Source organism: Macaca nemestrina, chromosome 4, assembly GCF_043159975.1.
Source record: "Macaca nemestrina isolate mMacNem1 chromosome 4, mMacNem.hap1, whole genome shotgun sequence".
In the NCBI taxonomy this organism is placed as follows: Eukaryota; Metazoa; Chordata; class Mammalia; order Primates; family Cercopithecidae; genus Macaca; species Macaca nemestrina.
In genome coordinates, this window is record NC_092128.1 from 60,893,734 (window position 1) to 61,037,912 (window position 144,179).

A 144,179-nucleotide genomic window follows, 5' to 3' on the forward strand; every position below is an offset into this window, starting at 1 on the left:
TAACTCAATCAAAAGTTCGCCTGTTTGAAGGTTTTTTTTTCAAGGCACAAATATAAGATTAACGTCATATGTTTTATTTATTTTCATTTACTTGTTTACCTATCATTTTCTAAGTGCCCCAAATATATTCACCTCTCAAGGCTTGCTGCTTTCTTGCTGCTTGCTACACAGGTATGTACAGAGAAGTCAAACAGTAAGTATATTGCACCTACAAGAAATTGGCTCTTGATTAGCTCTTTGTAACTATATCGTTGGCAACCTCCCAAAAAGGAGAAATGTAAACTCTGTTTTGCTCTATATTTCAATGTATCCTCTAATTAGATGTAATTAGTCAAAAGGCCAAGAAGTTTTAGACATATCTCCAACATGAATGAACACAACATTTTGAGTACATTATGAATGGAATGCGTGTGTATTAAATGTAGGTAGATGGAACTTATTTTAAAATCGCTAGTCATATTTAAACTTTAAGATAGTAATATTCTCATTATACAACATATTACCTAATAGATGTTACGACTCTTAGTTTTTAGAAGAGGTTACAGAAAATATCAGCCAAAGGAAATAGGAAAAAAGTTAATATTTTATGTTTACACTGGTTAGCATACTTGTCCCAGAGAAACAAGGCATATTTGAAGTTCTTCAAGCAGATCAGCAGGCCCAATATTTTAGGAAGGCTGGGTTTTGGCTTGGGGTGCTTTACCTCTCTTGAGACACAGAGCTTCTTGAAATTTACAAGGAGTGTTATTCCCCCTACTCAGGAAAATGAGATGTATGTATATATACACAAAGTACTTGACAGACTTCGTGAAACTCAGATTATCTGGTTTAGAAAAAAGATGAAATTGGAATCAGATGCACATAATGCTTTCTAATGCACATGGTCTATTTGTACATCTAAAGACAATGTTAATTTTAATGTTAAAATCATGTGATTCGCTAAATATTTACTGTTTTTATATTAATGAAGAAACCTAAAATTTGAAAAACATTTCAAGTTTAAAAATTGATCAACTATTTTGGAAAGCAATTTGCAAATGGGGATCAATAACTTTTGAATGAGCATGCCTGCTTTCAGAAACGTGTTTTAGAAGAATAATCTTAAATGCCGACTCATGTACAAAAATCACAACAGTAGTACATTTTTTTTTTTTTTTTGAGACGGAGTCTCGCTCTGTCGCCCAGGCTGGAGTGCAGTGGCCAGATCTCAGCTCACTGCAAGCTCCGCCTCCCGGGTTCGGGCCATTCTCCTGTCTCAGCCTCCTGAGTAGCTGGGACTACAGGCGCCCGCCACCTCGCCCCGCTAGTTTTTTGTATTTTTTAGTAGAGACGGGGGTTCACCGTGTTAGCCAGGATGGTCTCGATCTCCTGACCTAGTGATCCGCCCGTCTCGGCCTCCCAAAGTGCTGGGATTACAGGCTTGAGCCACCGCGCCCGGCCAACAGTAGTACATTATATATCAGAGAGTATGTATTTAGTATTTCCTGTATGCTAAGTTCTTTCTTCTCTATGTGTTTTACTCACTTAATCAATAGCAATTGCCATGTAGATGCTATTACCTACTATTTTAAGATAAAAAACCTGACGCTTACAGGTGTTAATAACTAGCCCCACATTTCAAATGCTAATTGTCATAGTTGAGACATGAATCTAGGTCTACCTGTGCTTTTGCTCTTACAGTACACTTTTTAGAACATGGTTTATATTAAAAAAATCAGAAGCAGCATAATTGTCCAATATTAATGGGAAGTTTAGGCACCATGTAACTGTAGCTATAAAATGGAATACTTTTAAAAAGATAAAATAGATTTAATCAAATATTTTAATGCTATGAAAATTCTTAGGTCATAAAATTAAGCACATTAAAACAAACTCAAAAATATATGTGTACTGTGAACATAGTTTTATGAGACTGACAACATTTGTCAAATAGTAAAAATTGCTTTTGGATTTTTCTTCTTTTTTCCTGTACATCAAATTGTCTATAAAAAAATCATGCAGTGCCCTTCTAATAATAAATATAAACCTTTTAACTATTTTTGTAATTGTTACTGATTTCAAAATTCTTTTTTTTTTTTTTTTTTTTGAGACGGAGTCTCGCTCTGTCGCCCAGCCCAGGCTGGAGTGCAGTGGCACGATCTCGGCTCACTGCAAGCTCCGCCTCCCGGGTTCACGCCTTTCTCCTGCCTCAGCCTCCCGAGTAGCTGGGACTACAGGCGCCCACAACCGCGCCCGGCTAATTTTTTGTAATTTTTAGTAGAGACGGGGTTTCACCGTGGTCTCGATCTCCTGACCTTGTGATCCGCCCGCCTCGGCCTCCCAAAGTGCTGGGATTACAGGCGTGAGCCACCGCGCCCGGCCTTCAAAATTCTTTAACCATCAAAGAGGGCCCTTAAATTTGAAACTGACAGCAGAACTAAGTGCTATGTCCCTGATAAGAAAGCTGAATGTGCCCCCTAGTGGCCAAAAGTTTTCTGCTGCATCTACTCCCTGTGAAGGATTCGTATTTACCTTCATCTGCTATGTGATGGTGGTGGGAAGGAACGGGGCATCACAAGACTGGGATAAACTGTCTGTGTTTTCTAACTAGGAAATAAGTTGTTTGGAGCACTTTATTTGTACATCTCCTTGGGGAAAATTTAAAATCAGATCAATCCATTTATACATAAATATTTAGCAACATTCAAAATTGTACTAACTTCTCTATTTTGTCTGCTTGTATTTTAACACATCTTTGTTTTGAGGACAACTTAGCTTTTTTGCTACACAAACTAAATTCAGTGCTATTTATAGTACTTTATTTCTGAAGCCAATCTATATTTCAGGCTAAAACATGGTTCAATGAAATGATGAAAAGAGCTGTGAAGTGATGATATATAAAAACATATGTAGGCTGGTCATGGTTGTTCACGCCTGTAATCCCAGCACTTTTGAGATGCTGAGGCTGGAGGATGGTTTGAGGCCAGGAGTTCTAGACCAGCCTGGGCAACAGAGTGAGGCCCTGTCTGTACAAAAAGTAACAGTAAAATTAAAATATTAGCCAGGCATGACACCTGTAGTCTTAGTTACCCAGGAGGCTGAGGTAGGGAGATCACTGTTGCATCTATCTTCTGTTCCAAGCTATAGTGAGCTATGATCGCACCACTGCACCCCACCCTGGGTGACAGAGTGAGACCCTGTCTTTAAAAAATAGACACAAATATCTAAATGGTGAGTAAATGCATGTGCATATTATAGAAAACCACAATACTTAATAGCATATATTACATTATTATGAATATAATTATATAATTACTTGAACACAAGAAGAGATACATAGATGTACTCTTGGTTGGGAAGATTTATATTATAAAGCTATTATTATCCCCAAATTCAAATCAAAAGATAATATATGTCTTATTAAAATCAAATAGGAAACAAGGCTTAGGTTTAGGTTGAGGGCTTTGAAGTCTGGCTTGAAGTCTTAGTTTTAATGCCCACTTGCTGTATAACTCTGGAAACATAACAGTTCTGAGTCACAATATTCTTGTTTCTGTAATATTGATAATAACAATATAATGTTTACTTTGGAAAATTATGAGATTTAAATGAATTCCAGGAATACTTGGCACAAAGAAGAAACTCAGTAAACAGTAAAACAATTATTAATTTTAATTCATTTGCATTCAGAATTCTAATAAAGTTAATTTGTTTTCTTGAAAATTAATAGTAAAATTTATCTTGAAGAATAAGTACTTAGAATAGGTAAGATATTCCTTAAAAAGAATGAAAATGGAGGAAACTTGTCCTTCCCAATAAATTTATGTACATAAAGAATCAGTGAATGCATCTTCAAATCTATGAACTAGAGTAATATTTTGCTGATAAAAAGGTAGGTGGAAATGTACAATACAGTTGTATCTTAGCAGAGAGTTAGGTTCTAAAGCCAATGTGTCATTCTAAATTTACTTATAATGAAACTTATCTGTAAAAATCTCTCAGGAATGTGTTATGTTGGAAACAACAGCTCTGAGTAAATTAATTTCTATATAAGGACAGTGTTTTTACAAAACATACATTCTTCAATTACTAGACCAAACTTAATGTTGGAAGTTTGGCACTAAAAATGGCTCTGAGTGGTCTTATGAACTGAGACCAACAGAGGAAACAAAGAAAATGGAAAGGCATTTATTGTCTACTCTGAGTCAGAAACATTCTGCTGATTGAGCAGAAATGCCAGAGTTGTTTATATATTTTCCTCACTTTTGTTCTTCCAAGTTATGTATATTTCATGTTCAAACAGTTAAATGCATGTATAGTGGAGAGGGATCTTTGAAAAAGATGCAGAACCATATTATAATATGCTCTTTTAAAAATACTGGTAGTGAAGACAAAGGGCATATAATCTTGGGAGTTCTAGGGCCTGCCCACTGCCGGTTCCTCCCATACTGCCACAGCTGATGCTCTCTGGAAAGTGCCACCTCCTGGCAGGGGGCCAACCAGAACAAAAATAGAGCATTAAACCACCAAAGCTAAGAACCCTCACAGAGTCCATTGCACCCACTTCCCTGCCACCTCAACCAGAACAGGCATTGATATCCAAGGCTGAGAGACCCATAGATGGTTCACATCACAGGACTCTGTGCAGACAGCCCCCTGTACCAGCCCAGAGCTGGGTAGACTCTCGGGGTGGCTAGGCCCAGAAGAGAAACAACAATCACTGCAGTTCAGCTCACAGGAAGCCACATCCATAGGAAAAGGGGGAGAGTGCTGCATCAATGGAACACCCTGGGGGACAAAAGAATCTGAACAACAGCCCTTAGCCCTAGACGTTCCCTCTGACAGAGCCTACCCAAATGAGAAGGAACCAGAAAACCAACCCTGGCAATATGACAAAACAAGACTCTTCAACACCCTCAAAAAAAATCACACTAGTTCACCAGCAATGGATCCAAACCAAGAAGAAATTCCTGATTTACCTGAAATAGAATTCAGGAGGTTAGTTATTGAGCTAATCAGGGAGGAACCAGAGAAAGGCCAAGCCCAATGCAAGGAAATCCAAAATATAATACAAGAAGTGAAGGGAGAAATATTCAAGGAAATAGATAGCCTAAAGGAAAAACAATCAAAAGTTCAGGTAACTTTGGACACATTTTTAGAAATGTGAAATGCTCTGGAAAGTCTCAGCAATAGAACTGAACAAGTAGGAGAAAGAAATTCAGAGCTCGAAGACAGGGTCTTCGAATTAACCTAATCCAACAAAGACAAAGAATAAAGAATAAAAAAATATGAACAAAGCCTCCAAGAAGTCTGGGATTATGTTAAATGACCAAACCTAAGAAGAATCAGTGTTCCTGAGGAAGAAGATAATTCTAAAAGCTTGGAAAATATGTTTGGGGGAATAATCAAGGAAAACTTCCCCAGCCTTGCTAGAGACTTAGACATCCACAAAGAATAAGCACAATGAACACCCGGGAAATTCATCACAAAATGATCTTTGCCTAGGCACACTGTCATCAGGTTATCCAAAGTAAAGATGAAGAAAAGAATCTTAATAGCTGTGAGACAGAAGCACCATGTAATCTATAAAGGAAAACCTATCAGATTAACAGCAGATTTCTCAGCAGAAACCCTACAAGCTAGAAAGGAATGGGGCCCTATCGTTAACAAACAAAATAATTATAAGCCAAGAATTTTGTATCCAGTGAAACTAAGCATAATATATGAAGGAAAGATACAGTCTTTTTCAGACAAACAAATGCTGAAATAATTTGCCATTACCAAACCACCAGTACAAGAACTGCTAAAAGAAGCTCTAAATCTTGAAACAAATCCTGGAAACACAACAAAACAGAACCTGTTTAAAGCATAAATCACACAGGACGTATAAAACAAAAATAAAAGTTAAAAAACAAAAACAAATAACAAAAAAACCCAAAGTACACAGGCAACAAAGAGCACAATGAATACAAAGGTACATCACATTTCAGTACTAACGTTGAGTGTAAGTGGCCTAAATGCTTACTTAAAAGATACAGAATCGCAGAATGGATAAGAACTCCCCAAGCAACTATCTGGTGCCTTCAGGGGACTCACCTAATACATAAGGACTCACATAAACTTAAAGTAAAGGGGTAGAAAAAGGCATTTCATGCAAATGGACACCAAAAACGAGCTGGGGTAGCTATTCTTATATTAGAAAAAAACAAACTTTAAAGCAACAGCAGTTAAAAGAGACAAAGAGAGACATTATATAATGGTAAAAGGCCTTGTCCAACAGGAAAATACCACAAATCCTAAACATATATGCAGCTAACACTGGAGTTCCCAAATTTATAAAACAATTAGTAATAGAGCTAAGAAATGAGATAGACAGCAACACAATAATAGTGGGGGACTTCAATACTCCACTGACAGCACTAGACAAGTCATCAAGGCAGAAAGTTAAAAAAGAAACAATGGATTTAAACCATACTTGGAACAAATGGACTTAACAGATATATACAGGACATTTCATCCAACAACCACAGAATACACATCCTGTTTAAAGTGCATGGAACTTTCTCCAAGATAGACCATATGATAGGCCATAAAACGAGTCTCAATAAATTTAAGAAAATTGAAATTATATCAATGCTCTCTCAGACCACAGTGGAATATAACTGAAAATCAACTCCAAAGCCATGTAAATACATGGAAATTAAATAACCTGCTCCTAAATGAGCATTGGGTCAAAAATGAAATCAAAATGGAAATTAAAAAATTCTTTGAACTGGACAGCAATAATGACACAACCTATCAAAACCTCTGAGATACAGCAAAGGCAGTGCTAACAGGAACGTTCATAGCCCTAAATGCCTACATAGAAAACACTGAAAGTGTACAAACTGACATTCTAAGGTCACACCTCAAGGAACTAGGGACACAAGAACAAACCAAACCCAAACCCAGCAGAAGAAAGGAAATAACTAAAATCAGAGCAGAGCTAAATGAAACTGAAACAAAAAAGTACAAATGATAAATGAAACAAAAAGATGTTTATTTGAAAAGATAAATAAAACTGATAGACCATTAGCAGGATTAGCCAAGAAAAGAAGAGAGAAAATCCAAATAACCTCACTAAGAAATGAGACAGAAGATATTACAACTGACGCCACTGAAATTCAAAAGATCATTCTAGGCTATTATGACCACGTTTATGAACATAAACTACAAAACCTAGAAGAGATGGATATATTCCTGGAAAAAGACAACCCTCCTAGCTTAAATCAGAAAGAATTAGATACCCTCAAAAGACCAATAACAAGCAGCAAGATTGAAATGGTAATTTAAAAACTACCAACAAAAAAAAGTCCAGGACCAGATGGATTCACAGCAGAATTCTACCAGACATTCCAAAAAGAATTGGTACCAATCCTTTTGACACTATTCCACAAGACCGAGAAAGACAGAACCCTCCCTAATTCATTCTAGCAAGCTTAGCATCACGCTAATACCAAAACCAGGAAAGGACATAACCAAAAAAGAAAACTGCAGACCAATATCCTTGATGAACATAGATGCTAAAATCCTTAACAAAATATTAGCTAACCGAATCCAACAACATATCAAAGAGATAATCCACCATGATCAAGTGGGCTTCATACCAGGGATGCAGGGATGGTTTAACATACACAAGTCAATAATTGTGATATACCACATAAACAGAACTAAAAACAAAAATCACATGATCATTTCAACAGATGCAGAAAAAGCATTTGACAAAATCCAGCATCCCTGTATGATTAAAACTCTCAGCAAAATTGGCATACAAGAGACTTACCTTAATGTAATAAAAGCCATCTATGACAAACCCACAGCCAACATAATACTGAATGGGGAAAAGATGAAAGCATTCCCACTGAAAATTGGAACAAAACAAGGATGCCCACTCTCACCACTCCTCTTCAACGTAGTACTAGAAGTCCTAGCCAGAGCAAGGCGAGAGAAAGAAATAAAGGGCATCCAAATCAGTAAAGAGGAAGTCAAATTGTCACTGTTTGCTTACAATATGTTCGCTTACCTTGAAAACCCTAAGGACTCCTCCAGAAAGCTCCTAGAACTGATAAAAGAATTCAGCAGACTTTCCAGATACAGGATTAATGTACACATATCAGTAGCTCTTCTATACACAAACAGCAACCAAGCAGAGAATCAAATCAAGAACTCCACCCCTTTTAAAATAGAATCAATATTGTGAAAATGACCATACTGCCAAAAGCAATCTACAAATTCAATACAATCCCCACCAAAATACCACCATCATTCTTCACAGACTTATGCAAAACAATTCTAAAATTCATAGAGAACCAGAAAACATCCCACATAGCCAAAGCAAGACTAAGCAAAAAGAACAAATCTGGAGACATCACACTATGTGATTTCAAACTATACTAGTTTGTCACCAAAACAGCATGGTACTGGTATAAAAGTAGGTACATAGACTAATGGAACAAAATAGAGAACCCAGAAATAAACCCAAATGCTTACAGCCAACTGACCTTTGACAAAGCAAACAAAAACAAAGTGGGGAAAGGACACCCTTTTCAACGAATGGTGCTGCTGTAAGTGACTAGCCACATGTAGGAGAATGAAACTGAATAGAACATGAATAGACAGTTCTCAAAAGAACATATACAAATGGCCAACAAACATATGAAAAAATGGTCAACATCACTAATGATCAGGGAAATGCAAATAAAAACCACAATGCAATATCACCTTTCTACTGCAAGAATGACCATATTCAAAAAATCAAAAAACAGATGTTGTCATGGATATGGTGAACAGAGGATATTTCTACATTGCTGGTGTGAATGCAAACTAGTACAACCACTATGGAAAACAGTGTGGTGGTTCCTTAAAGAACTAAAAGTAGAACTACTACTTGATCCAGCAATCCCATTACTGGGTATCTACCCAGAGGGGAAGAAAAGTCATTATTTGGAAAAGATACTTTCACACGCGTGTTTATAGCAGCACAATTCACAATTGCAAAATTATGGAACCAACCCAAATGCCCATCAATCAATGAGTGGATAAAGAAACTGTGGTGTATATATATGATAGAATACTACTCAGCCATAAAAAAGAATGAATTAACATAGCATTTGCCATGACCTGGATGAGATTGGAGACTATTATTCTAAGTGAAGTAACACATGAATGGAAAACAAAACATCGTAGGTTCTTACTGATATATGGGATCTAAGTTATGAGGATGCAAAGGCATAAGAATGATAAAATGGACTTTGGGAATTTAGGGTTAAGAGTTTGGGGGGCAAGAGATAAAATACTACAAGTATGGTGCAGTGTATACTGCTCGGGTGATGGGTGCACCAAAATCTCACAAATCATCACTAAAGAATTTACCCATGTAACCAAACACCACCTGAACCCCAATAACTTATGGAAAAACAAACTTAGAAAAAATAAATTAATTAATAAAAAAATACCCATACACACACTCATACAATGTTTTCACCTTTATAAAAATAGAGCAACCATATACAAAACAGTATAGTGCATCTATTTATATATTTAATGGGTTTAAAGTTTATAAATGATAATTTGAAATGATATAAACCAAGCTCCTAATTGTGGTTATTTCCATGGAAAAAAAATTGGGTAGAAGGAGAGATTTTCTTTATATCTTTAAATGGTCAAGGAGCATGAATCACTTTTGTAATAAAGGAACATATATTAACATATATATGTTAAATGAATAGAATAAAGAGAGAGACCACCATTAAAATAAAACTTTAGGAACATTTTTAAAAATATGTGGCTTAAAACAAATTAGGGAGTAGGTAGAGATGGAATAACAAGGCAGAAAAATTGCCATTGCTCAGACGAACAACTGCATTCAAATATTGCATAACGAAAGCTATAAATGTATATTTCTATGCCTCTCTGTGTATATATCACAGTTGTTCATTTCTATCCAATTTGCTTCCCAGTTGTTTCTGGAATCCACCGCTGCCTCTCCACCATTGCTGTCATTACCCTAGTTGAGTCAAGGAAAAACAAATTGATTGTCTTTGAGAAAGATCAAATGTACAGGCATAATTTGTCTAAACCAGATATAGCTTTTAAATTTTTAAATTAACTACCAATTCATATAATTGTAAGATTATTATTTTGGGCTCCTACTATAGGATTAGAAGATCTAGAATATTGCCACATTCCTACAAAGCAATGAGCTTCAGGAACTGAGTAGATGCCATCTCCTTTAGATATGATATATGCCCTCAGTTTTCCATAGTTCTTATCAGTCCTGTTTCATTAAGTAAACTGCCTGACCATTGATATTAACTGGCATAAATGTGTCTCTCCAAAGTATTATGATGGCCTCTGTGATGGTTAATATTGAGGGTCAACTTGATTGAAGGATGCAAAGTTTTGTTCCTGGTGTGTCTGTGAGGGTATTGCCAAAGGAGATTAATATTTGAGTCAGTGGGCTGGGAGAGACAGACCCACCTTCAATCAGGTGTGTGTGTGGGGCGGGGGGGGGTGGGCACCATCTAATCAGCTGCCAGCATGGCTAGAATAAAGCAGGTAGAACAAAGTGGAATGAACAGACTTACTGAGTCTTCCAGCCTTCATCTTTCTCCCGTGCTGGATGATTTCTGCCCTCGAACATCTCACTCCAAGGTTCTTCAGCTTTTGGACTCTTGGTATTACATCAGTGGTTTTCCAGGTGCTCTTGGGCCTTTGGCCACAGACTGAAGGCTGCACTGTTGGCATCCTGTCTTTTGAGGTTTTAGGAATGCGCGTGGCTTCCTTGCTCCTCAGCTTGCAGATGGCTTATGGTGGGGCTTCACCTTGTGATCATGTGAGTCAGTACTCCTTAGTAAACTCTCCTTCATATACATGTCTATCCTATCCTATTAGATCTGTCCTTCTAGAGAACCCTGACTAATACAGCCTCAAAACTGGTCTGGAATTACTCCAAGCTGCCAATTCTATTTCTGTTAACCAAAGATAATGTCACTCTTGGGTGTAAATGAGGCACTTACAAACCTGCCATCATTCCTTCATCACTTTACTTTCTGTCTTTTTTCTTAGTCTCTCTCTGTCACCCAATAGTCTCTCTCTGTCACCCAAGCTGGAGTGCACTGGCATGATCTCGGCTTACTGCAACCTCTGCCCCCTGAATTCAAGCAATTCTCATGCCTCGACCTCCCCAGTAGCTGGGACTACAGGCTCATGCCACCATGCCTGGCTAATCTTTTGTATTTTTAGTGGAGACGGAATCTCACCATATTGGGCGGGCTGATCTTAAACTCCTGATCTCAAGTGATCACCCTCCTTGGCTTCCCAAAGTGCTGGGATTACAGGCATGAGCCACCGCGCCCGGCCCCTTCATCACTTTACTTTCCTTGCATTTCCTTTGCTTTATTTAGAGTTCCTGGTTTCTTTCATTGCTCTTACCTAGACTCCAAATACACATCTCTTATTCAATGAAGTTAGTGTTTACTGAGTACAAGCCGCATGCCAGGCTCTGTGTCAGGGTCTATGGATATAAAGTTCAGAGGCCAGCAGGATAGAAAATTAAATTATCAATTTCAATAATTGATGAAAATAGATCACTGAAAAAGACCAACTAGCTTTGCCTCTAGAAGGGTAAGTCAAAGAAAGCTTAATTGTTGGAGATAAGTTGGGATATGAGCTGAGTATACGATATTCATAATATATGGATTGACTTTCTCTTGAGTGATACCTAGTCAGGTAAATACTAGGTGTACTTAAAAAATTCATAGTAAAACAACCATTGGATATTTTTAAATGTGTTTCATTTTCAAAATGTACAACATAGTATATTAACATCATTAAGGCACAAATGTTGTTGAAATTGATAAAGATTCTTTGCTTGACCAAACTTTAGTCAGGCTTCTAGACCTTTTCTTAGCCCCGTATGTGTACTTACTTCCTTGTAAAATCCAGTTTTAGCAAGAACCCTGTTAAGTCATTTTAGCAAGAATACCCTGCCTTTAGTATCCGATCACCCTCAATGTCTAATCAGATTCCTCATCCTTCACCATCCTCCAGGTAAGTTCTAATCACCTTGGCCTATAATCAGCAAGAATCCTGTTAGATTAGTTTCAAGAATCCCCCTTGCCCCTGATATTTCCTCTTGGAAATTTTCCTTCCCCTGACTCCCACACAGCTCCTTGGCCATAAATTCCCACTTGCTCATACTGTATCCAGAGTAGAGCCCAATTTCTTCTCCCCCACTACAAAATCCCATTGCAATGATTCCTATACCTGTCGCATAGATCCTGAATAAAGTTGTCCTTACTGTGCTGTAACAAATGTCATTGATTTTTATTTTTAATAAGATATATGTAATCACTAATAATCTCGGTTTACTAATAATGCAGTTTTTAAAAAAAGATTGAATATAACCTATGCATTAATTTGGAAATGACAGATTCCTATGTTGCATGCATAATACACTTATATAAGTTGAAGTTTCAGGAAATAGGAAAAATATGTGTTTGTGTATCTGGAATCCCCAATTACTTCAAAGGCAGCAATAGAAAGTGCCTGAAGAAGGAAGAGTAATGAATACTAATAAGTTCTATACCTCCATCTGCTGCTTCATCTTATTATTGCATATTATTAATACTTTTTATAAATACTATGAATTTTATGAAATTCCAATTTTGCATGGAAAAAAGTCCTAATTCTACTAAATATTTCATAGAATGTTTAATACCAAGGTAGTAATATGTGGTTAAATATTCTCAAATAATAAGGTAAATCAAGGAAACTGGCACTCATCATTTATCAGAACCTTCTCAAATATAAAATATATTTTAAACTAAATTAAGATTATATGTATTATATATTGTCATTGATAAAATATTTATATATTTCATTATATATTATAGATTTATATATAGATGAAACCTATATATTTCATAAATATATGTGCATACATAAATAAGTATATGTACACATTATTTTCTAAGTCAATACATATTGTTGTTTTCAAATTCTATATTATGCCATGCTTTCGAAATGAGAAGAGTAGCTCAAAGAATGAAGAAGGATTTTGTTTTTTCTTTTGAGACAGGGGCTTGTTCTGTCACCCAGCCTGGAGTACTGTGGTGTGATCATGGTTTACTGCAGCCTCAGCCTCTGGAGTAGAGTAGCTGGGACCACAGGCGTGTACCACCACACCTGGTTAATTTTTGTGTTTTTTGTAGAGATAGGGTTTCACCATGTTGCCTAGACTGATCACCAACTTGTGGTCTCAAGAGATCTGCCTGCCTCGACCTCCCAAAGTGCTGGGACTACAGGTGTGAGCCACCATGCCAGCCAGGGATTCTTTACACCTTGAGAATCAACAATAGCCTAAGGAGAAAAATAGGAGGAAACATACCAGGCAAAGAGAATTGATTAGGCAGGATATGGAAAGTGGGCATACAAAATATAATTGCAGTAAGTAATTTAGAGCATCTGAAGCATCATTTTCATGTAAAAATGTAGGGAGAAAAAGAGAGCAATGAAGTGACAGTGTGTATCTGATGGGTCCTACATATCTAACCAAGGAGTTAGTTCACGTCTATGTGGGAAAAAAAGTACTCATAAAAACTTTTAGGTGCTGTAATGGATTATGTGCATATAATATTATTGGGAGTAGGATTTCTAGAGGCAGTGAGTCCAATTTGTAGGCTATTGAAGGGGCAAATGGAGAAATTATAATATCTAAATGGAGTGGGGTAGCAATGGCCATGAAAATGGAAAAAAGTGCTGGATGTTGTGAATTTAAGGTCTGTTTCTGCTATTTTTTTTTTCTTCTGTGACACTTCTCCTTCCCTCAGGGATTGTCCAATTCGATTTTTAGAGAGGTTGTGGGTGGGGGAATGAAATAATGCATTGTTATACACAGTACATTACATAAGCGTAAGGCATGACATCTTTCATGTTGGCGGATGATATGCTACAGCTGAAAGAACAAGTTCACTGGAGCTAAGCAGACCTGAATTTGAATCCTCAATATAACTTGGGCATGTTTGTTGACTTTTCTGAGGCTCAGTCTCTTGTCTAGGGAAGGTTTAAGTCTCTACCATTTCCCTACATACATCTACAAGTCAGGGCTTCCAGACCTTCCCTGTTATCACTAGCTGCTCCCCAAGCAGACTTGGTAGCCAGGATGCTGGGCTCGGTCCTCCCCACTGGAGGCTACCTCACTCTTCAGAATGTGTCCCACTATGCAATCTCTCCCTCCACATGCACCATCCATGTCTTCTTTCTGTTAGAATCTCTCTTATATACTTTGTTCTTACATAGATATTTCAGAATTTATGTCTAGGTCAGCACATCATGTTTCTCAATGTATGAGTACTTGATTTATATTAGTTTTTCTATTTATTTATACACTATTATTTATGATTGCATCCTCACCATAAACAATGATGAAACTAATATATTGTCTTTCCCCTCCACCTCTTCCCTCTCTGAACATTCCAATTTTAGTTAATTATGTTGATTGCTTGGTCACCTTTTTAACTTCAATTGTCTCATATATGACTTAATTAATGTTTAACCCTTGCAATAAAACATAAGGGAAATCATCTCATTCCACTTCTACCTTCCTTCCTTTCCTTCCTTTTTTTCTTATTTATATAATTTGTACATAATCTGGGCTTATAACATTTACAGTCTGTTCTGTATGTATAATCCTAACTTATGTTAGGAAATTGCTATAGTTAAAAAGACGTCAATTCTCAATTCACTTCTCTCCATGAAGGAGTAGCCAGGACTTGTGTTGCATACCTATCTTGAAAAAAAATAAAAGAATCAGCTGAAATATACAATCTAATTTTTGGTCTGACACATTGGACAACAGACAGCACAGAATAGTGATCCTTGAGAGAAGGGGAGCAAGGTCAACCCTGGGATTGCCACAGCTCACTGTCTGGAACTTCTGTCCATGGTACAGACAGGTGGAACCTAAACAAAACCTGGTGATCTGGGTTGAAGAGATACCCAGAGTGGAGGTCAGTGTGGCTAGAATTTACAGGGCAGGGAAACAGGAGAGAGCAACCAGAAAAAGGCAGAGCTAAACACCCTTTTTTGAGATTATTTCAACACAGAACATCATGCTTAGTGGAGGAGTCCTTCAAGCTCATTAAACTATTGCAGAAGTTTTATTAGACTGTTATATGATGATATGTTTGCAAATGCCAGAGCATTTAAATTAGACTTAACATTTAATTTCCTTCCTCTTCTTAATACAATGTTTTATTGAAGGGCTCTAATCAGACAGCTGCAACGATAGAAAGAGATTGTATTTTCTGGGAGAATAGACAGTGTGGTAGTGGCAGATAAGGATAGGAAGAGGAAGTAGAGTTTGAGCACCCGATGGCCAGATGTGGGTACACTGTGTTAATAAGCCATTTCGTCAACATTAACAGCCTTCTGTTATAGAGCAGAAGATTTTTTGAGGTTAAGGAAGTTTCCTCCAAACACTGAAGCGGATGGAAAGCTGCTTGAATATAACTTCACCAGCTGCACACAGTTGGACATCCTCATTTGGGCAGAAGAAAAGGGACAAGGAGAACAAATGCAAGTAAGATGATTTTGCTGCTTGCTGCATTATGCCTAAATAAAGTCTTCTGTCTGACACTGGAATCGTGTGTCTTCCGCAAGCATCCACAACACAGTAACAAGCTAACTTAGTTGGTAAGCAGGATAAAACCCAAGACTCTGACCATTTTGACAAGGATGAAATGTTGGCACAGACAGAACTTTCTGGGAGGGGAAAGACAAGAGCTGACCTAGACTGGGTTTGAAGCTATAAGACTCCCTAGAATCAGTTAATAAATACTTTTGCCTCAGAGGTGGGTGAGGAATACTAGTAAAACCGCCTGCTCTTATATCTGTGAATGAATCTGAGCAGCAAGAAATGGGATTGAAATGTCACTTAAATGGCTCATGCTTTTCCAGGTAGGAGGAAGAAGGATGTTTTCACAACAGGGAAGTGGACCTATGGCTAAAGGAAATGGTTTCAGCAAGTTGGACTTAGAACTTTAAATGCACAGAAAATATTAAAAGACTGTTGATCCTGGGAGACCAAGGGTACAGTTCCTTAAAACTGTAAGTAAATGCTAAGTCTAGTCAAGTCTGGAGCAAAGCTGCTTTCCCCTTCCATGCACCCTTACATGTCCCTTTCTCTCCTTTGTACTGACCTCTCCTGCTTCAGGAAAAATGCTGAGTATGCTAAGGAACACTGGGAAGAAGAAGCACTCACAATTTTAAAGCAATTTTGAATACACGCACACAAGTCACTATTCTAGTTGAGTTCCTCGAGAGGGTGTGCTAAACATAGAGGTGGCCATAGGGCCAAGAACTTTGGGGAGGAACCATAAAGGGTGGAAGGTGAAGTGGCAGAAAAGGATCCCCAGACCCAAGTTTGGAGGTACGCTTAAGAGGAGAAAATGCTTAACCTGAAGCTAGGCACTGTAGGGAAGAAAACATCACTTCTTTCCTTTCCCTTTTTAGATTCTTAGTTGAGACACTCTCCTAAAAACAAACATCAAATTAATAAATGAAAAACAAGCAGAAGCTTATTCACAAATGCTGTACCCATGATTTGGAGAAGCTTCAGTTCAAACGTATTTCTCTCTGAAAGCACTGGCTTGGGCCTTGGTTAAATAGCATTTCAACAAAGAGGCGTAAATCCTATAGAGTGACAAGACAAAAAAAAAAAAAAAAAAAAAGAGAGAGAGCAGTTGTAGTCTTTCAAAAAGTGAAAAAATGTGGGAAGAAAGACAGTAAATCTGTTTCCAGATTTTTCTGGTGCCTGCTGGTGCCTTCTCTGGCCTGATAAGTGCTGTCTGCAGTAAGGAAGGATTGATGTCTGGCCATCAGGCAAACAGAGGTTGAGGCAGAGTGCTTTCTTGTGTCCTTAATGTTTTTAACTTAACAATCCTCAATATTTCAGGGGAAAATACTTGTATTTCCTTCAGGACAGAGAAAGAAAAATAGTTTCCTCTATGACCTCTTCCCACATCTTAGTCCCTCATGGCCTTACTTCCCTGATTCCTATACTTCTGTGTTAGAGGATAGTATAATCTCCCAGTGGCTATGGCTATAGCCCCTGACCAGTATAGTTAAACACTTTGGTCTATGCGCTTGAGGAGTAAAAATGTACTTGGACTCAACTAATAGATTTAGGAAAATTGCAGTGGAAAAGGAAAATTAAAGCGACCTCAGGGAGGGGAGGGGGCAGCCTTTGGGGCTATTCAATGTACGTTGTAGTTTCCACTATTGGATGTATAATTGGAATTAATGTGCTATGTGCTTGTACTGTAAGTGCTCATAAAATCTAGAGTTAATTTTTCTATGCAGGTACTGTGCCATGTAGAGTGGTGATTCCTGTCTCCCCCTATGTGGTCCAACAAAAACAAAATAGAATCTAGGAGGGAGAAGAAAAGAGGAAAATCACAGCCTTCATGATCATTTAGCTGACAGTTGCTGTGGGAACACTAGGAGTGGCAATTTCCCAGTACAAGGGCGCCACCTGCTTGAAGCAAGTAAATTCCTTCTAAATAGAAGAGAGCGTTTGTCCTAATGAAACTGAGCAGCAGCAAGCTGGAGGGGCTGAGCCCTCCCATATTAGGGTGGATCAATCAGACTCCATGACTGACAAGAAAAGAGACCAGCAATCCTTGCTAATCAAATGTAAATGATATAGCTGGCTTGGCCCTCGTGGCATCTCGGTTTTACATGAAGTGGTTGCACCTACCCTTTTAGGGGAAATTTCATTTCTCATCCTGCTGTCTGGATCAAAGCTGCAAGCTCAATGGGGGCCTTGATTTATGGAGTTTCCTTTAAAGGCTTGGACCTGATTCCTTGATGATTCAGCTGAGTTAATAGCTGATGGTGTCCACTTGGCGGCATCCCCAGTCTTTCCCCAACAATAACTCTGGAAGACCAACTGCAGTAAGTTTCAGAACGCAGGACTGAATTGAAAGCCATCACATCACCCTTGCCTTAGATAATACTTTTAAAGACTATATAATACTTTAAAATAATAATTTTAAAGTCAAAATGTTTGATTTTGACTTTCTCTTAGACAATTGCCAATAGCATACCCATCTCCACTGCCACTTGGAGAACTGGCGAACTGTGGCAATAAACCACAGCTGCCTATCGGATGTATGAGTTAGTTAAATACCCATACTAATAACCTGTTCTCTGATAAGACCAGCTGAAATCCAGCTCCTAATCAAACCTGCACTGCCTAGACTACCGTGACTGCCAACTAGCTGCAGCATTAAACAGCACATGACAATTCATCCAACATTAGAGACTGGGCACAAAAGAAGACTTTATGTTTTGATATGTTACTGTTGCTTATCAGACTTTCGACTCCTGCTGAAAGATAGCCATTGGTCCAGTGGTAAAGAAGGCCACAGGATGTACAGCCTACAGTGACCCCACCTGCTCCTGACAGATTGACTACATTGGACTTTGACCTCCTCTCAGGGTTATCAATGATGCCTCACTCATTGCTGTTGACACTTTATCAAGTTACATTATGGCTCTTCTAGTCCAATTGGCCAATTCCAGCCACACTACTACGGCCCTTGAAACTAATCTGTGTCACCTTTTCAGGTTTCTGGGCCATTTGCATCAGAAAATACAGTGTATTTTATCATAAAAGCCAGTTAACAATGGACCAGTAGTCAAGAAATGTCACAGATATTCCATATTCCCTACCTTCCATAGACATCTGATATTACCAGGTGTGGAAACAGCCTCCTCAAAATCCAGCTCAAAAATTTCTGACTCTATCTCCTTCTTCCCCTATGAGTCCATATACTTAGTAAGGCAGTTTGGGCATAAGATAGTCATCTTTTTCAATGGATCATCTCCTCTTAGCTATTTCGTGAGTAATGCTCAGGACAAATGGGGTGGACGGTTATACAGACCTATATTAAAGATTCAGGTTCTGCACTGACAGTACTTGGGTTTGATGCCTTCTTCATTCCCTTGACAACCACCTCTTAAGGTTGGTAAATCTCTGGGTGGGAGCTGAGCCAAAACGGGGTTTGAGCACTCAAACTTAATTCTAATTGAGCTATTTCGATTCTTGGAACAAAATAAATATCATGACCACTTTCGTGAGCAACCTCGTCTTCCTGCATTCAGTCTCCCTTAGTGACCCATGCAGGTCAATGTGGGAGATAAAATAGATACAATGCCCTTGTCCTTTATGTGCCTGACCCTTCTAGATAAAGATCTGGGTGTGAATAGGAGATGACTGGAGAAAAGTTGAATGTATAGCCATTGAAATGGGCCATGTGGATTTTTTAGTAGTGGAGGAAGAAAAATCCTGGCACATAGGGAACACCTGAGCTCCAGGAGATTCAGGAAAGAGCAGAACAATTAATGGTCCCTTTTCCCCATAGGTCTACCACCACCGTGTGGTTAATCAAGAGGCAACTACACCTGACAATCTGACTCACTTCTGTGTTTGTCCGGGGCATCCATGTGCTCTGAAAACAAAAAAACTCACGTGTATATGGTTTGTCCTCTACCACTCTGCTGTTCTTGATGCCCTAATAGCATCTCTGGAGCATGGAGCCTCATTATCTATACACAAACCTATGGATCTGCACAAACTTGTCTTAATCTGAATGCTACAAAACCGTATGTTTCTCCTGAGGCCCAATCAGCCCTGCATAACACCATGTATGATCATCAAGACTGAAGCTTCTTGGTGATTCTGCCTATTTACTTACCCAAATCAAGGTTATGTGATCCAAGTCAAGTTTAACAACAAATCCTGAAATGGAATAACCAGTGTCCCTTTATGGCCCATCTATTGCTTGCTGTAATTATTGACAATGACAGCAAAGATCAACAAGTCAATCTTAAGTCCCCTGCAGGGCTCTCCATGTGTTGAAATTTATATCATATTCTGTAACCCTTCTTCTAAGGCTTTACAGTATGAGCCTTTTTGTTTCCAGGTGTAACATTTGTATCAAAAAAAAAAAAATGATACAAGTTCAAATCTACTCTTTTCAGAAATCTAATGTGAAAATCATAGTTGAACATTTAATTTTTTGTTCTATCACAGTATTCCCTGTCCTGGGAAATTAAGCAAACCTTTCAAGAAGTAAATTAGTGCATCACATCACTGATTCATTGATGGAGCACTGCAGGGCAAAATGATTTACCGAGATTTTTGTTTTAAGGCGTGAGTTTTCTCCCTTCTGTCAGTATTGCTGATTAGATTTTCAGAGGGAACCTCTCCTTCAGAACAACTGAGACAGGCTTTTTGAGCCACTGCTATCTTCAAGCAACCCATTAAAAGGATTAGGGGAGATAACTGTAGGGATCTGGGGACTGGGTAATAGGATAACACTCAGGGTATATGTGCCCAGAAGCACAACTACCAAGGTGCTGGTGTCCTGGACCCTGCCCCAGCAGTAAAAATGGAGCACAGTGTCCACTCTGTGCAGCATAACAAATCAAATTCAGTAGATAAAATTACTTTGGGAAAACTGATTAACAATATGATGACAAATAAAGTTGCTTGTTTACCCTCTTACCTTTGAGAAAGTTATTCCAAGATTGTTTAAAATCAAATGAGAGATAAATGATAAGTAAAATAAATAAAAGAGGAAGTATTTTTTAAACATGTCAGAAACCACCAACCAGGCCAGGTGCGGTGGCTCACATCTGTAGTCCCAGCACTTTGGGAGGCCAAGGTAGGCAGATTGCTTGAGGCCAGGATTTCAAGAACAGCCTGGCAAAAAAAAAAAAAAAAAAAAAAACAACAACAACAACAACAACAACAAAAAACAACTGTATATATATATATATATATATATATAAATTAGCTGGGCATGGTGATGTGTGCCTGTAATCCCAGTTACCTGAGAGGCTGAGGCATGGGAATCACTTGAACCCGGGAGGTGGAGGTTGCAGTGAGCCAAGACTGTGCCACTGCACTCCAGCCCAGAGGACAGAGTGAGACTCTGTCTCAAAAAAAAAAAAAAAAAAAAAAAAAAAGATTATTGCCAGAATCGAGTTAATTCAACATGGGTATCTAGCATATAAGGTGAAGTACTGAAAATCAATATAAAAATTTAAAAACCTATTTGGAAAAATATAGATAAAAATATAAATCTATTTTTCATGGAAGAGAAAATAAGGATTGCCAAGAAGTATGTTTAGGGTGCTCAACTTCACTGGTAATGATAAAAATGAAAGTAAAGAAACAAGGAAAAATCACCTGACACACATTATGTAGGCAAAGAATACAATACTGGTTAAGCCAATGTTTATGAGGATGAAGTGTAAACTTGGGAACATTCTAGAGTGCAGTCTTGAACTAAAGTTGTGTATATCCCATGGTCCTATAATATCTCTTCTAAAAAAGATTTCACCAGAGAAATATTTGGATAGATGCATTAAAAGACATGTATAGACACTTTATTCAGTATGGTGTGTGTTTAATTGCAGGATCTGTTGCTGTCTATTGCCAGGCATTTATGAATACAATTTGGTGAATGCATAAGAAAGAATATTATATAGCCACAATATTAAAAGCATCAATGTGGGTATACATAAAGCAATATGGATGGCTCTTAGAAGAATTTTGAGTCTGAAAATAGCAACAGAATATGATTCATAACTATTTATGGAAATTGAAACATATACACAATACATCATTGTTTCTTTTTCAGGGTAAGTACTATATCAATCACATTATAATGAGCCCCTATTGCAGGAAGAAGAGAAGGCATGAGCAATGGGAGGAAATGAAATAATATAAAATAAGAAAAAGGCCCAGTACAGACCAACAATAATTGCCTTTTATGAACCAATGAGTTGTGAACTAAATTCAACTCTACTTGAGACCCAGATATGGGTGGCGATAGGTCCCCATCCAAAAGCCTCTCCAAAATTCTTAAATTTTTAAGAGATATGTTAACAGAAGCATTCAATGAGTTAATTCAAATGGTTGACTAATTTGGGGACTTTAGGATACTAAAGTGAACCAAGCGAGGAAGTCTTTTTGTTTGTTTGTTTGTTTGTTGAGACAGAGTCTCGCTCTGTTGCCCAGGCTGGAGTGCAGTGGTGCCATCTTGGCTCACTGCAACCTCTGCCTCCCGGGTTCAAGCCATTCTCCTGCCTCAGTTTCTTGAGTAGCTGGTATCACAGGCATCCACCACTATGCCTGGCTAATTTTTGTATTTTTAGTAGAGACAGGATTTCACCAAGTTGTCCAGGTTGGTCTCGAACTCCTGACCTCTGGTCATCCACCCACTTCTGCCCCCCAAAGTGCTGGGATTACAGGCGTGAGCCACCACGCCTGGCCAGGAGGAAATTTTTTAGTGTTTTCAAGCATATAGCTCTCTCAGAGCTGACAAATCAATACTCATTAAGTGGCAAGTTCTGTTCCAGTGAGCTCTGGAATATTTTAAAAGATGCCTTAGAGGCTAAGTGAATGAAGCTTTGGTCTCCTCTTTCAAGAAAGCAATTTTTTATATATTTGCTTTAGTAACATTTAATTTGGCACAAGAATCTATCATAAAAAATTATTTCCATTTTATATTTCATTAAAAACAACCTTGAACCATAACTGAATTTAATACTCTGACTGGATTACATATAATGCTTTTGCTATACATAAATGTTACCTTTATAATATCTTCCTATTTTATTTCATCAAGAAAATAATGGCAGATGTAAGCAGTTATTCTTTGATTTGTAATAAAAATGGAACACAACTTAGTACTACTTATTTTAAAAAGCAAAGAATTATGCAAGGAAGTTATGTTTGAATATTATGATAATTTTGTTTTAATGTTTTAGCATTTCATGCAGAAATATGAATCATCTGATCTGATTAAAAACATAGTTAAAATCATTACATTTTAAAATCATTTTTAGATTTTTAATATGGCAAATAACAAATTTAGATAGTAATTCAATTTTATTACATTATTTCCTTTTAGTACATGTACTATAACTCTTATCATGTCTTTCTTTTCTTTGATGATAATACTGAAATTGGAAAAGTTGTTTCAATAGAAATATAGTGAAAGATATATAAAAACTTTAAAAATTAAATTATTAAATTTAAGATATAGATGGTGGGGATGATCAATTTTATCAGATATTGAGAATGGGGAGTATTCAATAAACTGACCCAGCAAAATTCTTGCTAAAACTGGACTAAGTGTGCCAAGGACAGAGGCCAAGGTTGAAACCTCGTTGAGAAGAGGGCTCAGAGGAACCTGACTCGAGTTTGGTCAAGGATAGAATCTTTGTCAGTGATAAGCGATTAGAAACTGATTTGTTTTATGGTGTCCAGGTAAAATGGAACAGTGACTCATTCATGCAAAGAAAGTTTTCTGCTTAGAAAACAGAAACTTAATGCTGCAGTCTTCGCAAGACAGTCTTGGTGCCAGCATGGTCAAGCGTGAGGACCCTTTTCTGGGTTGCGGACTGCCAGCTTCTTGTTCCTCGTGTGGTGGGCAGCAGAGCACATCAAGCTCTTTCCTGACTCTAATGTGGGCATAATACCATTTCTGGTGTGTCTGCCCTCAAGATCTCATCTAATACTAACGATCATCCAAAGGCCCTACCTCCTAATATCATCACATTGGGAGAAGAGTTTGAACTATGAATTTTGGAGAGACACAAATATTCAGTCCATAACAGAAATGAAATATACTGTAGCTCCTACAACACAGGTCCTGCTGCTTTGGATAAAATAGTCCTCATTAATTCCTTTTCTGGTTCTGGCAAATCACTTCTATGTTCATCTATCAAAAAGACAATTTCCATTGAGGTTTTTTTTAGCTAAAAAAATTTAGGTAGAAAACATTAGATTGAACCCTATGAAGTTTCCGGTAATTGACACATTTTGGCCTATATATAACAAGAAATTTTATAGGTTTCAATTTAATACACATGTCCATTGTATAAAACTGGGAAAATAAGGACATGTGGACAACAATATTTTTCAGTAATTTTATCTTTTGGTTATAATCACTAAAAATATTTAAGTATCTCTCTTCAGACTCTTTTTATAGATTTGAGATTATAAGTTACATTATAAACTACTTTTTCTAGTTCATAAATATCTTACATATCTTTTTAAAAGTGTCCCTGAATGCTTCTAGATAGTGAGAAAATATTCCACTGATTGATGTAATGTTGGAGGTTTAGGTTGTTTCCAATATTTTTGCCATTGTCAATGATGCTTCTATAAATCATTTTTATATAAACTGCTTAATGATTATCCATATTATTGATCAAATTACTTTTTATATGGTGTCAATTTAAGCTCTCAGGAATAAGATTTCAGAAAATTCAACTTATTGTACTTATACAACATGAAATGCTACTTGTAACTTGGTAAAATGTTAAGTGATATTAGAACCTAATTGATGCTTGAATATGCATTGTCATAATTTCTAATGAAAATAAACTTTTGCCGGGAACGGTGGCTCACGCCTGTAATCCCAGCACTTTGAGAGGCAAGGCTGAGGTGGGTGGATCATGAAGTCAGGAGATTGAGACCATTCTGTCCAACATAGTGAAACCCTGCCTCTCCTGAAAATACAAAAATTAGCTGGGCATGGTGACACAAGCCTGTAGTCCCAGCTACTTGGGAGGCTGAGGCAGGAGAATCACATGAACCCAGGAGGTGGAGGTTACAGTGAGCCGAGATTGTGCCACTGCACTCCAGCTTGGTGACAGAGTGAGACTCCATCTCAAAAAATAAAAAATAAAGAGCAATATGGTATAGTAGAGGGAAAGAAAATAGATTTTGGAATTAAACTGGCCTATGTTTAAACTGGTCGTATGACCTCAAGTAAGTTAATGAAGGTCTTTAAGACTCAATTTTATGTATCTATAAAATCCTGTCTCCAGGATTGTTATGAAAATTTTTAGAACAATGTAAACTTTATACCAATAATTATTAATTAAAGAAGTTCAAGCCTTTCTATGTAAATATCCTGCTCACTTTATCCTAGAGTGCTCACAGCAACATTTTTCCCCCAGTTTATGCTTGTTCAAAGTGTTAAGGTGTCCAAGTGCGTGCTGAAGTTAGAAAGACAAAAGCATGAAGATACAGTGGGTGAACCTAGGGGAAGACTGCCAAGACTGTCCTGGCTTCATGTTATCCCACGCTCTGAGATCTGGCCCTTGGCCTCCCAGTCCAGCAATAACTTCATTGCAACACTCAGAAATGGGGAGACATGTAGTAATGAACTCCTATGAAGTTCACATGCAACTGGGACATGAAGTGAATGTCAATGTGTTTTTTTCTTGAAGGTGGGTATAGATCTCCAGCTGGAACTATTTACATCCTTAAACCAAGGCAACTCATTCTCAATATCAGAGGGTTCAAGAAACTGCAGACATCTCATTTGGCCTCCCTTGTGCTACATCTGGTTGATTATAGTTTTTACTTGCTTTAAATTTTTAAAAAATATATGTATACCTTTGTGAAGGAAAAAATAAAAACAAGAAGAAAAAAATAAAAATAAATAAAAAATAAACTTCAAACAATATGCTTACATTTACTGAAATCTTTGAACATTTATGTTTTCGGTTATGATTTTTAAATATCCAAATGGTAAAACAGGACATTTTTATCAGTTTCTGTATTCTGTGTTTTAAAATTATATTCGTTAAAATAATAATTCATATCATCCAAGTCCAAATTTATTTCTTTAATTGCTAACAAAAATACAAGAAATATCTGTACAAGTCCATTATAGTGTGGGAGAAAACACTGTTTTGGCTTTTCCTAAATGCTGTCTTCTCTGACACTGTCATTTGGTTCTGGTTATAATCAGCAACCATTCCTTGAGTGTCTGCTACCTGCAAAGCACATCTTCTGACTGCAGCTCCATGAGATAAATGTAGGGTAAATGGACAACAAAATTTCAACTGCAATTCCAATTTTGAAGTATCACAAAATAAGCATACCTCTAACTACCTATTAAAAAGTAATTGAGGGACTGAGTGCAGTGGCTCATGCTTGTAATCCCAGAACTTTGGGAGGCTGAGGTGGGTGGATCACCTTGAGTCCAGGAATTAGACAGCCTGGGCAACATGGTGAAACCCATCTCTACAAAAATACAAAAACTAGCTGGGTGTGGTGGCGGGCACCTGTAATCCCAGCTACTCAGGAGGCTGAGGCAGGAGAATCACTTCAACGGGGTAGGCAGAGGTTGCAGTGAGCCGAGATCGTGCCACTGCACTACATCCTGGGTGACAGAGTGAGACTCCATCTCAAAAAAAACAAAACAAACAACAAAAAAAAAACAAAACAAAAAACGTAGGGGTTGTTTCCAAGATGGCTGAACAGGAACAGCTCTGATCTACAGCTCCCAGCAAGATGGACACAGAAGACGGGTGATTTCTGCATTTCCAACTGAAACTGAGGTACCTGGTTCATCTGAGGTACCTGGTTTTCCAAACTGAGGTACCTGGTTCATCTCATTGGGACTGGTTGGACAGTGGGTGCAGCCCACAGAAGGCAAGCCAAAGCAGGGCAGGGTGTCGCCTCACCCAGGAAGCACAACAGGCCAGGGGATTTCCCTTTCCTAGCCAAGGGAAGCTGTGAGTCACTGTACCTGGAAGAATGGTACACTGCTGCCCAAATATTACACTATTCCCACAGCCTTCGCAACCAGTAGACCAGGAGATTCCCTCCCGTGCTTGGCTCCACAGGTCCCACGCATATGGAGCCTTGCTTGCTGCTAGTTCAGCAGTCTGAGATAGACCTGGGAAGTTGGAGCTTGGCGGGGCGAGGGACTTCTGCCATTGCTGAGGCTTGAGTAGGTGGTTCTATGCTCACAGTGTAAACAAAGCGGCAGGGAAGCTTGAACTGAGCAGAACCCACGGCAGCTCAGCAAGGCCTACTGCCTCTCTACATTCCACCCCTGGGGGCAGGGCATATCTGAACAAAAGGCAGCAGACAGCTTCTGTAGACTTAAACGCCTCTGCCTGACAGCTCTGAAGAGAGCAGTGGTTCTCCCAGCACAGTGTTTGAGCTCTGATAACGGACGGACTGCCTCCTCAAGTGGATCCCTGATCCCCATGTAGCCTGACTGGGAGACACCTCCCAGTAGCTTCCAGAAAGAAGTAAGCTTCCAGAGGAAGGATCAGGCAGCAATAACTGCTGTTCTACAGTCTCTGCTGGTGATACCCAGGCAAACAAGGTCTGGAGTGGACCTCCAGCAAACTCCAACAGATCTCCAGCTGCTCCTGAATGACTACTGGCTAAATAACGAAATGAAGGCAGAAATAAAGACGTTCTTTGAAACCAATGAGAACGAAGATGTAATGTACTAAATATCTCTAGGACACATGTAAAGCAGTGTATAGAGGGAAATTTATAGCACTAAATGCCCACAAGAGAAAGCAGGAAAAAATCTAAAATCGACACCCTAATATGACAATTAAAAGAACTACAGAAGCAAGAGCAAACAAATTCAAAAGCTATCAGAAGACAAGAAATAACTAAGATCAGAGCAGAAATGGAGGAGATAGAGGCACATGCAAAAAAAGTAAATCACAAATTCACAATTTCTTTTTTCTTTTCTTTATTTTTTGGCTAACTGCAAGCTCCGCCTCCCAGGTTCACGCCCTCCTTTCTTCTGCCTCAGCCTCCCGAGTAGCTGGGACTACAGGTGCCCGCCACCACACCCTGCTAATGTTTTGTATTTTTAGTAGAGACGAGGTTTCACCATGTTAACCAAGATAGTTTTGATCTCCTGACCTTGTGATCCGCCTGCCTTGGCCTCCCAACACAATTTCTTTAGCACCAGTCTTTAGAAATGACTGTGGGAATAGTACAATTTATTGAGAAGTACCTTTACCCTCTTGCTTTATTTGGTGTTGTAACTCCTTCTTCTACTTTAGTTATTTCTATGCGGAGGTAATTTTCTAGTTGTAGAGTTAGTGACTGATGGATGCCACCTGATAATAGCAAGGGAAGGACTAGAATCATCATGTTCACTAGCACGAGGTTCTGGTGTCAGAGCACAGGACCAGGTTTCTGGAGGCTTCTATTCTGCCAGCAGAGCACAACATTTTCAGTCACCAATGTGAGGTACAAAGAATGGGGATAATCAATGCCTTAATTCAAAGGTGTGATACATGTTAGGCAATTAACAATGTATAGGTTGGAAAAAAAAAGACGTGGCAAGAAGTTCCATGTAATGAAACTTGAAAGCTTTTAAACATGCTACTTTATAAAAACAGAAACATGAATCATGTATAAACTGAACTAGTTTTAGATATTTCTTAATATAAAATTTTCAAGATAATTTATTTAGTGCATCAGTCTAAGTGTATATTTACATTAACATATAGAAAAAAGGGGATCGGGCTTGATCATCTTGTAAAGACTTATGTTGGTGGTTGGAGGCGTGGAATTCAGACAAATGGATTACATTATGATTTAATAACAACTTGTTACTTTTCTGATGACACTTTATGCATAAAAATATGCATTATAAAAAATGTATGAAAAACCAGGGGACTTCATTTCAACAGAATTTCTCCCTTAGGGTGGCATATATAAAGATTCATAAGCATAAACAAAAGTATAGTATACTAAGAAATGGAGAATGTTATGAAGTTGTAAGTGAAGTTTCTTTAGTGCCACTAGATGGCATATGTTAGCTGTAAATCTCACTTGAATAAAGTTTAAGATTTAACGTGACTTGTTTCCTCAGAGTATCCAACACATTTTATTTTAAATATTAATGGATTTTTATATGTTTTCTCAAATATATAAAACTCAATACAATTAATAAATAATTGGAAAAATATCACATTTTTCATATCAACTTAAAATAAAGAAGAATTATGTCATTTGCAAACAGTTTTGTGTCTTCCTTTCTAATTTGAATGTATTTTAGTTCTTTTTCTTGCCTAATGGTTCTAGCTAGGATTTCCAGGACTATGCTGAATAGAGGTGGTGTGAAGAAGCATTTTTGTTTTGTTTCTGGTGGTAGAGGAAAAGCTTTCAATTTTTAACCATTGAGTATGATGTTAGCTATGGGTTTGTCACATATAGCCTTTATTAGGTTGAGGCAAATTCCTTCTATACCTAGTCTGTTAAGGGTTTTTATCATCATGAGGATGGCTGTAATATGGTGGAGTAAAGTCTCTACTACACACACTCCCCCAACCCCTTGAAAGTTTATCTAGCAACTATCCATAGACAAGAACATCTTCTTCAAAAGCCCAATATTGGAAACGAGCCTGAGACACCATGTGGTATATATACCTGAGTGAAAACTGAGTGAGAAGGGTCAGAAGAATGGTCTCCCCCTCCCCCCTACACACCAAGTTGGCGCAACACTGGTTGAAGAGCACTACCCTGGACCCACAGTTTCTACAGTGATGAAAGAGAACTGGAGGCAGTCATTCAGCTTCCCTAGCATTTTGAGATGCTTTCTTTCCAGGAATCTCACCTGTCTCACCTCATGGGGAAAGACAAGGGTAAAGGCATGGCTAGACCACCTGTGGTCAAGTAGAAACAAAGAAAGAAGGCAGAGCCCAAGTGACTAGCATATGGATCTGTGTGGTACCTCTGTGTTCACACCAGATGCGGTGCCCAATCAGAGTTACCAGTCAACTTCATAGCCCACCCACAAAGCTGAACTGATCTTTTTCAGAAGCACAGTTGGAAGTTCAACCTGGCTTGAGTCCCTAGATGTCTAGTCTCCATGCCCAGGCACACAGCCTACTCCAGCAACCCCGCCCTCATAGGGCAATGCCCACCTCTGTCCATTTTGAGAATCACAGGGGCTAGATATCTTGGGTCAAGCAGCGGCTCCACTCAGCCAAAAAGCTTGCCTTATAATCCTGTTGAGGCAGGGAGACATCCACCTGCATACATTTCTGAGAGGCACAAGGGTTAGACTTGTAAGACCTAGCAGTCCAAAGACTAAGTAGCTTAGCTCAGCCAAAAAGCCTGCCCAACAACCTGCCATGTGCATTTTGCAGAAGTGTAGGGACTAAACCTGCTTGACCTCGGAGGTCAAGTAGTGTCTTGACTCAGGCAAAAGTCCACCTTACAGCTCTGACCTAACGGAGGCAACCCTTAATCATACATTTTTAAGGAGCATAGCCTCTTGTCTTGCCCATCCCAAGCAGCAACTTTCAGAGCCCAGCCTGAAGCCCTGCCCCAGTGCAGATTCCGAATAGCAAAACTGCCCAGCCAGGGAATACATCACGTGACTAGCCTGACCAGAGAGCATCACAGTACCAAGCCTTCAACACTTCCTAATAGTGGAGCCCAACCAGTAGCTTCCTCTAATAGCAGAGCCCAACCATTGGTCTCTCTGGACAGCAGAGCCCAGCCATCAGAGCAAAGGCAGTGTGGCCCAGCCAACTAGAGAAACCACAGCAAGTTCTCCCTGGAGCTGTCAGCCCTTTCAGAATCACAGGCTAGACTATTAGTGAAGGTCTGTTCCTACAATGAACACCTGAAAGGCTGAAAGAGTGAACCATTTCTTCAAATGCACAGAAAATGCAAGGACACAAGTATTATAAAGAATCAAGGAAACATGACAACTCTACAGAAACTAATAAAACTGCAACAGCCAGAGGTCAGAAAAAGCTAAGCTCGAGTCCAGGACATGTAAGTATAGTGGAGCTCCATTGAAAATTTAATTCTCATGCAGTCAGCTCCACCATGGTCAGGACCTTCATTACAAAGAAGTAAATCCTGGAATCGAGACATCTGAAATGACACACTTGATAAACTTGAAACTCAGACTTCTCTGAACTTTGTGGGCCTACAGAAGTGGCCTATTCCTCCCTGTTAAGAACTAGTGCTACCCACTGGCTTGAAGACAATCTCTTGCAATTTTACTTTCAGGTCATTCAGGATGAACCTCCAACTCCTCTCCTGGATATCAGACCAATAACTCGGATCAAGTCAAAACATAACCCAACTGACAAAGAGCTGATTCTATGGGGGAAGGAGAGCTGTCCACCAAAGAAGCTGCAAAACTTAGCTAGGGTGTACCAGCAGAAGCTGGGAGAGTACATATGGGACTAAATCCTAAGGGCGTCCAGGTTGTGGGATCTAGAGTTCTGGAACATAAAATTAATAAGGAAGAGTTTATCAATATGAATATTGATTAATACCCTAGCACTAACCACAAGAAACACTGGAATCTTGGAAAAACGAAAAGGCCACACTAAATGAAGAATTATAGAATTTTCATAGCAGGTGGTCAAGAAGAGATCAAACAGCTCACAAAAAATGAGATGCTAGAGTAAATACACCATATAAGGGTAGAATACCCACCTCCAAGCTGTGCTCCCCAAGAGGACCCAGGGAACACTACACTTACTAAATCAATAAGAAATTCATTGGTGAGAGTGGCATCACCATTGAGAACCTCAGTGGTCACTGTTTTCTGTAGGCCAGGGCTGATAGTAGGAGGGGTCATTATAGAAACTGGGCACAATGATTGCAATGGGGATATTAAGATGCTAAAATGAGAGAAGCCATGCACTTAAGAGTCATAAATAAGAAACATCATAATGAGAAACATGGTCAGAGTAGCAGGTGGAAGTGCCTGATCCAGAGTTATGGAGATTGTTACTAGGATATGTTGTTCTGTGTACGAGATTGATGGACATCCAGTTAGCATATTTCATAATTATTACAACCAAAAAGTAACTCAAAGATTCATGCTCTAAAGTTTTAGGACAGCCACTCCAATAAAAAGCCATACCCAATAAAATCCCATGCCCAGTACCCACAGCTGAGATAATTTGCAGACCAAGAGCCCACTAACTGAATGAGCAACTTCCTCGTGAGGAAGAAAAATATCCTTCACCATCACAGCGTGTGTATAAAGCAGTAATTGCCCCAGTGTTTCTTTCTTTCTCCAAGGGAATCAGAGGCCATTTAATTCTATAAGCGATCAGTGTAAAAGGAATACCAAACATTTTAAGAACTATTGGACACAGTGCTCAAATTGACATTGATTCCTATGGTCTGAAGCATCACCCTGGCCTCAGATTTAGGGCTCATGGAAGCCAGGTAAAATAAACGGAGTCCCAGCCCAAATCTAGTTCACTGCTGGCCTGCTCAGCTCATTCCCCATCTGATGAATATCTCCGTAGTGCCCAGATGTGTAATTACATACGTGCATGTGGATATACTTGATTGTTGGCAAAATCATGTTAACTCCTTGGCCTGTGGCAAAGATCAAATGTACATCTTCAAAACTGCCCCCTCCATGGAAAAGATAGTACATCTAATACAATATCACATTCTGGGGGTAGGTGGTGCATAACAGAGATTTGTGCTGCCTGTAGTATGTAAAGAATGATGGTGGTGCCCGTTCAAGCCCCATTTAAACTGCAAGTCTTTCCTCTACAAAAATTAAATGGCTCCTAGTGGATGAGAGTGCACTACCTCTCACTCAACCAAAAGGTAGCCCAAATTTTAGTTGTTGAGCAGAGTATAGGAACTCTGCTAGAGATAGCATCAATATCAATATTGATGAAGTTGCTATCGATATCAATACTGCCTCAGGTAAATGGTATAATTATGGACATTGATTTTGTGAGTGCATTATTTTTATCCATGTGAAAAATGCATTCACATTCATGGAATAAACAATAATATATATTTGTGATCTTGCTCAAGTTTGGGGTTAATTCTCTCACCTTCTGCCACAATGTAGTCCAAAGGGACCATGATTGGACATAACATCACATTGTTCCATTATATCTATGCCATCAAATTAATTGTAGAGATGAGCAAAAGGTAATAAGAAAGTTGGAGGCTTTGGTAAGACATACGCACATCAGAGGGTGGGAGATGAATCCTACAAATATTCAGGGGTCTGCCACCTTCGGATGCTTCTTATTGTCATTCCCATAGTTTGGAATATGCTGTGTGACATACCCTCTATAGTAAAGGAAATTTTTACTTTATACTTCCCACCCACTAAGATGGAAACATGACACCTTGTAATCTTACACTGTATTTGTCTGTTCTCACACTGCTATAAAGATACTGAGATGGAGTAATTTATAATGGAAAGAGTTTTAATTGACTCACAGTTCTACATGGCTGGGGAGGCCTCAGGAAACTTATAATCATGGTGGAAGGGGAAGCAGGCACTTCTTACATGATGGCAGGCAAGAGAGAAGTGAACGAAGGAGGAACTTGCCAAACACTTATAAAACAATCAGATTTCCTGAGAACTCAATCATTATCACAAGAACAGCATGGGGGAAACTGTCCCCATGATCCAATCACATCCCACTATGTTCCTCCCTCAACACGTGGGGATTACAATTCAAGATGAGATTTGGGTAGGGACACAAAGCCAAACTATATCATGCACTCATCTATTTACCAGGTGACATTAAAAGCTAACAACTTTGAGCAGGGCTTAGAGCAAGAAAGGGCTCTGTACTAGGTCTAGACTGTAGAGTACGCATTCCTACCTCCTGGACCATATGACCCAGCAGGATTCTATACCACTATACGAATCCACGGCAAAAAAAAGAATTGTGAAGTTTACAAAAAACCTTAATAAAAGAATGACCATGTAAACCCATAAAGCTTAAAGGTAATGGCAAGTCCATGCAATCTGCAGCAGAAAGCCCTCCACCACTGAAAATAAATTTTAATGTTTTTTTAAATCCCAGTGTGCTAAAAATAAGGAATTTAATCTTATCATAGAATATTAAGTGACCATCTGGCCACAGCTACCTATCATGAGCTGCATTCTATCAGAACAACTAAGTCAAAATTTGGGTGAAGCCAACAACAACTCATGGTAAAACGGAAGTACATCTGGGATCAGGCCTGAGCAGAGCCAGAGGGCACACGCCAGCTGCATGCTCTTATGGCTCACACCTCCAGGTTTGCACTAACACCTCTCCCTCAACCTAAGGTTACATTGGGTGTCCCAGCTAACAGAGGAGGGAAAAGACTGAGTCTGTTTAATGGGTGAGCTAGCTCAGTATATGGAATACAAACATAAAAAGGACTTTTGCTGCTATAGCTACGCTGGAAAATCACGACAACTATTTAGTATCTCCCTCCATTAGTCTGCTTTGGATTACTTATACTCTAGGCTAGAACCTCTGATAAGTCCTCTTTGCCACTATACCACAGTTCTACTTCTGCCCAATCCTGCTTCTCTCACAGCCTAGATGTTATTACACCAAACAGACTTCCAGTAAACCTCCTGCAAGCGTCTGCCTAAGCACTGCATTTTCAGAGACGCTGACTTAAGATACTATCTGACTTGAGATGTACACTTAGGAAAAATTTGAGCAAGTTTGTTCTTTTTTTTTCAATATTGCTACTCAAAGTAGCACCAATTTTGCAGCAGAACTCTAAAGTTTCTGAGGTATGTTGGGAAATTAGAATTAAGTAAGCACATGATAGTTTCAAAATTTATCAAAGGTCATCATTAAAATGGTACAGAATTGTTTATCACTGACTGTGCCTTTCGAAAATGAGAATCAAATCCAGTTTCTGAGTGGTCTAATAAAAAAATCAATCATTTTATATCATATTTATTTTATAAATTATTTTATATGACTATCTATTTAAATACCTTAATTTAATATTAGTTATTGAAATACAATCACAATCTAAACACAGTTGGAATCCTCAATTTATTTTCTGTTGGTGATTGTCTAGCACTGTAAATGTTTTAACCAAAACAAGAACATCTCTGCGGCATATAAACCTTAGCATAATTGCAGCAGTAAAATTCAGACCCATCAAAATATGTGACATATTACACAAAAATATTCAGCTATGTGAAAAAAATTGATATAGTTTTATTGTTAAAAGCTGTGGTTTTAAAAGACCTTTTCAAAGAAAGCAAGTGACATGAAGATATGGTGACCTTTATGCTGCTTAAAGTCAAATGTCTTCCATTGGCATCACATTCTTTTCTTAATTGTTCAACATCTTGACTTCTCCTGTCTTACTGTTAAACAGCTATTGTATTTCTGTCACTGAAGAAAAAAATATATTTTTTTCTATGTTATAAAATTTATTAAAACATATTTATTAAAAGTTAAAATGTTTAAAATATTTTAAAACTGTCAAAATTTAAATATTTAAAGTTAAATATTTTTATAAATATGAAATATTTATAAATTAATGTAATTAATTATATTAAATTAAAATATTTATAACAACTTGAATGTCTGTTAGGTATTAGAAGTATAAAGTTCACCAATAAAAAGTAACCGAAATTAAAATATTTCATAATGGTAATATTTTGGGCAGATAAATTTTATACTTAATCATTAAGTGTAAAAGCAGTATATATGCTTCAAAGAAACCTGATTATGATAAAAACCAGAATCAATCTTTGGCACCACTTTCATCAATAATTAACAATATCACAAATTCTTTATAACACATGAACAAGGAGAGAGGGTGCTTATCATTCTACTGTACTAATGAATTTTCTTGACTCTCCCCCAAGAAATCTGACAAAGTTACCCCATGCTCTTGAAGGTGTAGCTTATTATTATTATTGTTATTATTATTATTTTTTGAGAAATTCCTCTCTACTGTCAGTAGCATCTGCCGACTCCATCTCCCAAGACCTTGCAGAATTTTCTCATTCAAAGATTAGGAAAGAGGTGAAATCTTCAAGATGATACAAAGCATACACATAGTAGATACACCCAAACAATGTGATGAATCATTAAAAATAGCTTAATCCCTGTTCACTCATTCATTCAACATATAGCTATTGAAAACATTCAACATATCCAACAATCTCTGAGTAGCTGGGATTTCAAAGTTCTGGAGTCAAACTACTGGAATTTGAATTGTCTCTATATTTGCCATCCAGGTAACCTCATTCAAGTTACTAGACTTTGCTCTGTCTCAAATCCTTACAGGCAAAATGGTACTGGTAAATACATTACTTATCTCCCAGGATGGAAGTGATCATTAAATGAGTTTATGCATATGCCTAGCAAGTTAAATTTGCTCAGTAGTCGAGAAATGTTTGTCAACTGCTGATAGAAGAGAAGGAGAGAACTTGTGTATAATGCCTCTCGGGTATAAGGCAAGATGAAAAAATATTATGTAGGAATGGAATTGACATTTTGATGAATTTTCTGTGGCATACATGATGTTTTTCTAGGTTTGTTTGGTAGCATGTAATAATAGTAAGATGATGTTTTTAATTATACATATTTATATTCAAAGTATACCATAAATAATGAGCAGATATACTTTATGTGCTTTATTTTGTTTTATTTACATTTTATTTCTAAACTCATCCAATGTAATGCTTCTCTTCATCTACATAATCAACTTTTTGATGTTTTACTTCAGCTATCTTTCCACTCAAGGAACAAAAAACTCATTCTTCCTATTGGATCCTTCACCCTCATCCTTTCTATTAGCTCCTGCTTCACTAATTTTATCTGTACCTTTTAGAGTTCCTCTCACTTGTACCTTCTGATGGGTTCCATCTATGCCAATGATAAACCTATTATCGGCACTTGAAAAGGAAGGACATTAACAGAGTCAATCCCTCTGCATAGTGCAGTGTTTCTCAAGCCTGCGTGCATATTAGAGTCACCTGCAGGGAAAATGGTCTTTTTAACACATCCCAGTCCCACTCAATAAATACGTCTGTTAGTAGTACACAGGCATCAGTATTTCTTAATAACACTCATACATCCCATTTACATATGAGGAAACTGAGGTTCAGTCAGACTAAATGGATACCTCATGATTATGTAGAAATTAAAGGATGAGCTATGACTCCAATTGAGCTCTATCTTATTCTTAAACCCTAATTGTTACCTCTGCACGTTTATGCCTAAAACAAACCTTATCTATTGTTTACTTCATCTAGGGTTCCAGTAAAATTTTCCCCTTAGCTTATTGTACACACATGTGCACACACTCACACATGTACGTGCGAGAGATACCACATCTCTCCTCTACTCTAGAGCAAAAAATATTTTTATAACTACTGCTTAAAATTATATTGTATCATCCTACTGTCCCGTATCTTCCTTCCCTTCTGCAAGAAACTCTCTGGAAAGGACAACTTACACCTGATTACTTATTTCCATTAAGTCATTAATCCCTTGTACCATGATATTTACCTTCTTAAAGGTTATTAGCAAGCTCTTAAACAGCAAGTCCTCTCTTAAATAAACATGATTTGAGTGCCTAGTATTTTCTTTGCACTGGAGCTAAACATTCAATTAATATATCTTACTGTCTTCCAAGAAGTTTACAGTAAGAATGACAAAGAGGCCAATGATATTACAGATGGTGATAAGTGTTTGAGGAGTACAGTGGAGACATGCCCATTCAAGTAAGCTTATACAGGGGATGTGATGTCTGAGGCACCTTGCTTTGCAAGTAGAAGTTAGCTATTTAAAGAAGAGTGAAAGAGGTCAGAGACGATATAAAGAAAACATATGCAATAAAGTTCTATGCAAAAGAATAAAGGCATGGCATTGTGACAAGCTTTGTAAGCTACCAATGGTGCTATATTCCCAGGATTAACGTATCTGTGATTGTATAGGTCTTAGGGATAATAAAGAACACGCTTGTTTTCATCAGCTAAGAATTTGGAATTTGGGCAATGGGAAGTTGGCCCAACTATCTATTTTCTTATAGGTAAAAATTGGAATAATATTACCTTCCTCCTCATGGTTTCATGAGTATTACATGTTAGGGTGCTTTTTGCTCATGGGCACTTAGCACCTACTCACACAGTGTGGCTCATAAATATTTTGTGTCATTACATAGGAGCAGTGTAGGCACTATTTGAAGCTTTTTAAGAAAATGTAGAACAGAAACCCTGAGGTCAATTAGGAGCCTACTGCCTTGGCAGGCAAAAGTGATTAATGAGGGCTATTCAAGTGGTAATGGAGATTAATGGGAGATAACAGAATGTAGTTAAATCTACTTAGGAGGGGGTTTGTGAACTTTCAGAATATAGTTTCAAGAAAAAGTATTTCAAGAATTTATGAATTATTGTGATTAAGAAAAATTAAATAATGGATTTTTGAATAGTAGAACTTATTAGACCTTTAAATGAAAGTATTTATAATTCCTTTAATTAGGCATCTTTCATGTAACTAAAACTGAACAATACATTAATTAATCACACCATAATTCTTCTCTCAGTATGGTGAAACTTTTTCCATGCTTTGGGGATACTTTTTTAGACATAAGAACATTGATATTATAATGTGCTTCTTACCAGGGTCAGTTGTGCATCCCTCACGAACTATTCATGGCTAGAGGAAATACTTTACAATTATTATTCCATTTTAAATTTGTTTTCCTATATAGAGAGGCTGACATTATCAATGACTTTACAATTCCTAATAGGATTACCACTTTGATATTCACAGGCCCACTATACTAGAATCATTTACATAACAAGAAATCTGACAACTGATCCAAATGATTGCCTTGTTTACTCCCATTACTCATGTTTTAAGTAAATACACTTACAACATAGAGGATGTTTCCTTATAGTTTCATAGCAATTTACTTGTTGATATTAAAGCTTTACTCACGCCATATCCAAGACACTCGTCACTATTATACTATGTCTCCAGGGCAGCTAAGAAACATGCGCACTGTTACCTTTTTATTGACTCCATAAAAATAGATTTAGAGAAATCAGGCTTGGGCCACATCTCCCCTAAATTGTAGGTCATTGCAGATATGGATAAGGTCTTTTCAATGAAATGTTGGAGCGGGATGAATAGCTATTAGAAGGCAAAACAAATTGTATATAACTAGTCTAGACAATTCTTTTAAAGGGTATTTGCTACAAAAATAACAGAAATGGGTTGGTTGCTGAAGGAAGGAATGGGACAGAGAAGGTATTTTGAAAGTAGGATATTTTAAGTCATGTCAAGCAATGTGAATAATCCCGTAGAGAGAGTAGAATTTTCCATGAGAAGATCAGAGGGATGGGTGCCCAAAGCATAACCAGAGAGAACAACCTTAGAAAGGAGCAAGGAGTCTTCTGGAATGAGAAAGGTCAGGCTTTGTAGTACTGATGCAGACATGTTTGTAGAGTTGGTTTTAGGAGTCAGGGAGAGTTTGTGAAGCCAACTGTGTCTTTTTTGTTTAGGAAATGTGTGGAGATACCGCAGATCAGAGTGAGAAGAGATGGAAGTGTTAGAAAGCTGTGAAATTGTTATTACTGTAAGGGGTAAAGTGAATTTATGAAGGACATAAGGTTAGGTGTGTCTGTATTGAGCTGCCAGTTGAAGCCATGGTCATCAATCTGAAATGAGTTCAGAAGGCATAACCATGTTATGTTCAACAGGAACACACTGATGCTTGGGTGCAGTCATAGAGCAGACTGCACCTAGCTGGATTTCATCAGGATTGAGATTTTTTTCTTAAGTTTTAAGGAGGCTGTTGGGACAAACTAGTTAAGTGTTTGCAGAGAGTAATTGTGCTGGACAATGGAATCCAAACCATGTAAGAAAGGTGACACATGAAAGAAGTAATGGATAAAGAAAAAGTAATAGGGTCATCAGCTTAGATCCTTAAATAAGCACAGAAATATTTTGGATTAAGTTGGGTAATAGAGAATGGGCTCCTTTGTAATCTAGATTTGTTGACAGTGTTGCAATTACTGATGATGACAAAGTCTTGAGTGAGACCATGCAAATGGATGTTTGGAATAGGGAGAAGGACCAAAGAGTAGGAACAAAGGAGTTAAAAGAACTGATCGGCCATTATATTGGTTGGTAGTTTTTGTGGAGGTTCAACATGCCAAAAAAACATGCCAGGAAAAGTAGTAGCAAAAAATCCCTGTGAGCCAGAAATTAAAGTTATTGATGATTTTGAGGATAACAGTAATAGCAATTAATGGCTGTTAAAATCTGATGATAGACACAAAAGGCAACAATTTGTGAAGGAAGAAAGAGACATATTCCAGAAGAGGGTGAAATGGGGAATAATTAAGTCACTTATTCCATCTTTAGACTCTGTGACATTGGGATGTGTGTGCAAGTATGAACACCTCCACAGCAGTGTCCTTCAAGGTAAAAAAAAATCATTAGTGCAAGAAGTGAAAGGAATAGTATGGTGGGAAACACATGTACACACATATGTATGTACATATATATGTATGTGCATAATGTATATTAATATGGTTTGATAAATGCAATTATGAAGCATGTGTGAGTTTCTATAGATATATCTAACTTGGTCCAGGTGTGGGATTGGAGAGGGTGGCAGTACACATAACTGAATTTAGTTCCAAAATATGACAATGGCAAAGAAGGAGAGAAAGCTAGGTGAAATAGAAGGGAAGCTTGCTTGTAAAAAGTCTAGGAGTTTGCATACAGCGCTTAATGCCAGGACTTTGCAACCTCTTTCCCACTGTTCTCCATCTAGAAAAAGACATATATTCTTCATGTGACCCTCTGGACTAATTATTGTACAAACTTTCCTCTGACTGGTCTAGCTCACTTGTTCTCTGAATTCCTATGGAGTGTATTATATGTTGGCATGCACAGTTGTCAGGAATTAATAAACCACCACACATTATTCCCTACAATATTTTTCATATCTTTTCCCAACTAAAATATGGGTTCTTGAAGAGTAAAGACCATATTTTATACTTCTCTAAATTTCTTAAGTAATCAATAGATAACTGTAGAGCTCTACAGTTAAGTGTTGCATAAATACCTGTTGAATTAACCTTACAGATCAAATTGGGTACAAATTATTTTGATACTAACTGGAAAATACTTTACCAACGCAAAGACATTGAGTCAAATATAATTTTACATAAAAACTAATTCTGTAATTGAGCAAAACTATGTGGTTTGGGGTTGATTTGAAAGAAATATATGTTAAATGAATGTTTCAGTGAAAGAACTCCTATAAGACAATTTGGTATACAGTAAATATTTGTTAAATATCTGAGTGTTATAAGGATGAATGGGCATCATAGGTGTCCTTAGCTACACCCCAACTAGATTATGTATGTAATTTAATTTCACCTAATGTTTTTCAGACTTCAATAGGGAGAAAATACAGAACAATAAAATTGAATGCCATCTCACTAATATACATCATCCATATATCTACAGATATATCAACATTACTATATTATTTTCCTCATCACTGATGTCACACAATGTCAATCACTTAAAATTGAATTCGCTCTTTCTTTCTTAATTTCCACCTCAATTGAAATGTCTAAATTCTCTCATTTTCATTGAAGAGTTACCATTCAGTATGACATATTTGCAAGTGCTTTTTATTGTCTGGACACTGTGAAAAATAAGAGTAGCTATTGTAAGAGCTATGACATGTTTTTTCTCTTTGTCCTTACCTGATGATTTCCAGGAAGCAAGTTTGGTCTCATGTTTGGTTTGGGATCACTACTCAGTAAGTTTCCATGCCCATAAAAAAAAAATAAAGACATAATGGAAGTATTTATTTTATCCTTTAAAACAAATAATATATTTTAGTGATTTTCTGCATAAGTACTAAATAATTCCATAGTTTAGTTTTTTATAAAGAAGTAGGTAAGCAAATACTACATAATGCTATATTTAAATAGCCCTTACATTAACTGTTGATAAACTTCTATATATAACAAATCAATAATTTTGTGTTCTTAGGTTCAAATCTTTCTACTATTATTAATAATTCCAGTTAATATCTTTTCTAGACAGAGATAATGGATCTTGATGCTGCTCTAAGTAATAAATTTATATATTTCATCTTAGATTCTTGAAAAACAAACTGTATTTGTTCTAATTTCTGTGGCAGTTATCACCCCTAATCATTACATAAATAACTTCACTTGAAAATAGTAACAACCCTGTAGAATTGGTAGAATACCAGTAGCAGATCCCAGTGTTCATCTATAAATCTGATTTTGCTCTCTGCTATTTCCCCATGCCTAGAAGAATATTATGTAGTCAGTAGGTATTGTTGAATGAACATAAGAGTCATTTTTGAAAATTCCTCTTTTAAAGAATTTAGGAGCAAAATTTAAACTTCTAAAACACTAATTGCTGTGATCTGAATGTCTGTGTCCCCTAAAATTGATATGTTTAAATTGACCCCTAAGGTAATGACATTAGGAGCTGGGGCCTTTTGAGAGATATGTCATGAGGGCAGAGCCCTTGTGAATGGAATTAGTGTCCCTTATAAAGGAGGTCCCTGAGAAACCTCTCGCCCCTTCAGCATGTGAGGTTGTAGTAAGAAGGCTCTGTCTGTGAGGAAGCAGGCCCTCACCAGACAACAGATCTGCTCCTGCCTTGATGTTGGACTTCCCAGCCTCTGAAACTGTAAAAAAACAAATGTTTTCTGCTTATAAACCACCTATCTTATGGTATTTTTGTTATGGCAGCCAGAATGGACTAACATACCAATCACTATTTTGTGGCTCTATATTTGAAAATTAATAAAGCATTAAGGAACACATCTTATTGCCTAAAATTTCTTTCCTTAAAGCATCAGCCCTACTTTTACCTTGGTACCAGTCCAGTCCCTTTGGGTGTGAGACTTGGTTGACTCTGGTGATGTTTGTGACAGTGGGGAAATAATCTTGAACAAACGGGTGAACTACAGTAAAAGAACAAAAAACAGGGGTGCAGTATGTTTGAAAAAAGAAACTGAATGCTTATTTTTTGATCAAAATTGTCAAAATTTATCAAAATCAGCTCCCTGCTTTGATCTTAACCAAATAGCCTTAAACTTCTAGTTAACCCTCCACATGCAAAAAATAAAACAGTTGCACATAATGCCAATAATATTTCTTTTGAATGTGAAAGTAAAAATAATGTCCTTAAACTGTTTTAACAAAATCAAATAAAAACACCAGCTCCTTCAACATAAAAATATTTCAGATTACTCTGCCATTTCTACATTCAGAAAAAAAAGTATGAACATGGTAGATGACATTGAAATATCTGGGGAGAAGTTTCCAGTGTAATAGATTCCATTCTAGTGGAATATCTGGGAAGAAGTTTCTAGTGTATATGGTAGCACTATTATTCTGTTATATTCTTCCATGATACATCTGAATCAGATTTCATTCAGGAGTTAGTTATAGGGAAAAGGAGGAAATGGGTGCAACACTTACTTTTAAACCTACTTATTACACTTTAATTCACTGTATTTTTTGGACAATTGGTTCCTTTTTAAAATTCAGTAATAAATTGCTTATTTATTCAGGCACTTGATATCACCATTATAAATCCAAATATTGTGCTAAGGTATATATCACCTTCAAAACAAAAATTCAAATTTACTATACTATCTCCATTTTACATAAAAGTGGTAGCTTCTCGGTTGTCCTTAATACATTTTTACTTTCATGCTAATACAACTATTATCTTTAGGTTTTATTACTTTACCTTGTAGAATCTATACTCCATATTCCAGGATAAAAGTCAGACTTTTGTTAGTGAGGAAATATAGTAGTGTTCATATAATCCTGTTTCCATTTTTATGCCTCTCAAAAGAAAAATCACCCTTAAATATAAACTAAACTATATTTTATGTATTTCCTTTATATTTTCCTCCATTCATTCTTCTACTGCCAGTTTCAGTGGCATGTTCTCTGTGAAACATTCCCTGCCCAATCTCTCCGAGTCAGAGTTAAGTATGCCATAGAAAGATATTTAAATTTCAATTACCCTCTCTTTTTACTCTCTCTTTTAATCTATTGCAACCATTCATTCTCCTGAGCCCTTTCTAGTCAAGGCTGTGCTCCTGGAGGGCGGGTACTGCTTGTTATCATCTCTGTATTCTGCTCACCTGGCACAAGCTGAGCTGTGAAAGCTCAGGAGATATTTCCTGAATTAATTCACTCCTTCTATAATTACTGTTGAAATTCTTTCATCTTACCTTTTTGAGACTTCTGTCTATCCTTTGACAGGAAAATACAGGCAGAGGACTTGATCTTATTTAAATATGTACCAACTAAATTTCATCTGTTCCTTTTCTATGGGAAATTTAAAAATCTCATTTCCTTTTTTTTTTTTTCAGACGAATGGTTTTAGCTTGAATCATTTGATTGATCACTTAGCGAAAGAACAGTAGCTTTAGAACCAAAAGATCTTGGTTAAAATCATTTATGTAAATCTAAAACACTGATGCTGTTACCTATCTCTCAGCATTGTTGTGATTATCAGCAAGGATAACATCTGTAAAGCACTTAAAGTAATAGATGCTCAATGACATTTTCTCCAATTTCTTCTTTCTACTTTCATCCTGCTCTTTTTAAGCCATTGCTGATGGACTTTATGAGCAATGAACAAATTCAAATAGAAACAGCAATTAAAATCTTACTCTTTAAAGAGGCACCATGCAACAGCGTAGAGGCACATCACAAAAAGAGCTCCTGTTAGAGTTAATAACGCAGGAATCCAGTTATCAGGGATCCAATAATACGAAATCTTTATTAAGACAGAAGTAGTAATCTGAGAAATATAATAAATATGAAGTATTAATAGCAGTTCAATGGACAAAACTATAAAGATGTATATGCTGTGTAGAATATCTCACACATTTCACTTTACTTCTTCTCTTTGAATAATTAAAAATAAATATAGCAAGTAACAAGGCATAATAACATCTCTTAATGCCACAAAAAACAAATATCATTTTTTCTAGAAACAAATGTCTTTGTTTATAATATTTCTTCTGGCCAGAATTCTTTCTCCCGTCTTGCCTTCTTGGTGAATATTTGTTCATTATCATGGTTATCCTCTACCATCGCTCTTGCAAAAAGCCTGACTTTGGGGTAGAAATTACCATACCCACACCCTCTTTTCTCATATTTCTACTGTAATATCTAGAATACTTTGCCACATTTACTTACTTTGTGATTCTTCCTACTAGGAAATAAACTCCTATTAAACAGAACCATTTCTTGCTCATCTTTGTGGATTCTCTGTAGTTCTTGGCACAGAAGACAATAATTAGTGTTGGCTAAATGACAGATAGAATGAATCAGCAAGTTTTTTATAGGGCAAAGCATTATTTCAAAAATGGGTCAGATCACTGTTGCCCTTTCCTGCTTCCTATTGTAAAAGCACAAAAAGTTTTTACCCAAGTAATTTTCCATTACTATCTAAAGTATGACCATTTAAGAAGCTAGCAATACAAAGTTCAACACAGATTTTAATGTAAAGTCCATGACCAAGCAACATAACCTTCCCAGCAGATGGCAGCATATGACAGGATAAGTTTTGTGGACACTCAAGTATTAAGGTGTCTTTTTTTCTTCTTCTTCTTCTTTTTTTTTTTTTTTTTGTTGTTGAGACGAAGTCTCGTTCTGTCACCCAGGCTGGAGTTCAGTGGCAGGATCTCTGCTCACTGCAACCTCCGCCTCCCGGGTTCAAGCGATTCTCCTGCCTCAGCCTCCCGAGTAGCTGGGATTACAGGCATATACCTCCACACCCAGCTAATTTTTTATATTTTTGGTAGAGACGGAGTTTCACCATGTTGGCCAGCCTGGTCTAGAACTCCAGACCTCAGGTGATCCGCCCACCTCAGCCTCCCAAAGCTGTGTCATTTCTTAAGGCAATATAATTCATGAGGCTGATTTCACAGAAATAATAAAAGGAGAAAGCAGACCTCTGCAAAGAAGATCAGTCCACAATGGTAGTAACAGAAATAACACTACTTATACAATTGAGTGAGAGGACTCCTGGTTACTTTGTTGAATTTCGATAGTTGCAGAGATCAAGTATTATAGGACTGAACATTCTGCTTTATACAACAACAATAAGGGCATGTCTGGACAAAGAAAGAACAAGAAAGGTTCCAGTAGTGTCAGCTGAAGTATTGTGGCATTGTTTTCTTAAATAAATACTATGCTGTATTTCCAGATCATAGACTAAAAGAATGACAGACAATTTGATTACCACACTTAATCACCTAGCTCTATTTACAACTCGTTAAGAAATAATACCTGTGCTAAGCACCGGTATGGGGAAGAATGTGGCAACTAATGTAAGTAAAGATACCACAGCCCACACCTGTTTAACTTGCTTTCTCATTCCTTCTTCCATCCTTCCTTATCTCCCTCCCGACTTCCTTCCTTCCTTTTTTTCCTTCTTCCCTTCCTTTCTCTTTAACAAATGTTTATTGAGCAGTTACCATATTTCAAGAATCGCCATATGAAGGAAATATAGAGCCTGACAAAAGTGTTTGCGAGAAAACATTGAAAACATATTCTTAGAACATGTTTCTTTCTTTATTGGGCACATTTGGTGACAGCATGGCAGATTAAAACAAAAAGGGTAGGGGTAGCATTAATTTAAAAGCAACTGTTTGTCATGGTTGGTGCTGAGCCTTTTAGCTATATTATTTAGTTATATTATTAACATAGCCTTTTAAAACTATATTACTTGCCCATTCTAAGAGAGATGTGTTCAGAACCACCAATTTACGAAGGAGGAACTAAAGCTCTGTATGTTAACAAAAGTTCCATAGCTACTAAGTGGCAGAATTTGTATTCAGATAAAAATTCATGTGTCTCCACTAAGTGGCAGAATTGGTATTCAGATAAAAATTCATATATCTCCAAGACCATGTTCTTTTCAATGGACTAGGCAACGTCCCCCAAAATGAGGATATGAGAGCTCTGAGAAAACAATCCAATTCCTATACCAAGGCGTGTAGGCATCATTTTGTAAATCACAATTATATTCATATAAAAGTAATTACAAATTTTCATCCATGAGAACTTAACTGTATAGAGCCAGTTCGAGGCATATGAAAATTGTGTAGAGGTTAGTTGAAGGAATTATCCTAACTTTCTACACTTTCCTGGCCTGACAAAAAAGAGTAGATTTCCTGATTTCTGTTTTCTCTGTCTTTTATTTCCCCCTCTCTCTCATATATGCACACAAAGAAACTACTAAAGCTTTTATATTAAATAATTCACATTTTTTCATATTTCAAAATCTAAGATAAGTAGGAATATTACTTTTTTCACTAGCAATGTAAAAGCAAAATCTTTGTATAGGGATTAAATATAATAGTAATGGTTTATATATACATAACATTTATTACAAGAGCTTTCATATCCCTTGTTTCATTTAATCCTCACAAAATTCTTTGTACAATACATATAGCTATTCTAATCTAATAGCCATAGTAATCCATGTACACAGAGTAAATATTGAAGTGTATATTATGTGCAAGCTGGACCCTGTCAGCAATATCCTTTTTCAATTGGTGAGTCAAAACATTTTTAAAGAGCCAAATTTGGGGATTAGTATTTGATCCTCTCAGCACTTCCATAGCTTATTCCTTTATCCCCTTATGTTTTCATTGTTTGTAAACTCTTTGGAGGCCCCAGTAGGTAGTAACCATGAGGGTAAAGGCAAATGCCTGGTCTTATTTCTGGCAATTGCATTCTGCCTGAACCTGCTGCCTCCAGTCTTCTCTTCTGCATTCTATCTTTCACTCGGCTGGTTTAGTTTCAATGATTCATTTGCACTTCCTAGGAATCTAACATGGCTTTGTATTAACTACAAAACAAAGTCTAAAACCCATAGCATTGACTCTAGGCCTTTGTCAGTCTCCCTACTATCTACCTTTCTGGCCTTGCCTCTGGCCAGTGCTCCTCACATGCTCCAGACATGCTTGGTTTCTCTCCTTTCAAGAAAAGACTGTGCAATCCCATATCCATACTCCTCAATTTCCACCATTTTGAAATGTCTTTGCTTCTCATTCTATCCATCAAAGACCTACATAAAATACAAATATCTCTTCTGGGAGTTTCTCAATATTCTTCAAGTCAGAATTTGCCATGTTATCTGTCCTCCATTTATTTACACTTCCTTTATAGCACTTGTCAAAATGACTTGTAATTTGATTAATTGGAAATCAATCTCTATACTTACTATGGCTTTTAAGTCTTTGCATAATACGATCCCTGTCAATCTCTTCACCTCATTTCATTATCTTTTGTCCAAGTCACTTGCCTTACAAGCCAGGAGATTCCTCAAGCCTTGACCATTTCTCTGTCTCTTTGCCAGTCTTTTTGGTTCTACCACTCACTATGTCTGTGACCTTGATAAAGTTATTTAAACTTCTGGTGTCTTCATTTTCCCCTTTCTAACATGTACAAAAACAGCTGACACTAAATATGATTTAATCAAATGATTTTTTTATGTGGAAATTTTACATATAAATAGATTATAAAGATCCTTTCCATGACTAGGAAGTTTTTGTCAGATATTAATTAAATTAAAATAATAAAATTTGATTTGATTATTGCATCTTAAAATTTCTGAAAATTATTTTAGATTATGTATATATAATTGTGCAAAGTGTACCTTTTTATATTTACTTTTAAAATGTAACTTAAAACTTGTTTTCCACAGTTTACAGTTTTGCCTAAGCAGAAAATATGAAGATACTTATACTTGGACAATTGACCAGTTACTCCTCCCTGTCAGGAACATGATGAGTGATGAAATAAATGGCTAAGGATTGACAGGACCCTGGTTTTTGTATGTCATCGCACATTTATCTCACCATTAGGTAAATCACGAGTGAAAACAAAAGAATTTCTCATCTGTCATGTGGTCATGCACTAAGCTTCTTACAGCTGTGCACAGTTAATTTGGTTTGATTCATAACCTTAATTACTTAACTTGTTATATTTTACAGAAAAGACAATAATAATAATCTTCCCTATCATGAAATCTTTCGTCAGTGGGCATTATAGTCTCAGCAGATGTGCAAGGCTATGACCTAGATGAGTAAAATTTATACTATTTCTACTGGCTTTCAAATTATTTCATTTAATGCTCACTGGAAGAAGATTATTTAAAAGGTTGCAATTCAGAAATTCTCATTCAGTGTGTCTAATGGATGCTTCCTATGATCTCTTTCTTTTTTTTTTTTTTTTTAGAATAATGTAACTTTATTTTTTTTTTCTTTTTTTTTTAAATTTATTTATTATTATTATACTTTAAGTTGTAGGGTACATGTGCATAACGTGCAGGTTTGTTACATATGTATACTTGTGCCATGTTGGTGTGCTGCACCCATCAACTCGTCATTTACATCAGGTATAACTCCCAATGCAATCCCTCCCCCCTCCCCTCTTCCCCCTCCCCATGATAGGCCCCGGTGTGTGATGTTCCCCTTCCTGAGTCCAAGTGATCTCATTGTTCAGTTCCCACCTATGAGTGAGAACATGCGGTGTTTGGTTTTCTGTTCTTGTGATAGTTTGCTAAGAATGATGGTTTCCAGCTGCATCCATGTCCCTACAAAGGACACAAACTCATCCTTTTTTATGGCTGCATAGTATTCCATGGTGTATATGTGCCACATTTTCTTAATCCAGTCTGTCACTGATGGACATTTGGGTTGATTCCAAGTCTTTGCTATTGTGAATAGTGCTGCAATAAACATACGTGTGCATGTGTCTTTATAGCAGCATAATTTATAATCCTTTGGGTATATACCCAGTAATGGGATGGCTGGGTCATATGGTACATCTAGTTCTAGATCCTTGAGGAATCGCCATGCTGTTTTCCATAATGGTTGAACTAGTTTACAATCCCACCAACAGTGTAAAAGTGTTCCTATTTCTCCACATCCTCTCCAGCACCTGTTGTTTCCTGACTTTTTAATGATCGCCATTCTAACTGGTGTGAGATGGTATCTCATTGTGGTTTTGATTTGCATTTCTCTGATGGCCAGTGATGATGAGCATTTTTTCATGTGTCTGTTGGCTGTCTGAATGTCTTCTTTTGAGAAATGTCTGTTCATATCCTTTGCCCACTTTTTGATGGGGTTCTTTGTTTTTTTCTTGTAAATTTGTTTGAGTTCTTTGTAGGTTCTGGATATTAGCCCTTTGTCAGATGAGTAGATTGCAAAAATTTTCTCCCATTCTGTAGGTTGCCTGTTCACTCTGATGGTAGTTTCTTTTGCTGTGCAGAAGCTCTTTAGTTTAATGAGATCCCATTTGTCAATTTTGGCTTTTGCTGCCGTTGCTTTTGGTGTTTTAGACTTGAAGTCTTTGCCCATGCCTATGTCCTGAATGGTACTACCTAGGTTTTCCTCTAGGATTTTTATGGTATTAGGTCTAACATTTAAGTCTCTAATCCATCTTGAAGTAATTTTCGTATAAGGAGTAAGGAAAGGATCCAGTTTCAGCTTTCTACTTATGGCTAGCCAATTTTCCCAGCACCATTTATTAAATAGGGAATCCTTTCCCCATTTCTTGTTTCTCTCAGGTTTGTCAAAGATCAGATGGCTGTAGATGTGTGGTATTATTTCTGAGGACTCTGTTCTGTTCCATTGGTCTAGATCTCTGTTTTGGTACCAGTACCATGCTGTTTTGGTTACTGTAGCCTTGTAGTATAGTCTGAAGTCAGGTAGCGTGATGCCTCCAGCTTTGTTCTTTTGACTTAGGATTGTCTTGGAGATGCGGGCTCTTTTTTGGTTCCATATGAACTTTAAAGCAGTTTTTTCCAATTCTGTGAAGAAACTCATTGGTAGCTTGATGGGGATGGCATTGAATCTATAAATTACCTTGGGCAGTATGGCCATTTTCACGATATTGATTCTTCCTATCCATGAGCATGGTATGTTCTTCCATTTGTTTGTGTCCTCTTTGATTTCACTGAGCAGTGGTTTGTAGTTCTCCTTGAAGAGGTCCTTTACATCCCTTGTAAGTTGGATTCCTAGGTATTTTATTCTCTTTGAAGCAATTGTGAATGGAAGTTCATTCATGATTTGGCTCTCTGTTTGTCTGTTACTGGTGTATAAGAATGCTTGTGATTTTTGCACATTAATTTTGTATCCTGAGACTTTGCTGAAGTTGCTTATCAGCTTAAGGAGATTTTGGGCTGAGACAATGGGGTTTTCTAAATATACAATCATGTCATCTGCAAACAGGGACAGTTTGACTTCTTCTTTTCCTAACTGAATACCCTTGATTTCTTTCTCTTGCCTAATTGCCCTAGCCAGAACTTCCAGCACTATGTTGAATAGGAGTGGTGAGAGAGGGCATCCCTGTCTTGTGCCAGTTTTCGAAGGGAATTTTTACAGTTTTTGCCCATTCAGAATGATATTGGCTGTGGGTTTGTCATAGATAGCTCTTATTATTTTGAGGTACGTTCCATCAATACCGAATTTATTGAGCGTTTTTAGCATGAAGGGCTGTTGAATTTTGTCAAAAGCCTTTTCTGCATCTATTGAGATAATCATGTGGTTCTTGTCTTTGGTTCTGTTTATATGCTGGATTATGTTTATTGATTTGCGAATGTTGAACCAGCCTTGCATCCCAGGGATGAAGCCCACTTGATCATGGTGGATAAGCTTTTTGATGTGTTGCTGAATCTGGTTTGCCAGTATTTTATTGAGGATTTCTGCATCGATGTTCATCAGGGATATTGGTCTAAAATTCTCTTTTTTTGTTGTGTCTCTGCCAGGCTTTGGTATCAGGATGATGTTGGCCTCATAAAATGAGTTAGGGAGGATTCCCTCTTTTTCTATTGATTGGAATAGTTTCAGAAGGAATGGTACCAACTCCTCCTTGTACCTCAGGTAGAATTCAGCTGTGAATCCATCTGGTCCTGGACTTTTTTTGGTTGGTAGGCTATTAATTATTGCCTCAATTTCAGAGCCTGCTATTGGTCTATTCAGGGATTCAACTTCTTCCTGGTTTAGTCTTGGAAGAGTGTAAGTGTCCAGGAAATTATCCATTTCTTCTAGATTTTCCAGTGTATTTGCGTAGAGGTGTTTATAGTATTCTCTGATGGTAGTTTGTATTTCTGTGGGGTCGGTGGTGATATCCCCTTTATCATTTTTAATTGCGTCGATTTGATTCTTCTCTCTTTCCTTCTTTATTAGTCTTGCTAGTGGTCTGTCAATTTTGTTGATCTTTTCAAAAAACCAACTCCTGGATTCATTGATTTTTTGGAGAGTTTTTTGTGTCTCTATCTCCTTCAGTTCTGCTCTGATCTTAGTTATTTCTTGCCTTCTGCTAGCTTTCGAATGTGTTTGCTCTTGCTTCTCTAGTTCTTTTAATTGCGATGTTAGAGTGTCAATTTTAGATCTTTCCTGCTTTCTCTTGTGGGCATTTAGTGCTATAAATTTCCCTCTACACACTGCTTTAAATGTGTCCCAGAGATTCTGGTATGTTGTATCTTTGTTCTCATTGGTTTCAAAGAACATCTTTATTTCTGCCTTCATTTCGTTATGTACCCAGTAGTCATTCAGGAGCAGGTTGTTCAGTTTCCATGTAGTTGAGCGGTTTTGATTGAGTTTCTTGGTCCTGAGTTCCAGTTTGATTGCACTGTGGTCTGAGAGACAGTTTGTTATAATTTCTGTTCTTGTACATTTGCTAAGGAGTGCTTTACTTCCAATTACGTGGTCAATTTTGGAGTAAGTACGATGTGGTGCTGAGAAGAATGTATATTCTGTTGATTTGGGGTGGAGAGTTCTATAGATGTCTATTAGGTCTGCTTGCTGCAGAGATGAGTTCAATTCCTGGATATCCTTGTTAACTTTCTGTCTCGTTGATCTGTCTAATGTTGACAGTGGAGTGTTGAAGTCTCCCATTATTATTGTATGGGAGTCTAAGTCTCTTTGTAAGTCTCTAAGGACTTGCTTGATGAATCTGGGTGCTCCTGTATTGGGTGCATATATATTTAGGATAGTTAGCTCTTCCTGTTGAATTGATCCCTTTACCATTATGTAATGGCCTTCTTTGTCTCTTTTTATCTTTGAGGGTTTAAAGTCTGTTTTATCAGAGACTAGTATTGCAAACCCCGCTTTTTTTTGTTCTCCATTTGCTTGGTAAATCTTCCTCCATCCCTTTATTTTGAGTCTATGTATGTCTCTGCGTGTGAGATGGGTCTCCTGAATACAGCAGACTGATGGGTCTTGACTCTTGATCCAGTTTGCCAGTCTGTGTCTTTTAATTGGAGCATTTAGTCCATTTACATTTAAGGTTAAGATTGTTATGTGTGAACTTGAGCCTGCCATTATGATATTAACTGGTTATTTTGCTCGTTAGTTGATGTAGTTTCTTCCTAGCCTCGATGGTCTTTACATTTTGGCATGTTTTTGCAATGGCTGGTACCGGTTGTTCCTTTCCATGTTGAGTGCTTCCTTCAGGGTCTCTTGTAAGGCAGGCCTAGTGGTGACAAAATCTCTAAGCATTTGCTTATCTGTAAAGGATTTTATTTCTCCTTCACTTATGAAACTTAGTTTGGCTGGATATGAAATTCTGGGTTTAAAATTCTTTTCTTTAAGAATGTTGAATATTGGCCCCCACTCTCTTCTGGCTTGGAGAGTTTCTGCCGAGAGATCTGCTGTTAGTCTGATGGGCTTCCCTTTGTGGGTAACCCGACCTTTCTCTCTGGCTGCCCTTAAGATTTTTTCCTTCATTTCAACTTTGGTGAATCTGGCAATTATGTGTCTTGGAGTTGCTCTTCTCGAGGAGTATCTTTGTGGAGTTCTCTGTATTTCCTGGATTTGAATGTTGGCCTGCCCTACTAGGTTGGGGAAGTTCTCCTGGATGATATCCTGAAGAGTGTTTTCCAACTTGGTTCCATGTTCCCCCTCACTTTCAGGCACCCCAATCAGACGTAGATTTGGTCTTTTTACATAATCCCATACTTCTTGCAGGCTTTGTTCATTTCTTTTTCTTCTTTTTTCTTTTGGTTTCTCTTCTCGCTTCATTTCATTCATTTGATCCTCAATCGCAGATACTCTTTCTTCCAGTTGATCGAGTCGGTTACTGAAGCTTGTGCATTTGTCACGTATTTCTCATGTCATGGTTTTCATCTCTTTCATTTCGTTTAGGACCTTCTCTGCATTAATTACTCTAGCCATCAATTCTTCCACTTTTTTTTCAAGATTTTTAGTTTCTTTGCGCTGGGTACGTAATTCCTCCTTTAGCTCTGAGAAATTTGATGGACTGAAGCCTTCTTCTCTCATCTCGTCAAAGTCATTCTCCGTCCAGCTTTGATCCGTTGCTGGCGATGAGCTGCGCTCCTTTGCCGGGGGAGATGCGCTCTTATTTTTTGAATTTCCAGCTTTTCTGCCCTGCTTTTTCCCCATCTTTGTGGTTTTATCTGCCTCTGGTCTTGATGATGGTGATGTACTGATGAGGTTTTGGTGTAGGTGTCCTTCCTGTTTGATAGTTTTCCTTCTAACAGTCAGGACCCTCAGCTGTAGGTCTGTTGGAGATTGCTTGAGGTCCACTCCAGACCCTGTTTGCCTGGGTATCAGCAGCAGAGGCTGCAGAAGATAGAATATTTCTGAACAGCGAGTGTACCTGTCTGATTCTTGCTTTGGAAGCTTCCTCTCAGGGGTGTACTCCACCCTGTGAGGTGTGGGGTGTCAGACTGCCCCTAGTGGGGGATGTCTCCCAGTTAGGCTACTCAGGGGTCAGGGACCCACTTGAGCAGGGAGTCTGTCCCTTCTCAGATCTCAACCTCCGTGTTGGGAGATCCACTGCTCTCTTCAAAGCTGTCAGACAGAGTCGTTTGCGTCTGCAGAGGTTTCGGCTGCGTTTTGTTATTGTTTACTGTGCCCTGTCCCCAGAGGTGGAGTCTACAGAGACAGGCAGGTTTCCTTGAGCTGCTGTGAGCTCCACCCAGTTCGAGCTTCCCAGCAGCTTTGTTTACCTACTTAAGCCTCAGCAATGGCGGGCGCCCCTCCCCCAGCCTCGCTGCTGCCTTGCCGGTAGATCACAGACTGCTGTGCTAGCAATGAGGGAGGCTCCGTGGGTGTGGGACCCTCCCGGCCAGGTGTGGGATATGATCTCCTGGTGTGCCTGTTTGCTTAAAGTGCAGTATTGGGGTGGGAGTTACCCAATTTTCCAGGTGTTGTGTGTCTCAGTTCCCCTGGCTAGGAAAAGGGATTCCCTTCCCCCTTGGGCTTCCCAGGTGAGGCAATGCCTCGCCCTGCTTCAGCTCTCGCTGGTGGGGCTGCAGCAGCTGATCAGCACCGATCGTCCGGCACTCCCCAGTGAGATGAACCCAGTACCTCAGTTGAAAATGCAGAAATCACCGGTCTTCTGTGTCGCTCGCGCTGGGAGTTGGAGACTGGAGCTGTTCCTATTTGGCCATCTTGCTCCGCCCCCCGATCTGTTTCAAATAGTGGTAAAACTTCCAATTTAAGAAGAAATGCTGGTCCTGCCCATTTGCTAAGAAAATTACTATAAAATTTAATAAAGATCAGAAAATACTTTTTAAAATATCAGTATAAATAATATATAAATATAAAGTAAATAAGTAAAATAATAAAATAAATACAATTATAAAATAAAATATAACATTTTTTTTCCTTAAGGAGAACTGTAAATGAGAACTGGCGGTTTGGTAACTATATCGGCAATCACTTACACTTGATGTTTGCAAACAATCTTTCTGTGTTTATAATCAATTAATACACATTTATAAAATAATTAATAAACATTAATATAATGCTGCTAGCTATTAATGACTTTCTATATTCCAGGCACTGCACCAGGAGAGGCTTCTAAAATAATTTAATAATTTCTATTGAAAATTGGAAATGGGGGTTCAAAGGTGGTAAATAACTCAACCCAGTTTTACAGGATGATCTAGTCAAAGAGCTGGAATTCAAACCAAAACCTGTCTTATTCCTAAGGCCATACTCTTTCTATTGCACTATTTGGACCTTAGGATTGCTTACTATAAATGTAAAAACTGTTTGGATACAATCTATGTGAAATTATGTTGTTTACATTTAATTTCAAAATTTCATTTGAAAACTTTACTTGCGTTTGATGAGAAGGCCTGGTCATATTATAAATTATTGAATATGATTAAAATTTAAAAATTAGTGTTGTCAAAATTGTTTTCTGAGCCTTGTTAGTATAAAAAATTAAGTGCTTTTTTCTTTTACTATAATATTACTTCTTGAGCTTCTTATTCATTCTTAATCCTAGGTACTAATTCAATTAATATATGTCATACAAATTAGAATGCATGAAAAGAAAAAAAGGAAAAAGTATTTAAAAATATAAAGACAGAAATTTTAAGGGATTGACTGCACAACTATTATTTTTTTTGAGTGAAAGGTCATTATTTAGGAGATCAAAACAAAATGATCCAAACCTAAAAAATTGTTTAAATCTCTTTAATCAGTGACTTGTCTCACTTTGACTATCCATATCATTACACAGGAATGCCATGTGGCTTCCTTTATATTGTGTAAAATATTAAGTACAATATTAGCTTCTAGCTCATAGGTAATCTTTAAAAATAAGTCAACTATGCTAATAAAAACTAGCGTATGTAGTGTTCTCTTTTTAATAAGGTAAGACATTATTTTCCTTAAAAATAAACTTTAGCTCTTATGTTGAATGGCCTAGGAAGACTTCATTGAGCATCTTTAGGCAGCAGAGTCACCAAGTGGAATCAGAAAAGGAAATGTATATCAATTGTACAGGATGTAATCTGCTTATGGAATGACAGGCAGATATATGTCATGCTGGTTTTCCTTAACTGTGTCTACACCCTTTTAAATAGCTCCTTCCACAACTTTTCTCATTTTTTTGTTTCCTTTTGAGAGTCAGATGGACACAAAGACCAATACATAAATTAATGTAAAATGTGATTCTCACTATTTATTCATGCAGTTTGTTTTTTTATAGAGTGATTAAATGTGAAATAATACATACAGAAATAGTAAAACAGTTGCATAACTTATGTCCCTTATCAAATAGCAGAAAGTGAAATGTTTTGAGGGTCACCAAGAGACTTTGCTCCAAATCCACAAATAGAAGGGTGACTGAGCCCCTTAGTTCCCATATTCATAATTTAAGAAGAATAATTACATAGTCTGTAGGTTGACTATCAGAGTGTTCCAAGATAAGCAGCAAAAATTTCCATTGTCCCCCAGTAGGTCTAAGGGATCTTTTATTGTTGTTTCACACAGGGGTAAATACATACATTGTATCTCATCATGCATCTGTCCTGTATGCTTGGCCAGACCAGATAAAAATGGGCATGCTTTCTTTTTAATATGTTTTGCCACAGCCTCTCCAATTTCTGGCATACCATACAGGTATTATTTTCATCGTCATCAACTCATTACATCAATGCTTCTTTACTAGTTCTTTCTTAGAAACAATTTGAGGTAAGAGATGCAGATTTGTTATAATTCTCCCACTGCATTTAAAGGTATATAATCTAATAGATATATTTTTGTCCCTCTTACAAAAATAATATAAATCAATATTGGATGTCTAGGGGATTCATTTTTATTTAAAAAGCATGCATAAATTAATCAAATTTGAAAAATATAGCAATACTAGTATAATGGAGCAAACACGTTCTCTGGAAATAGACATATCTGGGCTAAAATTATTACTTTCACTTAATTTGAGCAAGTTAATTTTTTTGTTTGGAACAATGTTGCCTAGTTTGTAGAGTTTCTATGGGGAAGAAAATACCTTATGGAAGTTTATAGCATTCAGTAGGCAAACAATTTGTGACCATTATTACCACTACTATTATTTTGCAATTTAAGTCTTCATATTAGGAGAAGACAAAGAACAAGAAAACCTTAGTTGATGGGTTAGAGACATCAGGTGATCATTGAAATATCACAGTGAGCTCCACTTCCTAGGATGATAAGGCAGGGTGGATATTAAAGCATAGTTGACAGCAAGTAATATATATCTCTAATCTCTACAGGCATTTTGGATAGAGTCTAGTGAATATTAGACTCAGGCTAGCAGATAGTGCTGGTGGCTTCCTTGGGTACTCTGGCTTCAAAAAAATATCCATATCATATACAAACATTGCTAATTTCTCTTAAACTTTCTTCCTATTCACCATAAATTTTTCTGCCTTTCTATGTCTACTAAAGAATAAAATAGGTCCAATAATGTGCTGGTAAACCAACTTTTAAAAGGTAAAACAAAACCAAAAACATGGTATGCATTTGCCAATTTTTGTGATATAAATATTCCCACCATTACCTATTTCAGGCTACCAAATGCTTAGCAACAAGACTACAAAATTTCTGCATGCTTAACAATGGGCTGTCTCAGCTGGGATAAGCCAGCTCCAGCATATGACTGTTTCAAACTATCAGCTGAAAACAAAGTTCCAAGAGTATTTGGTTGTAAATTATCTTATGAGGTGTATGTAGTAAGGGTTTGGTCTTTGACGAGTCAAATCAGCCTTGGAAAAGTAATGTGCCTGTGCAATGAGCACAATAGAAGAAAAAACACATGAGATTACAAAGATATAAGTCTCCGGTGTGTCTAAGCAGCCATAATATCCCCAGGATTCATCTTTAATGTCCAAATTAAGTGAAAAGCACTGAAAAATTCCAGTTTTGTCACTCTATGCAGCTCTTAAATTTTTTTTAGTTCTTCACTGATTGTTTAAAACATTTTCATTACTGATTTGCATCATGAAATATGAATGGTTGAAATGATGAAAATATTGGACAGAGTTATTTATAGACCTTCTCCTTCCTAGTCTTCTGTTTATACACTGTTTATGTTGAAATCAGATTAAATAACATAGTTATAAATTTTGATGATTTAAATCTACCTTTCTTTCATTTTGTCAAAGTAGACATTAGCTCTGGAATTTTTATTATGGGCTCAATTTGCTACATGCAGATAGTTTCAGAAATTTTGATTCATAATTCCTTGGGGATCAGATTTGCAGGAAATGGTGTCTAGCCAGTTACCTCATTGTCTCTTTAGCCAATCTGGACTCAAATTGGAAGGGTTTAATTCAGTTCATGAAACATGGCTTAATGTCTTCTCTACCTGCCCTGAGAGAGACCTCTGAATAATCAGGTATGGGTTCAAAGACTAAGGTGAATCAGAAGACAATATACAACAATTTTGTTTATTTTATTTAATTTAGGGTTGGGTTTATTTATCATTACCTTATTTAACTAAGTTATTCTACACTTAAGATAAAAGGATTTCTTTCTATTCTCCTTCCTAAGTTTCAAGGTATTATTTTACTCATTCTAATGTCTATAAGTGCACACCAAATATTGATATATTTAAGGAATATATTATGTAAAATTTCCCTGTAGCTATGTTAGTGACTTCCACTGTATACTAATAGAAACATATTTTGCTCATGAAAACTTTTTTTTTTACAAATTAAAAAGCACAGATAAACTCTTGTTTTTAGTATTTTGTAACCTGGATTCCATGGATGGGTTTTACAGGCTCTAAAACTGAATATAAAATTGTGTACACACATGTATATATGTATGTGTTATTCTGGAGAGAGGAGCCATAAGATTTCATCAGATTCTAACATGGTTCATGAACCTCCCCTCCTCCCAATTATGAACTATCACATACCTTTCTGATAACGTATGGCATTGGTCTTTGATTTATCAAGTACCATATTTGGCACTGTAAAAGATGCAAAGATCTTTATTGAATGCTTTCAGTAGATTACAGTTTATGGGATGTTCTAATTTTTTTCTAAAGAACATAGAATGAAGTTTTCCTTTAAAAATCTGCATTTATAATGAATTTCATGCTGAAAGGGTCTCCTATAATATTTGTAATGTAATTGAATTTGTTCTTAATTACTTTGAACTTTTTATCATTAGGCCTTTTTGTTCCTCTAAAATTCATAGACATTGTTAGCAATCTGGCTTTAAGAATGTTCTATTTCTGAAATAGACTTTTATAGTTACATTTTAGAAGCAGATAAAATTCTGGCATTATATTCTAACCACTTAGAAATGTTTTTAAGTTTTCATATCTCATCCAATATTCTAAATAGAAAGATCTGCTTTGTATTAATAATAATAAAATATATAGTCTATAATAATAATGGCTAGGTCCTAAGAGAAATTCTCTTTCCCATGATATATCATAATATATATATTCTAATGCACAAACTTTAAATACAATAGATGGTGAATTCTACTAATTATGTATATTTTAGATGTAGCGGTTCATCTTCACATAAAGTACTATTGCCTTGGTTTAGAGCCTAATTCTTTCATCTGGATTATTAAAAGAAGCTTCTAGCTGGTTTTGTGAGTACTTTATCTGCATCCACCAATCTTCCTTTCATATTTTCGCATCCTTAGTCTAAAATCATTCATACTTAGAAATATCTGATACCGTCACCCTCTCTGGTATGTTTCTTTAGATCCTCTATGATTGGAAGACAAAGTCCATCTTCCTTAGGATGTTGTACAGGTATCTTCAAATTTACGCTGTAATAATCCTCCACTTTCTGAACATGAATGTTTATTACTTAAAGCAGTTATAGTTTTATATTCCACCATTTATAGTAAAAAGGATTTCTCTGACTTTCTTAACTTTGTTCACCAATACCTGGCACAAGGTTTGACCATACAGTTGGGAAATAGACAGATAGTTGGCAATACAGGTGACCTTTATAACATACTGATATGGTTTGGCGGTGTCCCCACCCAAATCTCAACTTCATATGTTTTGTATCTCCCAGAAGTCCCACATATTGTGGGGAGGACCCAGGGGGTGCTAACTGAATCTAGGGGTCCCGTCTTTCCCGTACTATTCCCCTGATAGTGAATAAGTCTCACGAAATCTGATGGGTTTATCAGGGGTTTCCACTTTTGCTTCTTCCTTGTTTTCTCTTGCCACTGCCATGTAAGAAGTGGCCATGACTCTGAGTCCTCTCCAGTCATGTGGAACTGTAGGTCCAACTAAAACCCTTTTTCTTCCCAGTCTAGGGTATGTCTTTATACCCTAGCAGCATGGAAACGGACTAATAGAGTAAATTGGTACCACTAGAGTAGGGCATTGCTGATAAATACCCGAAAATGTGGAAGCGACTTTCGAAGTGGGTAATAGGGCAGAGGTTGGAACAGTTTGGAGGGCTCAGAAGAAAACAGGTAAATGAGGGAAGGTTTGGAACTTCATAGAGACTTGGTGAATGGCTTTGCCCAAAATGCTGATAGTGATATGGACAATAAGGTCCAGGCTGAGGTGGTCTCAGATGGAGATGAGGAACTTGTTGGTAAATGGAGTAAAGGTGACTCTTGTTATGTGTTAGCAAAGAGACTGGCGTCATTTTGCCCCTGCCCTAACGATTTGTGGAACTTTGAACTTGAGAAAGATGATTTAGGGTATAAGGTGGAAGAAATTTCTAAGCAGAAACGCATCCAAGGGGTGACTTAGGTACTGTTAAAGGCATTCAGTTTTATAAGGGAAGCAGAGCATAAAAGTTTGGAAAATTTGCAGCCTGACTATGCCATGGAAAAGAAAATCCCATTTTCTGGGGAGAGATTCAAGCTGGCTACAGAAATTTGCATAAGTAGCAAGGAGCCTAATGTTAACCTCCAAGACCAAGGGGGAAAAAAGCTCCAGGCCTTGTTGGAGACGTTCACGGCAGCCCCTCCCATCACAGGCCAGGAGGCCCAGGAAGAAAACGTGGTTTTGTGGGCTGTGCCCAGGGATCCTGTGCTGTGTGCAGCCTAGGGATCCGGTGCCCTGTGTCCCAGCTGCTGCAGCCGTGGCGGAAAGGGGTCAATATAGAGCTCGGACTGTGGCTTCCGTGGGTGGAAGCCCCAAGCCTTGGCAGCTTTCACCTGTTGTTGAGCCTGCAGGTACACAGAAGTCAAAAATTGAGATTTGAGAGCCTCTGCCTAGATTTCAGAAAATGTATGGAAATGCCTGGATGCCTAGGCAAAAGTTTGCTGCAGTGGCAGGGCCCTCACGGAGAACCTCTGCTAAGGCAGTGCAGAAGGAAAATGTGGAGTCAGAGCCCCCACACAGAGTCTCTGCTGGGGCACTGCCTAGTGGAGCTGTGAGAAGAGGGCCACCATCCTCCAGACCCCAGAATGTTAGATCCACAGACAACTTGCACTGTGCACCTGGAAAAGGCACAGACACTCAATACCAGCCCGTGAAAACAGCCAGGATGGAGGCTGTACCCAGCAAAATCACAGGGGTGGAGCTGCCAAAGACCATGAGAACCCACCTCTTGGATCAGTGTGACTTGGACGTGAGACCTGGAGTCAAAAGAGATCATTTTGGAGCTTTAAAATTTGACTGCCCCAAGGCCGGGCGCAGTGGCTCACGCCTGTAATCCCAGTACTTTGGGAGGCCGAGGCAGGCGGATCATGAGGTCAGGAGATTGAGACCACTCTGGCTAACACGGTGAAACCCCGTCTCTACTAAAAATACAAACAATTAGCGGGGCGTGCTGGTGGGCGCCTGTAGTCCAAGCTACTCGGGAGGCTGAGGCAGGAGAATGGCATGAACCCAGGAGGCGGAGCTTGCAGTGAGCTGAGATCGCGTCACTGCACTCCAGCCTGGGTGACAGACGAGACTCTGTCCCCCCTCCAAAAAAAAAAATTGACTGCCCCACTGGATTTCGGACTTGGATGGGCCTTGTAACCCCTTTGTTTTGGCCAATTTCTCCCATGTGGAATGGCTGTATTTACCCAGTACCTATACCCCCATTATATCTAGGAAGTAACTAGCTTGCTTTTGATTTTACAGGCTCATAGGCTGAAAGGGACTTGCTTTGTCTCAGATGAGACTTTGGACTATGGAATTTTGGGTTAATGCTGAAATGAGCTAAGACTTTAGGGGACAGTTGGGAAGGCATGATTGGTTTTGAAATGTGAAAAGATGAGATTTGGTGGGTCCAGGGGCAGAATTATATGGTTTGGCTCTGTTGCCACCCAAATCTCAACTTGAATTGTATCTCCCAGAATTCCCACTTGTTGTGGGAGGAGCCCAGGGGGAGATAATTGAATCATGGGGCCTGGTCTTTCCTGTGCTATTCTTGTGATAGTGAATAATTCTCACGATATCTGATGGGTTTATCAGGGGCTTCCGCTTTTGCTGCCCACACGTAAGAAGTGCCTTTCACCTCCTGCCATGATTCTGAGACCTCCACAGCCACGCGGAACTGTAAGTCCAAATAAACCTCTTTTTCTTCCCAGTCTGCGGTATGTCTTTATCAGCAGCATGAAAACAGACTAATACACGTACCCAAATATAAATAATGGCTAGTCAGTGCTGCATTTAACAAATGTTTAGAAATATTAGTTTTTTAAAGGCTATTATAAAATATACAGGTGTGTTTGTATATTTACTCACTCTCAAGCAAATGTAAGTGACAACCTATCTGCATATCATTTTTCCTTCTTACACAATGAATTAGTTGAAACACAGAATTTCGAAGGTTACTTCTGGTTTGGTTACACGTTTTGCACATATGTCTCCCTGCAGAGATGTGTGTATTACATTAGTACACATATAAATATAAAAGCTGATACTGGTTATGGAGAAAAGATGGGCCATTTGCTACAGTCTGTGGCAATAAATTCATAAGTCACAGGTTGGTAATCATTTGAGGACAGTATTAATTGGTTTGCCTCTTTTAGCAAGCCTAATGTAGATTACCAAAGGAAGTACATAGATTAGAATACCCCTTAGCTCAACTACAAATTTTAAAATCCTTTCCCACCTTGCTGCAAAATTTGTCTATTATGTTTTATTACAATGTCTTCTGCTTTGCTAGATTTTGCTTTACTAATTGGGAAACTGAATGGTGGAAAACCATGTGTTAACATAAATTAGGAGCTTTTTTTTCTTCGATGATACAGGCTAAATATGATCTCTCCCAAAGAAGCAAGATTTTAGCAGAGAAAATTGACTCAGAATTAAAGAGGTGAGTTTCATGTTGAGCCAGAAATGAAAAACAACACTTTTTAACTGTTTGAAATTCTACCATAATACCTTGCAATATCACTGACAATATAACTTAGTCTTAGGCAATATTTACCTGACTTATCAAACAATTTTAATATATATTTGTGGAATATGAAAGAAAGTTCTATTGTCATATGCCATGGAGTGGGGAGAGGGACTCAGAAGCAATTTGCTGATGACCAGGAGAATATTCATGATTTAAATAATAAATTATAGAGTTTAACTATATAAAATATATGACTAAAAGCTCTAAAGCAGATAACAAAGTTTTAATGAAGCGCTAAATAAGTGAGAGTATTTTATCTGTGAGGGTAATTTGAGGAGCACTTTGCCATGTTAAATACTAATAGTTTAGCAAAATTCATGGGCATCTCAGATTATTTTCCTTTCCATTATTTTACAGCTACTTTATATGATACTTAACACATACACAAAAGTATAAAAATATTACAATAATCCACCAGGTACCCATCATACAATACCAATAATTGTCAATGTATACTGTTTTATTTAATCTTTTTTCTTTCTTACTTCTCTCCATCCCAACTTATTTTAATCCAAAAGTTAGACATCCTATCCTTTCATCTATAAGAAGTTCTTAATTCTAAAGTATTCAATTTTCTCAATTTTTTTCTTATTCTAGTTTTGTTTTATTTATGAAATCTTTCCCTATTACAAAGTTAATAAGGTAGTCTCTTAAATTCTTTCTAAAGTATAGTTATTTTATTTATTATTGCCATTTTATGTCTATAATGCATTTAGACTTGATTTATAGGGGATTGTTTCTACTCCGTCTATATGCATATCAGTTGCCCAGTATAATTTCTTGAAACTGTCATCCTTTTACTATTGCCTTGTAGTTTTATTTTGATAAACATCATATGACCACATGAACATTTACAAAACTGGATCATATATCAGACTGTAAAGCAATTCCCCATCTATTTCAGTTGACTGAAGTCAAGAAGGTTATAATCTCTGATCCTAAATAATTATACTACAAATTGAAACAGATAACTAGAAAATTCTCCATATCTTTAGAAGTTAAGGGAATAGAGAATATTTTGGAATGAATGAATAAAAATACTATGAGATCCAGTTAAAGACAAATTGAAAGCTTATATATTTGATCCTAAATGTATTTTTTGCTGGGTATAGAATTCTAGGTGGAGTTATTTTCTTTTGGTTACTCGAACATTTCAATTTTTCTAGCTTCCATTATTTTTATCATAAAGCCAGCTGTCTTGTGAACACTCATTTGAAGGAAATCTTTCTTTTTTTTCACAACTGATTTTAATATTTCTTGTTATATTTGGATTTTATGTAGATTTTCCATGTTCTGTTTAAGTATAAATTTCTTTTCATTTTTTCCTCTAGGGAATCATGAGACTTCTTCAATTTACTATCTTTAATCAATTTTGAAAATATTTAGACACTGCTTCTTTTCCTTTCCCTGTCTCATCTCTCAAGTTAAAATAAACCAGCTCTTCTCTTTCTCATTTTTATGTCCTTCCTCTCCCTTAGTAATTTCCATCATTTTTGTCTTTCCATATCTCATTCTAGATAGTTTCTTCTGACATATCTTCAGTTCTTAATTGTCTCTTTGGCTGTTTCTAACCAGCCATTAAATCCATCTGTCAAGTTGTAATTCGTTATTGTATTTCAATTTCTAGATATATTTGAACTATTTTAACATATTCTATTACCTTTATAGTCTCCAACACCCTAACCAAATTTCATACTTGGTTTACATTTCATGAACTTAATAATAATTGAGTTTATGTTTGATAATCCATTACTTATAGCTACTGTGTTTCTGCTTTTTGTGGTTCTGTTGCTTCTCAGTTGGTTATAGTATCTTATCTTCTCATGTGCCTGGTTATATTTAATCATGTGGTGTGTCAGTTGGATTGAAAAATGATTAGACTAATTGGAAGGCTAGACTACTGTTACTGTGTCACAGGGAAAATTTTAATTTGCTTCTTTGAGACACTTGGTAGAATGACCAGTCCTATACCACCCCAATCAATTTTTTTCCCTGTGGATCAAGAATATTCAAATTTATATTATAGTGATTTTGTATAACTAATGCAAAACTTCTTGACTCTTAAGCAATGGGAAGACTTTTCTGTAACTTCTTAAATAAATGTGTTATGGACAAAATGTTTGTGTTCCCTCAAAATTAACATGTTGAAATCCTTACCCCTCAATATGATGGTATCAGGAGGTGGGGCATTTTTGAGGTGAATAGGTCACGAGGGTGGGGCCCTCATGAATGACATTAGAGTCCTTATAAAAAAGACCCCAGAGAGTTGTCTATCCCTCTTTCCACTGTATGGGAACATAGTGAGAAGACAGCCATCTATGAACTAGAAAAAGCACTAAATGTGCTGATACCTTAACATTGGACTTCCCAGCTTCCAGAACCATGAGAAATATGTGTCTGTTGTTTATACCACCCAGTCTATGGCATTTTTTAAAAGCAGCTTGAACTGACTCAGCCAAAGTGTATATCTTGTTTTCCCGTCAGACTGCATATTTTTCAAAAAAACAAGCTTGTTAAATATTTTATGAGCTCAATATGGTGTTATTTACATTAAAAACCTTTATAAGTTCTAATTTAAATAGAGCAAAGTACACTGTGATGAGACTCAACAGAATTACTAAGACTTCTAAACTAAATCTTGAAAGGGCCCATAAAAATGATTACCATTGATGTGTTTACTTTGTTTCAAAAGTAGTGTTTAACGGCCTCAATAATTTCTCCTTACATTGATGAGGAGAATCCAAATGTATTAAAATAACTGTTTTATTGATGTCTTTCATTGCCAAAACACAAGGTTAACTCCTGTGAGAGTTTCCAGGCACTTTCTATGTTTATGACTAATTCACATGACTTTAGAATTATATTTCATCACTAAGTACTTACTGTAGTTGTAGTTGTTTTTGTGGAAGAAATTGGCTGTGTTGTGGTCCAGGGAAGGACATGAATTATGACTGTTGTAGTGGCTGACAGCTGACTAGGCTTATTCCCACCTAATTCATCAGTGACTTCAATAAGTAGCTGGAAAGTCACAGGGCTCTGAACCCCTTGAAATACATCATACTGGAAATTCTGTGTGATGGCCAGAGAAGGAGGATCACCACCTAGTCTCCGAAGTGTGAATTGATTATTTGTATTTCCTGAGAATGATTAGGTAATAAAAAGGAAATAAAATTACATTATGTATTGTGATTTATATTGTCTTACATTTTTATTTTAAAATATGTTTCATAATATATTTCCAATGGTTACAAAATATCTCATATGAGTATCTTGTAAAACAGCAGAGAAATAACATTTTTGAAATTATACGTCTTACCTCCTACAATTGTATAGTTCAGATGTTCCTGTGGAGAATCTTTGTCTGAACAGCGGAGCTGAATGAAAGGACTCTTAACAGTGGAATAAATTTGAGTTTCCAAATGTGGTGGATTGCATACAGGAGGCTCATCATTTATATTCTATAAAACATAAATATATTCTATTTCAGGTTATGTCTTAACAATCTTGATGTATTTCATAAATTATTTGCCTAATTTTTAGATGCATTATTTTCAGCTTTATAACTGCTCATTATTGCTCATCATTTACCATTCATCCTGAATAATCTATTTTAGTGTTTCATCACAGATACTTTCTAGTCTGGGGTTACTGAGAAGTAAATTCTACATCTTATTTTTAATTTTATGAATGAGGAATTAATTTTTATTTAATAGATGTCTATTTCCTATGTAATAAGGCTAGGACGGATAATCATGACATTCATGAGATTATTGAATTTTAAAGTTAGATTGGAAATTCAATGGTATAGACATTATTCATCTTTTAATTATTATAGACAATATTAATAATTTCCCTTTATTCCAGAAGATATATGACATCAAGTCTCTTAAACAATACCTCAGGAGCACTCACCACCTAAAAGGGAGCATATTTCACTATTAGACAATCTTGTTTGTTAGAAACATTCACTTTTAATGATTTCAGGTACTTTTTTTTTGCGTGTAAACTCAGGATAGATTCTGTTGTAAAGAAATTCACAATCTAGTAGATCATGTGACTTGTTTCAAACATGCTGATGATTTCAGCAATTAGATTGACAGGGGAATTATATTATCTTTGGGAATGTTTAAATTATTTGACTCTAGATTATAGAGTCAAAGAGCCTAAGCTTTGACTTTGATACAAACTGTCTGATAAGCTACTTGCCACCATCTTTCTTCCTCCCTGTAACGGATATTCTAGTCTATTAAAGTAACGGTTTCATTGATATCTGTCATTGCCAAAACATATGGATAACTCCGTGAGTGTTCCCAAGCATTTTTATGCTTACAACTAATTCAGACTATCTAGAATTATGGTTCATTCCTAAATTCTTACTGTAGTTATGGATCCTGAAGAATATACACAGTCTCAGAGTTATTTTCAAAGTAATACTCAAGGAAGACACTACTAATGTTTCAGAATGAAACGTAAAAGCAATCCAATTTATGCCCTTGATTTAAGAAAATGAAGTGCCTACTTCAACTTATACTTTCCTTATTTTCCTTAGTAATACTTGAGCATCTTCCTCGTCTTTGAGCAGTTAGTTTCTTAGAAGCCCACCTGAGAGTGCAGAGCAAATTCCACTATATTTTTCTCTCCACTGCAGATGCAGCTTGGTTTGCTGGATTGTCTGCTGGAGGCCATAAAGGACACTTGCTAATATTTAAACTCAATTTCACTATTGAAGTACTGATTCCTTTAAAATTAAGGCATTGTTAACCATATTTCCCAGGAAATGACACATCGTTAGTCTCCCTCTCTCCTTCCAAGTATAGCTTAAAAAAGGGAAAGATAGCATGTGTTCATTCACAATATTTTTCACAGCTGCTGTAGTAATAGTACATAATAATAAAACAACTAATATTTATTGAATATCTACCTACATTAACACATACACCACACAATAACCCCGTGTAAAATATACTGTAATAGAAAGTGAAAACAGGCAAAATAAAATGTTCAAGCTCACATATAAATAAACTGAGAGAACCTGAACTCAAAACACATAACTCCACGGTCCAAATTTTAACTGGTGTGCCATACTGCCTCTCTACTTAATATTGCTTTCTATTTCACCATTATCAGAGTTTAAACTATTACCAAATGTCCTGCTTCTGTTATGTGCTCTCAGAAAAAGTCTCTTTTATATCTTAAAAGATATTCTGAATTGTGTCAATTCATTGAAAGAGGGGCATATCTCAGTCTTTTAAATGATAGATCAGTTTCCATGCTCTCAAAGCTGTTTCACATCTAACAAACTATGGTTTTTCTGTTTTATAATTTATGTTTAATTTTTTTTTTTTTTTGAGACAGAGTCTTACTCTGCCATCCAGGCTGGAGTGCAGTGGTGTGACCACGGCTTACTGCAATCTGGACCTCCTGGGCTCAAGTTGTTCTCCCACCTCAGCCTCCCAAGCAGCTGGCAGCATGCTGTATACCCAATCAATTAAAAAAGCTAAAATTTGTAGAGATGAGGTCTATATTGCCGAGGCTAGTCTTGAACTCCTAGGCTCAAGTGATCCACCTCCCTTGGTCTTCCAAAGTCCTGGGATTACAGGCATGAGTCGCCATGCCAGGCCGTAAGCGTACATTTTAAATAAAATTCTAAACACTTTCCCCTTGCTGATCAAATATTTCTTAAATCAACCGGCCATACTTATAACATTTTAAACGGAAATGTTGGTTATAAAACACTTTCAAATCAAACACAGGTATCTAGGTTTGTCTATGAAAAGAAAAATTATTGCTCAGTATTTAAACTTTCATTTCTTCCTATTTGTTTCTTTCCATTTTATAAGAAAGGAAAAATATGTACATATATATTTCAAGAAAACGCCTGTATAAAACCAGATGTAGAAAAGTTATTGAGCGCACAAACAGAAAAACATTGCAGAAATCAATGATCAACAGCTATAAGAAGATGGAGGTGGAAGTTATTGTTAAAATATATTTGTTTATTATATGATCTTATATTCTGATTTTCCCTGGAGTAAAATAAAAATTTCAGAAACACTGTTTTCCTTTGAGTTAGAGAAAATTTCCTATTAATATGAACACACACTGAAATCCACTCCACTACTTAAATAACTCTCATGTCCTATAATACTGTTATTTAATTTTATATTATCCTTAAGATGCCCCTCCCCGTTAAGAAAATGATATTTCTTCCATGTAAGGAATGCTTAGTAACCTTTTCTGGAGTAAGCTGAGAGTTCTTCAGGGAACTTTTTTTTTTTTTTTTTTGATCTACTGATGTGATCTACACAGCTCTTTTGCTTTGCAGAGTGTGTGTGTGCTAAGTTATAGAGTTTTATGCTATAGATACGTTCGTACAAACTACAGATACATTTCACATACATACACACACACACATCTATACATTTCACATACATACACACACACACATCTATCTAATGGCTGAGATCCTATCATTACAGAATAATCAGGCTGTTTTAAATCCTCAAAACTGGACATTGGCAGAGTTCCTCACCTCTACAACTTTGCATGATGTGTCTCTTCACAGAAAATTCATTTTACCACTTATTTGCCCACTGGACTTACTCATTCCTTTACCTTTTCCTCTCTCCTCAAGTATTCATTTGTGAAATAAAGCAGATATACTGTATTAGTAAATACTACTGATTGGAATATGCAGCAGGTCTTCCATAAACAATATATAAGACAATATATTATTTCAATTTCAATCGTCTCACTAAAAAGTCATCGAATAGCACTTATGACCTCTAATGGCTTTATTATAGAGGTTCTAGCATAGTACCATCACTGTAAGCATAGTGTCAATTTATAAAGAAGCAATGAGAATTGTTTAAGAACAAGCACTTTATGGTTATAAGAACAAGAATTATTAAATGGGAAGAGCATGAGTTAGTTAATTGAATTGAAATTATCCATGGATTTTCTTATGAAGCTTGTTACCTTTAAAACTGAATCCATATCAATACTATGCAGACATAAAAAAGAATGAGTTAATGTCCTTTGCAGAAACATCGTTGTAGCTGGAAGCCATCATTCTCAGCAAACTAACACAGGAAGAGAAAACCAAACACTGCACGTTCTCACTCATAAGTGGAAGTTGAACAGTGAGAACACATGGACACAGGGAGGGCAACATCACATACCCGGGCCTGTTGGGGGTTGGGGAGCTATGGGAGCGAGAGCATTAAGACACATACCTAATGCATGCAGGGCTTAAAACCTAGATGACGAGTTGATAGGTGCAGCAAACCACCGTGGCACATGTATACCTATGTAACGAACCTGCATGTTCTGCACATGTATCCCAGACCTTAAAGTAAATTTTTTAAAAAAAGGGAATCCATATCTTTAATGAGGAATTAACAAGCCTAAATAGAGTAAAAACATTATTAAAAAGGATAAAGTATAAGGACAATATCCTTAGTGAGTATAATAATATTCATTATCCAGAAATTGTCAAAAGACTTCCAAAAATATTTATATGATTATTTATGGCTTTTATTTATTGGTGGCTTCCAAGTTCATCTCTTGACCTAATTTTCTAGAGCTGTAATTTTGCAACAATCTTTTTGCCATCTCCTCTATATTTTTGGACTCTGAGAACATGTTGGAAGGAAGAATTATTCCTTTTCCAATATCATTATGACTAGCCTTTAAGCTAGTTCTTAACATTAAGCACTAGGAGACTGCCAATCTTGAATCCTCAGTTCCCATTTCTGAGGTGCTGTTTCTATGACATGGGTTTTAATATATTATTCCAGTGTTGCTTGCCAGAATTAATCTTGGAAAAAGACCGTGATTTCTCTAACTGAATCTCCAGTTACAACACAATATAGCACATCCATGTTTCTAAATGTTCCCAATTAAAATATTAGAACTATTGGTCTATGTAAAATTGTTCGATACAAAATCTATGAGAGAGAGAGAAACTAAAGTTTTTTTTAGGTATTTACAACCTTTAAATAATTGGAATTATTAAACTTCTGGAATGCTCATACTCTATAATTTTGTTACATATATTTATTAAGTAAATTTCAATAACTAAAACAAATAGCCAATTTATCTGGGACTTTTTTTAAACCTGTTCCCAATTAAAGAGAAATAAATTAAGTTGGAATTATCTTTAATAAGAAAAAGACATTTTAATTTCTGTATTGTTATATACTTAGATAATATATTATAAATTTTTAAATATAAATAAATCAAAGCTATCTATATTTTCTGTATCTCAATATAGAAATTATAATTTTAACATTATTTCTTATTATTTTCTTCTTGTATTCTGGAGATAGGATAGACCTTTTAACTGTAAAATTTGTGTCAATTATTAGAATACAAATAAGAAACTTCTGGACAATTTGGACAGCTAAGAGCCATTTCCTTAATATAAATTTCAGTTAAATGAATTATTTTACATGAACACTGAGTAAAGTTGAGCCAATTTTTAAATAATAACATACCAAGTGAAAATGGACACTATATACTCTTTCCTATTACCTAAAGGAGAGAAGTAGTCATAAAATTATGAAGCTGAGAACTCACTCTACAAGAGGAAATTAAGAGCCTGAGTACCTGTAAATAAGGCATTCTTTTGCAGAAATGTTTAGAGAAAGTGTGAAATTTTTGTATCTCTTTTAACATGATAGCTAATTATTTGTACGAATATTAATGCCTATTGGGAATTCATGGACAAACAGGTTTATATATTACCCTTAGTGTTTTAAAATTTTGGTTCTCATAGATTAATAGACTAAATGGTGATAATTTTGGCAAAACTCTTTGAATGTAATATTCTTTTTTTATATCACATACAAGTTGGTGACAAGTTCTTGAAGTTTTTATTTTGGTCTCTACCTATATATTTACCAACCATAAAAAACAAAATGGAATTCTAAATTTCCCAAATCAGGTAAAATTAGTAAATTTTTCAGTTCATAAAATAATCAACTCTATTAAAGAATCCCATTGTATTTCATGTTATTTTTAATTATATTTGACACAAAATCTCTCAAAAACAAACCCATCTTCAAAAGTGAAGAATACTTATTATATATTATAAAGATTACAAACACCATCACTTTTAAATTTATACATTACTAATTTTACATAAAATGATTCTTTACATTCTTATTAACATAAACTAGTTTGCTTATATTCTTGTTGAAATTAGTACTTAACCTGGGCAACTTCTATTATTTAAAGTGATACAATGTTTTAGTTTTAACTAGAACTTTAATAATCAACATTAGTGTATACCATAGTGGTTAAACTCAAGGAGCTTGTTTCTATTTGATAAGATAGAACTGGAAACATGAAACAAAAACGATGTGCTAACCCCAATGTTACTGTTAAAGTTCAGAAGACACAGTGATAACAGTTAAGAAACAGTTTATGGAAGACTAACAGGAAGGAACATTCAGAAATTTACTATAATCTCATATAAATATTTTTGGCTTGTTTACGTTTTGAATAATCAGATAAAATTCTCTAAATTTAGGATTTTATTATACATATTTAAGAATAAATGTAATGTAGTTATTAATTAATGTAAACTCAAATTATTTTATTGACTTTGAAAGTTAGAAGAAATTTAGAGATTATCTAGATTAGAAGTCATCAACTGGTCTGTACAACAAAATTTGAGGGGCTTTTAAAAACGTAGGTACTCAAATCTTTTCTAACTATTCATGTCTTCTTCCCTACTAAATTTATATATATGGAATTAAAGCCTCATCATTTCCAAACACAGTTCAAGTAAATGTGTTTAACACTGAAAGACGTTTCTTTTTCTATTAGCATTTATGCTCTTGCACCTATAGATGTCTCTCTCTATCTTTTGGTACGTATATATGCATATATATGTATTTATATACATATCTATGTATATATATTGTACCTGTTATATTTAGATATATATTTGTATGTCTATATTTATATGTTTATTTATACTTATACAAATATATATTTGCACATATATAATTGTATATATTTATAATTGTGTGTGTGTTTGTGGTTATAGATACATATGCACATGGGGGGATACTTGGGGATACCAGAGAATAAAATACTAATTATAAAAACCTAATTATATATTTTTAAGACATGGACAGAAGAGTGAGGGAGATGTCTTTGTGTAAAGGCAAGTTAAGTGCTTTTTCTTGTTTCAAAACAAATGGAGAACAATATAGTACATTTATTATTCCTATAAATGAGAATAGCTATGATCTCTGGTGAAGAGCATAAGCTGTGACTTGGAAAGGAAGGAGATCCCAGAAGGCATTTCTGGTACAGTGGTGCACAATCAATCAAACCAAAGAATTCCCAAGTTCCTAAACTGGACAATAGTAGCTTGATTGTTTTTGTTCGTAAATGTAACATGCTCTCTGCTAAATAAAAAAATCCTATTTAAATATAATTGCAGTATTACATATGTAAGTAATTGTACATATAATCCATAATATAAAACTACTGTACATTAATAATGTGTTTGTACACTTTTTAAATATTGTTCTAGAAATTGTGGAAAAACAATACCATATGGCAATATGCCTGACTCCAAAAAGTGAACATTCTAGTTGTGAGATAAAACATTTATATATTAAATCTTTAAAAAATTCCGTATGCTAAATCAATCACCTGAGTGTTTTTAGAGCACAGAAAGAGACAGCAGTTAGAAAATAATTCTTACAGGAAGTAGGGGAGAAATACAGTACAGAAATTCATCTTCAGCCAGAAACAAATTACCATTTATTATTCTTTGCTTTTTTGCCATTATAAATGGCCAAATGAGAAATCCTCAAATCCTTTCAATAATTATGTTTCTATTTTAATTTTACTAAATAAATATATGTCCAATTGTTGGTTAATGTAAGATCCAATTTATTTCACATAATTTGAGAATAAGAATTAAGTTAGAGATTTTCTAGTCTACTGTTTTTGAATTGTCTGTTCTGGAATTTTCTTACATTCTTAAAAATTAAAAATACCAGCTTTCCAAGGATTCTAATTTTATAGGCCTATGATGGGTTCCAACAATTTGTTTTGAGCAAGCTACTCATCTGATTGTGATGTGCAGGATGTGTAAGGTCACTGTTTCAATGAATTGTCCAATAAATACTAGAAAATATGGTTGAGGATTTGATGGAAATTTCTAAGTCTTTGCAGTAGAGTTCAAGATGCAAAATGATAGTTATGGATTCCTAAATTGCTCCAATTCCCCAATTAGATTTTTGTTCAAGTATTTCTATTTGTTATATGAATTTTGTATTTGCCTTTTGTAAAGTGACAGATTTTTCACTCTAAACTATATTTTGTGAGTGCTTTATGGCTTTATTTTTTCTAACACTAGTATGATGGATAATGTATGATACATAATATGATACAAGTCATGATTCAACTTTGCAGACTAATAATCTAAATCAACAAGAGCTATATTAGCACTACTATTCATATGATAAGTTTCATTTAGTTTACATGAAATTTCAGTAGAGGTCTAAAGTCAACAATTTATTGTCCACATCAATGTAGCTCTTGGATTTGGGTTCCCATTTTTACTAAGTTAGTGAGAACAAAATTTTTTATTTGCATGGAGAAAATATTTAGGTAGCAATTAAAACAAATCATCTGGAACATGCACTCAAGTATCTCTTTAAATTTTATATATCAATATTTTTTTAAGAAAAACCTTTAAAAATCTCAAATGGAAACTCAGAAAAAAATGATGATGCTCATCAGATAAAAAGTTAAGAAGAGTGGGGGATAATTCTTTAAAATTTGTAATCAAAATACATAATTTTCACTCTAAAATATTCTTAAGTACTTTGACTGTGTTCACCAATGATTTCCAAACAGCAGGTTGTAGTACTATCACCAGTATATATTAATTGAATTAAAGTAATCAAAAAGTCTATTTGAGAATTTTGCTTTTGATGGTAATCAGATCAGCAGCTCTGAATGGCTGTACTGCTACAAATAAAGAGGTTCTAGATAAAATATAATGATTAATGCATACCATGGGATATATAGTATTGATATTTTATGGTCAGGTGGAATTTTTTTAAAAAGAGAGAGAGAGAAATTGCAACTCAAATTTGTAAGTAAATGATAAAGCTGGCCAGTGACTTTATCAGCACTTCAATCCTGAGGTTCAGATTTGAAGCAGCAGGAAATGAGAGAGCTGAAAACCAGGTACAGAAGGCTTCTTGAAGAAGATTACAGTAGTTTTTAATGGGTAGTGAGCCCTGTTTCAAAACAGAAGCAAAAAGTAAGCTCTTTTTGGAAGAAAGCATCCTTAACTTTCACTCCAGGATTCCCATTAGATCACTCATATATGAATCAAAACAAAAGATCTCATAGAGGAGAATGCCCCATTAAATGAGCATTTGCTAACACAACCAATAGGATTTTAGGCCTCTAAGTGCTTCATATATTTAAATTATTAAGAGATAAATATAAAATTATTAAAAAGTAAAACATAGACTATCAGGAAAATGAAGCAGAGACTATAAAAAATGATCCAAGCATATTTAAAAAGAAATGTAACTTTTGGAAATTAAAAAAATGGTTTAACACAATGAATAGGTTAACAGTAGACAAAACATAGTCAATGAAATAATCATTACATTGAAATGTAAATGTAAAGAAATTGCAGAGAATGCAGTACAAAGGAAATACAAATAAAGAGGAATGATTAAGAGAAATGGAGAGCCAAATGAGAGTGTCTCATATCTAACTGGTATCCAAGTTCTACAGAACAAAAAGGAAGGAAAATATGTACTGTTTGAAAGCATGGTGACCATATATTTTTAAGAACAGATAAATTCACAGATATAGAAAGCAGAAGGTAGTTGAAGCAGTATATCTAAAGAAGAATCGATATCAGGATACATCATAAAACTAACACTAAAGAAGAAAAGATATTAACAGAAGTAGTATTTGCAGACTTCTCAATGATTGCTACTATTAATTTGTGTTAATTACATTATCTTTCAAGAATATTTAAAATGAAATGAAAAAAGTTTATCATTACTATTCCTACATTCTAAAGGCATTTATAAATATTTATTTGAAGAAAAGAAAAAATCATCACAGAAGGAATGTCTGAACTTGAAGAAAGAATGAAAAGCAAAGAAACGGGGCAATGTGTTGGTACATCTAAACATACAACTTTCCATTTCTGCTTACAATCAATGATAATAAAAATAAGTAAATAGTGTTACTAAAACTACAAACATTGAAATACATATTAACCATATGTATATCAAAGAGACAAACGTAATTTAACTATTGTAAGATTTTGAAGTTGACCGGGAGAAGTTTTCAATATTTAATACGAATGTTTGTTAAGCTTTTATACCAGTTTTCCAATTATTGTCTTTCAGCTTCAAATCACTCTTTTTGCCCTGATTGTGAAGCTGGAGCACTCTAACTTTTGAACATTTCTCTTTACTAACTGATATAGTTCTAGGCTTTGTGAAAAGAGAGTTCTGGAGTTACAGTACCAAGAAAAACCCTTAGAAGTATGCCTCTCTTCCCAGTTAAAATCCTCCATTTATTATAATCATATATATATATATATATATATATATATATATATATATATATATATGTTTATTTATTTTTGTCATGGGATTCCAGCAATCCTCAGACTGTGTCCTACCCACTATCAGCTCACATTCTCCACCTAGCAGCTTCCAAGCAACTCCAGGAAATGACTTCCACTGGTAGTTTGACCTACAACCTCAGGCATGTTCTCAGAGCAGCATTGGTGGACTACTTTCCTGGCAATGCCAGCTGTGTCTTCAAGGTACTCTGTCTGTTTCTAAAGATCAGTTCGGGCCAGAACCTTCTGGCAGTTTTCTTTACCATTAAGAGGCTGCGTGTTCTTGTAGTAGCTACACCCTCCTCCAGAGGTAATATTCTCAGCGTCAGAGAGGGAGGCCCTCTCCTAATCTTTTAGTGCTTTCACTGTCGTTTCTTCCTGAGCCTAGAGTTAGTAGCTATTCTTTTATACTTGCTATTTTTGAAACACTTAGTGTTTTCTTATAGCACCTTTGTAATTAACTACCATTTATTAGTTAAAACATCTTTATATTGAATTTTAAACTGTATATTATTTTATGGTCTGCATTTTTAAATTGGCAAGTTGCATTTATTTACATTCATTGTGGTTCTCGATATATTTGAATTGACTTGTATAATCTTACTTGTACTTTTTATGTAAAATTCTTTATATTAAATTTTGCCTGTTCAAATGGGTAAGGTTTTTATCTATTCAATGGATTCATTCTGACTGGTTCAAGAAAATTTTTCAGGGTGGCCACTAACTGATAAAAATATAATGTATTATTTTGAAACCAGTGGAGGGAAAAAACAGAAAAGAATTCAGTGTACCAAAAAGGGAAAAAAAATAAGAAAAGGAACAAAAGACGAAGGTTTTAGAAAGTACAACTAAGATCATATAAGTCAAATTCGGATATATCAACAACTACAATAAATGTAGATGTACTCAGTTGCCAATGAAAAAAATACAGACCACAATATTGAGTTTAAAAATTAGACTACAGAGTTACACAAAGACCTTTTTACATAGCAAAAATATGAGGACACAGAGAGGTTGAAAGTTAAATGAAGAAGGACAGACAGGTTGATAAATACAAATGGCAGGTCAGTATTAGGTATAAACAGCATTCATACATTAAAGAATAAAAGAAATGTGGTCATTTAAGCAAATAAGCATAGTTTAAGCAAATAAGCATAGGAAGAGATGCTCAACATTTTATTAGTCACTAAGGAAATGCAAATTAAAACCATAATGAGATACCACTACACATTTATCAGCATGACTAAAATAAAAATAGTGACAACACCAAATGCAGGTGAGGATGTTGTGGAACTGAATCACTCACACTTTGTTGATGGGTACGTAAAATGGTCTAGCAGATGGACCGAGCTTGACAGTCTTCTTATTTTTAGTTTGTTTTTGGTTTTCTAGTTTCTTGACATAGTAATTTAGATTATTAATTTGAAACTTTACTCATTTTTAGCATTTACTGATATAAATTTAATTTTATGTACTGTTTTAGTTGTATTCCATACTGATACTTAATGTGTATTTATACATTGAAGTATATTGATGACAAATGTTTTAAAATCCTTCTCAGACAATTTCAAAATCTGATTCAACTCAGTGCTGAAGTCAATTGATTGCTTTTTCTCATTCCATTTGTGATTTTCTTACTTCTTTGTATTACAGGTGATTTTCTATTGTATCTTGAATATTTTGTCTCTTATATAAAAAGATTCTGGGTCCTAGTTAAATTGTTTTGTAGCAACAGCTGTCATGTTTAGGTTTAACACACAGGGCATCGCTCACTTTTGTGAGCTGTGTTCCCAAAGACTAGTTTAATTATCAGATGCTTTGCAATATTATTTCAGTCTAGTTTGTATATCTGGTGCCACTGGGACTTTTGCTGTTCACTTTTGGTCCTTTCTGAGGTGGTAAAAAGGATTTTCCCAATCCAGCCCACTGGGTGTCGCTCCATCAAGAGGTGGATCTGAAGCCCACAGGGACAAAGTGTCTTCCAAGTCTGATGCCTCTGTCTGCATCTTTCTAGTTACTCCCACTTGCCCCAGTGTTTGCTGGTGGAAGAGAGGAGTCACAGGCATACATGAAGATGCTCCTCTGACTAGGCACTTTTTATGTTGAAAAGCATTGCTTTTGCCTTTAGGAGACACAGACCATTTTCTGGGCCAGGTTCTTGTTGTACTGAGAATTCCCCCTTGCAGTGTCTTCTGCTGTCCCAGTGTCCCTAGGAGGGGGAGGAGAGTCTCAGGCCTATGAGGTTGAAAGGTGTCCCAGGGCTGGCCACTTATAGTGGTTGGGTGTCTTTTGCTGGTTCAGTTTACCTACATTGGTGTCTGTTTGTAAGAGATCTAGCCTCAAGAGAGCGCTTCTAACAGCTGCTTATTGTTGGTGAAAATCCTGATTAATCCTCGATTATTTTTGGACATCCCTGACATTGTCAGAAGGATTCCCATTCCCTCCTGAGGAGAAATGAGTTTAAGTAGGCTGCCTTCTGCTCCTAGATTTGGGCTCAGGAAATAAAGTCTGGTTTACCTTCTCCTGTTGGGTGGGAAGACGTGAGGTGCTATGCCAACTATTGAGGAACAATTATTATTCTTCAAATCCTGGGGTTCCAAAAAGGAACATATTCTTCCCGTCTTTCAAAGCTCTTCCTAGTTGCTTCCTGTGTTATTTCCAGGGTTCACAGTTTCGTCTGGCAGGGAAGCAGGGAGAAAATGGACTATGTGATCTTGACTGGAAGTTAACCTGCTTTTATTGAAAAGGTATTTAATAATTAGTCTATTCCTAAAAACTCCAAGACCAGGGAGAAGGCAGAGGTCACAGAACATTCTGGACCTTAGGGAGAGAATATTAATTTGCAATTGGTTCCAGGGTTCTTTTTATCCATTTAACTATCTTACCTTTTACAGACATTCACCAAATATTCAATAATCTTTCCTTTCTCTGGAGAAAAGGGAATTTAAAAATCCTTGTTAATTATATTTTTCTTTAAATCACAATAAGATTTTCCTTCAAAAATTTAATTATCCATTATTGTGACAAATGGCATATGCTGTGGTTACGAAATTTTTGTGAGACATCTTTATCTCAATATTGTCAGTTCATTTTTGTATGGTACCATAAAATATCTGCTCTAACCAGTGTATCTGTCTCAAATGAAATAATGGAGCTATGAATTAATCTCATCATTACTGGTTATTTCTGTCATAATGAGCCTATAAAAGGGACATTAATACCTCCTTAGCTTGAAGCAGACACTTTTGTGTGCAATCCCACAAATGGTATATACTCCTGAACTGCTTGGGGCTGCAAAGTAAAAAGAACTTCCAAAGAGGGCTGAAAGCAGTGTGGTAATATTTAAATTTTACATAATGTTGCTTGAGTTGAAAATAAAGAGGTTACGAAACACTGCTCAAAGAAATCGGAGATAACACAAACATATGAAAAAACATTCCATGCTCATGGATAGGAAGAATAATACTATTAAAATGCAAAAGCAATTTAAAGACTCAGTGCTATTCCTATTAAACTACCAATGACATTCTTCACAAAACTAGAAAAAACTATTTTCAAATTTATATGGGACCAAAATAGAGCCCAAATAGCCAAGGCAATCCTAAGCAAAAAGAAAAAAGCTGGAGGCATCATGCTACCTGACTTCAAACTATACTGCAGGACTACAGTAACCAAAACAGCATGGTACTGGTATAAAAATAGACACATAGACTGATGGAACAGAATAGAGAGCTCATAAATAAGGACATACAACTACAACCATCTGATCTTTCACGAAGGTGACAAAAGCAAGCAATGGAAAAAGACTCCCTATTCAATAAATGGTGCTGGGATAACTGGCTAGCCATATGCAGAAGAGTGAATCTGGATCCCTTCCTTATACTGTATACAAAAATCAACTCAAGATGGATTAAAGACTTAAATGTAAAGCCCATAACTATAAAAACCTGGAAGACAACCTAGGCAGTATTATACTGGACATAGGAAAGAACAAATATTTTGTGATAAAGATATCAAAAGCAATTTCAACAAAAGCAAAACTTGAAAAATGTGATCTAATTAAACTAAAAATCTTCCACACAGCAAAATAAACTATCAACAGAGTACACAGGCAGCCTACAGAATGGGAGAAAATATTTGCAAAGTATGCATCTGACAAAGGTCTAATATCCAGCCCCTATAAGAAACTTAAATAAATTTATAAGCAAAAGATAAACAACTCTATTAAGAAGTGCATAAAGGACATGAACAGACACTTCTCAAAAGAAAACATACAAGCAGCCAACAAACACTGCAAAACGGCTCAACATCATTGATCATTAGATGAATGCAAATCAAAACCACAGATATCATCTCCCACCAGTCAGAATGGCTATTATTAAAAGTCAAAAAAATAACAGATGCTGATGAGATTCCCGAGAAAAGGGAACATTTATATACTGTTGGTAGGAGTGTAAATTAGTTCAGCCATTGTGGAAATAAGTGGAGCAATTTCTCAAGGAACTTAAAACAGAATTACCATTTAACCCAGCAATCCCATTACTGGGTATATACCGAAAATAATATAAATCATTCTACCATAAAGATACATGCACACATATGTTTACTGCAGCACTAATCACAATAGCAAAGACATGGAATCAACCTAAATGCCCTTCAATGGTAGACTGGATAAATAAATGTGGTACATATATATCATAGAATACTATGCAGCTATAAAACAGAATGAGATTATGTCCTTTGCAGCAACATGGATAGAGGAGGAGGCCATCATTCTAAGCAAACTAACACAGGAACAGAAAACTAAGTAACACATGTCATCACTTATGAGTGGAAGCTGAACAATGAGAACACAATAATACTGGGAGAAGAAGAACAGACACTGGGGCTTACTTGAGGATGGAGTGTAGGAGGAGGGAGATGATCAGGAAAAAAATAAGCCATCAGGTACTATGCTTATTACTTGGGTGACAAAATTATATGTGTGCCAAACCCCCATGACACACAGTTTACCTATTATAACAAATTTGCTCCTATACCCTTAACCTAAAATAAAGGGTTAAAAAACAAAAAAGAAAAGAAAGGAGTTTGAAAATAATATATGCCTAATTATGAGGTTTGTCCTGCCCCCATTGTTTCATTCTTCTACCTGCCTTCAAGATATCATTATCATACCCTAAAATCCTTGACTTACACACACTGCATAAATTTGCACAAATTTAAAATAATACCATCATCAAATACAACCCTCATCCTGAAACTAGTATTCAATATTGTCTTGCTTTGTTTTAACTTTATAACTTTACAAAGTGTGTATGTTTGCAATCTTTTGGTGCTTGAATTATTAGCCTAATCTTCCCCTTTAATTAAGTCATTAAAAAAAAAACCAAAGAGCATATTGCTAGGTTCCATGCATATTGCTGGGTATTACTACTGATCATTTCACCATAATTTCTTCATTTTGACAACTGCATTGCTGTTTACCATTGTTTTTACACAACATCAAGATCTTGGGTATTATTTTGTATGGTAGGTACTAATTTTTAATAAAAATGCCTTATCTAATGAAAGAAGGCCATAGCATAACAATGATGACAGTGAGTCATGAATGTCCAATTTTGTGTACTTGAAGTCAACTTTATGAATTAAATGAAAATGTCCTTTCGGGCTTTCGTTTCCAAAAATCTGACAGAAGCCTCTTTACATTATTCAGAATTTTACAGAGAAACAGAACCAATAGGAGATGGGTGGGTGGATGGATAGATAGATAGATAGATAGATAGATAGATAGATAGATAGATAGAGAATTGGCTCACATAATTATGAGAGGCTGAAAAGTCCCACCATCTGTTGCCTGTAAGCTGGAGAACTAGGAAAATCAGTGATATAAGTCAGCCCCCTACCAAAAGCATGAGAACCAGGGTTGAGGGGGTGGGGCAGAAATCTGCTGGTACAAGTCTCAGAGTCTGAACGTCTAAGAATCAGGGGATGTGATGTCCAAGGTCAGGAGAAGATGGATGCCCCAGCTCAAGAAAAGAGCAAGATTTACCCTTTCTCTACCTTTTTTCTGCTCAGGCCCTCAGTGAATTAGATGACATTTACCCACATCAACAAAGGCAGACCTTTACTCAATCTACAGATTCAAATGCTAATCTATTCCAGAAACACCTTCACAAACACACCCAAAAATAATATTTTACCAGCTATCTGGGCATCTCTTAGACCAGTTAAGTTGACAGATAAAAATAATTATCACAATCTTCTATTACAAAATACCTGAAATGATAAATCTGAGCATATGGAATTGAATTTACAGGTTAGAAGGGGAAGCTTATAGATGTCACCCATGGAGAAGAAACTGAAAGCCAGAGCAAACTCACTTTGCATGGACACTGGAGGCTCAATTTGGGCAGCTTTGCACATGGCCCAAATGGTAAAAAGGCTTGGCATTTATGGTTTGCTCAGGGATCATGGGACACTAGGCACTGAGACTGTGTGAGACAAGAAGTTAAGACTGGAAAGTCTGTGCAGAGTCAAAACTCATGAAAGCTGGTACTCTCACTGGGACTAGAACTACATACATTCCACAGCGAGAAAGATTTCTCAGCCCAGAGATCTACTAAGGAAAATAAGAAGTTCATTTGATAAATTAAAGTCACAAACCTGTGTTTGTTCTGGTACAGAGTTCAAATTTACCTTATTTTCATACTGTGGGAACCCTGATGAAAAGATTAATACAAAATTTGATTCAGAGTACATGGTATTCACAGAGTACAAGACAGAAATAAAGGCAAATGTGTTCTAGAGGGATAATTTTATGAGCTAAAAACAATGGGCTTTTTATTTTTAAAAATCCCTGCAAAAGGTAAGTGCACAAAATGGTAAAACGTAAATAATTTTCCAGGAAATAATAGGACTACCTAAAATAGACAATAAATATAAGTATATTTGAATTATACTTATTTTATATTAAGTAAAATTTTAAATATTATAAACCATAAGCAAAGCATAAAGCCATATGAAAAATATAAGATTTGATCAAATGTCATTATTCCTGCCTTATAATTTGGAAATTATAGTAAACACCATGTAACAAATACTTTTATGTAAGAACAGACTTAATGTTAATTATAGTTTATGATCTCACCATTGAACTCTATTCTGCCTTAATAATTGTAAACAAATGCAATAAGTAATTTCCCAAATACAGACAATATGGCCTCTCAAGTATCCCTACACAGTGGGAAGCTCTCTACAACTTAGGCAAGATAAATTTGCTACCATTCAACAGCTCTATTTGAAGGAAAACAAACACTAATCTGAACTACCATATAATACAAGAAACCAATGAAAGTAATGATCTCTTTCTCTCTGTTTTGAAAAAGGATTTAGTTTGCAAGTAACAAGTCAGAGTAGCCATTTGTACAAAGGTTTGCTAAGAAAACCAGAAATGGTACTTGAATTATTACTCAAATCCTCCCTTTTAATTTGGTTGTACTTTTTGGAAATTAGGTTGAAAGACTGGAATATATCCCTTAACTGGCATAATGGGATTTAAAAATCATTCCTTTATTATGTTTTCTTCTTAGTTTATGGGATCAATTTTCCATATGGTATTTGTAGTACTTACAGGAAAGTTTGTATTTTGGCTTTCTCCCTTGTAAAACACATGTTCTTGAGTTCTTAGAATCTGATTGAACATCCTCTGTCTCAGAGGATGCCCAAAGGCTGTTTTTATGCTATCTCTGGGGTTTATACATACACAGCCTCCAGCTCGACTTTAATTACTTTAACTTAGGAGGGCTTTCCAGTTGAGGAACTGTGGGTGGGCATCGACATAATTTCCCTTTTGTCTCTTTTTCCCCCTCATACAGACTCTTTTAAAAAAACAAAAACAAAAACAAAATAACAACAAAGTAATAATAATGCTTCCCACCCTTGCTTTCATCCTGGCTTCTAAGATTTGCTGCATTAGAAAAACACAAGTAAAGTAGTAAGGATTAAACAACATCATTAAAAATGGAAGCAAATTCATATTCAGGTTCAAACAAATCACAAAAATAAATCTAACATCCCTCTGGCTTTATTTCTACATTTTCTTGTTTGGGCCAAAGAAGAAAAGAGAAAACTGAGAAAGAAAACTTTTCATGTGTATGTGGATACATATCCAATGTTGTTGTCATCCTAATGTTCAGAATCTCATGAGAAATCTGTTTCCCTTTCAAGTGCAATTTGATGTCTGACACACAGCACTGATATATTAAGATGGTATGAATGTTGACAGAAAGCAAAATGGCACTGAAGCCAACAGAAAAGTCTCCGCTAAATCATAATCTGGAATTTCCTTTGTTATAGTCTGGCAAATTTCCCATTATCAAACTGGAGTAAAAATATAATACTACTGGGGATTATCCAGTATTAATTTGTCCAAATCTTTTCCATGCCCCTTAAGTTTCCAATACAATTTATTTATATTCAGCACATGGCCTTGTCTACTTTAATGGATTAATGCAGGGCATTCCAGATTAAATCCCTTAATTTTTATCCCCTAAAATAAAATTTCAATGACCGTTTGTCCATTTTTAACAAAAATACACCACATGTCTATCATACTTTACTTTTTACAGGCACAGTTTCTCAAGTAAGCCTCATAATAGCTCGAGAAGTTAGATGGGAAACAAAACATTGTTCCTATTTGATGCGTAAGGGACCAGAGACTCTGAGTAGTAAATGGCTTGGCTAAGTCACCAGCCTGGTGAATGAGCAAACAGCTGCCAGCCACAGGCTTCTGCCTACCAGCCTACACATTTTTGAGTCAGAATTTGGGGTTCAAACTTTGTCTCCATGGCAGTTCCTAGACAAGGAACCTCCCAGTTACTTTCTTGTAAAATAGAAATGAAACCTTTTTATCTTTTATATTTTTGTAAGAATTAAAGGATATGTTCTATACAAAGTATTTAGAACAGCAACTAGATGGTGTGTTGTTAATAATTGTTTTTATTTTTTCCTAAGAAATAATTTTTTCATCCCTTTGTAACCTTAGTACCCCTACTTATATTCTTTTTCTCATTATAGTCTATAAATATTCTTCCTCCTTTAAATATTCTAACTTACTCTCTACCTCAGATCTTTTCCGTCTACCAACATTTTCAGGATTCTTTCTTATACATGCAAAAATGAACATTGTTACTCTAAGTATTATGTTTTTTTTTTTTTTTATCCTCTACTTACTCAATTTTTTTCTCTCAAAGAACCATGCATGAATCATGCAACTTTCCAGCTGGAAATGACCTTCCAATTCATCACCTTTGTTTCACTGATTAGGCACATAGATCACAGAGAAGTTACCTTTTTTCTTTGTGCAAGAAAAAAGGCACCACCTAAGAAGCAGAATGAAGCCTTGAAACCCAGTCAGGTCCCCTGATGGGAGGGAACAGTGCACTCTTTCACACTCCCACACTCGTTCTGCTTCCACTTATACACCCAATTATCCATCAGTTTGTGCCTTTTGACTTTTAGCTTTACTACTCTTCTAAAAAAAAAAAAAAGTAACTTTTGGCCCACTCTCTTCAGAATACAAAACCCTTGACTCCCTTTTACACCTCCAGTTTGCAACAGAACACACAAAGTTGAATTTACATTTTAGTTCTGATATGCACAGGAGGCAAGAGGGTGGGGTCCCTGGTGAGGGCTCCACCCTCAAGCCTGGAAAACCATGGCCCTAAATAAGAACAGGCATTCCTGTTTTCACGTCCAAATGTTGCCTTTTCCAAGACCACTCTGGCCCGCCACACCCCTCTCCTGTACCCATATAAACCCCAAGTTCCACTGGCAGAACAGCAGAGCGGCACAGCAGAGAAGGAGAGGAAAGGCAAACACCTGAAAGTGGAGAGAAGAGGCAACTGAGAGTAAAAGACTACGGATAGACGTGGCTTAACTTCAGACAGCATGATTTTGGACAGAAGCCCAGCCAGAGGCAACCAGGCTTCAGGAGAAGATTATCTTCCCACTCCATCCCCTTTCCTGCTCCCCATCCCACTGAGAGCCACCTCTATCACTCAATAAAACCTCAGCATTCACTTTCCTTCAAGTCGGAGTGACCTGATTCATCCTGGATCGTGGACAAGGACCCAGGTACCAAGAGGGTAGGGTGAAAAAGGCTGTCACCCTGACTCTCCACTGAGCTGGTTAACACTTAGCTGTCCACGGACGGCAAATGCTAAAAGAGCACTGTATCACCCCTAGACACTGACATGGGGCTGGAGCCCAAAAGTGCTTGCCCTGGCTCCTGCACCTGCTCACCTGCGTGCTCTCCCTCCCATAAGGGGTTTGAGTTAGAAGCAGCTGAGCAAATGAGCCACACCCCTGTCACAAGTCCCGCGAGGCGGTTAGGGAACTCTCCCATTTCAGTTCTTCTGTTAAAATGTGCCAAATTTTTAATTCTTATCTTACCTACCAGAAATGCTCTACCAAACTCTCATTTCACCCTCTTTTCTCAAATGCACTTCCACCCTTGGTGACTAAGTTCTCTCATTTGTCTTCAATCATAACATCACTGTAAATCACTTTATAAAACTGATTAATCAATTTAACATACATTTCTGAACTCCAACTATGTGACAGGCCCTATGCCACAACAGAAACTTCAAAGGCTAGTGGGATTGATTCACTGGTGTGTTCGTACTTAACAACTGACTCAACCCCCTCTCCAAAGAAAAAGAAGTCTCTAATTCATAGAGTTTGCCAAATTTCATGATGTAAATATTTTAAAAATATTTAAGCTACCAATGTGTTACTAAATGAAACGTTGAGAAGAGACACTAATAACAAACACAATCCAGTATGAGCTCATTCCAACATGCCAGTGAACTTGTGAATATTCCACGGAAAAATCCAAATAAACATATATTTATAAACTTCATAACTGCTGAGTCTAACTTTGACTTTTCATAAGTATTTGCAAAGAACCTAGGTTAATTTTCCATTACAGACCCCCAAATCCTCACAATATTCATCATACATTTGTTTTTTCCCTTTGCAGAAAAAAACGCACTAAAAATGTTACAGCAGATATTACTGAAAATAAGCCATTCTTTGATCTGTGTGCACCTTTAAAAAATTATTAAACTTCATTCTTTTTTTTTTATTTATTATTATTATACTTTAAGTTGTAGGGTACATGTGCATAACGTGCAGGTTTGTTACATATGTATACTTGTGCCATGTTGGTGTGCTGCACCCATCAACTTGTCATTTGCATCAGGTATAACTCCCAGTGCAATCCCTCCCCCCTTCCCCCTCCCCATGACAGGCCCCTGTGTGTGATGTTCCCCTTCCTGAGTCCAAGTGATCTCATTGTTCAGTTCCCACCTACGAGTGAGAACATGCGGTGTTTGGTTTTCTGTTCTTGTGATAGATTGCTAAGAATGATGGTTTCCAGCTGCATCCATGTCCCTACAAAGGACACAAATTCAACCTTTTTGATGGCTGCATAGTATTCCATGGTGTATATGTGCCACATTTTCTTAATCCAATCTGTCACTGATGGACATTTGGGTTGATTCCAAGTCTTTGCTATTGTGAATAGTGCTGCAATAAACATACGAGTGCATGTGTCTTTATAGCAGCATAATTTATAATCCTTTGGGTATATACCCAGTAATGGGATGGCTGGGTCATATGGTACAACCCCATCAAAAAGTGGGCAAAGGATATGAACAGACATTTCTCAAAAGAAGACATTCATACAGCCAACAGACACATGAAAAAATGCTCATCATCACTGGCCATCAGAGAAATGCAAATCAAAACCACAATGAGATACCATCTCACACCAGTTAGAATGGCGATCATTAAAAAGTCAGGAAACAACAGGTGCTGGAGAGGATGTGGAGAAATAGGAACACTTTTACACTGTTGGTGGGATTGTAAACTAGTTCAACCATTATGGAAAACAGTATGGTGATTCCTCAAGGATCTAGAACTAAACTTCATTCTTTAGAGCAGTTTTGGGTTCACTGAGCAGAAAGTAGAGAGTTACCATATACTTCCTCTTCCATACATGGACAACCTCCCCACTACGGATATACTGCACCACAATGGTACATTTGTTGTAATCAATGAACTACATTGACACATCATTACCAACTAAAGTCTATAATTTACATTAGGGTTTACTCTTGGTGTTGTATATTGTATGGTTTTGGGCAAAAATTTGACATGTATCCATCACTGTAGTATCATACAAAATCCGCTGCCTAAAAAATCCCTTGTGTTCTCCCAAGCTAAATCATTCCTTCTTCTCTCAAACCCCAGAAACCACTGATATTTTTACTATATTTATAGTTTTGAATTTTTCAGAACATTATATAATTGGAATCATATAGTATGTGGCCTTTTCAGACAGGCTCTTTTCACTTAATAATATGCTTTTAGGTTTCCTCCTTGTCTTTTCATGACTTGACGACTCATTTTCTTTCAGCACTGAATAAAATTCCAATGTCTAGATGTACCACAGTATATTTATATATTCACCTACTTAAGGCCATTTTGGCTGCTTCCTCCTGTTGGCAGTTATGAATACAGTGGAGCAAACATTTGTATACAGGTGTTGTATTGACATACATTTTAAATACCAAGGAGCACGGTTGCCAGATCATACAGTAAGAGTATGTAAGAAACTACTGCACTCTTCCAAAGTGGCTGCATTGGTTTGCATTTCCAGAGCAATGAATAAGGGTTCCTGCTGCTCCACATACTCACTAGCATTTGGTGTTGTCAGTGTATTAGAATACTTTTCATCATTCTAATAGGTTTGTCATATTTTATTACTGCTTCAACTTGTAATTCCCTAAAGATACATGATATTGAACATCTTTGCATATGGTTACTTGCCATCTGTCTATCTTCTTTGGTGAATTATCTGTTCAGTCCTTTCCTCATTTTTTAATCTGGTTGCTTGTTTTCTTATTGTTGATTTTTAAAAGTTCTTTATTTATTTTGAATAACAGTCTTTTGTCAGGCATGTCTTTTAGAAATATTTTCTCTCAGTGTGATTTTTCTTCACATACTCTTGATATTGTAATTCATAATAAAGGGAAATTTGATTTTAATGAAGTCCAGATGATCAATTCTTTATTTTCATGTATCATGCCTTTCATGTTGTATAGTATCTAAAATGTCATTCCCATCCCAAAGTCCTCTACTTCTATGTTATCTTCTAGGAGTTTTACAGTTTTGCATTATATATTTAGAGCTATGATCCATTCTTAGTTAATTTTTTGAGGAAAGGCATGAGGTCATTGTCTAGGTTCATTCCTTTGCATGTGAATTTCTGGTTGTTCCAGCATCATTTGTTAAAAAGGCTATCTTTGTATGGCTTTTGTCAAACATCAGTTGATTATATTATGTGGGTCTATTTCTGGACTCTGTTCTGTTATTCTGTTTTATATTCTTTCACCAGTACCACACTGTCTTGATTACTGTAGATTTATAGTAAATTTTGAAGTCCCATAGTAGTTTCAGTCTTTTTTCTCCTCCAACAGTGTGTTGACAATTCTGGGCCTTTTTCCTCTCCAAATAAACTGTAGAATCAGTTTGTCAATATCCACAAGATAAATTGCTGGGCTTTTGACTGAGATAACATTGAATCTGTAGATCAAGTTGAGAAGAATTGGCATCTTAAAAATATTGAGTCTTCTATCAATGAACATGGAATAACTCTCCATTTGTTTAGTTTCTCTTTGATTTTTTAGAGTCAGTTTTGTAGTTTTTCTCAATATATCTTATACATATTTTGATAGATTTATACCTAAGTATTTCATTTTTAAGGGTGCCAATGTAAATGGTATTGTAGTTTTAATGTCAATTTCTACCTGTTTGCTGCTGATACATAAAATAAAGCAATTGACTTTAATATATTAAACTAGTATCCTGCAATCTTGCTATAATGGTTTATTAGTTCCAAAAGTTTTTTTGTCTATTCTTTTGAGTTTTTTTTTTACGTAGAAAAGCATGGCATCTGCAAACAAGAGAGTTTTATTTCTTATTTCCCAATCAGTATACTTTTTAATTCTGTTTCTTATCCTATTGCATTATCAATGATACTGAAAGCAGTAGTATAAGAACAAATCCTTGCTTTATTCCTGATCTTAGCAGGAAATCCTAGTTTTCCACCATTAAATATGATATTATTTGTAGTTTTCTGTAGATTTAAAAAATCAGTTCAAAGAAGCACTCCTCTATTCTTGGTTTGCTTAGAGATTTTATCATGAATTAGGGTGGATTTTATCAAATGCTTTTACTGCATCTATTGATATGCTCCTGGTATTTTTCTACTTCAGCCTGGGATATGATGGATTACATTCATTGATTTATATATTTTGAACTAGCATTGTATACTTTGGATAAACACCAGGTCATGATGTATAATTATTTCTATAGATTTTTGGATTTGATTTGCGAATAATTTTTTGAGGATATCTGCATCTACATTCATAAGAAATATTGGTCTGTAGTTTTCTGAATAGTGTCTTAGTCTAGTTTTGATATTAGACTAATTCTGGCCACATGACACCTTTTTAAAATAAATAGATAATTGTGACTTTTCACAAATAAAACACAAAATTCTTACAAAGTACTTCTGATAGCTTAGTCCAGAAATGGAACCAGCTTGTACTGTTTGTGGTTAAAAACAAGAGAGGTGACTGCAATATTAACATGACTCAAAATAAGCAATACGTTTATGGTTCTATAGAATTACTGCCAATTATTTTTGCCCCAGTGAGGTTTCAGCAAGGGTCAGAAAACTTCTATTTACAAGGAGGCATATGGTTGTGCGTACAATACTTTGGGACTATATCTTCAAAGTTTGGCAAAAAATAGTTCTTATCATAAAAGAAAAAAACTTTGTCATTTATTTTATCAGTAGATTCTGAATGTTTCATAATATTGTTTTGGGTAGAAAACAAAGAAATGCAAAGCAATCATTTATCTGGTTTTTTTTTTTTCTCTTTTTTTGGTGGGGGGAGAATTAAAATTTGGGGTCTTAAAAGTAAGACCATGTTCCTTACTTTAAAAGATCTTAATGTTAGTCCTGTATTAACAAGACATTCATCCTGATTTTGGTGATGATCCTAATTCATAAAGATCCAACCTATTTCTATTTCCTTTTATCTATCTTCAAATGGGTTCCCTTTCAGTACTCGAAGCCTGAATCATAATTTCACCTAGGTCCTATTCTGTACTTACATAATCAAGTTCAAAACCTCATATTGATTTTAACAGTTCTTCCTTTTTTTTTTTTTTTTTTTTTTGAGATGGAGTCTCACTCTGTCACCCAGGCTGGAGTGCAGTGGCCGGATCTCGGCTCACTGCAAGCTCCGTCCCCCGGGGTTCACACCATTCTCCTGCCTCAGCCTCCCCAGTAGCTGGGACTACAGGCGCCCGCCACCACGCCCAGCTAATTTTTTGTATTTTTAGTAGAGACGGGGTTTCACTGTGTTAGCCAGGATGGTCTCGATCTCCTGACCTCGTGATCTGCCCGCCTCAGCCTCCCAAAGTGCTGGGATTACAGGTGTGAGCCACCGTGCTCGGCCTCTTACTTTTTTTTTTTTTTTTTTTTAACATCAGGATTCATTTAGTTACAAGTTCCACAAACCTTGCCTCTTTAAAATAATTTTTTTCTATCCTCCAGAGCATTTTGCTTGTGACTCCTTTATGGCCCATTTCCTTCGTACTATAGTTATGTGTACTGGAATATTAACTTCTCCAATAGATTGTACCTTGAAAGCATATACTTTGGGAATGTTATGTCTATTAAATTCTAGCCATTGTATTTTTCCTCTTTAACTTGTTGAACTAAAATATGACATATAAAATAGATACATGTTGTTTTGAAAGTAAATAACTTTTTGTCTTGAAAAAGACCAATTGAGTGTTAATGTCAATGTAAAAAAATACAAAACAATTTAAAAAGTCAAGTAGATATTGATGTTCTTAATAAGATAAAAAAAGAGGAATCAAGAAGTATCAACCAAAACATTTTGTTTGTTTTAGTTCAAATAATTTCAGCTTTAGGGATTAAAACTAATCCCTAAAGCTGCCATCCAGAACACTGCAACAGATTATTTTTCCAAAATGTTTTATCCGGGCTGGGAGCGGTAGCTCACACCTGTAATCCCAGCACTTGGGGAGGCCAAGGCGGGTGGATCACAAGGTCAGGACTTTTAGACCAGCCTGGCCAACATGGTGAAACCCCGTTTTTACTAAAAATACAAAAATTAGCCGGGCATGGTGGCGGGCACCTGTAATCCCAGCTACTCAGGAGGCTAAGGCAGGAGAATTGCTTGGACCTGGGAGGTGGAGGTTGCAGTGAGCCAAGATCACACACCATTGCACTACAGCCTGGGCAATAAGAGCAAAACTCCATCTCAATCAATCAGTCAATCAATCAAGCAAGCAATGTTTTACCTGTAAAAGTGTATGTCTAAGTGGTTAGACTGCTCATTAGTACTTGGATAATCTAAGCCATGTTGTTATACTCACAGTTCTCGCTCTTATTTTTCATTTAAGTTATCTAATTTTTGTACATTATTTCTCAGTGCCTGTTGTAAGGAGCATTGCTTTCCCAAGATATGCCATAAAAGTTATTCCATGGGCAATGAGTTTGGAAACTATTATAAACTATTACTCCCAATCTTCTCAGAGGAATTCATAGGGCATAAGTATTAAACACCCTGATAATTTGAGCAGTGGATTTAAAAGTTTGAAATTATTGATCTCATACTTTCCTATATATACCTACATATATCTATCTATCTACCTGCTTACCTACCTACCTACCAGTCTGCCTGTCTACATTATAATCTAGTTCTACTTTGATTAATGTTACTGATTTCTGGCCAAATTTCCCAAATAAACTTTACAAAAAAGTATGCTTATCATATTAAGTAGGTAAATGCACACGATAATGTAAAAATGAGAGAGAATTTCAGTCTCTCTATGAAACCATTCAACGTTGAGTAAAACTCAACTAGTGATTGTAACAGCTAAAACAATAATAAACACTAAAATGTATTCACTATGTCTCTGGCACTGTGAGGGATTCACATTTTTATTTAATCATCTGCCAAACCCTTTGAGCAAGTATTGTTAGCAGATGTCACTTGTGAGTAAACTGAGGCCCACAGAGTTAAGTAACTTTCTTAAGATATCCAGTCCATAAGGAAAAAAATGGGAGTGTCTGCCAGGTTTACCTAATGCCAGAATCCATGCTTTTAACCATTATTTTAAACTTGCTTTCCAAAATAGAAATTGACTAAGATGACATACGTGATTGCTATGATTTGAATTGCACTTCAAAAATATATGTTCGAGTTTTATCCCTTGATACCTATGAATTTAATATTTTTTGGAAATATACTATTTGTGTATGTAATCAAGTTTAGATGAATCATATTAGTGTGTACTCTTAACCCAGTACAATATCCTTATAAGAAGGGGAGAATCAACATAGACAGAGATACACAGGGAGGGCATCATATGACAACCAAGGCAGAGATGACAACAAAGACAGAGATGGAAATAATGTGTCTGCAAGCTAAGGAATGCCAAGTCCTTCTAGCAACAGAAGATGCTAAGAGGAAGGCATGGAACAGATTACTCCCTAGAGTGTTCAGAGAGAACATGGCTCTGCTGACACCTTGATTTTAGACTGACACCTTGATTTTAGACTTCTAGCTTGCAGAACTAGAAGGGAATACATTTCTGCTGTTGTAAGCCACTCCTAGTTTGTGTTACTTTGTTACAGCAACCCTAGGAAACAAATAACAATAATCAAGTACACTCAGCATTTAAAGCTAATAGGATGCACATATTTCTCATATTTTCAGAAATGTTTATAGATCATTAGGAAAGTATTGTTATGGAATATAAATCCCATCCCCAAGATTATAATGCCATGTAAGTAATTAAAATTATTTTCAAGTTCATGCATCTAAAATAATAACAATAATACTATGTGAATTATTGTTTAGGAAATAAATATACATGCTTTTATTTAAAGATGTGTTATATATGCTTACTTTTTATTAATTTTGCTAAAATTTAAATTAAATAAAATATTCTGTATTTAGGGTTAATGTATTATGGGGAATAAGTCCTGTGATTTCTTTTTTCCCCACTTAATAATGGAAGAATTTACAGAAGAATTTGAAATTGTCAAGACAGGAAATGCCATTTTATGTCCATTTTTGTGTCTTGGTTTTTTTTAATTATCAAATTCTCTCTCTGTATATACATATATGTATATTATATATATAAATATGCACACATGCAGATACAAACATATATCTATATGTGAGTATATATTTGTGTGTGTTTTCCAAGAAATACACTGGTTTCTTGTAATGTTATATAATACCCTCATATAACATTAAGTCATTAGCCCCAGGACAATTGTATTCCAGTAAAAATAAAAGATGAGAACAAATCAGAGACAATGTTCATCTCAAGTAGTTGATTTAATAAATCACTTAATACTGGAATAAAAATGCCAATACAGATAAATTTCAGATTGCTCAGATATTTCAATACCATTTTCTGTGATTTTCAAAACACAGTATTATCTTTTGTTATTGTCAAAGCTGAAATATATATTTGTTAAGTAAGTATTAAACTTTACCAAGAAGCCTCTGGGTTTCCTTATATTTTATCATTTACCAATACTGCAAAAAATATCAAACAATTAGAAAAGCACATAGTTTCAAAGAATATTAGCTGGTAAAATTGAAACCTATAATTTTTCCCCAAACCAGTTGCTTATATAATTTTTTACATAATCTTATAACCTAAATAAAACCATGAGAGCATAAAACAAGTGTCTTGATACTAGAAAGATTGCTGTTGTCGGGTGTGGTGGCTCATGCCTATGATCCCAGCACTTTGGGAGGCCAAGGCAGGCAGATCACAAGGTCAGGAGTTAGAAACCAGCCTCACCAATATGAAATCCCGTCTCTACTAAAAAAAATTAGCCAGGCATGGTGGTCTGTGCCTGTAATCCCAGCTACTCGGGAGGTTGAGGCAGGACAATTTGTTGAACCTGGGAGATGGAGGTTGCAGATCACACTACTGCACTCTAGCCTGGGCAACAGAGCAAGACTTTGTCTCAGAAAAAAAAAAAAAAAAAAAAAAAAAGGATTGTTGTTTGCTATAAAAGCATGAAACATAAAGATGGGAAACTTGTGGAAATTCCAACTATTTGGGAAAATCTGACTATCCAGGAAATTCTGCATTAGGCAAAATAGATTATACCATGTTGCAGTAACAACTAAAACATGAAATCTGATTCACTTAACTTGGAACAAGGTTAATTCCTCCCTATCACAATAAGACATGTTAAGAAGCTCACCTTGGAAAATTTTTCTCAAGGAGTGACTTAGAGATCCAAGTTCCTTTCATCTCGTAATGTTTCTGTCTTTAAAAGATGACCTAAAATTACCTTGCAAAGGCAAAGTGGACTTTACACTTGGGTTTTTATTGCAGGCTTGGGAAAGAGCATCTGCTGTATGTGAGTCACGTGGCCCCAATCTCACTGAAAAGAAGTCAGAAAATGTAGTATCCCTCTGTACCCATAAAATAAAACAGGATCTGATGAGCACAAAATAATTTATCTGTCATGACTTCAACTACATGACTGCAAAGCTGCACGTTTGAGAAACCATCAGTAGTCACATTGCTTTTGAAAATCAGTAAGGCAAGTCTAAGTTTCTTGTGTGTAAAATGATAGAGAAATATAGGTTTCTCTTAGGTTTTCTCCAGCTCTAGAATTCTCATACTCAGTGACAATAAGTACTTAGGCCATAATGCATTTTTTTCTACTCAGAGTCCCTAAGAAATTTATAGATACATAGACAGATGAATAGATTTACAGACAGTAATTATGTACTTAATTATTTACTGAATATATACATATATATATGAAAGAAAGTCTATGCTTATTTCATAGAGGTAAAAGATAATAAGAACGAATCCTGCCTTCAAGGGCTTAACTACTTCATAAAATAATGTTTATTATTATATAAGCCAGAAAGATTTCTGTGACAAAATATAGATATAAAAAAGTTGCTGGGACACTGAAAAAGAACGATTAATTTCCAATTTAAATATCTACTAGAACTGTGATGGGTTTTTCCTCCTTCTTTTGTTTCCTTCAGCTTGCATTTTTAAATTTTTTTTTCTCAAACTGTGATCTCATATCTTATAAATAAAATCTGTAGAAGGTTAGTTCTTTACGCTATATTTTTAAAATTTTTAAGTTATGTATATTTAGTGCATGCAAGAAATTGATTTACAGTTTCGGTTTTATATTAATATAAACAAGCTAAGAAACATTATGCTTTTAAAAAATATCCAAGCTTAGTGATTTTTATGCTGAGGCTTTTATTCTATAATCTCAAAAAAATAGAACATTTTTGAAGCATTTATCAGTCACACTTAAGTGGTTTCTAGTTTTTGTTTTGATGAGGCAATGACAAAAATCCAATCTTAACTATGTACACACAAAAGAACAACAATTTTCATCACTTTCCTCTCCAGTTATGGAAATGTTTCTAGTTTATTCATTTATAGAACACTTGTATAGTGCTTATTACTAGGAGCCACTCAACACTTTATAAATATTTGCTTTTAAAAACCTCATATCTACCTTCAGAGGTAGGCACTATTATTATCACCATTTTACAATGAGGAATCAAGTTAAGAAAGGTTCAGTAACTTGCCTACCTTCACAAAAAACCGTAAGTGGTGAACTTGGGATTCTTAACCAAGCATTCTGGCTGAAGAACCTGTGCTCTAAACATCATGCAATGGTATAAAAGAAATGTTGCAATGTCATTGTCACTAAATACGTGTGCGTATACTTAATAGCTCTTGTGGTTAGTAGGCATCCAGGTTAAAGATAAATAGATTCAGTATCCATTTATTTTTATTTTTATTTTTTATTTTTATTTTTTTGCCACAAAAAGCTTTCCAAGAGAAAAATAGCCACAGACAGACATTCAGCTCTTGATAATGCCTTCAGGCTTCAGATGGTCATTTCTGAATTTTCTAACATCTCTCTGTTAGAAAGCAAAATTTTTTAAATTTCTTTTCCAAAGAGGCAATTTTCTTATAAAACTAGATAAATTTAATGTGGATGTTGCCATGTACTTTCAGACTAGTTCCTTAAAACAGTAGTCAGTAGTCAGAGTTTGATTATTCATAAACACATTCAAAGAAAGAGAAACAATAATGTATGTCCTTGACTCTATTCGCATTTTTAGAGGTAAAGGAAATAGCTTATATTTGTACGTGTCCAGTTTAAAGCACTATACTCCAGGTCACAAATAAAGGGCATGTGTTTGGTAACAATTTCTGTAAAAGAATCACTGAAGAGACAGTGAGTATTTAGAAAACACATTCTAAGGAAATTTGTCATGCTCTTTGCAGGAGACAAAATAGCCTTCAAATTTTTTTATCCAAATTCTTGTCAGCAAGTACATGATGGGTAATAGACAATATACGATCATGCTATTTTTTATATATCAGTAAAGATATTCTTAATTTTTCTTCAGATCTAGGCAGGAGCATTATTGGTGAATATTGATTTACTTACCTTGTGTGTTATAGATACAAAAATTTTGTCTCTGACCAGATACATGTACATTTCCTTGTAGTTATCTGCTTTATTTCACAGGAAAGGCCTCCTTCTATGTGCTTTTCCTAATTTACATAAGGTACAACACTAATAGCCAAGAGAAGCCACCAAGGTCACACCCATTTAAAAGGACAAGTTTTTGTAACATTGTAAAAACTTGTTTCAGATATCAGGACTCAACTCACAAATTATGATTTGATAAGAAAATCTGTTGAAACTTCTTCAGCTTATCTGGTCTCAGAACTATTTTTCAATTTTCCAATAAATTATTTTTCTCGCTTTTTACGAATGACGTGAGGCTCCTTGTCTTGTAACAATGCAACTTGGCTGGATGCTTCTAGTACAACTTCTCAACCGACACAATATAAATGACCTACAGCTTATTTTATTACAATAAATAGTGCCCTTCTAAACATCAGGACCACATCTAATTTTCACTAATGAGCACTTTGTTGAAATATTCAGAATGCCTTGATGATTTGAAACTAGGTACAATGTAAACATTGTAGTCATTAATTTCTAACCATTGTCATTGCAAAAATGATCTATTAAAAATATAGTTATTTTTATATATTTCTTTTACAAAAGGTATACTCAAATATGCCAATACTACCTGGAGCTGCTGTGCAGATTTATTGTGAAGTAAACACTATAACATATGTTGATAATTAGCACCTCAGTAACAATTAGCAGCTCACTAATATAAAATAAAGCCACAACACTGTCATATCATCATCTGTGCTGAAGTCAGAAACAAATCCCACAACAGGAGGAAGTAAATAATTCCTTTTCATCAAGTCAATTTACAAAAGTACACCAGCCTGTGCATTGCACCCAGGTTTAAAGCCACTTATCCTCAGGCATTTCGGGTTACAGCCAGGGAAATGGGCGTGAAATAGCTGTGCACTGGTCTATAAGTTATGGCTGTTTTCTAAGAGTTCGTAATTTTAGATTCTGAGCCTATATTCAGCCAAATTTTTTTCTTTAGGAATTTTCTGCAGCTTAGGTGGATGTTAGGCCTCTCTAGGGAAGTTTTGCATTTGTTTCTGCCAGGAATTCCTCAGAATAAAACACCAAGACCCCTTTTCTTCTAATGTCTTGTCTGGGTTTTCCAATACTTTGCAGTGTGCATAATTCAAACCCAATATATTTCCTTTACATTTTGGAGGATGCTTTTTCTGCTTAATTCAGAGCCTAGTCCTAGATGGGCAAACTTTCTTATTGTCTTCCCAGGCTAGCGTGTGAAGGTGTCCTTTCCAGGTTTTCGTCCTGAAGGACCTCTTATTTTATGAGGTTCCAACTGCCTGCCCTTATTGCTCCCAAAGTTTTACTTGCTGTTTCCAAGTGGCTGTGAAAACCTAAGCCTCTTCTTTACAGAGAAGATGCTCTCAGGGCACATGGCATCTTTGAGGAGGCTCTGTTTTTGGCCCCTGAGATGTGCCCTAATTATTTTTTAGGTCAAATTTCCACATTAAAGGATAGTTATATTCCATCATACATTTCTAAGTGTTTTCTGCCAGGAAATTCTTTGGAATATTTACCTTCTACATGAAAATGGAAATAAATTGTAAATTGTAATACTGCTGATTAGGGTGCTCCTGGTGAGGCAGGAAAATAGGGTCTGGAGGCAGGGAACATAAGGCCAATTCACGCTTCAGCTATGACAGGAAATATTCTCTCCATAGGGCGAAGGCCAAGTAAATGACTTTGTAAGTTTACTTCATCCTCTTCATTTACATAGGGCATACCCGAAGTAGAGGGTACTTAAACTCCGCAAAATCTGGAGTTTACTGTTGACTGGGGAAGCAGAATGGCATTGCATGTATTCAGGCTTTTGTTCTGAGGTTCTAAGCATGGGGACTGATTGTGTGATACCCTCCTTTGGTACTGTTTGGTACCAGGGCTCTTTGGAGTCTGGGGAGGTTTGGCCTTTAAAGATCAAACTGCCAGGCTGGGCGCAGTGGCTCACTCCTGTCATCCCAGCACTTTGGGAGGCCAAGGCGGTTGGATCATGAGGTCAGGAGTTCAAGACCAGCCTGGTCAACATGGTGAAATCCCACCTCTACTACAAATTGAGGAGCCCTTCGGCCCGCTGCTGCGCTGTGGGACTCCCTCTCTGGGTTGGCCCAGGCCGGAGCCGTCTCCCTCTGCTTGCCGGGAGGTGTGGAGGGAGAGGCGTGGGCGGGAACTGGGGCTGCGCACGGCGCTCACGGGCCAGCGTGAGTTCTGGGTGTGCGTGGACTCAGCAGGCCCTGCACTCGGAATTGTTTGAACCGGGATTGGGATGTGGAGGTTGCAGTGAACCGAGATTGTGCCACTGCACTCCAGCCTGGGATACTACAGTCCAGCCAGAGCGAGACTTCATCTCAAAAAAAAAAAAAAAAAAAAAAAGAAAAGAAAAAGAAAAATCAAACTGCCATGGAGAATGCTTTACCCGAAAGTTTGGTTCACAGCCTTTATTGGATTATCTACTGGGGCAAAGTAAAACCAGCAAGCTTGTATTGCTATCCCATGGCTAAGGTTCTAAGCTACTAGATCTTCATTTGTGTGCGTATACATGTCAAGATGTGTGTGTTTGTATGTACACTTATTGTTATATGTTTTACCAAAATTATCTTATCAGTAAAAGAGTACTCATAAGTAAATAAGTGTAAGCAATTTTCAAGTTCACGTGATGCAAAGTGTAACTTTACTAAACAAGCTAGCTTTAAAATTATTGGTGAAATAAAAATAGAAATGCCGTCAGAATTGTCAGCATACATTTTTGTCTGAATTTTATGTTTGTCTCTGCTAGATATTTTAAAATGTCAGTGTTAATTCAAGCTGGGAGCTGCTTGGGGAAAGCCTGCCTCCCATTCTGTTCAAACTTTCACTGAGATAAATACATATCTGATTGTTTCCTCTGGAAAGGCTAATCAGAAACTCCGAAGAATGCAACCATTCCTCTCACACCTACCTGTGACCTGGAAGCCCCAACTCCCCTCCCACTTCGAGTTGTCCTGCCTTTCAGGACCAAACCAAGGTTCATTTTACATATGTTGATTAATATCTCATGTCTCCCTTATGAAAAGTAAAAAATTAAGTACAGTGATTGGGATAAATGTTTGAGGTAAACTTTTTGCGTAAATTAAAATCTTAAAGTTATTCTTAATGCTCATTTAATATCTGGGTCATTTCCAATTAAGAAAGTGTTGTAATATGGGCAAGTATGCTACTAAAATTGTGGAGTTGTTCTTATCTATAAATGCCCATATCTACTAGTTCAGGATTTCTTGCTTTTAGGGTTTCACTAAAGTTTTAGTTTACTAAGGATAAAATTCTGGTTAACACGTAATTCTGTATACAAAATGTGCCAGAAAGAGTTTTGTTATCAGTGAAAAAAGAATAATTTTGTCTAATTCAAAAGTTGTTTAAAAGTTAAATTACAGATTTATAAAGATTATTTATGAAACAATGTAGTAAGGAATCATTAAGTAAGGGAGAAAGATGAGGAAAAAGTTTATGTAATAAAATATTCTTAAGAACCTGATAAAGAATTAGGGACATTTTGATAACTAACATGTTCATAGTTGGCCGGGCGCGGTGGCTGAAGCCTGTAATCCCAGCACTTTGGGAGGCCGAGACGGGCGGATCACGAGATCAGGAGATTGAGACCATCCTGCCTAACATGGTGAAACCCCGTCTCTACTAAAAACAATACGAAAAACTAGCCGGGCGAGGTGGCGGGCGCCTGTAGTCCCAGCTACACAGGAGGCTGAGGCAGGAGAATGGCATAAACACGGGAGGCGGAGCTTGCAGCGAGCTGAGATCTGGCCACTGCACTCCAGCCTGGGTGACAGAGTGAGACTCTGTCTCAAAAAAAAAAAAAAAGTATCATAAAAAATGCATCAACAGTTTGGCAATTCTTTTTTTTAATATAGTTAAGCATGAAGCTGGATTTAGCATAGAGCCAAATTTCACATACATGCTTGCTTTGCTTCACACTATGTTTACTGTTTTGCATGGATAGTGCTAGAGTACTTATTGGTCATGTGTCTAAAGTGGATTTCTTGATTGCACAGAATGTATAATGATGTTGGTGAACTTAAGGATACTGAATTATGTGTCAGGAATGAAATATTCACTATGTGGGTTTTGGGGGCCCTAGGTAACACTATAGCCTCCAGGGTAAATTAAGTAGGAAAATTTAGGGTTGGTTTCCTGTTTGTTTTTGCTTCTAGTTTTCATTTGTTTGCTGTTTATTCTCCTCTGGCTTTGCTTGTGTATCCTTATATATAAAAGCATGATGCTTTTTAGTTTCTAGTGGAAGGCTTGTATTTGGTTCTGTGAATAGTTATTTTGTTTCCTATGCATTTCTAGCGAGTCATCATTCATTCCATTTATCTGGAATTCCTAAGGTACCTTGGTCAGGCCGCAGTAATTAATGGAGCACACCAGCTTTTTATCCTTACAAACTAACTTTTTGGGTTTAAGGTTTTCTAATAATTTAAGCGTGTTGAATATACTTTCATAAATAGAATTGGAGTCATACTTCTCTCTCTCTGCTTAATTTCTCCAAAATTTGTAAACCATTTGTGAATATTCTTAATTCATGGCAATATATTTGTTTGCATACAGTCAAGCAGGGTCACTAAGGCTGCTCGGGGAGAGAGAACTCAGAACCCCGGCATGCCAGCAAAGGATAAAAGTTTCTTACCAATCTCTGATCTCTTTTTTTCTGTGCAAACTGGTTAATCTCCTCTGTAAAGTTTTAAATTAATTGATTTAATAATTATAAGAGCTTAAATCAAATATTTTGCCAAAAAAGTAGAAAACGTACTGCTTCTTAGTTTACATGACTTTAGCAGTCTTTGGGAAATAAAGACGGTTTTACAGATTATTGGTAAAATACAGTGTATTCAAAATATAAATATACGGTCTAAATTATGTTCAAATATTAGGTTTTCTAAATGTTTTCAGGTCATAAACTGCTTCTTTGGCTTTTGAAAATTGTTTCACTTGCCTGCTTTTCAACTAGATAAGGCCAGGAGAAATGTGGAGTTGGCCACACCCCTAACTATGCTGGAAATAGTCAAACCTTAGAACACAACTTACCAGGTTTTACACTAAAGTTAAAATTGCTAAGAGTTGCCACTGTAACTTGCAATTAAGACAACTAGAAACAGTTTTACATGCGAGGTGTGTAAAAACAGTAGAATGTATTTATTTTTTTGTAAAAGGTTATAAAAGATTTTTGCTTCTTTAAAATTTCTGCATCATCATTTTGACAAAATAAGTACTTTATGGCAATATTGAATTCAAAAATCAAACTTCAGTTTCAAATTTGTCTTTCTTAATGCCTGGTTTTCTGGATGGATCAGAGGGCCCCTGAAAAATCCAGAAATGAGGTAAGCAGGGGTATTTGTCATGTTTAGGTACATGGAATTGCCAAAATGAAGTTCAGTCTTCTTTAGGTTATATTTTTGTGAATAATACTAATATATGTTCCGAAATAGTATGGGATTTCTAAAATAGTATATGCTATCAATTATAATTATGGTTATTATGCTAAGTTATTGTAAACCACAGACATAACCAAATTTCCTTGTATAAAGCTACTGACCCAAGTAGAACAAAAATTAACTAAACACCAAGAAAATACTTTGTCAGATTTTCATGTTAAACCAGCTGATACTGAAATTGTTTAAATAGTTTATAACCAGTGCTTGATCCCATATTCCTGGGCAGATAATTAAAGCTTCATGTACATTTGGTCACTTGGTAGGCCATTTAAACAGTTTGTAAAGGGATTTCATTCAGTTGTCACTGTCAATGCATGTTTTCTGGTTGTATAAAAGTTTTCCCATGCAAGAGGGCTGATGTTATAACAGATTATTATGCTATACTGTATTTTCACCAGGCAAAAAAAACTTTTCATGGTCTGGATCCTCTGAGAACATTGGAGAAAGACTGTCCTTGCCATCCACACTACAGCAAAAATTCAGGAACTTGGGCTTTGGGTTCATAGTTTCACAACTGAGATCCCACCACACTTTTGGAACTGTGTACCCATTGGATTGTATTTTACCAATAATCTGTAAAATCTTAACAAGGGTAAAGTTAACCCGGGACATTTCTCCTCAGAAGAACATGGCATCCTTGATGTGAACAGCCTTTCCCAAGTTCACAGGTTAAGACTTTTACTATCATGAAACTCTTTTCTTTGAATTTTTTTTTCTTGCTTATGCCTCTACAAAGAAAAAAAAGCATTCTGTTACGTGCACTTATGGGGTTATACTTTTATTTGTGAAGGAGTTGGTCACCAGCCTTATACATGGATAACCTTATCTTTGATAGATAAAGATGAAGGCCCAATGTAGGTAAGAAACTTTAATGGCACGTACATTGCCTCATAATCAGTCAAAAACAAAACATTAGTTTCCTCTTAATCCACATCGTGGGTTAAAGAGTATCCTGACAGGACGCCTTTACTCTTCTAGAAGGGCATCATTTGTTAGGTCCTTTTTCCATGGTTTAAGGTAAAAGAAGCAATGATTAGAAATGTATACCTCATGATAGGCTCTATAGCTAATTCTAGTTTAAAGGTTATCATCACACAACAGACTTTGAATTCTCTTGTGAAAGTTATGCTAAATAATAGAATTTAGTAAACAGAAAAGTACCTGTGCAGCTGCTGACACTTGTGGCCTATGGAGAAATACATCAAATGCAGATTATAAAAATTCAGTTGTAGAGGATTAATGAAAAGACCACGTAGTCAAGAGAGTAGACTCTTCATTTAGCTCATTCTTTAATCTATTTAATTTTAGGTGGTTTGGTTTATGGGGACCCTGGGTAAGAAGCATACACTGAACTGTTGGTATTATCCTCCCAATAGTCATAATAATAGTCTCCCTGGTGAGCTGTATTCTCTTAAAGGTTTTAAATGCATGCAAGCAGCCATCTCTAGAATGTCATATGGTCTCTCTTCAACAGGAATGACAAGAGCTGAAAGAAATGTGCAACAATAAGGACACTGTAACCTATAAGTGACGTGCTGAGACCAGAAACCCAAAATGATGGTAACTGAGAGTGGTGCTAAGGCCTTAAGTTTTAGTCACACTCTCACCTAAGTGAGAACCTGACCAAAAAGGGGGAATATTTAAAACAAAATTCTGGGAGGCCATTGTTTTGGACTCAGCTCATGCACTAGGCCCCAACAGACCAAACCAAACCAAAATGGAATCTTTGTGCTAAGACTCTAAGGAAACACATGGATTCGAGAAAACACCAAGTTTTGTTTTTTCTTCTGCAAATCTTTATAACAAACATTTCTGACAGCATAGGTATCCACTCCCTGAAGTTCCCATTAAATATTTTAACCAAATTCATTTCCTCTCACCTAGAGACTATCCTCCTTCAGATGATCATGCAACAAAGGTTCCAGCCAGTTCCAGAGGAAGACACCAGCCCTGGCTATCAAGAAGCTACCCTGCTTCCACTAGATAGAGCAGGATGAGTTCTGTGATCCCCAACAGATAGGGACTATGCCTCAACCAGTATGAGCAGTTACAGAAAAAAGATCATCGGTCCCTCTGCCTCCCACAAAGATTTATGGGGATCACATCTCTCAGGCGGGAGATGAGGCAGGAAAATAGGGTCTGGAGGCAGGGAACGTAAGCCGATTTATGCTTCAGATATGACAGGAAATATCCTCTTCATAGGTCGGTAGGCCAAGTAAATGTAACTTTACTTCATCCTCTTCATTTACATAGGGTGTACCCCAAGTAGTGGATGTTTAAATGCCCCAAAATTCTGTAACGGGGCCTTTGAGCCCCTCTGCTCAGGCCCGCTCCCACACGGTGGAGTGTAATTTTGTTTTCAGTAAAAGCCATCATTTCTTCCTTGCTTTGTGTGTTTTGTCCAATGCTGTTTTCAAGAGGCCAAGAACCTGAACACCCTCCACCGTTAACACTGGAATCAGCAACAGCAGGAGGCAGCAGCAATTTGTTCTTTCATAGCTTAATTTGAGTTATCTGTAATTTACATTTGAAACAAATTTGTAGATCTTACAACCCCAAATGGAGCATCTTAGTGGGTGACACGCAACCTGGATAAGAATAACTATACCAGACTGCAAGCTTTTTGAAAGCAGATAAGTTAGTTCTCAGAATGACCAGAGGCACTACCATACAGTTTGGTCCAACGTTTGCACTGTATTTAAAAAGTGAAGCTTCATGTAAAGCGAATGCATTGGGCCTTGAAGGATAAGAAGAATACTAAGAGGTACAGGAGGGAGTAAAGGATGCATTAAATTGAATTCAAAATCCAGAGTTCTTAAAGCTGGTGCCATGATCCAAGGAGAAAGCAGATGTGTAGACGTCATTAGGTAACGACAGTAGCCAAGAGAGATTTCAAATATCCTTGAAAGTCACAGTAGTTAGGTATTGCCTTTATTATAAAACACATGATATGGCCAGGCGCGGTGGCTCAGGCCTGTTATCCCAGCACTTTGGGAGGCGGAGGCAGGCGGATCATGATGTCAAGAGATTGAGACCATCCTGACCAACATGGTGAAACCCCATCTCTACTAAAAATACAAAATTTAACTGGGCGTGGTGGTGCATGCCTGTAATCCCAGCTACTCGGGAGGCTGAGGAAGGAGAATCGCTTGAACCTGGGAGGCGGAGGTTGCAGTGAGCTGAGATCATGCCACTGCATTTCAGCCTAGGTGACAGAGCGAGACTCCGTCTCAAAAACAAACAAACAACAACAACAAAAAAACTAGTGATAATTATTTGTAGGGTGAAAGTGGGATGTGTGCTGAACTTCCCTTCCTTTTAAAATATTACTTGAAAATCTAGTGCCTGATTTTGTCAAAACAAAGACGTGTGCCACCCAATTCCTGCTTCTGTGAAATATGCATTTTCTAGCAACCAGTTTATCATAATGCAGCTTATTATCATGACCTGAGTTTTCTTAGAAACATGAGCTTCAGATCAATATATCAATTGGCAATAACCAATTTGAAGTTGGCAATAGCTAATGGCATCTGTAAAATTTATCTCATTAAGACGTGCTAACTAACATACATTTGGAAATTAGTTTATCTGGGAGGACATAGCAGAATCGTGTATATGTGGTTTTTTGGGTGCTATATTAGGAGTCTTTTGTTGTTGTTTTAGAAACAAAAGGTAGACACTCTGTACCAGAATTGCTTCAATTAAAATTTTCAAGACATAGAGATCATGTGGAGAAAAATATTTAATCACATGAAAAATCATCTATGAAAGATTTCCAGATGTTTATAAAATAATGATTGCTATGATTTCAGATACTTTATCACCACAGGAATCATGAGAGTAGTCTTTGTGGTTATGTTTTTGTCAAAAAATAGAAGAGTATTGTGACTAAAGGGCTGGGACTAAGGTCTGGCTCTAGTTTCAATAACCATGCTAGGTTCATTATTTAACTGTAAACAAGAGCTTCTTCACACATAAAATGTGAATATTAATTTGCATGTGTTGCCCAAAACCTTCAGAAAAACCTAGTGCCAATTCAATTTGAATTCCCAGAGAAATGAGCTGTCAATTCCCCATACCATTTCCGACAAAAAATATCATCTGCTTTATTTTATAATTCAATACAAAAATAGAAATTAGATTGTTTCATTTTCCTTTCTTTACTTGCTAGTAAAGTTGGTAATATTTTTCATATATTAACTTTCAATTCCTGTTGAGAATTTTTCTTTCTGATTTATAAAAAGCTCTTTATTGACTAAAATATTAATATTTGAAATTACTTTATAAATGCTTCAAATATATTTGTGCTAATGTTTTGTTTCCTTTTTAATTTCCTTTATGCTATTTTTGAACTGAAGACAGGTTAACTGTCTCTGTAGTTAGACCTACCAATCTTGTCCTACATGAGGTCTCAACTTGCTTAGATGCCACACAGGTTAATTTGCATATAATAACAATTGATGCTTGCCTTGTGATGACCCTTCCTAAATTAACATTTCATAATTATTTTCATGTTTCTTCATATTAAAGATTATATTACATATTAATTTTTTTATATTTTTAAAGTAGGAAATGGTGTTCATTGTTTTCCAAAATGGGTTCTTACTCTAACACATTTATGTAATAATTTATCATTAACCTACTATTTTATCACTTGGATCCTAGACTTACTATTATTTTCCATTGATATATATATATGTATCTATCATTTACTAGAAATATATGTTTTAATACTATAACTTTCTAACATTTTTGCTAAACCAAAATTAGTATTTCTCTTAGGATACTTTGAACAGCCATTACAAAATACCATACACAGCATGGCTTAAACAAAAGAAATTATTTTCTCACGGTTCTAGAGGTTGGAAAGTCCAAGATAAAGATCTGGCAGTGTTCAGTTTCTGGTGAGGGTTCCCTTCCTGGTTTGCAGGTAGCCACCTTCTCATTGTGTCCTCACATGGCAGAGAGGGAGACCAAGCTCTCTGGTGTCTTTTCTTAGAAGGACACGAATACCATCACACCATGTTCTCACCTTTATTTCTTCATCTAATCCTAATTACCTCCAAATACAAGTACGAGTAGTTTCCAAATGCAGTCACACTGGGAGTTACGGCTTCAATGTGTGAACTGAGAGGGGAGGTATAATCATTCAGTCTATAACAGTATTAAACTTCCATTTATAAATAACATAAATTTTTGTTATTTGTTTATTCTTATAGATAAAAATTCATCCATCTGCCCTGGCTTTATGTAATAATATTCTATTGTGTGTAACTTCATATGTCAGCTTCAGTCTTTTTTTGAACAAAGTGTAGTATGATAAACTTTATTGTGCTAGAGAATTTTGGCTTCAACTTATTTTTTCTAAATGATGCATTTTGATAACTTCTACCTAAAGTTTGGTTGAAAGTATTTTTAGAGAAAAGGTATTTAAATTTAGTAACAGTATCTTCAGCAATGTTAAGTTAACCCATCTGATGGTGGGAAATGTATAGCCTTTTGCCTACTCTCAAGAAATCAAGTATTCTTTCCTGAACCAATCCTTCTAGTCCCATTAGAGAACAAATTTGAATGATTTTACAGATGAAGAACAGAGATTGTTTATTCTCATACTTATTGGAATGTAGGAATTCACACACAAAATGAAAGTGACACTAGTAAGTTTGCAGAAGTGCAACTATGAAGGACATCTACTGAGAAACTGTACCTTAGAGTGTATTGGGATGTATTATTGAAAGCTGGCATAAGGAGAGTAGGTTCATTAGCTTATGACATCCTCTGAGTCATTGCTGAAGCCATGCAAGTCACTTTATTAAATTTCTCCCTACAAAGATTTTTGGCCTGGTTTATTGTGTTTTCCAGACATAATAAGCCTAAAGTGGGGATTGTAACACTGAGTCATGACCACCGCTAACTATTTTAGCTCACTAAGAACACATATGAAAGTGTTCACCATGCAAGAGTACACACAGGCTTTAAACAATGTTTGTGGTTTTAAATATTTTCATGAGAAGTTATTGTCTTTTCCATAGGATCCAGTGTTAGAATTCTTACTGTTCTCAAGCACCAAAAAGAGTGTAAACAAAATCATAAGATAAAAAAATTGGCACTACCTATAAAGGCAAATTTTTCTTTCTATATGCGTCTGCCAATGAAAGTAATGTACAGAATTTTATTGATGTAAGCCTTGAACAAGCCAAGTAAAATATATTCTTGCATTAATTAAAAAAAAAACTTAGAATTTTTTGCCTCTATACTTCATGTTTGTGAGACTCTGAGGCTGATCTCTCAGAATCTTTATTAGTAAAAAATATTAAGATATTTCTTCCTTGAAAACCAGAGAGGGTGAGAAGAGGCAGGCAAACCACCGAAATGGATTAAAATGTATCAAAGTAACTTCTTAAAGCTCTAGGACATATGTTTGCTTGCTTATGGAAATATGTTTAACCACAAAATAATCCCTCCAACAACTTCTGAAATACAACCAGAGGTATCCCGCACCTTTCATCCAAGTTCAGATTTGTAAGACAATCAAATTAGTTTAGAAGTCACACAGGTTAATTTGCATATAATGACAATTGTATCAATGTATGTTACAATTAGAATATTTTTGGACCAATATGCTACTCTCTCAATTTAGATCCATACCAAGGACTCTGAAATATAACCATTTACAACTTCCCCTCATTTTTATTTCTCCAGAATGTGCTTTCAAAGGGATAACAATGTCACAAGCAGTGACTCATTCTTACCAGAACATTGATGGTCACCTGAGCAGTACCACTTCTCTGTCTGAGGGGATCAGGGATGGCATCGTTGTCCAAGTCTGTTACTTTCACAGCTATCTTGTACTGTGATTCAATTTCTCTGTCTAGTGAATCTAATAGCTTTATCACTCCTGATGCAAAAATAAAGGGAGACCTGTTATCCCAGGATTAGTAAATACTTGCAATATATTCTAAAATGTTAATTCTATAAATGAAATTCTTACAATAATGAATAGAAATTAACTAATACAAATAAATGCATTATATATTCATACCCCTAAAGTGTAATTATAACCGGTATTAAACTATGCACTATTTTATTCACCTGTTAAGTCACGTTCTTGGATACATGGAAAAGCACAAGTGCATAGGCTTTATATAGAAGATCAATATAGCAAAGATCAAAGCTTTAGTGCTTTGCCTTAGGTAAGTAAGAATTTATGGATACAGCTAACAAATCCAGGCGAACATTAAATAGTTCAAGAGAAAGTTTTTAAGATGTTCTCATGATCACAGTTTCTAAATAAAATACATTTCCAATGAGTGTATATGAGATCTTTACTTTTATGATTAATTGGTATCAGCGTTTTTACAATACCTGTATCTGGTTCAATGTAAAATTTGGGAGGTGTTCCCAAATTGCCTCCAACAATGGTATATTTCATATTATTAAATGGCCAGTCTGCATCAGTAAATGTAACTTTTCCAACTAGCGTATCAACTGGACTATTTTCAAATACACTGAAGGCAAATGCTGATGCAGTTCCAATTGGATTCAGTTCATTTATGCGACTCACGCTTACAATCACTGTAATAATTGCTATGGAAAAGAAAGCACATAAAAATATAGCTGAGGTAATAATGTGTTTTCTTCAATAATCCTTTTTATCTTTTTAATTAACACCTCCTATTATATTACATTTATTATATTTTATACTAAAATCTCAGGGCATAAATTATACATTTATACTGATAAGTTTTATTAAATTATTACCTTTTCAATCATAGAGCATTTGGAAATAAGTTTAGGAGTAAAACATTCCATTGATTCTTTTTGAACACCTGTCAAAGCAATTGTTTTTTATAGTGTGTTTATATATAAATGCTACTATTCTGAATTAAAGACCATAGTTTCCAAAATCTGACAAACTATTCATCAAATTGAAATATAATCAAAATACTTCAGCATGATAATGAAAGAAATGCAATTTACTATGAGAATCTGAATATTAGTATTTTCTCTAAAGTAGAATAAACAAATAATTCCTTGAGAAGTATTTTAAATACACAAGTATTCTAAAAATGTTTATTTTTTGACATTGTATTTTAATAACTGTAATGTGCTGTATTAAACATTTGGGTTTCATTCTCTAGTTTGTTTTTATGTAGACTCAGTTTTTAAATAGCTGTGCATGAGCACTAAATAAGTTAATATAATAATATATTGCATACGTTATTATAACAGATTTTTTGAATACTTATAAATATGACAAACTTCTGAGACACAATTTTTAAATGCACTGGGTGCTTTCTATGTCAAACTATTTTAATATTTCAAATTAGTAATTTCTTACTTGATAGTACAGGACTTCCTTCATCAGACACTTTCACAAACAATGTATGTTTGAAATGCATTCCTGCAAAAATAGCGTTATCAAAATCCAGATGTCTAGGTCCAATCTGTAGATGAAAAACAGTGTATCAATGGTTCACTTTGTTTTCTTTGGTTAAACATCTCTTTTGTTATTTGCATGAATCCAAAATGAAGACATACGAAACTTATATTGGTAACAAATTAGTGAAAGTGATATTCTAGAACAGCATTGTCCAATAGGAATATGAGTCATAAATGTGTGCCACATATGAAATTTAAACCTTTCTAGTAGCCATATTTTGAAATAATACAAATAAGCAGGTAATATTAATTTTAATAAAGTATTTTATTTAGTCAAACATATCCCAAATGCTAGCATTTTAAATTACAATCAATATCAAAAATATTGATGAGATGTTTACATGTTTGTTCATTCTAATTCTATGAAATTCTTTGCTTAATTGAAAACTATAGCATATCTCAATTTGGACAAAACACATTTCATGAGCTCAAAGGTATATGTAGCTAGTGGATTCTGTACTGCAAAATTTTATAATATACAACTATAAATTTATTGCAAAACTAAGATGATATTACTTCATATTCTGGCACTTTGTAATTATTACCATACATTGTAAAAGTATGCTAAGAGCAAAAGTAGGGTATGATATTTATGTGCATTTGTTCGCACTGATTCATTTGTCATAGATTGCCATTTTCTTATGCATTATCTTCATAAATAGTTACTATGATGTGGAAAAAAGTAGTCATGAATTTGTGTTCTTTCAAAATGAGTTAGATCTGGGTATTAGTGGAAATAATCTGTAGGCAGCAAGCTTCGAATTGCAAGCTTCAAAATTACACAAAAACAGAACTTGAGATCCATTCTGCTGGGAGAGGTCAAAGCATCTCATATTTTTGCTCTTTCACTTTACTCTCCTGGGAAGAATGTGCATGGCAGGCATGATGCTTTCAGGATCTTTAATAACATTAAATACAAAGGGAAGTGGCAAGAGTCTTGCCCTTCACAATCCTCAGGGTGGTTGTAGCCTAGAGTATGTCTGGGGCCATCCAAGGGGAGGAGTGGAAAGAATGTGATCGCGTGCTGTGTCTTCAGTTCTTCTGAAGATCTTTTTTGTGCCTCAGCCACATTCACATTAACTATTTTTTCTCAACAAACAGCCAATACCTAGTAAGGAGGGAAGTTATGTGTAGCAACTGGATACTGAGTTTGTGCAAAAAGGATAGGTGAATAAAACTGTTTTCTCAAAATTCTACAGTGTTCCCAGAATTATAGAAATCAGAGTCCGTAAATGAAACAGTCAAATGGGGCAAAATAGTTTTTCGTGAATGAAGTAGCATATTAAGTAATCTCTAAGGTGCTTTTCAATATTAGAATTCTGTAGTCTATATTCTAAATAGATAAAGTAACAAAGAGAACAATGGCACTGAATCATATATGAGTCAGGAAGTTAACAATTTACACCAGTAATTATTTTGTAAATTTATTGTATGCCTTTTCTATCGATATTAAGAGAATATGAAAATACAGACATAAATTTAACAATGAAAAGAACTACAACTACAATAAGGAAATAGCCAGAGGCAGACACAGCATCTATGGAAATTCTGTATGTTTCAGAGATAGCATTAGAAGTCTCTGTAGAAATATCACTGTGAGAGTAGGTGCTCTAAATAGTGAAAAATAATTAATTGCATTCCTACTTTACTGCAGACCACAAAATAAGTTCTTTTAATTTAGAAAAACTTAAATATGAAATGCCACTTGTAAAAATATTTACAAGAAAATATAGGATATTTTCCAAAATATCAGAGTATATCACACCAATAATAACAAAACAGAATGGATAAAGACATGATTATGCTTTTCACACAAAGGAAACACAAAGATTTAATGTTTATTCACATATTTGGTGAATATATGGAATGATGTGCAATCTCATTATCAGTTAGGCAAAAACATGTTAAACGATGTGACAGTAGCAGTTATTATAAGAATATTGCTCAAAAGCAATGCATATCCATTTCAGGTGACAGTATAAGCTGGTACAACCTCTTTGGAAAGCAACTTGGCACTAACTCATACAGCTGAACGTTTAAATACATTATAACATAGCAGTTCTGATCTGGGGGGCACTAAGAGAAACACACAAGAATGCTCATTACAATGATATACATAACACAGAAAAACCAGGAGGAAATTCAAATCTCTACCAATGGGAGAATGGTTATAGTCATACAATGGAATATTAAGATATATAATGGAACATTACAGCAACTAAGTGACTGATAGACAGATAGATAGATGATAAATAGACAGACAGATGATAGATATGATAAACAAGTACTCCCTAAACAATAATGACTCAAACACATAATGAATCAAGTATCAAGTTACAGAAGACTGCATAGGTATACCGCTTTTTTAAAGGTCAAGAACTAAGCAAACATAACAAGGTTATCTAGTAATATGTACATTGATGACAAAACTATAAAATCCCCAAGTCAATGACAAACACAAAATTCAGGATGAGGGATGGCAAAGGGTAGCAGCACAGCTCTTAGTAATATTCAATTTCTGAAGTGAGATGATAGGCTCAGGGGTTCATTTTATTACTATGCTTTATTACTTGCAAATATGTTACTTATGTTATCTAATATCAAATATTACATCATAAAATAATAATTTAAAAAATGAATTGACTAGTAAAAATATATTGGGGTGATTTTTCAGGTCAATGCTCATTAAAGAGAAATAACCTCATAAAATACATGATTAGTAATACTGACTTAAAGAAATATTCCTTTTTATTATTTTATTAATAAGTTCAATATATTGCATATGAAATCATTTGGATTCATTAAATAGTAATTCATTGTTAAATATTACAATTACATGGCTATCACTGGCACCCTGGTGAATATCATTCCTCCATGAGTAAAGATAAATTTAAAGTTAATATCTAATAGTTTACTAGAGCTATAATCATTATTTTAACATAACATTGTTGGTGCTTATTATAAATCATAGTTTTGAGTGATTGCTAATCTCATTTTATCTCATTAATATAATACATATGCCAATGTATGGCATCTAAGAACAAATGTTTTATTTTTAATTTTAAAAAATTATATTTTAATTATGCCCTTTTATGAGTTTAAAACTCAAACATCATTGGAGAGCCAAACACATGTTCTTTCTATGTTCTTCTAGTAAATGTTTTATTCCCTAAGCATTAAAATTGTGTCAGTTTATTTTTTTACACACTAGCTTCTTTTCTCTAGCTTCTTTAAGATAAGGATGTTGCCACTTTATGACTTTTTCTGAACTTAATCACCCTTTGAGAAAAATACTATTGTTCTCCTTCCAATAATAGTTGGAAAAAAGAAAAAGAGGTTATACCATATGCCAGGGAATTTAATAAAGATTACTTTTTCATAATTTTCAGGCAAAGGTAGAAAGCCATCATAAAATACTCTGTGTCAATGGTTTTGCTTCTAGGAAATTTATGTGGCCGGTTTTATGGTTTTAGTCAAATTAGACCAGGTCCACTACAAAAATTTTGTTGTTGTTTACTCATGTATTTTGTATGCTTGTTTTATTTGTTTTATTCTTGTTAGAGTTGCATGAATAAGGGAGATTCAAAGAAATGTTTTTCATGCCATGATCTTCGTATTCCTAATTGAGGATATTTTTGATATTGTATTATTTTCCATCATTATCAGGATACAAATGTAACATATGTAGTTTACAAGTATCTGTTTTGATATTCTAGTCATATCAACAATATATTCTAATTGCAAGGAATTATGAAAATGTGGCATTGATGCATCTGGCAATAATGTTATTAAATCCTATCAATGTCTTACAAAAACGACTTTTACAGTATAATTTTGTTCATTTTATTTACTCATTCAGCATTTTTAGTTTATTTTTTATTGATACATAATGTACATATTTTGGGGTACATGCAACAATATATTTGTATAATTTGTAAAGATCAAATCAGTGTAATTGGGATATCCATCACCTTAAATATTTGTCTTTTCTTTACACTAGAAATATCTATATTATTTTCTTCTATTTTGAATTATACAATGGATTGTTGCAAACTACAGTCACCCTACTGATCAAACACGAGGTCTTATTTCTTCTATCAATTGGTAAATTTATATCCATTCATTGTTCATTAATCAATATATATATCTCTAAAAACATATGTCAGAAACTAGTTTAATAACAGATTTTTTTCTTTTACCATCTAACGGGAGAAACAGATGGAACATGTAATTAGTGCTATGGTGGGACAGATACAAAATGTTGCAAGAACCCAATGAGATGTGCCTAATCCAGACAAGAGGGAGAAGAAATATCAGGGATGGCTCTTAAAAGAAACAATCTCAAACAAAGCCATGAGGGCTATGCAGAAGTGTGTGAGTACTGGGGACACAACATAACTGAGGAAGAATTTCTAACAGTATGAATAGCATGAACAGCAGAACTAAAAGCGAGGTGAAGGCCATCCATTGTTTTAAGATTGTGAAAGTGGTTCTGTGCATCTCAGCCACAAAGTATAAGACAGAGAATGATAATGTTAGGGGTTTGTATGGAATGCAACTTGGATAGAGGTCCATTTGCAATGAATTCAGTATCAAAATAAGGTAAAAAAGAAGTGCTTGTTACCTGTGTCTACTCATACAAACCGTGTTTTGTTTCTTATCTGTTAATGAAAACAAACTCAACATGGGTTTGAACAACTTTTATGATAGCAATGTTCAGCCATTACCCAGGAATCTTTGTTGAACACAATGTCTAATCTAACCCCACCTATTCTTTTAAAAATATGTGAGTATAACAACATATAGCCTGACTTAGGTCTCAACATTTATTGGAAATAAAGTTCTAGATTTCTTTAATTGGTAAAATATTTGAGCTATGGCACATCCCAGAATACAGTAAAAAAGTATGCATATTAATTATCTTCATATACCATATTTGATAGTTATTGAATATATTTATTAAAAGTAACTATGGCAGTGATATGGACAGGAGGCAAGGAAATAATGGGTAGAAGAGGGTGGTCCCCAGCTAAGGCCACACCCCCAAGCCTAGGACTATGGCCCAAAGTGAGAACATGTATTCCTGCTTTCCCATCCAAATGTTGCCTTTTCCAAAACCATCTTGGCCTGCCCCACCCCACATCCTGTACCCATAATCCCAGGCTCCACTGGCAGAGGGGCAGCAGAGCAGCAGAGTGGCTGAGCAGCAGAGAAGGAGAGAAGAAAAGCAGCAGCTGGACATCAGAGAGAGCAGCTTGACAGTGGGACTTCAGAGAAGAGTTCGATTGGAGCCAAATTCCAGAGGAAGACCACCTTCCCACTCCATCCCCTGTCCAGCTCCCCATCACACTGAGAGTCACTTCCACCACTCAATAAAATATTCTACGTTCACCACTCTTCAGTTCATTTGTGTGGCCTGATTCTTCCTGGATGCTGGACAAGAACTTAGGTACCAAGAGGATGGGTGTGAAAGGCTGTCACCCTGACCCTCCACTGAGCTGTTAAACACTTAAGCTGTACATGGATGGACATAAAAGCTAAAAGAGCACACTGTAACACATGCCCTCTGGGGCTCCAGGGTCACAGGTACCCCCTTAGACGCCATGGTGAAGCACAGAGCTGTACTCCTGCCAGTGCCCAGAGGCATGAGTCCCAGCCCCCGCACCCGCTCACCTGTGAGCTCCCCATCCTGTGAGGGGTTTAGAGCTGAGGGCTGAGTAAATGAGCCACCCCCTTCACAAGTCCTGCATAGGGGTCAAGGGAATTAACCCGTTTCAGTAGTTTTGACACATTCCAAAGAAATAGACAGTATTTTATTACAGAGCCATTTGTTTTAGGAAATTTATAACCTTCCTAGTTCAGTTCCAAAGATCAAAATTGCATTCCAGCATTCATCTCAAAGTAAGATATGTTGTTGGTAATTTAAGGTTCAATTAAAAATCCAGGAACAAATTCTGCCATCAGCTATTTGAATTACTGTAGTTCATTAAGAATTTTATAATCATGAAAATAAAATATTTTTCTATCTAAGGTTAATCACAGGGACACAATCAGAGAGCAACTTAAAAATACTCACTCTCAGTTCATTGTTTGTGAGGGTAAATGTTCCATTTGAAAAGGCATCCATAATCAAATGATATGTTATATTGTTATTGGGAGCACTTCCATCCTTATCTGTACAAGTTAGAGAGACTAAAAGAGTTTCAACTGGGATATTTTCAGGACATTCAATTCTGAAATGAGTAGAATATGAGAAAAATGTGGTATAACATGTTAATCTAGATTTATGCAGATGATAATATTTAATAGATGTTTAAAAATGTGATACTTTAAATAATCACTTCTGCCAATAAGAAAAGTACAACATTGATGAAAAATTGTGTAAGATAAGAAATTATTTGGCATCCTTGCTGAGGCTAAGGGAATTGAATTGCTATTATGCTAGATGAATAAGCAGCAACTTTAGTATTATGCACACATATTATCATTAAACAAAATGGAAATTAGTATCTGAGATTCATAATTTTATATTTATAAATCCTAGATCTCTATGTGATCTCTTGAAATTAAATGTCCCATGCTTTTTCTTTACAGATAATATATACTTGTCTCCCATTTAAAAATAAGAAAACAGAGCTATTGACTATTAAATTTGATAGCTAGCAGGGACTGTTTATTCTTACCAATATTCCTATGTCCCTCTATATATCCCAGTTTCCCTATAGCTACTGTAGTAGGCTATGTGGGATGTGCTAGCAAATGAAATGCAAGTGGAAATGCATTATATCAGTTCTCAGTATGATGATTAAAATTTGGGGGTACCTTCTACATGCTGTCTTTCTCACTTCTCTTCATGTGGTTGGGAGCACAAGGCAACACACTGCAAAGCCAAACAGTTGAGTAGTATAGGATCCCTGAGTCACAGCACAGAGTGCCACACAGTAGAGCCCACCAACCTGCACCACTCTTTGCATAAGGGGCAAAGAAATACTTATTGGGTTTAGCCAGTGATATATATGTACGTTATTTTTTAAAACAGCAATCACTGGTATCTTGACTAGTACACAAAATTATAATGATATTTTTCTCTTTTCTAAAAGAAAATATCTAATGTTAAGCATTTAAAATACACTACAATTAAAATAATAGAGGAATAAAAGGTGAGTTGTCTAATTTGTTAACATGAAAAATGTTTTAGAAACAAAAATTCTAATACCCTCCAACATGAATCTGTAGACTACTAGCTGGAATAGAAAGGAAAAGCAAACAACTATTGGAGAGGCTACAGAATTCTTCTTTGTTCTTTGGCCTTTTGGTTTTCAGCAGAACATCTCTGACAAAAAGTTTACAAATAAACTAAAAGCTGATTTTTTTTTATTATTATACTTTAAGTTCTAGGGTACATGTGCATAACGTGCAGGTTTGTTACATATGTATACTTGTGCCATGTTGCTGTGCTGCACCCATCAACACGTCAGCACCCATCAACTCGTCATTTACATCAGGTATAACTCCCAATGCAATCCCTCCCTCCTGACCCCTCCATGTGAAAGGCCCTGGTGTGTGATGTTCCCCTTCCAGAGTCCAGGTTATCTCATTGTTCAGTTCCCACCTATGAGTGAGAACATGCGGTGTTTGGTTTTCTGTTCTTGTGATAGTTGGCTGAGAATGATGGTTTCCAGCTGCATGCATGTCCCAACAAAGGACACAAACTCATCCTTTTTGATGGCTGCATAGTATTCCATGGTGTGTATGTGCCACATTTTCTTAATCCAGTCTGTCAGTGATGGATATTTGGGTTGATTCCAAGTCTTTGCTATTGTGAATAGTGCCACAATGAACATACATGTGCGTGTGTCTTTATAGCAGCATGATTTATAATCCTTTGGGTATATACCCAGTAATGGGATGGCTGGGTCATATGGTACTTCTAGTTCTAGATCCTTGAGGAATCGCCATACTGTTTTCCATAATGGTTGAACTAGTTTACAATCCCACCAACAGTGTAAAAGTGTTCCTATTTCTCCACATCCTCTCCAGCATCTGTTGTTTCCTGACTTTTTAGTGATTGCCATTCTAACTGGTGTGAGATGGTATCTCATTGTGGTTTTGATTTGCATTTCTCTGATGGCCAGGGATGATGAGCATTTTTTCATGTGTCTGTTGGCTGTATGAATGTCCTCTTTTGAGAAATGTCTATTCATATCCTTTGCCCACTTTTTGATGGGGTTGTTTGTTTTTTTCTTGTAAATTTGTTTGAGTTCTTTGTAGGTTCTGGATATTAGCCCTTTGATGAGTAGATTGCAAAAATTTTCTCCCATTCTGTAGGTTGCCTGTTCACTCTGATGGTAGTTTCTTTTGCTGTGCAGAAGCTCTTTAGTTTAATTAGATCCCATTTGTCAATGTTGGCTTTTGTTGCTGTTGCTTTTGGTGTTTCAGACATGAAGTCCTTGCCCATGCCTATGTTCTGAATGGCATTACCTAGGTTTTCTTCTAGGGTTTTTATGGTATTAGGTCTAACATTTAGGTCTTTAATCCATCTTGAATTAATTTTCGTATAAGGAGTAAGGAAAGGATCCAGTTTCAGCTTTCTACTTATGGCTAGCCAATTTTCCCAGCACCATTTATTAAATAGGGAATCCTTTCCCCATTTCTTGTTCTCAGGTTTATCAAAGATCAGATGGTTGTAGATGTGTGGTATTATTTCTGGGGACTCTGTTCTGTTCCATTGATCTATATCTCTGTTTTGGTACCAGTACCATGCTGTTTTGGTTACTGTAGCCTTGTAGTATAGTTGGAAATCAGGTAGCATGATGCCTCCAGCTTTGTTCTTTTGACTTAGGATTGTCTTGGAGATGCGGGTTCTTTTTTGGTTCCATATGAACTTTAAAGCAGTTTTTCCAATTCTGTGAAGAAACTCATTGGTAGCTTGATGGGGATGGCATTGAGTCTATAAATTACCTTGGGCAGTATGGCCATTTTCATGATATTGATTCTTCCTATCCATGAGTATGGTATGTTCTTCCATTTGTTTATGTCCTCTTTTATTTCACTGAGCAGTGGTTTGTAGTTCTCCTTGAAGAGGTCCTTTACATCCCTTGTCAGTTGGATTCCTAGGTATTTTATTCTCTTTGAAGCAATTGTGAATGGAAGTTCATTCCTGATTTGGCTCTCTGTTTGTCTGTTACTGGTGTAAAAGAATGCTTGTGATTTTTGCACATTAATTTTGTATCCTGAGACTTTGCTGAAGTTGCTTATCAGCTTAAGGAGATTTTGGGCTGAGACAATGGGGTTTTCTAAATATACAATCATGTCATCTGCAAACAGGGACAATTTGACTTCTTCTTTTCCTAACTGAATACCCTTGATTTCTTTCTCTTGCCTGATTGCCCTAGCCAGAACTTCCAACACTATGTTGAATAGGAGTGGTGAGAGAGGGCATCCCTGTCTTGTGCCAGTTTTCGAAGGGAATTTTTACAGTTTTTGCCCATTCAGTATGATATTGGCTGTGGGTTTGTCATAAATAGCTCTTATGATTTTGAGATACGTTCCATCAATACCGAATTTATTGAGCGTTTTTAGCATGAAGGGCTGTTGAATTTTGTCAAAGGCCTTTTCTGCATCTATTGAGATAATCATGTGGTTTTTGTCTTTGGTTCTGTTTCTATGCTGGATTACGTTTATTGATTTGCGTGTGTTGAACCAGCCTTGCATCCCAGGGATGAAGCCCACTTGATCGTGGTGGATAAGCTTTTTGGTGTGCTGCTGAATCCGGTTTGCCAGTATTTTATTGAGGATTTTTGCATCGATGTTCATCAGGGATATTGGTCTAAAATTCTCTTTTTTTGTTGTGTCTCTGCCAGGCTTTGGTATCAGGATGATGTTGGCCTCATAAAATGAGTTAGGGAGGATTCCCTCTTTTTCTATTGATTGGAATAGTTTCAGAAGGAATGGTACCAGCTCCTACTTGTACCTCTGGTAGAATTCAACTGTGAATCCATCTGTTCCTGGACTTTTTTTAGTTGGTAGGCAATTAATTATTGCCTCAATTTCAGAGCCTGCTATTGGTCTATTCAGGGATTCAGCTTCTTCCTTGTTTAGTCTTGGGAGAGTGTAAGTGTCCAGGAAATTATCCATTTCTTCTCGATTTTCTAATTTGCGTAGAGGTCTTTATAGTATTATCTGATGGTAGTTTGTATTTCTGTGGGGTCGGTGGTGATATCCCCCTAAAAGCTGATTTTGAGTATAATGGAGCAATGGCACCATTTTTGTATGTGCATTTTGGTCATTTTTCTTATAAAGTGATCAAATATATCCCTGCATTTGTATTCATAAAATATTGTTTTCAGTGGGAGAAAGTAATTCAAGGGCAGACCACCAAAAACCTTTTATAATGTATTATAAAATATCATTTCTGCTATGAAAGTGAACATTTTAAGTAAGCAGGAGCTTTTATTGTTGAACTTGCAGGACTATCAAAATTCTACTGCATAGAATTTATTTTAGGTCCATCTAGATAGTCTTTTGTTGCTGGAAGCACAGATTACTATGGTTTTCCTCAAATTTTCTATATGATATATGATAGTGTAATATCAATATTACTTAATTGATCATCATTGGTGATCGTTAATTATTAACAGATCATGTGATCTATCATTAATTCTGTAATTGCACACTGTTGGAATGAGATATGTTACTAGAATATCAAAGAAGAATATGTTATCAGGTTACTCCTAGACTAAGTTAAAAAGTCAAAAAGACCTAGAAGTCAAAAAGACCTCTTGTATTCTGTAGAGAGCAATACACTAAGGATCAGAAAATCGAGGTTTCAGGATCCAGCCCACTATTTATTAACTTTGTAATCTTTGTGAGTAAATTAACTCCATTTTAATAATAGAAATAACATATCATACATGCATTTTAAATTTCTACGTAGTTTAAAAGCTAGAACAAAGAAAGTAAGTTTGTATGTGGCTTTAGAGTTATCATTAATGTCAGTAAAATATAAAACAAACTATAACCTTGCATTTATACAAATACATGATTTCTCATATAATAGCTCTTTTAACTCCCTGAAAGCATGAAACTAAACAAAATAATCCTTTGGCTTTCTAGCTTTAATTTTTATACTTTTTAAATAATTAATAAAGCAGATCCACTTGTACCAGGGAGGAAATGGAAAGAGAAGCTTCACAGTGTCTGAAAATAAAGGAAAGAATGAAAGGCTTCAGCTTCATTCCAGGGATGGTACGATGCTTATCCATTTGTTTTTCTCCTGCTTTCTCTGTGCCAAAATCTGAAGACCAAAAATTGCTATCATAACTTACATGTAAATATCCTGTGAGCATTGAGGTGGATTATCATTTACATCTTGTAGAAACACTGTGACTGTCCCAGTTGTTGAATGTATTCGTTCATTGTCACAAGCTCTAAAATATAATACCCAAGACTTTGGGGTGGCTATGTCTTCATAATCCAAAGGATAGGCAAGTGTGACCTCTCCTGAATCTAAAAGGCAGGCAGATGCAAATTTTTTCATTACTCATAAAATGAATAAGTTATGAATTAAAAATAGTGGCATGGTTAGTTCTAAGGATAAAATAAAGGTCAGTCATTGATCTGATGAAATCCACGCTAATCACAACTGTGGATCTGTAAGGAATGGTGGTTGCATAAGTGACAGGGAAAGAGAGAAGCCTTCTTAACTGTGCATTTTGGAACATATTTCATGGGAGGGTCATGGTGGGTGGGGTAGGAAGCGCAGAGTGCAGGCTAGGCTGAGTGTTGAAAAATGAGTACAGGAAATCTAGGCAGAGACGACTGAGGTGGAGTAGGGGTGGTGAAGAGGGTTTAGGTGGAGTGGGGGACAGTAGGCAACGAGAAAAACAACAGAAATCAACAAAAAGAAAAACATAAGTTTTCATTGGGAATTACTTTTTAAATAATTTTATCTCATCTATGTTTGCAGAGCGTGTAACCCTTATGTGAAATGTGCTCTCTCCTTTATAACCTTTATTTTTAATCTAGAGGTAAAAAAATAATTTATGTTCATTCTCATTTCTCACATTCTTACCTTTCTAGGTATTTTGGTTGTCTAGAATGCATTCTCCAGTGGATACATCAGGAAGAACGAATAGGAGATATTGTTTCCCATGTTCTCAAATATTTATATGCTGTCTTTTATATATGAGGTCATTTTGCTGAATGTAAACTTGTTAAATCACATTTTGTGTCCTCTCAGGTTTCCTAAATATGTTACTCTGTTAACTTATAGAAAAGTCTTCTAACAATTTATTAATATTACTCCCTTGTAATGACCTACTCTTTTTGCCTAAAGGCCCAAATACTTTTCTAAAAAATTAACATCTAATAGTTTATTAAAATCTGGCTCAGATTCAGCCATTATGGATTAGTTTTTCCAAGAACCTCGTTTGCCTTTTCAAATCTTTCATTTTAGGAATTTTTTTTGGATGATACCTCTGAGTATTTGTCAGAGGTTTGCTTCTTCAGGAATTTTTAGAACATGATTTAAAGTGTTGGCTCTTCTCTGCCTATCTTCTATAGCTATCATTCTTTTCTCTTTCATTTCTATTTTACTATAATTATTAAATTTTAAAAATAATTACAAGTTCATGTAAGAGTTTTGTTTTTTTCAGAACAATTTGAGAATAAGTAGCTGACCTGATGCCTCAATATACATTTCCTAAAAGCAAGGGTATTCTTCAAACAGCCATGGTACATCAAAATCGGAAAGTTAACATCAATACATCTAACACCAAGACCTCCACTTAAATTTCAGTATATATCTCAACATATTTTATAGCAAAAGATCCAATTCCGAATCGCATGTTGTCATGTGTCTTTAGTCTCCTTCAGTATGGAAAAGGTCTTTAATCTTCCCTTGAGTTTCATGACTTTGAACTTTTTGAAGATTACAGACTAGTAATTTTGGAGAACGTCTTTCAAGTTGGGTTTGCCTAATGTGAGCTCATGATTAGATTCAGGTTATGTAACTTTTGATTAAATATCATAGAAATTACACTGTATTCTTATTGAATGTTATCAGTTTGTCTCATTACTGATGAAGTCCATTTTAATTACTTGACTCAGTGAGTGTCTGCCAGTTTTCTCTACTCCAAAGTTGCTATTTTGCCCTTTGCAAATGGTAAGTATTTTGTGGGCTGGGTGCAGTGACTCACGCCTGTAATCCCAGCACTGTGGGAGACCAATGAGAGTGTATCACAAGGTCGGGAGTTCAAGACTAGCCTGGCCAGCACGGTGAAATCCTGTCTCAACTAAAAATACAAAAAAAAAAAAAAAATTAGCTGGGCATGGTGGTGGGCACCTTTAGTCCCAGCTACTTGGGAGGCTGCAGTAGGAGAATAGCTAGAACCTGGGAGCCAGAGGTTGCAGTGCTGAGATCATGCCACTGAACTCCAGCCTGGGTGACACAGTGAGACTCTGTCTCAAATAATAACAATCATAATCATAATTTGAAGACATATTTTGAAACTATGTAAGCATCTTGTTTTTCATCAAACTGTCCATTTATCTTTGTATTTACATCCAATGGACTCATGGAGTCTCATTTTATGATTTATAAACTGTATTATTTATTTTGATGTTCAGATTGCTCTAGAATTGGGAAGGGGGAACAATTCAAGCTGATTTCTGGCATTTTTGTTTGTTTTTGACATACCTTCATCATTATTTGAGCATGTTCTTGCTTTCTTGCTCATTTTATACTTTAACTACTGTGGCCTCAAAAAGAGCCATTCCTCTAAAAAGCTTCTATGGGGAAAAATGGTATTTAGAACGCATTATCTGAGTAATAGCTGTACTTGTGGCCATTCTGATATTATGCTCCTAAGTTCTTTCACTCCTTAAGTAGGGATTCAAAAATGTATGCATTTATGTTTGTGTGTCTCTGCATATATGTACAGTTACATCAATGTTAACCACACACACATGCACACATATACATGTACAAATATATATATATGGAAAAATATAAGTTCATTCTGATACCTTCAATTATAATTTATCCCCACAGGGTTCATTACAGTTTTCTCATTTTCTACAATTGTTACTCACATCTCTGACCGGAGCAACCATCCCTTTTATCTTTAGTTTTTTATCAATTCCTTGGTATGTAATTAATCACCCATCTCTGCTAACATCCCCTTTTCACTGCCAGTTCTGGCAACCTTCTCTCTCTTTCTTTATATATGTATGTGTGTGTGTGTGAGATATATATATATATATATTCCCCCCTTAACTTGTGACACACCGAACCTTCTCTCCACAAGTCATCTTCCCTGTCCCTCTCAGATTCTGGCTCTCTACCAGGAGCTCTTTTGGCTGATATGATAGATGGTTTGTGTTTAACCCAGCTCTTTTCATGTGTGAAAATGTACATCACTTCTTAAAAAGAGAAGACATCTTTCTTTTCTTCCTCTTCTTGTTTTATATTTATGTCGTTAGGGCTAGAAACTCCAAACTTCTGGCCATGTGGAAGGTAGGTAGAGTTACAAACGTCAAAATCCAGCAGATTGAATTTAAGTGCAGGTTCTGCCACAGAAATTGGCTGCATGAGCTTGGATAAATTAAAATATTTCCCAGGCATCATGTTATGTGAGAATTATGATAGTAAAAACCCAAAGGGGTTATTATGTATGCAAAGTTATTATATATATGATATATAATAAATATTCATTTTATGTTTACGACTGCTCTGGTTTCCATAGGAAAACTTAGTCCTCAAGAAAACAAATAATCATACAATAAAATCCCAGGGAATGCTATTGTGAGTTTGAATTGTTTGGGAGCTTCCTGTAGCAGCCAGATTATACCAACCATTTCCATACTTCTGAGAAGGAAGAAATAATCATTTCTACCTCATGAAAATATGCTAAATATGCTGCTAAATATTTTAAATATTGTTTCATCTTAATAATCAGGTTTATTTTTCACTAGTTAAAAAACACTGTTTAATATATTTTATAAAATCATTCTCCATAAAATTATTATTTACCTTCATTTATAGAAAATTCTTTTTGTGTCCCTATAAGCTCATAATGTACTGAGTCCCCTATGTCTCGATCAGTCGCTGTCAACGTGACCAGCTTTGTTCCAACAGAGAGATTTTCATAAATATTTATAGGTGCATCTGGTACAGATCTGTGGGACCAAATGATGTTTTTTATCAATCACTATAAACAAATGTCTCTTCATCTATGTTACACAGCAAATATTTTAAATTTCATATAATATGTATCATGTAACAGTTTCAGGTCTGGCCTTCTTAATGTTTTTTCATTTTACATTATTAAATCTATTAGAGAATGTTTACATTTTATGAAAAGAACCTAAAAGTTTCTTTTACCTGTATCATTTTTCAAGTCCTTCTACTGATTGGTAAATTGTACTTTATTCCAGATTACAAAATACTACAAATGTTTTTGCAATGATTTTCATTATCTTTGTGTTTGGGCATATGTCCATATCAGCAAGTGCTTATTGCACAAATTCTCTTGAATACCTACATTGACTTTGCAATATGAACATATCAATGTACATTTTCTCTAATATTTTTATTATTAAAAATAAATACCAGAAAAATATGAAGCTTTGGATTATTCCACCAAAAAAATACTGATTCTCTTCTGTAGTTTCAAGGGCAAAATATCAATGAGTTGGCTTCCAGTGCATGTAAAAAGAATAATAAAATACAATTTATCGAGGTTTACTTTCTAGATCATTTAAAACATTTTAAAAAAATTAACAGTGGAAACAATAGCCAAACACTGGTCTTTATCCTGCTATGAGAAAAATTTCTGTGGCTTAATCTTATCAATTAAATATTTAGATTACTCATTGTTTACGCAAGAACAGGACTCTCATCATTGACATTCTGGACGTTGATACTGATGGTGCCAATGCATAACTCCAAAGACCGGTTTTCGCTATTTCTCACAGCAATCACTAAATGGAAATGCTAAAGTAAATAAGAGAAGATAGAATGTGGGTTTTTATAAAGTACTTAAAATATGCAGTTTTGGCTGGGTGCAGTGGCTCATGCCTGTAATCCCAGCACTTTGGGAAGCTGAGGCGGGCAGATCACCGGGGGTCAGGAGTTCGAGAACAGACTGGCCAACATGGTGAAACCCCGTCTCTACTAAAAATACAAAAATTAGCCAGGTGTGGTGGTGGGTGACTGTAGTCCCAGCTCCTCAGGAGGCTGAGACAGGAGAATCACTTGAATCTGGGAGGCAGAAGTTGCAGTGAGCCGAGATCACGCCACTGCACTCCAGCCTGGGCAATAAAGAGTGAAACTCCATCTCAAAAAAAATAAAATAAAAAAATGCAATTAATTTCCCTTTACATAAAAAATACTTTAAAAATAAAATTGAAAAACACTTTAGAAAATTGGAAGCATAAGAATGTAGACCCACTCCCCAAACACTATAAGGCCATTTGTCAAAAAGAGTATCTTTTGTACTTTTGTACAGATTTCTGCAATTATGCTTCTAATTTTCATGTAACTTAGATCATATTTTCCAATGTTCGTTTTGGGCATACATATCAGATTTCAATTTGTAGAAGTACCAAAATAAAAGAGTAAGTTTTATTGTTTAGGAAAAACTAGTCCGTGCAACTAAAGAACTATCTTACTTTTGGAAAAATTAGAAAGAACACAAATACTTTAGAACCCTTAAAAAATCTAACGCTTCATTTGAAGAGATGATATGACAATGCCTCAAATAATGAAGATATGTGGTCTAACAAGGTAATCACGAATAATTGTGATGAAGTCAAATAATGATTTTAATTTTGTTTTATTAAATGTAATTCTATGGCCAATAAGATCATATTTATAAAGAAAAATAACTCCAAATTATATTTAATCCTATGAGATTATACATTATTGAAACTTCTATTTTGCGTATATTTTATTTATTTATTTATTTATTTATTTATTTATTTATTTATTTATTTTTTAACTCTGAACTTTGTATTGGCCTCCTGCTCCCCAAAGGGTATCCTGCTTCTGCTGGCTTAATGCCTCAGAACTTTGGTGTCGTTGGTCTCAGACACCACTTTGCCATCCACTATCCGGCGGGTGGTGGTCTTTCGGATGGTTTGCATGGAGTTGCTGCTGTCCAAGGCATCACCAAGATTGAATTCCTCGCCATCTTCCAGCAGGCAGCGGTAGGTGGCGATCTCAGCTTCCAGCTTGACCTTGATGTTCAGCAGGGCCTCATACTCCTGGGCCTGTCGCTGTCCCTCTGCCCGGGTCTGTGCCAGCTCTGACTCCAGGTGCAGCAGGATCCCATTGAGCTGCTCCATCTGTAGGGCATAGCGGGCCTCCACCTCCCTCAGGCTGTTCTCCAAGCTGGCCTTCAGATTTCTCATGGAGTCCAGGTCGATCTCCAAGGACTGGACTGTACGTCTCAGCTCTGTGAGCGTCGTCTCAGCAGCTCCAACCTTGGCAGACTGTGTGGTGACCACTGTGGTGCTCTCCTCAATCTGCTGAGACCAGTACTTGTCTAGCTCCTCTCGGTTCTTCCGAGCCAGCTCGTCATATTGGGCCCGGATGTCTGCCATGATCTTGGCGACGTCCTGAGATTTGGGGGCATCTACCTCCACGGTCAACCCAGAGCTGGCAATCTGGGCTTGTAGGCCTTTTACTTCCTCCTCATGGTTCTTCTTCATGAAGAGCAGCTCCTCCTTGAGAGCCTCGATCTCTGTCTCCAGCTGCAGTCGAGTGACATTGGTGTCATCAATGACCTTGCGGATCCCATGGATGTCGTTCTCCACAGACTGGCGCATGGCCAGCTCTGTCTCATACTTGACTCTAATGTCATCAGCAGCAACAGGGGCATTGTCAATCTGCAGAACGATGCGGGCATTGTCCACAGTATTTGCGAAGATCTGAGCCCTCAGGTCCTCGATGATCTTAAAGTAATGGCTCCAGTCTCTGACCTGGGGTCCCTTCTTCTCCAAGTGCTCCCAGATTTTGCTCTCCAGCCTCTGGTTCTCGGTCTCCAGGCTCCTCACTCTGTCCGGGTAAGAGGCCAGGCGGTCGTTGAGGCTTTGCATGGTCTCCTTCTCGTTCTGGATGCCTCCCATTCCTGCCAGACCCCCGGCCATCCCTGAGGCCAGGCCCCCGGACCCCATGCCGCCCCGGAAGCTGGTGGAGCGGGACACAGAGATCCGGGAACCAGAGCCCCCGGCGCCTGCATAGACACCGGCCGCGCTGCTGACCTGCCGGGTGCTGTAGCTGGGCGCCTGGACAGAGCCCAGGGACCGGTAGTTGGTAGAGAAGGTGGAGCGAGTGGTGAAGCTCATGCTGTATGGGAGGAAGGCGAGACGACAGGACTCAGGCTTTGCCGACCTTTTGCGTATATTTTAAATAGCTGAAAAAAAGTCTGAAGATCACAAGGAATATTTAACTAAAATCTGGCACAACCAACAATATATTACCATTTAATTAAAGTGTTGTCCAGAAAAAAAAAATTTGTTCAGTAAACTATTTGTTCAGTAAAATAGTAGGAGAAAAATGTATAAATTGCTTGTTTTGAAAAAAGTATGGGAGAAAAATGAAGTGTGTGGTGGCGTAGTAGTTGGGATAAGAGTATAAACACAGCATTTTGCATACAGAAGGTATTAAATACAAAGTTTTTGAACCAATGAATTTATTGTTTCTTGGTGTTTTACATTTTACAAAGCACTTAAAATTGGTAGCTAGAGTTCATGCTTTTATTCAAGAAATACTTCTTGGCCACTACTGATGCACTGTGCAGAATAGTAGAGAAAAGATCTGAATTAGAAATAATCTTACCATGGGTGAAGTCACATTTTAGTGGGGAAGATTGACATGTAAACCAAAAAAAAAAAAAAAAAAAAAAAAAAAAACGGTGAAATTTTACCAGTGAACATTTGCTTTTGTTTGCTTTTAGAAGAGGTTGTTGTAAGTGTAAAACAATTTGCCACAATCCTAGGATACCACTGAAATAAAATTATATGAGGGACACACACACACACACATGGGTTCAGAAAGAAATTCGTAATCAAGATTATACTAATTATACTACCAATACATACATATTTGGTGCGAGAATTGTCAAGGCATGAAATTAACATGTAAGCTTGCTGAGGCCAGCGATGCCCTATTGAGGCCCAGCAGACAATTTCTCAACTGTCCAAATAGATTTTGTATACCTTCTAAAGGTGACTTCATGGGTGGGGAGCAAAGAAATAAATAAGTTTAAAAAAAGCACCATGAACTTTAGTCAGAGAAGAGGTAAAAAATCAGGACTCAAATATCAAAATTAAATGATTGGTAAATTGAATTCAGCATTATATATTGAAGACTATCTCATATGGGATTGGTTACAGGTCAGAACATAAGGATGCTATAAAAATAAAAAAAAGTATTAAAGTATCTCAAAACATTGATAAATTAAGGGAAAATAAGCAATATAATCATCTGAGTAGATGAAGAAAAATTATAAAAGTCAACATCGAATTTCTGATAAAACCTCTAAACAAACTAGGAATAAAGAAAAAATTTCTTTACTTAAGGAAGATTACCCACCAAAATTCTACTGTAAAAATCACTGTTGTTTGAAACAATTAAACAATGTCTTTTAAAATCATGACAAGACAAAGATGCCTGCTATTACCATTTCTAAGAAACGTTGTTCTGGAAGTCCTCATCAGAAAAATAAGATAGATAATATACATAAAATTTTATAAAGATTAGAGAGAAAGGAACAACTGCAATTTTCCACAGATGTTTTATGAATGTTAACACAGAAAAATAAAAGATCACTTCAAAATTATTAGAATCAATGTAAAATTTTAGCAAGTTTGCTGTTTTTAAGAGTAAGATACAAGATCAATAGTTTTTTATAAAACCACAAATAACAATTAGAAAACAAGTATTTGCAATAAAACTCAAGGAATGTTAAACATATGATGTGTAAGAACTTTATAGAGAAAATACAAAATGTTATTGAAGGATTCAAATAAAATTGTTAAATAAATACATGAATTTGCTAGGTTTATGATGATAAAAATGTCAATTCTCTCTAGTATAATTTATGAATTAAGTACAATTAAAATCAAAGTGTTGGCTGGGCATGGTGGCTCACACCTGTAATCATAGCACTTTGGGAGGCTGAGGTGGGTGGATCACCTGTGGTTAGGAGTTCGAGACCAGCCTGACCAACATGGCGAAACCCTGTCTCTACAAAATTAGCCATGCCTGACGGCAGGTGCCTATAGTCCCACTAACTCAGGAGGCTGAGGCAGGAGAATCACTTGAACCTGGGGGGCGGAGGTTGCAGTAAGCAGAGATTGCCCCATTGTACTCCAGGCTGGGCAACAAGAGTGAAACTCCATCCCAAAATAAATACATAAAAATAAATAAATAAAATCAAAATGTCAATATGCACCTTCTAAATAAAGTTAATCCTGAACTTTGTATGAGAGAACAAAGAAACAAAAAGAAAAAAGGCAATTTGTTTAGGAGTGAATGGAAAACAACAAAATTGACTATATGAGAAACGATCCTATAACACCAGGGTGAAAAGTATTCTTACAAGCAACTAGCCAAATATCGTGGAAAAATAGCTGTTGCTTTTATTTCTTTAACTCTCACATAGTGAGATAAGTTCTGGTCAAAATATTTGCAGTTTAGAAAGTCATGTTTTAGTTAAGATGATGTTAAACAAACAAACAAATAAAAAACACAACAACAACAATAGCCTGATAAGTCTACTACTGGAAATGTCCAGAATTGCTTAAAGAAACTGGAAAACATTTGAAATTTAAATGGTCGCATTTTCCAGGATGATTTGGTAGGAAAAAATGATATGTTACGTGTTTTCTTCTCCTTATACCTCACTCTTCTTTCCAATTATTCGCAAATTTCAAATTTGATCAGGACATTGCAGGGAAAAAAGGCCACACCAGGTCTCCACAATCACATAAAGCCAAAGAGAGAGGCACTTTTTCAGATAATTCAAGACCAAAGAAGTGTACTTTTAGTTAATTACCCAGAACATTGCCTCTGTTCCATGCTGTTGAATATGGAGACAATCCCTTCTCCAACTTTTATACATACCCACAGAAACACACACAACGATTGAAATGATATTTAACTAAGGTCTAATGAAAAAGTACACACAATGAATCACATAAGCGCCTAAATTTATTTTCTTTTAAAATGAATTTCTGCTTGATCTGGGTGACTATGAAAATGCAATTATATAAATTTGATAACTTTTTATTTCAACTTAGATAAGTTTTTAAAAATTATTTTATTGAAGGGTATTTAAAGGTATTCATTGTTTGATATTTAGTCTTACCTTAAGATTTGTTTCATAGTCCAAAAGAGGTTCAGTGGTTTTAGAAATGACACCATTACGTGAATCCAAAGCAAAGTAGGCAGTGGCATTAACTGAAAAATTTAATATTAAAAACTGCAACACACACAAACATGGTTAATACATTATTAAGCATGAATCCTGAACTGACAGCTTTGATGAAATGATTTGGCAAGGTGTAAACCAAAATAAATTTTGTGAAGACAGTGCCTATAAATTAAAATCTGAACTCACTTTCAGTTCCAGACTTCAAAAATAATCTACATATTATTTCACATTTTAGTTGTATTTTGTCCAATGCATTTTATACTAAAATATTAGAGCATTTTTGGTGAATAGTTTTCAATAATTTCATAGTTTACTTTCAAGTGTTGCATTTATAGATTTTTCCAATATAAAAAAAAAGCTGTTCCCTCTTGAATATATCTAAAAGAGGATATCTAAAGGAGGAAGTATATCTAAAGGAGGAAGTATATCTAAAGGAGGCACCAAATTATTTGGAAAAAGCCATTTGATTTCATCTCTGAATTGATTTTCTGTATGGCAAAAATAAAATATTGCCTTGCACAAAGCTATTACTTTTATGGGCATCGGCATGTTTCTCTCCATTGTTATCAAAACAAATATTAAAGATTTTGAAAAGGATTTCATAAAGAAATTATACTGTAAACACTTACATCCAGATTCCAGCCCATAAAAAAACCCCAATAAAACCTGGGAGATCTGATACCCAATGCCATTTCCAAAAAATGCATAATAGCCATTTTGATGGTCATATTAACCATCTTTCATTTGCCTGTAAGCGAACAACCAAAGTTGGCTCATATTAGACTAAAATCCTCTTAAATATCCTTATGAAAATAATCTCTTTGTTTTTCCCATTATGGTTAATCATCATTTTCCAAATTTTTGTTTTCTCTTTCCTAATGACTTTTACAACAAAATCTAGATATTACATTAATTTTTGGTAATGGAAGCTATGCACGTAGACACATAAATATAACTGATACTATTGTAGACACCCATCCACCACACATATGGACATATTCTAGTTTAAATGCACACATCCACATACCCCAATATCCTGACTCTATCCTCCCAACACACACACTAACACATTCACACAAATACATGAGCTGAGCCTGGTATACCAGGAATTACATTGTTCCTGTGTTGTCGTCTGTCCTCAGTCTGAAATTCACATGAGCAAAAAATGTAATCAAGTGTATTAATCAATATCTCATTATAATCAGGTAACCAGAAAAATTATATATAGACTAAATTCTCCACAGAGCTTTCTCCCAAACTTTTTAGTTTCAACCATATTCCCAAGTGATATTTGTAAGTGTATCACTATAGCAAGCATGAACAAACAGAAAAAAAGTTAGTCTCTTCTATGGAGAATTTGACTCACTAAATTTAGGGCAGAGTATTGCAGTGTATTAATCAGATTTATGATATATTGCACCATCAATAAACAATTTTTTTCTTACAAATATAATTAGATTATAGGTCATATGTATTACCAGAAATATTTCTGAGAAAGTATACAGTGATGAATAACCTTAAATTTCTTCTTTACCCCCACTTAAGCTGTAACCATTTTATCATCTAAAATTTATTCTCTCCTCTTTATGAATTATTGCTAAAACCAGAATTAATATGAAGACCTAAAATATCCTTTACTCACATTGTATGTATAGTAAAGAAAATATGCCTGATTGGGATGAATAAAAGGCAATGAACAATGAAAGAACATTCTATTTATGCTCGTAAATGTCATCAGATAAATGCCAATAGATGTAAGCTCTAGTTTTTCACAATGCTTTCAGACCATTTGATATCTGTTGCTTTCATTTTAAAGCCAGAGCATTTTAATTCTATGTTACTACATCGAAAGGTTTAAGTCTCCTCTCTCACTTCAGTGACTACCATACATATGAAGAACACTTTAATTAACAGCCTGGCAATATAATATTTTGTACATTAAAAATTGAGCACTCTTTTGGGTTTTTTTTTTCCATCCAAGTTGGGCAAAAATAAATAGATGAAAATTAAAAAAAAAACTTACTTCAACTTCCTGTCCTAGATCTGGATCTCTTGAAAGAATCATATATATAAAAGTAGATGCAGGAATATTTTCCGGAACAGACACTGAAACACCTATACAATTACACAATCATAAACAATAATTTAAATTCAAATGTCTGTCTTTCACTTCTTGCTTCATGATGGTACCATAAATTACCATGCTGTATTTTCCTTAAAACGGTCTTCTTCATATTTGTTTCAGAGAAACAAAAAACCCCTACAAATACTTACTCCCATTAACATCAACATTTAAAAGAGCCATCATAATTCAGGTTCATATTCCTGCATTTGAACTTTGGGCTACTATATGGAATGGGATATAATTGCTCAAAGTCAATGGTCACTAAGATACGATTTCTACTTTTATTATTTTATATTAGGATATTGAAGCTTTTTGTCTCCTTTCACAATCGTGTACAAAAAAATAGAGCACAGCCTGTGAAGACAAGAAGAAATGCACTTGAATTCCTGCTCCATCACTATTCTCACCTGTACAATGGGGATAAAGTACATCTCCAATCTTAGAGTAGTTCTGGAGATTAAAATACTATACATAACACATCTCGCAAATGCTCAACAAATGCTACTTGCCTTTTTCCAACCACAGCCCCTCATCCTCCTTCCAATGTTACCATGATTCTGTGTAATCCCAAAATCAAATAACATAAATGCACATTTAGACTATTGAGAGTTTCTTTACCTGTTACGTGATTCTACAAATACTTCTTTTAAAAGAAAAAAGGCTTACTGTTTACTGTGCAGCTGAATCTTGGATACCAAATCCAGTGAATATTGTATCACAATCTAGTCTGGGTAGTCCTGTAAAGGTCTCATGTTATTCTATAATATCCTTAGAAAGGATTGGTGTGACTAGGAGTTGCTTATTTTGAACCTTTGTTTCAAACTGAACACGTGTAGGCAGATTATCTAATTTAGTGATTTGTTCTGGTTAATTATAGCAACTGGATAATTAAACCCAGTAAATGATTTGAATATGTGTGTGCCCAATCAGCAGCTTGAAAATCATGGCAATGTCTTCTCTTTGGTAATTGTTTGTCACAGAGACCCACAGAGTTGCCCTACTTTAAACAGAAAGTGACTTCTTGTCCTCTCTTCTCTTATGTCCCAAGACCCACAACCCAGATGATGGAAGAGAAAGACATCCCGATCTTGATGCTTCCCTAGCAGTTTATGCTGGTTTAGCCAAACTTGTGGTAGAAATCGGGTCAAAATGACCTTCTTGAGATCCATGTGTATCTTTTTAAAGTTTACTATAATTTTGGAAGACTGAAAGGAAATTACAAAGAACATCAACTAAATTGTTTCAAAGTGGTCCAAAAGATCATATCTTCACAAACACCAAACCCATTCATTGGTACATTGCCAAGGCTCACCTAGGAGACTTTTCTTGGTTAAATTTATTTTCTGTGAACAAATTTCTTTAATATAAACTTCTATTTTTAGATAAGTTTGTTATTATGTATATCAGAAGATATGTTCTGATTCAAAGTAAGAAATCTGTGTGTTGTGCGTTTTGGAACTTTTGGGTTTCCAAAAAGATGATGTTTCTGAAGATTGAGAAGAGATAATTCTGGTGGTAAGACATAGATAGAGCAGCAATGAATGGGCATTCAGGAAAAACAAAACAAAAAAGAGACTATTTTAATGAAGTTTGCCTTGTTCCACTTGCCCTCAACTTCTTTTTTGTCTTATTGCCTCCCAATTAGTTGGGTAGTTTCTTTTAATAGAAATAGAGAAGGAAAAGCAGTAAAACAAAGAAGGTGGAAGGAGTAAAGTCTTTATGGTAGATGAGCAAATAAAGTTAGAAATAAATGGAGAGAAAAAAATGAAAAGACTAACTAATAGAGCAGATATAATTGTTGAGAGCCAGTGGAACCAGCCAAAATTAAATCAAGCCAATCTATGTTTTCTGAGATCCAATCATGTGCAAGGTCTCAAGTATATTCAAATGTTTTAAAGATTGTGTTTTTAGGTCCTCATGAAAAACACAAATACACATAAGAGTGAGGTTAGGGAACAGTATATGAGGTTATGATTGGTTTGACACAAAGTATAATAGCATATTTTATCATTTTATACACAAAGACACACTGATTCCAATAGATGATGCATGCTTTCTTTTATGAGGTAAGTAAAAGAATAAAATTTGATTTACAAAAACTTAATTTATCAAACTTTTCAGGACTATGTCTATTGTAATCATACTGAAAGCTACCTCTATATATTACTTTAAATCTATTATAGTTTGTACAACTGAAAACTTATTTTAAGCAAGTATTTTTGGAGGCAAGTATAGCAGATGAAATAACTACATACTACTAGGAGTAATGATGACACTTAAGAGGCTGAAATTTTATAAATACAGGTAGAATTTTTAATTTAAGAAACATTAAAAATTAATAGTGGAGCATGTTTACTAAAATCTTGGAAAAGAATAATTTATTATAATCATACAAAAATAAATAATGATTATATACAAATGGTATATGTGTTTATAATTTATATGTGGTATATACATTATTGTATACACCAAATTAAAGGAAATGCGTTTATAGTTTGTTATCATGTATCATTTCATGCTTATTATTTTTTGAAGATAATCTTTAATGGTTAGATAGCAATTCATCAAATGGACATAGTGTCTTTTAATCAATTTCTTATTCTTAGACATTTTGGTTATTTCAAACCTTATGCTATTACAAACTTTGAAGATAAATCTTCATTATATCTCCAATATGTCTCTAAAGAAGAATTCAGGGAGAAATACTCAGGTACAGATTATAATCATTTTTAAAATAACTGTTTATGAAATAGTATTCTAGGTGGTTATTCTAAAATCCCACTTTATGAAAGTGATAATTTCTGTATATCCTAGCCAATGCTGAATTTTTTCCTATTATTTTCATATTTTGGCCAATTTAGTAGGTGAAAATTATATTTTGCTGTTTAGATTTTTATGTGTTTGATAAATTGTGAGCCTACATATCAATCCATATGTTACAGATACACTCAGAATAATTCTGTCATTACTCATATCCCTATCTACCACACACAGAAATGATAATTTGAATTCAAATTTGAATTATAGTAACTTTATTTTTTTTTCTTTGTAGGAACATGCTATGTCTCTAACTTTATTTGCTTTTATTTACTTCCCATTTATAAAACTAGAAAGCTTAAACTATAATTCCAAGTTATATTTTTAAATTTTATTATTGTCTCATGAATTTTATCAATAAAATTGACTTGTATTATACCTGCTCCTGTAGAAAAACTTGGATCACAGGAAATAGGATCATCTACATTCTCCACAAAAACTGTAAACATATAGCTGCTGGTATTATTCCCATTATCTGTTGCCTCAATTTCCAAAGAGTAGATTTTGGAGTAACTTGGGTTGTCAAGATTCAAAGGCTGAAGAAGAGTGATTGTTCCTGTGGCTAATAAAAAATAAATAAAATGAAGAAAAATGACCAAACTTGATAATTAAGTCTATGTTAACTTATTTATATTAACGATGTTTTAATTCACTTAACAGTATACTTTTTCCATACACGAGAAAAGCAATATTTAGCAATTCTACGTCCATTGGAAATACTTTCTTAAAAGCTTCTGTTGGGTGAGGTGGCTCACACCTGTAATCCTAGCACCTTGGGAGGCTAAGGCAGGCAGATCATGAGGTCAGGAGTTCAAGACCAGCCTGACCAGCATGGTGAAACCCATCTCTACTAAAAATACAAAAATTAGCAGGGCATGGTGGCACATGCCTGTAGTCCCAGTTACTTGGGAGACTGAGGCAAGAGAATTGCTTGAACCGGGAGGCGAAGGTTGCAGTGAGCCAAGATTGCACCACTGCACTCTAGCCTGAGTGACAGAGCGACATTCTGTCTCAAAAAATAAAATAAAATAAAAAAAGCTTCTGTTTATGTTTACATTGTAAATATAATTAAATATTAAAAATGGTGGCATCATATTTTTCTTCAAGTTTCTAAATGATCATTCATTGACTAAGCATAGATAGCATTCCTACTTAAAAAATATCAAACACAAACCAGAATATTTTACTTTAATTACAACTATAAATGATTTTTTTTAAAATTTATTTATTATTATTATACTTTAAGTTGTAGGGTACATGTGCATAACGTGCAGGTTTGTTACATATGTATACTTGTGCCATGTTGGTGTGCTGCACCCATCAACTCATCATTTATATCAGGTATAACTCCCAATGCAATCCCTCCCCCCTCCCCCCTCCCCATGATAGGCCCCGGTGTGTGATGTTCCCCTTCCTGAGTCCAAGTGATCTCATTGTTCAGTTCCCACCTATGAGTGAGAACATGCGGTGTTTGGTTTTCTGTTCTTGTGATAGTTTGCTAAGAATGATGGTTTCCAGCTGCATCCATGTCCCTACAAAGGACACAAACTCATCCTTTTTGATGGCTGCATAGTATTCCATGGTGTATATGTGCCACATTTTCTTAATCCAATCTGTCACTGATGGACATTTGGGTTGATTCCAAGTCTTTGCTATTGTGAATAGTGCTGCAATAAACATACGTGTGCATGTGTCTTTATAGCAGCATAATTTATAATCCTTTGGGTATATACCCAGTAATGGGATGGCTGGGTCATATGGTACATCTAGTTCTAGATCCTTGAGGAATCGCCATACTGTTTTCCATAATGGTTGAACTAGTTTACAATCCCACCAACAGTGTAAAAGTGTTCCTATTTCTCCACATCCTCTCCAGCACCTGTTGTTTCCTGACTTTTTAATGATCGCCATTCTAACTGGTGTGAGATGGTGTCTCATTGTGGTTTTGATTTGCATTTCTCTGATGGCCAGTGATGATGAGCATTTTTTCATGTGTCTGTAGGCTGTATGAATGTCTTCTTTTGAGAAATGTCTGTTCATATCCTTTGCCCACTTTTTGATGGGGTTGTTTGTTTTTTTCTTGTAAATTTGTTGGAGTTCTTTGTAGGTTCTGGATATTAGCCCTTTGTCAGATGAGTAGATTGCAAAAATTTTCTCCCATTCTGTAGGTTGCCTGTTCACTCTGATGGTAGTTTCTTTTGCTGTGCAGAAGCTCTTTAGTTTAATGAGATCCCATTTGTCAATTTTGGCTTTTGCTGCCGTTGCTTTTGGTGTTTTAGACATGAAGTCTTTGCCCATGCCTATGTCCTGAATGGTACTACCGAGGTTTTCCTCTAGGATTTTTATGGTATTAGGTCTAACATTTAAGTCTCTAATCCATCTTGAAGTAATTTTCGTATAAGGAGTAAGGAAAGGATCCAGTTTCAGCTTTCTACTTATGACTAGCCAATTTTCCCAGCACCATTTATTAAATAGGGAATCCTTTCCCCATTTCTTGTTTCTCTCAGGTTTGTCAAAGATCAGATGGCTGTAGATGTGTGGTATTATTTCTGGGGACTCTTTTCTGTTCCATTGGTCTATATCTCTGTTTTGGTACCAGTACCATGCTGTTTTGGTTACTGTAGCCTTGTAGTATAGTTTGAAGTCAGGTAGCGTGATGCCTCCAGCTTTGTTCTTTTGACTTAGGATTGTCTTGGAGATGTGGGCTCTTTTTTGGTTCCATATGAAGTTTAAAGCAGTTTTTTCCAATTCTGTGAAGAAACTCATTGGTAGCTTGATGGGGATGGCATTGAATCTATAAATTACCTTGGGCAGTATGGCCATTTTCACGATATTGATTCTTCCTATCCATGAGCATGGTATGTTCTTCCATTTGTTTGTGTCCTCTTTTATTTCACTGAGCAGTGGTTTGTAGTTCTCCTTGAAGAGGTCCTTTACATCCCTTGTAAGTTGGATTCCTAGGTATTTTATTCTCTTTGAAGCAATTGTGAATGGAGGTTCATTCCTGATTTGGCTCTCTGTTTGTCTGTTACTGATGTATAAGAATGCTTGTGATTTTTGCACATTAATTTTGTATCCTGAGACTTTGCTGAAGTTGCTTATCAGCTTACGGAGATTTTGGGCTGAGACAATGGGGTTTTCTAAATATACAATCATGTCATCTGCAAACAGGGACAATTTGACTTCTTCTTTTCCTAACTGAATACCCTTGATTTCTTTCTCTTGCCTAATTGCCCTAGCCTGAACTTCCAACACTATGTTGAATAGGAGTGGTGAGAGAGGGCATCCCTGTCTTGTGCCAGTTTTCAAAGGGAATTTTTCCAGTTTTTGCCCATTCAGTATGATATTGGCTGTGGGTTTGTCATAAATAGCTCTTATTATTTTGAGGTATGTTCCATCAATACCGAATTTATTGAGTGTTTTTAGTATGAAGGGCTGTTGAATTTTGTCAAAAGCCTTTTCTGCATCTATTGAGATAATCATGTGGTTCTTGTCTTTGGTTCTGTTTATATGCTGGATTATGTTTATTGATTTGTGAATGTTGAACCAGCCTTGCATCCCAGGGATGAAGCCCACTTGATCATGGTGGATAAGCTTTTTGATGTGTTGCTGAATCCCGTTTGCCAGTATTTTATTGAGGATTTTTGCATCGATGTTCATCAGGGATATTGGTCTAAAATTCTCTTTTTTTGTTGTGTCTCTGCCAGGCTTTGGTAGCAGGATGATGTTGGCCTCATAAAATGATTTAGGGAGGATTCCCTCTTTTTCTATTGATTGGAATAGTTTCAGAAGGAATGGTACCAACTCCTCCTTGTACCTCTGGTAGAATTCAGCTGTGAATCCATCTGGTCTTGGACTTTTTTTGGTTGGTAGGCTATTAATTATTGCCTCAATTTCAGAGCCTACTATTGGTCTATTCATGGATTCAACTTCTTCCTGGTTTAGTCTTGGAAGAGTGTAAGTGTCCAGGAAATTATCCATTTCTTCTAGATTTTCCAGTTTATTTGCGTAGAGGTGTTTATAGTATTCTCTGATGGTAGTTTGTATTTCTGTGGGGTCGGTGGTGATATCCCCTTTATCATTTTTAATTGCGTCGATTTGATTCTTCTCTCTTTTCTTCTTTATTAGTCTTGCTAGTGGTCTGTCAATTTTGTTGATCTTTTCAAAAAACCAACTCCTGGATTCATTGATTTTTTGGAGAGTTTTTTGTGTCTCTATCTCCTTCAGTTCTGCTCTGATCTTAGTTATTTCTTGCCTTCTGCTGGCTTTCGAATGTGTTTGCTCTTGCTTCTCTAGTTCTTTTAAATGCGATGTTAGAGTGTCAATTTTAGATCTTTCCTGCTTTCTCTTGTGGGCATTTAGTGCTATAAATTTCCCTCTACACACTGCTTTAAATGTGTCCCAGAGATTCTGGTATGTTGTATCTTTGTTCTCATTGGTTTCAAAGAACATCTTTATTTCTGCCTTCATTTCGTTATGTACCCAGTAGTCATTCAGGAGCAGGTTGTTCAGTTTCCATGTAGTTGAGCGGTTTTGATTGAGTTTCTTAGTCCTGAGTTCTAGTTTGATTGCACTGTGGTCTGAGAGACAGTTTGTTATAATTTCTGTTCTTGTACATTTGCTGAGGAGTGCTTTACTTCCAATTACGTGGTCGATTTTGGAGTAAGTACGATGTGGTGCTGAGAAGAATGTATATTCTGTTGAT

At 35.9% G+C, this 144,179-nt stretch overlaps 2 protein-coding genes and 1 pseudogene across 2 annotated transcripts; all 3 read right to left on the reverse strand.

The window, feature by feature from the left end:
* Positions 1 to 34,643: 34,643 nt before the first annotated feature.
* Positions 34,644 to 68,499, reverse strand: LOC105475393 (cadherin-related family member 4-like). The gene is made up of 7 exons (XM_071094129.1): positions 68,416 to 68,499; positions 67,130 to 67,271; positions 66,697 to 66,950; positions 44,381 to 44,511; positions 42,557 to 42,649; positions 41,406 to 41,454; positions 34,644 to 35,049 (listed from the first exon to the last, which is right to left on the reverse strand). The coding sequence occupies exons 1-7, from the start codon at positions 68,497 to 68,499 to the stop codon at positions 35,047 to 35,049; spliced, it is 756 nt and encodes a 251-aa protein (XP_070950230.1). The 3' UTR covers positions 34,644 to 35,046.
* Positions 67,246 to 113,094, reverse strand: LOC139362528 (cadherin-related family member 4-like). Its single transcript, XM_071094085.1, has 5 exons — positions 112,989 to 113,094; positions 112,013 to 112,234; positions 111,400 to 111,545; positions 79,970 to 80,129; positions 67,246 to 67,271 (listed from the first exon to the last, which is right to left on the reverse strand). Exons 1-4 carry the CDS (start codon positions 113,047 to 113,049, stop codon positions 80,118 to 80,120), a joined length of 441 nt encoding a protein of 146 aa, XP_070950186.1. The 5' UTR covers positions 113,050 to 113,094; the 3' UTR covers positions 67,246 to 67,271; positions 79,970 to 80,117.
* Positions 113,095 to 130,107: 17,013 nt separating this feature from the next.
* On the reverse strand, positions 130,108 to 131,496 carry LOC105475396 (keratin, type I cytoskeletal 18 pseudogene; annotated as a pseudogene).
* Positions 131,497 to 144,179: the final 12,683 nt, after the last annotated feature.

Bases quoted from the DNA above. Each gene is read 5' to 3' on its own strand.
- LOC105475393 (XM_071094129.1), bottom strand. From the start codon at position 68,499: ATGGCCTCCAGCAGACAATCCAGCAAACCAAGCTGCATCTGCAGTGGA. The intron at 66,951-67,129 runs GTAAGACGTATA...AATCATTCTCAG, and splicing joins GAACTATACAATTGTAGGAG to GAAATACAAATAATCAATTC. The intron at 41,455-42,556 runs GTAAAAGTAGGG...CTTACTGAGTAG, and splicing joins GGGACTGGACTGGTACCAAG to TGATCCCAAACCAAACATGA.
- LOC139362528 (XM_071094085.1), bottom strand. From the start codon at position 113,049: ATGCATTTCAAACATACATTGTTTGTGAAAGTGTCTGATGAAGGAAGT. The intron at 112,235-112,988 runs GTAAGAAATTAC...TCTTTTCCATAG, and splicing joins AGGAAGTCCTGTACTATCAA to CAATTATTACAGTGATTGTA. The intron at 111,546-112,012 runs GTATTGTAAAAA...TTTTTGCATCAG, and splicing joins TTACATTGAACCAGATACAG to GAGTGATAAAGCTATTAGAT.